At 37.3% G+C, this 121,896-nt stretch overlaps 1 protein-coding gene across 5 annotated transcripts; it reads right to left on the reverse strand.

Annotated features, from left to right (window-relative positions):
- Positions 1 to 60,546: 60,546 nt before the first annotated feature.
- AIM2 (absent in melanoma 2) lies at positions 60,547 to 121,196 on the reverse strand. Of its 5 annotated transcripts, none has more exons than XM_077156584.1 (8): positions 120,548 to 121,191; positions 117,862 to 117,958; positions 81,191 to 81,312; positions 78,207 to 78,377; positions 67,268 to 67,410; positions 64,121 to 64,531; positions 61,864 to 62,052; positions 60,547 to 61,105 (listed from the first exon to the last, which is right to left on the reverse strand). In XM_077156584.1, the coding sequence occupies exons 4-8, from the start codon at positions 78,313 to 78,315 to the stop codon at positions 61,079 to 61,081; spliced, it is 879 nt and encodes a 292-aa protein (XP_077012699.1). In that variant the 5' UTR covers positions 78,316 to 78,377; positions 81,191 to 81,312; positions 117,862 to 117,958; positions 120,548 to 121,191; the 3' UTR covers positions 60,547 to 61,078. The 5 variants fall into 5 exon arrangements, with proteins under 5 accessions (XP_077012699.1, XP_077012698.1, XP_077012694.1 ...); XM_077156579.1 differs by having other exon boundaries at positions 60,548 to 61,105; positions 78,207 to 78,488; positions 120,548 to 121,195; XM_077156581.1 differs by having other exon boundaries at positions 60,548 to 61,105; positions 78,207 to 78,488; positions 117,862 to 117,982; positions 120,548 to 121,195.
- Between the last annotated feature and the right edge of the window lie 700 nt (positions 121,197 to 121,896).

Below are 121,896 nucleotides of genomic sequence, written 5' to 3' on the forward strand. Positions count from 1 at the left end.
CAGTGGTTCTGTACCTAGAATCCAGTGAGACACGTAGCATGCAGACGGCCACCATGGACAAGGGTAGCCAGGCTTGGGCTGGGCTACTGCTTCTGGAGCTGCTCTTACCTGAATCAAACAACTGTCATAACACCTTCAAGTAACTCCTCCCAGGATACCTTGGCTGCCCCAAGTCCAATGCCACCACTCCAGGAAGTAGCAATGCCCTGCAACCTACAGCCAACCTCCTCGTGGTCTCACACCTCTACTGTTAAGAGACTCAGGCCAAGAACGGCTATGCTCCCCCATCTTCTAAACCCAATCCAATGGCACCTGAAGTCCAGTGTGAGAAGAAGAAACAGGGCATCATCAAATCTACTGGTCCCACATCTTAGTGATGCAGAAAGCATTGACAGTGCCAAATCTGACTTGTTTGAAGAATATGTGAAGGATTCAACTAGATGATGAATGCCAATATTACATCTGTTGGAGTTTTATGTAGAAGATGAAGAGAGACAACGTCCAAAACGAAGGGGTAACTTGCTTAAATATGGCTTAAGAAATATAGACTGTTAAACCTCTACCTTGAAAATCAAATAGGTTTTATCTTGTCTAGAAAGAAACAATGGGTGTGGAATAGAGATTCAGTTTTCATTTGGTATGTTGAATACATAGGTCCAAGAAATGATCAGGTGATAAAAAGTTTCCATGAGTCTATTTATATGTACATTAGAAAGAACCTCCAGGTGTTACTATAAATTCTTCATTATTTCACCAATGCTAATTTAATGCTAATAAACTCTAAATAAAAGTTTTATATTGTTAAGCTATCACTGTTCTCTTAGGAACTGAAGTCTTATCACTGTGACTTTGGATTTGACATTGTATTTGACTTCTTATGTGGTATTTGACATACAATGATGTATTGGAAACTATCTCCTAATGCAAGCATAATTAATAAATCTTGTTTTTACACTCATAAAATCAATAAGTAGGCATTTACCCTCACATTCTCGTCCAATAACAACCCCATAATTCATTTGGGAAAACTGATTCCAAAGAGTAGAAGTGCATTGAACATAACCATTTCAAAATGCTTTTTTGCTTTCAAATATGTTGAATAGTTTTTGCAATTTAATAGGTTGTTTTGAAAATTGACAGGTCTTGAAATCTAAAAGGCAAACATGCAGGAAACAAAAGTAACATAAATCCAGTTTTGGGAATTGGAGACTAGAAACTACCCTGCATTAAATTCACACACAAAAACCTTCATTGTATTCTTTCTGAAAGTACTTTTTTTTTAACTTCATGAATTAAAATAGCTACATTTGGAACACCTTCTGTGTCAAGTATTATTTTTAGATAGTTAAAACCTGGTCTCAAGCCTAAAGTCAGCTTGATTCTTTTACAACTTCTCAATGCGCAGAAATCTTTTTACAGATAGACACTGCATGAAGTTTTTGTTCATATGGTCACACAGTGATGCTTAGATATTTCAGTATCTGATATGGCCACAGTGGTCTTAGTAGCCAGACATTTTTTCCCCCATCTTTAGAAACCTACAAGGGGACAGCCAGATCCAGCAGATCTCAAGCTACTATGTGAGTGAATGAACACACCCTCTTACATCATATCTGAATGCTATGCATCTGCTTTGGTCATATACTGTGTTTGTGCATTTATACTTTGATTCTTAGTAACTTCCCATGTCATGGAATTGATTTTCTAGGAACACGAATTGTAAATTAAAAATGACTGAAAAAGAAAAAAAAAAACCCAACTGCCCAATTTGCATTTGAGAGCATTGTTTTGACTTCCCTTTATTTGGATCAGTAATTATTGTGCTGCTGCCAGAGTTTCTACAGAGGGCTTCACTTTATATCAGTTAGAAAAAACAGGGCAGGAAAACGTCCGGAATCATGGTCATTCCTGCCAGGAGCTCCTCTGGTCCCTGATCTTTGAATTGGAGCCCCCTAGGAACATTCCTTGTGTCCCTCTCTACCCTTTTGCTTGCTATCGGCTTAATGCAGTAACATAGGCAGCAACCTAAAGCCTGTAAGAGAACCAGAAACACACACAAGTGTGTTTGGTGTCAATGGTTCTCATTGCAGAGCCTCCTCGCTCTCCGCTGACACACTTCTGGTCTGGTGGAGCTATTCAGATAGTTCCCAAATCCAGACTTTATCTCTCCTCCATGACCCCCGTTTGATGTAGACAATCAGCTTTCTTCTTTCCTTCAGATGACCTAGATCATCTGCCACATTTACTTGCCTTTTGGGACCCTTTTTCCTGTCATGGTCTCTCCTGTCTATGCATAACTTTAAGGGCTACTGCACTACCATTCGCTGGCTGGTGTCCTTAATTGGATATCTCAGGGTTACAGTACTCCAGTGTGCATCCATTGCCACTATCAAAAATATGGTGGAAGGAAAAAGAAAAAAAAACAATGTATCAGTCGCCCAGTCCTTCCAGATCCTCACTGCTCTTGTAGAAATTTGCATTGCTTCTATGCTGTCATATGTGCCTGTTTGTGTTTATCCAGAAATAACCCAGGAAGGCCCAAGTGATCATGAATTTTATCATCAAGCTAATGCAGCGTATTCATAGTTAAAAGAGTAACCAGTGCAAAACTCTTTTTAACATATCTGAGAAAGGATTTACATATTTTATAGTTATTTTATGCCTTTATCCTGGCCCAAGATTGACAGTGATTAATAACTGGGGGAAATGTCACATACAATTTAAACCAAAAACAATTTCATAGCAGGCCCAGGTCTCTCAAGGAGGTGCATTCAAGTACTGGTAATGACAGATAGATTTCTAAGAGCGTTTCCTTCTACTGCGTCTCTGTGAACAGGAAAGAAGGGAAAAGTACTAGCTGATTCATTATAGTTTCCAGGGGAGTCTCATTCAGAGGCTATAGGTTTCTGCAGACCCATATGTAAGTCAATGGGTAAGAAAGTTCTAATATTGGAACTCTGTTCAGCCACTGACAGATATCAGTCAAAAAAATAAAATAAAGGAGCCCTTTGCAGTCATTGTTCCTTGGGGCTAAGATTACTTGTTTGTGGACAGGAAACTGCCCACTTTCTCTAAACTATGAAATAGAAAGCAATGAACGTTGTTAGGCAGAGCCCAAAATAATTTCATAAGTAGCCAGGAATTAGCACAGCGTGAGATGGACATCAATAATCAATCAAGTTTTAAAGTGACTCTAATCAGTGCGATTTTTTCCTTATCTTTCAAAATACTTCATTTCCCTCTGTCCTTCAGAAGATCATGAGACATCCTGCAGTTCAGACTTTGTAAGCTTACTTAACTACTTCCCATTCTTACAAGACAAACAGATTCCTGCATTTCCAAAGAAGGTCTCAAGATCTGAACTATCGTAGAAACAGTTTCCAGTAAGGTGAATTCTGTAGGGATTTCCAAAAAAAAAAAAAAAAAAAACCAAAAAGATCTGGTATCTAGTTGGTAACTACAGATTATTAACGGGAAATTAATCATGAACTTGATTGGGAGAAGGGCTGGTGTCAGCTTTAGTCATGAAATTGGTTGGGAAAAGAAGGGCTGGTATCAGCTATTTTTTAGCAAAGTGAAAAACTGTAGTAGCTTGATTTTTAATCCTTTACCTATTTAGGTATGAAATAGATATTTGATCTTCTGCCACAACTGTGAACTGAATAACCGGAAATGCATTTTGACTATAGTGGTTTTATTTTATTTAAAAACAATTTTTTTTTTAGAGTAAGTAGGCAGAAAATTTATTGAGAACACATTCAAGAGGACATGTGGGCACTCTCACGAAGACAGAGGTGAGGGAGGCAGTAGGCAGTAGGCAATGGGGAACCATGAGCTTTTATACATTAATTTTACTTGCTTCTCCCCCTTCCTTATCCAGGGCTTTTTCTCCTACCCTCCCTTCTTCTCTAGTGGCAGATGGTACATTTGGGTAGGTCTGTGGCTCTGCCCTTCTCCATAGATGACTCACTCAGATGGGGTGGTTTGGCTTCAGATGGGTGGCTGCTGTTGGGTGTTTCCCAAAAGTGGGTTATCCCCAGGCAGGTTGTCTGTCCAGGACATGGGCCCTCCTGACCTTAATTAACAGTCCTTGCTTAAGGGCTCCTTCAAGTTTTTTTCTCTCTCCCTTCTCTCTGTGTCTAACTTGCCTCAAATTCCCCCTCAGAGAGTTCTTGCCCCTTAATCGTAAGGGGTGCTGAGGGACAATAGTCTGACTTCTGTAGTTGCTTCTGACTTTTTAGGGGGTAGTAGACCCTGACTGATAAGGCATAGAACTTTCTGGCTATCTCATTTAAGTTGAGATGAGGAGGGTGATTGGAAGGGCTACAAATCCTCACATAAGTATTAGTTGTGAAATGTTCCTAGCCTGGAAGAAATAAATTGGGTTTGAGCTAAAAAATACAAGGGCCAGGCAGGCCATGGTGGCTCGGTGGCAGAGTTCTCGCCTGCCATGCCGGAGACCCGGGTTTGATTGATTCTCGGTGCCTGCAAATGCAAAAAAAAAAAAAAAAAAAGCAAGGGCCAATTAATAACAAAATTATGATAGAAGTGAGCAGGCTTAGGAAATACATTAGCCAAATGAAACTGGGGAAGAGAGAAGGAAATGAGCATCTTTCAGGCTCAAGAGTGAATCTTAGCTGGGTAGTTCATTTCTGCTTAACCGAGGAATAAGAGGTTACATGTGCTAAATTAAGGGATGCGGGTTTAAAAATTAAATTTAAATTTTTTAATTTTTGAAATTAAAAATAGCAGGTTTTCAAATTAATTCTCTGGGTGGTGATTGACATGAGTTGATATTTGGGGGAGAACTTTCTCTTTCTTGGCTTGAGGAAAAAGAAACTTGGTGGCTTGAGTGGGGCCTGGGGAAAAGACATGACAATAGCATTTGAAAATTATTATCAGATAGTATTAAGTAAAAAATAAATCAGGCTATAAAGCTGTACTATATGATATTACCCCAGTTTTAGAAAACATGCACATCTACACACAGTAGGAAATTTCTTAGCTCCATAAACAATTGCACAAAAGTGTGGCTTCCTTATTTTGTCATAAGTCAGCTTAATTTTTATTTTAAGCCCATTCTACACAGGTGTCGTAGTCATTATTCAATCCTTATCAGGTGTCCCAAGTTTTACTCAAACATAGATAACTTTTTCTAGTGGCAAGGTATAAGAACAGGCAGGAAGAGTTAATTAAATGTATTGCCTACATCTTGGGATATATTTTGACAATTTTATGGCCTGATACATGATGAGCATTTTCTAAATATATCATGTGCACTTGAGAAGAGTTTATAAATGTTGAATTCAGAATCCTATATTAGTCAGATAAAGTTTCTTAATTAAGCTTATTAACTGTGTTGGTCAAATCTTTTAAATCTAAGTCTTAGCTGACATTTTGATAATTTTTACATTGTTCTTTCAGTAACTGAGGGTGATATAATGAAATGTCCAACATTAATGGTGAGTTTGTTGATTTCTCATTGTGGTTCTCTTGATTTCTACAACATATAGTTATTTAAATTTATTTATGCATATACATATATGCATGTGTGTGTGTATATATGTATATGTTTATATAGATAGAAAGATGAATTTTCTGTATGTTACCTTATAAAGCAAAGGTTAAAGTAATATAAATTAATAATATACATTTATTTTAATAGGTCATTACATAATTAAAATTGTTTTATCTTCTTGGTGGTTGAATATTTTATCACTAGGTAGTGAAAACCTATCTCTTCTACTATTTCTTTTTCTAATAGTCTATTTCAAGCTACACTATTCTTCCTAAACTGGCTTTCTTTTAGGTAAGGTTTGCATAATATAATTATTTCCAATTTTTTTCAACCTTAAGTGACATGATTTGTGTGTGTTCTTTCAAAAACATATGGCTGGATATTTTTTTAATCCAAATTGTATAACTTGTCTCTTAACTGTTGAGTTTAGTTCACACAGGTTATTCTAATAATGTATATATTTTAACTTATTTTTTCTACTTTACTTCATTTTGTAACACTTATTCTAGACTTCCTTCTTTTCTCCTTGTCTGGTTTTGTTTAGATTTGTATCTTTTCCCCTTAAAGACAAATGTGTTAGAGAACTCTCATATTCTGTGGTCACCCTCTAGCCACCTCCACTGTGTTGGTACAGTCCCTGCTTTCTTGCCTTTGTTTCTGGTTTTGTTTAATTTTAAGACATTGAGAAACCTAATTAACATATTTTTTCACTCTTACTTCCCTTTTGGTGTCCAGCATTTCTTGAATTTATTCATTTTCTTATGAGTAGTTCTTCCCAGTTCCAAAGTTGTCATGGGTCTTTGTGTTGCAAAACTTCTGAAACTTTGAATATCAAAGAACATATTTTTTAAGCTGTAATAGTTAAATACCGTTTAACTAGATTAAAAAAAAAAAACTCTAGTTTCAAAATTATTTTTCTGAAACCCTTGGGACAGGACCTGTTTTGGAATTTGTTATTTTGTGACTTTGGAAATGCTATTTAATGCATAGTGTTTCATAGATTTCCTAATGAAGACAGGAATATCACCTCAAAATCAAATGCATTGGTAGTTCTACATTAAACCATGTGAACAGTCACACTCAGGTAGGATGAATAGAGATTATAAATAGCCACATATCACTTCATATCAGGATTTATTTTTCAAATCAGGTTTTACTTTGCAAATTAAGTTTATTTTGCAAGCCAAGTGTTATTTTGCAAATTTTGTTACCATATCCACCTCTCACCAAAAAACTTTATTCATTAAAAAATTCTTCATTAAAAAATAAATTAAAAGTGAATAAATAACATTATTTTCAAATGTATTTAAAATTATTCATTTTAAACATGTTTTGAATTTTGAAATGGTAGGTATGGAATTTGAGGAAAGTATTATGTATAACAACTACTCATTGTCTTAATGGAAGCAGTTTTGCTGTTGAGAATTGGTTTTAATTTGATTCTAAATCTTCATAGGCATCTGTTCTTTAATCACTGGAAGCTTTCATATTTTCATTTTTTTTAAAAAATATTCTTCAGTTTCACTAAAATGTATATTGGGATAGGGCTTTTCCCTTCATTCTGTGGACCTGTTCAAATTGAGGACGTCCATGTTCTTTACAGAATAAATCAATTCATAGCCTCAGGAATTTGAACACCGGATTACAGATACAAAGACAAGGTTGCTAAACTAAAGTTACTCATGAATTTAAATAGAAAATTGGGATTTGTACCATGCATCAAGTGCCATCAAAGAAGTAACTTCACACAATGCAGATGGGGCCCTGGGAGTGACCCTTAGTCCAGTAAGGAAGTTCAGGAAACTTCCAGGAAGGCTAACCCTCAGTTGAGTCTTGCTAGCTATGTAGGAGTTAGAGGAAGAAAGGTGGAAATGGCTATCCAGACAATGTGAAAGGACTTAGCAAAGACACAAGGTCTGGGAAAGCAAGGTGTGCTATAAATTTTTAGAGTTTCCAAAAGGAAGAGAAATATTATTCAAAGGCCTTCCAAGCAATGCTAAGGAGCAAAGAGTCTTTCCTACAGAAAATGTGAAATTACTGAAGAATTTCAAGACAGAAAAAACACACTGCTTTTTAGAAAGGTGCCTGGTTGACTGAAAAAAAAATTGTTTAAGGAAATTAAGCCTTGAAAAAGTAAAGCAAGATTATTAAAATAATCAAGACCTAAAATAAATGCTGTCCTAGGGAGCAGATAAAGTCCATAAAAATGGCAGTGATCTGGGCACAATGTATGATGTAAAGAACAACTTCCAAGCCCTACAGAAAGAGGATGCTGAAAGTGGGGCAGGAAAAAGCTAAGAGGACCAGGGTCAGTAGCACACATGGAGCTGCAGTGGGGTGACAGAAGCATATCCACACTAAGAGAGAACCTGCAGACCATTTTTGCACATAGGCCACTTCAGTCATAGTTAAATGTGGGAAGAATCAGGAACCAGCAGGCAGACATTCAGTACCAGGCTTCAGATCCAATGAAGGATGAAAAAAAGAACTGTGGAAACCAGAGACGTTGACACTACACAGCCTCTACTCTAAAAACCAGCAATGAAATCGTTCCAGACCATCCAATACCATGCACACCTGACCCAACTCAGCTATCCTCATTAATAAGAAAGACTTAGAACTTCCTAATGCAGCAGGTTTCAATCCATTTTCCATAAAGCACAACCCATGATTATAACCCCTCAATTGAGACAGCTTCAGCTGCCCTAGACCAGCTCCTTTGGGTTTACTGTGTCCTCCCTGTTTCTACATCTGATTTGCAAAGAAAAGCAAAGCACTAGGAATAATTTCAGTGAAAAAAGAACAAGCCTGACGAAGCAGGTCTGCTACACGTCCGCCCACCAGAAGTAAAGCTCTGGAATCTGAAAGAGCAGAAGAAACTGCCGTGGATCAGGTAAGCTTCAGGAAGAGGAGCAGATTTGCAGTCTACAGGAGAAACTTCTATGGCTCTTTCACTCACTCTTCCCCTTCAGGTACTTGGCATTCCATTAATATTCCAAAGTAGTGCCTGGCACATCATAAGATATCAAAATGTTACCTACTGCATACTGATATCTTATGAGTTGTAAGGCACTGAAAAAAGAAATTCATTATCTTATTAAATTTATAATCCAATCCTATGAGGCATATACTGCCTTTATTTTAGAGATCACCATTTAAGCTATTTCTCCAATATCATGTAATTAATGAGCGCTGGAGACAGTAATCAAATTAGTCTGCCTTATTCCAAAGCCCTCACTTTTGACCATAATGGTCAGATACCAGATAGCAAATGGTGCTAGGAGCATTTCTGGTTGCTAGATTGGACTCATGTTTAGTACCCTGAAGAGAGAACAGTTGCCCTATAGGAGCAGATTATACAGCAGTTTAAGGAATCTAGACTCATCCTAACAAAGCCGAAAACTAAGCCGCGGCATGATTCAGAGAAAATGCAGGAAAATAATCTTGCCCTGCAAAAATAGAGGGGCTTGGGAAGCATCTCAGGATTTAAACAAAACCATCACAGCAATGTATAAAACCAAATTAAAAAACTCTGAGTGAGCAGCCAACGACTGAAATGCCTAAGAGAATAACAACAACAACTAAAACAACAAAACTCTTCAAAGGATTTTAGAACAATACAACATCTCTACAAGACATCATTAACAATAAGCAGTATAGAATCCAAAATTACTAGACTGAAGAAAGAGAAAATTGTGATCCATTCTCAAGGGAAAAAATAGAAATTGATGCTGGATGGCCCAAATGTTGTATTTAACAAAGCCAATTTAAAAATTGGCAAAAGACTTGAATAGGCTTTTCTCCAAAGCAGATATGAATGGCTAAAAACCATATAAAAAGAAGCTAACATCATTAGCCAACCATTAGGGAAATGTAAAGCAAAAGACACTGAGATACTATTTCATACCCACTGGAATGGCTACTGTTAAAAAATAAAATAAGAAATTACAAGTGTAGGAGAGGATGTAGAGAAATAGGAGCAACGGTACATTGTCAGTAAGAATATAACGTGTTGTAGCCACTGAGGAAGACAGTTATGCAGTTCCTGAGAAATCAAATATAGAATTACAATATGACCCAGTAAACCCACTTCAGAAGAACTGAAAGTACGTTCTTGGACAAATATTTGCACACTGATATTCATAGCAGCATTTTTCACAATTGTTAAAAGAGGAAAAGCACTCTCTGAGTCCAGCTCTGCAAGTGAGATCATTGCCCTCCCAGTACATAGGACATGACATCCAGGGGTGAAAGTCTCCCTGGCAACATGGGAGATGACTCCCAGGGATGAGTCCAGACCTGGCACCATAAGATCAACAATTCCATCCTGACCAAAAGGGAGAAAAGAAGTGTAACTAATAAAGTATCAGTGGCAGAGAGAGTTCAAATAGAGTCAAAAGGCTACTCTAGAGGTTGCTCTTATGCAAGCTTCAGGTAGACATTCCTACCTATCATAACCTGCCAAACCCCAACCAGGACCATTCCAGCCAATCCTAAAGAACACCTGCGGCAATATATAAGATTCCACAAGGGTTCCGTGCAGTACAGTAACTTTTCAGAAACCTACAACCTCCAGATGGATCCCTGATCCAAAATAAGTCATGAAACCTAGAGGGCTCAGCCTCTCCAGAACATCAGATGGTTTCGTTGCCCTATCCCATATTAGTGACAGACCCTTCCAATATGAAAATTTAGAATGGCCACCGCCCAGATGCCCCTAAAGAGAGGGATGGAAAGATCAAAGGTGATTGTGGAGTTATACAGTGAAGATATGATTTAACAAATGAATTTGAATGCTGAATCATTAAATTGATATCTCTTTTAGTCTCCAGTATCTTAGAGCAGCTAGGGGTAAAAACCTAAAATTGTGGAATTGTAACCCATGTCAAACTCTGAAATATGTTCTACAACTAATTGTGGTGCTGTGCTTTGAAATTTATTGCTTTTTTGTATATATGTTATTTTTCACAAAAAAAGGGAAGGAAAAAAAGTTGATTGTGAGGATAAGAAAGCATTTAAGCCCTCTAGCCTCCTATATTCTGGAGCAGCTGGAAGGAAAAATCTGAGAGGATCGTATGGTAGCCCGTGACAAACTCTGGGATCTGTCCTGGAACTACTTGTTGAAGAATGCTTTGAAAACTATTGCTTTTTTAGTTCTTTGCTTAGTATATATGTTATATTATACAATAAAAAAGTTTAAAAAAAAAAAAAGAGTAATGGACAGTCAAGAAAAAAAGTAATGGACAAGGTGCCTGGGTGGGGTAAGTGGTAGAATCGCCTTTCATGTGGGAGACCTGGCTTCCCGAACCATGCACCAAAAAAAAGTAATAGAAAGGAAAGCAAGTGTTTCTCTTGTGTTTCACATTATCCTAGAAGATCTACCTAGAGGGAGAGACATCTGGGATGAATCATGGCATTTAGAGAGTCATTGATTTTAGCAGCTTTCCTATTGTATGAATAAAAGTAGAAGATTGTGGTTACCCAATTGCCTACGCAAATTGCCAGCTTTTGCACAGACATGTACTGAGTTTAATAAGAATTGAGATCGCTACCTGCTCATGGCTTTGACTTAAATTCTTTACTGATTTCATAAGAAAGGAAACAGTAAAGGAAGAGGAAGAAAACTGGTTGGGAGTGAAATGACTAATCACAGCCCTTTCCTTTTGTGAGACATGGTATCTGTTGAGGATTAACAACTATTTACAGCAGTTTTGGAGCCCTGCAGTTTATATGAAAAATATGGCCATTCTATTAATCTTAATGCATAAAGTTATGCGTGCTTTGAGATTTAATTCATCCTGTTGTTACTGTTTTAGTAATTTTTTAATGACTCAAGCTATTTTTATCTTTAAAAATGTATTATACCAGTGCTGTATACTAACTGTAGAAAAATTACAAAATACACATAAGCAATGTGAGAAGAAAAATAAAAATCAACAAGTACCCAGGGGCCAGGGGGTGAGGAGAATGGCAAATTATTGCTTGATGGGTGCAGAGCTTTTGTTTGAGGTGATGAGAACATTTGGGTAATAAATGTTGGTGATGGTAGCAACATATTATGAATATAATTAATATCAATGGATTGTACACTTGGAAGTAATTAAAATGGAAAATTAAAAAAAAAAAAAAGAGGTAGCAACCCAATTGCCCACTAACCAATGAATGCATAAAAAACATGGTACATGCATACAACAGAATGTCATTCAGTCGTACAAAGGAATGAAGTTCTGATGCATCAGTCAATGTGGAAGAACCTTGAGGACAACATGTTGAACGAAATAAACCAAACATAAAAGGACAAATGTTGTATAAACTCACTGATATGATATAATTAGGATATACTAACTCATATGCTCAGAAGCTAAAGAATATAGGTTACCAGTGACCAGGATGGTTGTAGAGAATGAGGATTTTATGCTTAAATTGTGTAGTATCAATTTAGAATGATGGAAAACTTTGGTAATGGATGTTGGTGATGGTAGCAGAACTTTTTAAATGTAATTAATAGTAGTAAATTATATATTTGAATGTTGTTAAGAGGAAAACTTTAAGTTGTATGTATGTTACTAGAATTAAAAAAAAATTAAATCCATAAGACTGTACAGCACAAGCAGTAAACCCTGAATTAAACCATGGACTATAGTTAACAGTGTAGCTATGGAATTGTTCTTTTATTAATTGTAACAAACATACTAGACTAATGAAAGGTGTTAATAATAGGGTGATATACTGGAACCCTGTATTTTATGCATTATTTTATTGTTAAAAAAAAAAAGCCTGGAGGGAAAATAAAACAGTGCATAGCTGTCACAGTGGACTGAGGAGGTAGAGCTCAAATGTCATGGCAGCTAAATAGCTGGAATATGGAGAAAAGGGATATTTATGCAGGAGGGCCCTAATTCATTGCCTGAGTCTTGGGATGCACATATATGGAAGTCAAGAGAAAAAGCTCACCTAACAGCAGCAGTTATGGGTTGAGAACAGAATTCAGGTACAAGAGCACAAACAGTGCTGCAAATATATGTGAGTGCTAGAGTGAGGCACATCTTTAGTACTCTGGGGACCTAGCTAAGAGAAGAAAAAGTTTTCAACTTAGAAAAAGGGGCATGCACTAGAGTGGAGATTATTCTAGAACCCACCATAACAAAGTCTAAAACAAAACCCTGAAATTCTTACATGATTTAGGGAAAAGACTTTGAATTTAGTCCTGCCAATAAGTGAGACTAGGTTAATATCTTGAAATGAGTCAGAAAAATATCAGAGTTAGAGTCCTTCCAAATAAGAGAAGGTTGGAAAACATCTTGACCTTTTCATCAGAAATCAAAACAATCCTATATGTGCACACATCAAAATTATAATGCAAGAATAGACAATAGTAAATCTAAACAAATCAACAAAGAAAGATGTTTTAAATGCTCTCATTCAAAACAAAAAGGAAAAATTTTTAAAAATAATGAAAAATGATTGCAACATTTTATCAATATGGCCTAATTGTCATTAAAAAAAAACCATAAAACAATTGAAGCCTACATACTCCTTTTAAATGTAGTTGGAATTTTCACCCAAATAAAATATATGCAGGTAAGTACAAGTCTCAGTAAAACTCATAAGCCTGAAATCTAACCAAAATTATATTTCACAGTGACAACAGAACCTAATCAGAAATCAATAACAACAAAATATCTCAAAAATCTCCAAAAGGAACTCCTCAAAATTAAACACTTTGTACATCAAAGAATTTTGCCAAGAAAGTAAAAAGGCAACCTGCACAATGGGAGATAATATTTGGAAATGAAATATCAGATAAGGATCTAGAATCCAGAATATATAAAGAGATTATTTAGTCCAACAACAAATGACAAACAACCCAATTAAAAAATGGGCAAAAGATATGAACAGACACTTCTCAGAAGAGGAAATAGAACTAGCTAAAAGGTACATGAAAAGATGCTCAACTTCCCTGGCTATTAGGGAAATGCAAATCAAAACCACAATGAGATATCATCTCACATCCAGCAGAATGGCCATTATCAATAAAACAGAAAATGACAAGGGCTGCAGAGGATGTGGAGAAAGAGGCACACTTATCCGCTGTTGGTGGGAATGTAAAATGGCACAACCACTCTGGAAGGCAGCTTGACAGTTCCTCGGTAAGCTAAGTATAGAATTGCCATATGATCCAGCAATGCCTTTGCCAGGTATTTATTCAGAAGGCATGAGGGCAAGGACGTAAATGGACATTAGCACACCGATATTTATAGCCACATTATTCACAACTGTCAAGAGATGGAAACAGCCCAAATTTCCATCAACAGATGAGTGGCTAAACAAGCTGTGGTATATACATATCATGGAATATTACGCAGCTGTAAGACAGAATAGTCATTGCAGGCCGTTGCCAGCACATAAATGCCACCAGCACTAACCTCCATACCCAGGCTATCCTTGCCCTCCACCCATAGTGTTGCAGAGGCTCACCTTACCCCCTTGAGCTCTGCACATCAGTTTGTGGCACTCCTAGACCCACGCATGCACACAGGCCCCCAATCACATCGCTCAGATCTGGGAACCACATTTTACAGCAGTCCTAGAACTGCCCATGAGTAGAAGCCAAGAGTTTAAAGCAAGACCTACAGAATTTGTTGCAAGCTGCTGGCCTCGGGATGGCAGCGGTAAACTGTGGTGATTGTTATGTAGAGCAGTCTGGGAGGAAGAGAATGTTTACCCAAAACAGTTATGTTAAGTATGAAGAACACTGAGATAAGAATCTTGCTCCCTCAGGAAATGCCTGCATATCTATTGACATCCTGTGGTATATAACTAAGATCTGGTTGAGAATAAAGTTGTCTGAAGTCTGTCTGAAGTAAACTCAAGCTTCAGACACCCTGAGCCCGTCTGTGTCTTTCTTTCTTTCTTCCTTTCTTTCTTTCTCATCATTCCTTAATATCCTTCGAGCTCTGTTTCTACAGAAAGCAACATTTGGCGCCCAACGTGGGGTTCGAAGAAGAAGACTCCAAATCAATATTAGGAACCAAGGAAAAGTCTCATTAGAGGCACGTGTGTCCAGCCAATAGAAGAGGACTCGAGTCATATTGGTAAAGTAAGCATTTTCCTTGGATCATCAGGGTAACGGGTAATCATAATAGGCGGCTGGAGGAGTATGTGTGTGTGTTAAAGCTACTGGGGTGCCTGTTAAAACATCTGAATTAGTAAGCTTATTTGAGCTCATTCAAAAACATTGTTGTTGGTTTCAGCCTTAAGGCCATAATGTTTTAAATCTTAAGTAATGGAAATTCATTATGAAGGCTTTGCAGTGAATAAACGACGGGGAAAATATTCCTGTTTCTATTTGGTTATTGTGTTCAGTCAGGCAATGAACTACCTGGCTCATGCTTTGTCTTAAACTCTAAGTTGTGTTTCTTCTCAATCTCCCACTACCACTTCTTACCCTGTTTCGACAGTTGCTTGAGCCAGACTCGGCAATTGGCGCCCGAACAGGGATCTAATAAGGGAACTCTTAAAGCATAAAGTGAGGAGATGCTCCAGGGACATCCACTACAAATACTACAGGCGGGCCTTTTTGAGTTGAGCAGTGGCCCTTATCTGTAGAGAGGTTTGAGGCTCTGACTCGGTTGATTTGGGAACAGTTTGGAGCAGGACGTTTAGAGGAGTCTCGTGGTTCTTGGAATTCTCCAATATTTATTGCAGGAGGGAGGTCAGGAAAATGGAGAATGTTGACTGATTTGATAAAAGTTGATACTGTGGTTCAGCCTATGGAGTCATTGCAGCCTGGCTTGCCCACACCAGTTGTAATTTCTAAGAACCGATTTATTATGATAGATTTTTAAAATTGCTTCTTTGCCATGCCTTTGGCAGAGCAGGATAAAGAAAGATTGGTTTCTGGGCTTGTTCTTGATGGGCTGCCTTTATAGAGGGATTCATGTACACCTGAATCAGAAAGTATTCAGTGAGAAAGGTGCCATACCAAACGGGGGTCAGTGCTCATTGATGGTTTCTGTGGCAGGTTGGTCCCCAACGGGGTATGCAGTTCGGGATTGTAGTTCTGACTCAAGGTATTCTGTCAGGTTACCTTTGTTTAGTCTGAATGATTATTCTATGAGATTTATACCAATACTACAGGTAAAGTCCTATGACTCAGAATGGGAACGGCAACCCCATCTCCTTTTGTTAACTTAAATCCTCAGTAAACAGCAATTTGGAGACTGGCCATGAGTTTAGCTCCTATTCATGTTTGAAAAGAGAAATATATTTTAAGAACTTTAAAACTAAAAATTCTTGTTAAAACTATATATTGATAGTTAATGCATATTTGAAACATTAAAGTATTTTAAATATTTAACATTATTCTAACAAATTTAATTTTTATTGTTAATTACATATGTGGTAAAATATTTGTTCAAAGTAATGATTTAAGTATGAAAAATATGAAAGATGTATTTTTATTAATAGGAAAGCAGAATAGTTTTATCCTAAAATGAATAACTGTTACTAAGCGAGAAAAATATAGGACAAAGCCTAAACTAATATAATAAGTGCTGAGGGTTTATAAAAATTGAAATTGTGGCTAAAATCAAGAAAGATTTAATGAGTCTAAAATGACAATGTTTTCTTGGACTTGTAGCCTGTTCTAATGAAAGGATATAAAAAAAATTCTAAATAATTAGTTAGAAAGCAAAGAGTCTGTGTTTTATCAAAATAATTTATGCTAACTTTTATCATGTTATTATCTGTATAAAAAATACTGATTTTCTCCTGGGTATCATTATACTGGCAAAAAGTGCTTCTTGCCCTAAACCAGGTGGCTTAATCTATTAATCTAAGTACTATTACTATAAATGAATCTATCACTGACTAAATAATATTCAAATCATTTAAATACCTAAATTCCTTTAAGCCAAAATACTTTAATGCTTTGTCCAGTGTTTATATAAACTATATATGTATAAACTAAATTTATCCCAAGATAACCATGGCTTATATTGGAAGCAGATCAGATTTGAGGGTTGAATGCAAGGAAAAAATATACTTGTGGAGTCTTTTTTGTTCACCTGATGTTGCCATTACATGCAACTGATATTGCTATCACATGACCTTGGTAAGAAATAGTTAAAATGTACACTCTAGCTGGGAGGACTGGCTATCCCCCCAGAAGGAGGTGTACTTTAATAAAGATATCTAGGTCTCAGGAAGCTCTTCTTGGTCCCTAGCCAGTTTCCAGAGGACCCAACTGGGCCCGGTCATGTAAGCAAATCAGAATTTGGCCACTATTGTGAGAAAATATCATAAAAACTGCATGAAATAAATTTAAAATTAGCAAAAATGCACAACCAATTATAAAGAATCCACATTCTTGCATTCCTTTTGAATCAATCCAATGAATTCAATTTTAAAAATCTGGTCATTTACTATGGGTACACGTCACTATTGACACTCTGCTTTCATTTTTGCTACCTGCCACTTTAGGGATTCCTAATTATATGTTACAAAACTTGTTTGATATTTTACAAGGAGATTCTGATTTATTAAGCAAAAGGCAGTTAACAGCTGCAGCTGAATGAGAGTTACAATTAATTGAACAATGCATTCAAAAAGGACAGCTTGTTCAAATAAAGCTAAAAAAGCCTGTTGATTTTATTATTTTCTTTACCTTGCAATCTCCCACAGGCCTATTTTAGCAAGACGGTGTTTTAAAATGGATTTTTTTACCAAACAATTGACAAAAATGTTTAAATACATATTTGCAAAAGATTATTTCTTTAATAGTCAAAGGTCACCAAAGATATTATCAATTAAGAGGTCATGATCCCTAATTGCATAGTGTGTGATCTCACAAAGGAAGAAGTTCAAAGTCTATATATTTTCAATACCTCTTGGCAAATAGCATTAAGTGACTTTAAAGGACAAATGAATAATCATTTGCTATGTCAAAACTTTTACAATTTTTTAAAATGAATGCAATGGATTTTGCCTAAAATAGTTCTGGCTTCCCCACTAGCTATTACCATCTTTACTGATGATAATATTAATGGGAAGCCTGCATATGTCACCCCAGTGGAAAATAAGTTAGAAAATGCCTTATACCTCAGCCCAGTGTACTGAATTAGCAGCTGTAATTCAAGTATTGCAAAGTTTTCCACAATCTCTTGATATTGTTTCTGATTTTGAATATGTGTACCAAACAGTTACTCACATTGAGACGGCTTCTTTGTTTAAAAGAAATGAATTGTCCTGAATGTTTTTACATTCACAAACATTAGTCAAAAGCTGAATTACTCCCCTTTTTATCATGCATATAAAGAGCTCAAACCAATCTTCCAGGTCCTTTATCATTACAAAATCAGCAAGCAGATACTTGTCAAACCTGTGGGCCTTTAAATGCACTCCCATTTGCATCAGGGATTAATCCTAGAGGTCAAAAAGCAAATGAATTATAGCAAATGGATGTTACTCGTATTTCACATTTTAGTAAAATGCAATATGTACATGTTATCATAGACACTTGTTCTCATTTCATCTGGGCTACTGCACAATCTGGAGATCGTTTTTGCCATGTTCAATCACATTTACTCAATGCTTTTGCTGTTGTGGGATGCCCTCAATCTATTAAAACGGACAATGGTCCTGTTTATACAGGAAAATAATTTCATAAATTTTATACTACTTTTAATATTACTCATATTACAGGAATTCCACACAATCCCTCAGGGCAAGGAATTATTGAACGAGCAAACCGGATGCTAAAGTTTATGCTTTTAAAACAAAAAGGGGGAGATGATGATCAGGAGGGTGATGTTATGAAAATAAGTACTCCTAAAGATCAATTAGCAAAGGCATTGTTTACTCTAAATTTTTAAAACATTTATGATAATTCATCACAGACTCCTGCAGAAAAACATTTTAGTAATTTGGGAAAGAAAAATGATACAACCCAAACAGAACTGCAGCTGCAGCCAATCTATTGGAAAGATGTTAAAGATGATTTATGGAAACCAGGAATGGTAAAGGTGTGGGGTAGGGGATTTGCTCTTGTCATTGCAGATGACGGAACTTCAGTTTGGATTCCCTCGAAGAGAATAAAACCCAGACATATCGACCTGGACAAAAAATAACTAAATGGGTAATGTATACTATAGGACATACAATTTTGATTGCTGAAGGACAGGGACATATTTATACTTACTGGGATTATCTGTGGGCCCTAACGTGGGCCAATTCAACTTTACCAAAATAATCTGAATACAAGTTTAGGATTCCCAGGTCCAGTAAGAAGAAAACTGGTGTCAAATTTAATTCAATTTTTAGAAAGACCTATATGCTTAACCCTGGATACAAAGGATACTTGCCTGTTAGGTGGGAAAGAAAGTTGGAATGGATGAATTATGTCATATGGATTGAGCAGTTATCATAATTAATGATTCCTATGGAATTGTAAGAGATGCAGCCCCTGTGGGGTCTCCCATCTCTAACTTGAAGATAACTGAGACTATATGGACAGGCAAGCTAAATCAGGGTTTAATTCATGGAGGGTAATTTGTGCCAAATTCATGGGATGATAAATATAGCATTAGTGAAAGAAATTGACAAAAAATTTTTCTAGGACTGAGACCAATTTTTATAGCCAATTCTATTAACTATAACTTCTTTTTAAATAGCAGCCATAAGCACTATATACAAATATGTATTCGAGATCCAAATATACTTGTTAAAGTTCATATGCATAAAAGAAATCAAACTTCTAATTGTGAAAATTATTCTCTATTCACTTGTCCCCAAGCATTTATGTTGCAGGAAAATGAGAAAATTATAGCAGCAAGGAGAAGAGGTATTTGGCTGCTGGTGCAGATATCAAGATCTTTGCAATCCTCTCCAGAAACACATATACTGATCCATTTGGCAAAAGAATATCTAAAAAGGACTAATAGACTAATTGGATTCATTATTGTATCTGTCATTGGAATCATTGGAAGCATCACAGTGGCTGCAGTCACTGAAACCGCATTGCAACAAACTATACAGATGCAGCATTGTTAGAAAAACACCAATGAACTGTGGCATAGACAATCTCATTGATGAGCAAACTAATAATGGACTAAAATAATATAGAAATGACATTGGTTCATATTGGAGATCAAATGTATAATTTAAATTTTTTACAAAGTTTGAAGTGTAAAAGGAATAAGAGCAGTTTTTGTATTACCCTCTTTTAACATATGGCTTGTTTAAAATAGAATGGGAAAAGGGAATAGGCATCTTTTAAGGCTTTCAGATAGTTTAAGTCCTGATATCTTAGAATTACAAAAAAGGGGTATTAGAATGTAAATTAGAATAATCTACATATAGCCTATGGAAGTAATGTTACACAATCACTTACCCAAGAGCTAAAAATCTTAGGTTTGGGGCTGTTTATACTTCGCTTCCTCCTCAACTGTGTTTAACAACAAAGAAAAAGATGATTCTTGCAAAAACTCGTTGACTCCCTCCTGAATCAAAGTCAGAGAGCTTGACTGGCAGCCAATGATGGGTAAGACCTTTCAGAGCTAAGGGCAACCTAAGGCAGGCGCGGTCACCTCTGTTTATAGTCACCCTAAAAAGGTGATTCTTGTTTTCCTCGGCTTATAAAATAAAAAGGGGGAAATGTAGAAGCCAAGAGTTTAAAGCAAGACCTACAGAATTTGTTGCAAGCTGCTGGCCTCGGGATGGCAGCGGTAAACTGTGGCGATTGTTATGTAGAGCAGTCTGGGAGGAAGAGAATGTTTACCCAAAACAGTTATGTTAAGTATGAAGAACACTGAGATAAGAATCTTGCTCCCTCAGGAAATGCCTGCATATCTATTGACATCCTGTGGTATATAACTAAGATCTGGTTGAGAATAAAGTTGTCTGAAGTCTGTCTGAAGTAAACTCAAGCTTCAGACCCCCTGAACCCATCTGTGTCTTTCTTTCTTTCTTCCTCTCTTTCTTTCTCATCATTCCTTAATATCCTTCAAGCTCTGTTTCTACAGAAAGCAACACCCATGTGCATGACCCGCAGCCACCTTTCCTAGCTCTGAGAAAGTGCTGACCTGCACAGCTGTGTCACATCTGCCCCCAACCCACAAAGGCATAACATCAACCTGCTACCACATCTGTATGCATGTGCACAAAGGGCCCAGTGCCTTAGACCAGTGCACACCAGGGTTATATCCCCCAGACGAGTGCACCCACACCGCTACTCTGGCTGCTGGGTGCCACATTTGCAAGCATCAGTGTAACATCCCCAACCTACACCCGTACCTGCCCTGAAACAAATCACCACACTGAGTGCTCACCCTGTGCCCTGCTCCCTGCTGTATAACCATCCTGCAAACACAAGGCCTCAGACTACTGAAAGAAATCAACTCCCAAAGTAAATCAATCAAGATATTTACATGCCACAAAGACAGCAGAAGATCATGAAGCATATCACAATGCTGACAGATATAGCCCCACCTAATGACTAAATTAAAACACCAGAGGAGACACAGATGTTGGGACAACTAATCAAAGATGTTCCTAAAACTCTAGTTAATAAAATAACTGGGATAGCAAATGATATAAAAGAGATCAAGAAGACCGTAGAAGAGCATAAAGAGGAATTTGAAAGAATAAACAGAAAAATAGCAGATATCACAGAAATTAAAGACCTGTTGACCAAATAAAAAACATACTAGAGACACACAACACCAGATCTGAAGAGTCAGAAGAAAGAATAAGTGATACAGAAGGCAGGATAACTGACATCAAAGACCGAAAACACCAAATGGCAAAGATGGAAAATTTCAAATTGTATCTCAGGGAAATGATAGACAAAACAAAGGCACAAATATGAGGATCATTGGTGTCCCAGAAGAAGAGAGGAGTAAAGGACTTGGAAGAGTAGTTTAGGACATAATGGGGGAAAACTTTCCAACCCTTATAAAGGACATAAATATACAAGTCAAAGAAGCCCAATGAATTCCAAACAGAATAAATCCAAATAGGCCTTCCCCAAGACACATATTAATCACTCTGTCAAATGCTGAAGAGAAGCAGAGAAACGTGAAAGCAACAGGGGAAAAACAATCTACTACATACAAGGGAAATGTATACAAGCACCATTTCCCTTCTCTTATGCAAGGGAAATAAGACTGAATTCACACTTCTTAACTAGCATCCTGGAGGAGAGAAGGCAGTAGTATGATATATTCAAGATCATGAAAGAGAAAGACTTCCAGCCAAGAATTCTGTACCCAGCCAAATTGTCTTCCAAAACTGAGTGAGAGATTAAAGTTTTCACAGACAAAGAAGACCTGAAAGAATTTGTCAACAAGAGACCAGCCCACAGAATTGAAGAGTACCACTAGGGTTAATTTAAAGAATACAGAGAGAAGGAAGGAGGAGATTATATAGATCTGACAAATAAAATTTAAAAAATAGGATAGTGGACTCAAGAAATACCTTCTCAGTAATAACTTTGAATGTTAATGGACTAAACTTACCAATTAAAAGACACAGATTGACAGAATGGATTAAGAAACACAATCGAGCTATATGCTGCTTACAAGAAACTCATCTTAGACATGGGATACAAATAGATTGAAAGCAAAAGGATGGAAAAAAATTTTCCAGGCAAGTTGTAATCAAAGAAAGCAGGAGTAGCTATACAAATATCAGACAAAATAGACTTTAAATGTAAAGACAACGTAAGAGACAAAGAAGGCACTCTATACTAATTAAAGGGTCAGATCATCAAGAAAATATAACAATCATACATGTTTCTGCTCCCAATCAAGGAGCTCCAAAGTACATGAGACAGACATTGGCAAAACTGAAAGGACTGGTAGATATTTCAACAATAATAGTAGGAGACTTCAATACACCACTCTCCCCTATAGATAGAACAACCAAACAGAAGATCAGCAGGGAAATAGAAAAGTTAAATAACCTGATAAATGAATTAGACCTAATAGACATATATGGGTCATTACACCCCAAAGCACAAGGATATACATTCTTCTTTGGTGCTCATGGAACATTCTCCAGGATAGATCATATGCTGTGACACAAAAAAGGTTTTTATAAATTTAAAAACATTGAAATTATTCAAAGCACTTTCTCTGATTACAGTGGGAAGAAGCTAGATCTCAACAAACACCAAAGAACGAGAACATTCACAAATATATGAAGATTAAATAGCACACTCTTAAACAACCAGTAGATCAAAGAAGAAATTGCTAGAGAAATCAGTAGCTATCTGGACATGAAAGTGAGAACACAACTTATCAGGACTTATGGGATCTGGCAAAGGCTGTGCTGAAAGGGAAATTTATTGCCCTAAATGCCTATATTAAAAAACAAGAGCAAATATTGAGGACTTGGCAGCACACCTGGAGGAACTTGAGAAAGAACAGCAAACTAACCCCAAAACAAATAGAAGAGAAATAAAAAATATTAAAGCAGAAATAAATGAATAAGATAGCAAAAGAGCAATAGAAAGAATCAATAAAAACAAAAGTTGGTTCTTTGAGAAAATCAATAAAATTGATGGGCCTCTGGCAAGATTGACAAAGAAAAAAAAAAGAGAGAGGATGCAAATAAACAAAATCAGAAATGAGAAGGGGGGTGTTACCACAGACCCTGAAGAAATAAAAGAAATCATAAGAGGATACTATAAATAACTATATGCCAAAAACATAGACAACTTAGATAAAATGGACAAATTCCTGGAGACACACAAACAAGCTACACTAACTCAGGAAGAAATGGAAGATCTCAACAATCCAAAGAGAAAAGAGATTCAATCACTCTTCAAAAATCTTCCTACATAGAAAAGTCCAGGGCCAGATGGCTTCATAGGGGAATTTTATCGAACATTCCAAAAAGAATTAACACCCTCAAACTTTTCCAAAAACCTGAAGAAAAAGGAACTCTACCTAATTCATTTTATGAAGCTAATATCATTTTAATACCAAAGCTGGGTAAAGATGCTATAAGAAAGAAAAACTACAGGCCAATCTCCCTAATGAATATATATTCAAAAATTCTCAATAAAATATTAACAAATCGAATACAACAACACATTAAAAGAATTATACACCCTGACAAAATGGGGTTTATACCAGGAATGCAAGAATAGTTCAACACAAGAAAATTAATTAATTTAATATAGCAGATTAACAAATAGGAAGGGAAAAAATCATATGATCATCTCGATGCTGAAAACTCATTCAACAAAATTCAACATCCTTTTCTGATAAAAACACTCCAAAATATAGGAATCAAAGGTAACTACCTCAATATGGTAAAGGGAATATATGAAGAACTGATAGCCAGCATTGTACTCACTGGAGAGACACTGAAAGCTTTCCCCTAAGATCAGGAACAAGTTAAGGATGCCCACTGTCACCACTATTATTCAACACTGGGCTAGAAATTCAAGCTAGAACAATCAGGTAGGACAAAGAAATAGAAGGCACCTAAATTGGAAAGGAATAAATAAAACTCTCATTATTTTCAGATGACATGATACTATACTTGGAAGATCCTGAGAAATCTACAACAAAGTTACTTGAACTAATAAACAAATTCAGCAGAGTGGTGGGATATAAAATTAATGTGCAAAAATCAGTAACGTTTCTATACACAAGCAATGACCTAGCTGAGGAGACAGTTACGGAAAAAAGTTCCATTCAAAATAGCAACTAAAAGAATAAAGTACTTAGGAATGAACTTAGCTAGGGATGTGAAGGACTTGTACACAGAAAACTAAATAACATTGCTAAAAGAAATCAAAGGAGATCCAAATAAGTGGAAAGACATTCCCTGCTCATGGATAGGAAAGCTAAATATAGTTAAGATGTCAATTCTCCCCGAATTGATCTACAGATTCAACACAGTACCAATCAAAATTCCAACAACCTACTTCGAAGATTTGGAGAAGCTAATTACCAAATATATCCGGAAGGGAAAGAGACCCCAAATAGCTAAAAGTACCCTAAAAAAGAAGAATGAAGTGGAAGTATTAACACTTCCTGACTTTAAAACCTATTATAAAGCCACATTGGTCAAAACAGCATGGTACTGCACAAAGATAGAAGCATTGACCAATGGAATCAAATTGAGAGTGCAGAAATAGACCACCAAATCTATAGTCAACTGATTTTTGGCAAGGCCCCCAAATCCTCTAAACTGGAACAAAATAGTCTTTTCAATAATTGAGCATGAAGGAATTGGATATCAATAGCCAAAAAAAATGAAAGAGGTCCCCTATCTTACACCCTACACAAAAACAAACTCAAAGTGGATCAAACGCCTAAATACAAGAACTAGCACCATAAAGCTTCTAGAAGAAAATGTAGGGAATCATCTTCAAGACCTAGAAATAGGAGGTAGCTTCCTAAAGTCTACACCCAAAGCACAAGCAATAAAAGAAAAAAATAGATCAATGGGAACTTTTCAAAATCAAATGCCTCTCAAAAGACTTTGTCAAAAAGGTGAAGAGGTAACAAACTCAATGGGAGAAAATATTTGGAAATAACATATTGGACAATGGTTTGATTTCCTGTATATACAAAGAAATCATACAACTCAACAACAAAAGAATAAACAACCCAATTATAAAATGGGCTAAAGATATGAATAAGCATTTTTCTGAGGATACAAATACAGATGGCTCATATGAAAAGATGTTCCTTTTAATTGGCTGTAAGGGAAATGCCAATCAAGACTACAATGAGATACCACCTTACACCTATAAAAATGGCTGCTATTAAACAAATAGGAAACTGTAAATGTTGGAGAGGATGTGGAAAAACTGGGACACTTATGCATTGCTGGTGGGAATGTATAATGGTGCAGCCGCTATGGAAGATTGTTTGGTGGTTCCTTAGGAAACTAAATATCGAGTTACCCCATGACCCAGCAATAGCACTACTTGGTATATACCCAGAAGAGCTGAAAGCAACAACACAAACAGATATTTGCACACCGATGTTCATAGCAGCATTATTGACAATCACCAAAAGATGGAAACAAACCAAATGCCCATCAACAGATGACTGGATCAACAAAATGTGGTATATATGTACAATGGAATATAATGCAGTAGCAAGACAAAATGATGTCCTAAAGCACATGACAAGAAGGATGAGTCTTGAGGACATAATGCTGAGTGATATTAACCAGACACAAAAGGATAGATATTGTATGATTCCACTTTTATAACCAGCATAAAGATAAAATCAGAGGCTTCTAGTACAGAATATAGGGGACTTAGAGATACATAGAAGCTAGAGATGGGTGGACCTTTAGCTAATGAGGTTGAACTCCAGTGTAAGGGAATAGATAGGAGTGAAGGTGATTCTCTAGTGTGTCTAGAAGTAATATTACCATATTGAAGATGAACAAGATTGAAAGGGATTATATAGACCTATGTGTCCCACTGATAAACACTAGAAATATGAATTAATTCTTGAAAGAATTACTTCAAAGATATGATTCTTGTACAAAAGTGTTTAAGTCCAGGGAAGAGGGGAAAATTGCTATTGCATGCTATGTTCAAAAAAAAAAAAAAACCATCAGCATTTCCACAGCAGTAGTAGAGGTAAATAATGGGGAGGAGGGACAAGACTTAAGAGGAGGTTTAGATTTCCTATTTAGCGAGGGTGTGTTTATTGTTTTTCTTTCTCTTGGGAACAAGGAAATTATCTAAAATTGAGAATATATATGGACTGTGGACTTTGGGCCCTCTACATGATGCCCAATGGATGCAGGTGGCTGAAGGATGCATTGACTGAGAAGTAGATTGGCAAATGATGGTGTATACTTATGAATGAAGGTTGTACTGCAACAAAAAGAAACAAAGTCATGAGGCATGCAGTGATGTGAATGAACATGTGGGACATTTGGTGAAGCAAAATAATCCAGAAACAAAAGAACAACAATGGTGTGGTCACCTTTAGAAAATGCTTATAAGAAAACAGGGACCTAGATGGTAAGCTTTTAGAGCCAACTCTTTAAATCTGGATGGTAATTACTATTTCTAGATTTTGAGAGGCTGTTTTATATATATAACCTGATATTTAGAGATAAGAATGAAGCCAAACAGGTTGGGGTTAAAGTAATTTAGGCCCTAGGGGTAAGGAAGACAGTGTCTATTTTAGAGCCACACATGCTCTGAGAACAGTGGAAGAAAGGTTTATTTGGTCCAGAATTGAAATTTTCTGTGGCGCATAATCTAACTCAACCTATCTGTATATTTCATTTGAGCAATTGAAGCACAGGAAGCACAGAATAAGTAAGAGGTCCTTTAGTCCTGTATAGATTATTGTAATGCCTGGATACATTCTAGAGTATATTAAGCAGACAATCAAAAAAATATTGGCAAAGTCCCCTGAGGGATGGGAGAAAGAATACGGAACTATTAAACCTTACCATTAGGAAATTCCCTGATATCGTGTCAAACTTTAGGGACACCCAAATCAATAGACCATGCCCTCAATCATGAGGTTTACTCTTGTGAATCTTATGTAGGTAGTGGAGAAGTTTAGACTCCCTATAGGCATGCCTAGGAGTCACTTCTGGAGAACCTCTGTTATTGCTCAGATGTGGCTGCACTCTCTCTAAGCCCAATTCTACAAGTGAAATCATTGCCTTCCCCGCTACGTGGGACATGACATCCAGGGATGAAAGTCTCCCTGGTAACAAGGGAGATAAGTCTCAGGGATAAATCCAGACCTGGCACCATGGGATCAACAATTTCATCCTGACTAAAAGGAGGAAAAGAAGTGTAACTAATAAAGTATCAGTGGCAGAGAGAGTTCAAATAGAGTCAGGAGGTTACTCTGGAGGTTACTCTTATGCAAGCTTCAGTTAAACCCTGCTACCTATCAATACCTACCAACCCTCAACCAAGACCATTTCTAAGCAACACCTAGGGCAATATATAAGATTCCACAAAGGTTCCATGCACTAGAGTAACTTTCAAATAACCTACCATCTCCAGATGGGTCCCTGGTTCAGATAAGTCATGAAAGCTAGAGGCCACAGCCTGTCCAGAACATCAGATAGTTCCATCGCCCTATCTCTATATCAGTGACAGACCCTTCCAATGTGAAAAATTTAGAATGGTCATAGCCCAAACACCCCTAAAGGGAGGGATGGAAAGATAAAGGTGGTGGTGGAGTTATAAGATAGAATTTAACAAATGAATATGAATGCTGAATCATTAAATTGATATCTCTTTTAGTTTCTTTAGAGCAGCTAAAAGTAAAAACCTTAAATTGTGGAATTGTAACCCATGTCAAACTCTGAAATATGTCCTACAACTAGTTGTGGTGCTGTGCTTTGAAATTTGTAGCTTTTTTTGTATATGTCTTATTTTTTCACAATAAAAGAAGGAAAAATGTCTATCGTGAAGATGAAAAAAATTTAAGCCTTCTAACCTCCTGTATTCAGGAGCACCTAGGAGGAAAAATCTGAGACGATCATATGGTAGCCCATGACAAACTCTGGGATCTGTCCTGTAACTACTTGTTGAAGAGTGCCTTGGAAACTATTTCTTTTTTATTTCTTTGCTTTGTATATATGTTATATCATACAATTGAAAAAGTTAAATATATATATGCCAAGAAATAATAGAATTTTTTTTTAAACACAGCATATAAAACATAGGGAACATAGCAAAGAGTAGGGCTTGACAGAAAAAGAAAGCATTACTTTAAATGTTTATATTAAAAAAGAAGAGAGGAGTAACATCAGTAATATAAATTTTCACCTTACAGTGGTAGAAAAAAGGGGGCAGGAAGATAAACAATAAGTAAATAAAGTATAGAAATAAAAAAGCTATGTGTAGACCCGATGTACAGAAAAATAGACCAAAAAAAAGAAAGAATATTAGTACAGTCAAAAGTAAGCTCTTTTAAAAGATTAAGAGAAAAAGCAATGGTAAGACAATCAAAAACAGTAAAAGAGAGAATACCAATGGCCAATCATTTCATATGAATTGACTGATAAAAAAAATGGACAATAAAAAGTCCTGAATCATGGTCATTCCTGTTATGTGTCCACTACCCCCTTATCTCTGATTTGGAGCCTTCTTGACCTTCCCTTATGTTCTTCTCCACTTTTACCTTAATACCAGCTGAATACATCCAGGTAGCTATAATCCCAAGCCTATCAGAGAACCAAGAACAGATTCAGGTGTCTGTTGCTCACTCAAAATTCCCCTTGCTTTTCCCTAATTTATTTCTTTTTTGTTGGAGTTATTCAGATTGCTTTCAAATCCAGACTTCAACTTTCTCGCTCATGACCCCAACTGAGATGAACTCAATCAGTTTTCTTCTACCAAACTTAGCTTATCTCTTGGGACTTTTCTTCATTCTTGGCTTCATCCTTCTTGAGATGAGCTGATGCGCATCTACAGTGCCACTTGTTGATTGGCACCATTTATTTGTCATGTCGGGTCTTAAAATGCTCAGAGTGCATCTAGTGTCCTTAAGAGAAAAAAAACATTGCAGACAAAAACATACATGTATTATCAGTTCCTCAACCCCTCTAGAGGTTCAGTACTCTCAGAATTTGGAAGCCTTCATTGTTGTGATGATATGAGCCTATTACTTGTGTTTAGTCACTAATTCAGAAAGGCAAGAATAATTGTGAAATTCAATTATAGAAGAAATGAGCGCTAGTCATGTTCAAGAGAGCAACTGGTGCAAAATTCATTTCCAGATGCACTAGGTAGGATACATATATTCATAATGACTGTAGCCCCAGCTCTTTCAACTATTAATTAACTAATCACTGTGTGAGTATGTCAAATAATGCCATAACCACAAGTAACTTCACAGCAGACCTTACTTCCTCCAGCAGGTACAGTTAAGAATTAGCAGCAGTGGTTGGCCCTGGCGAGGTCTCCTCCTGTCACTGCCACTCTATGAACAAGAAAGAGTGTTTCCAGACAAAGCCTGTGGATTTTTCTGCCCAACGCATTTCAATAACCAATTCTTGAGACACCAGGGTTTCAAAGAGAGAAAGTTTATTACTATACATGTAGTAGGAGAGCAGACAGTCTAACGGCCGAAAATCTGTCTCTCCAAACAAAGTAGATTCAAGGATTTTAAGGATTCTAGCAAGGGGAGATTGTTAAGCACAGGGTCAGGGTTGTTAAAGATTCCACATGAGAGAGTGAGTTAAAGAAATTACAGATTTATTGAAGGAATAAAGAAGGGAGGAATTAGGTGGGAGAGCAAAAGGGAGAAAGCAGGTAGAAGCCTGAAATTGGCTCCTGCTTGGGAAGCCAGCAGGAAGGAGGAGAAAATAGTTCTGGCTCCTTGCTCTGGGAGCTGTGTTTTAAGGGACAGTGATGCCAGGAGGGGAGGGTGTCCACTAGGTGGCGTGTTGTTTCCTGATTAGATGGGGACTTACAGCAGGTTTATATCTGGATTCTTGGAGTTGCCAAAGATGCTGAGGTTGGGGGACCAAGGGGGGCTCTGCATCAAGAGTTCCTTTTGCTCTTAGAATTTTCTTTGAGACCTAAAATTCCCACCTTTTTCAAAAAATAAGATTGAATGAAGTTGGTGTTGGGTTTGGGTTAGTGCCTTAGCTTAGCTTGAAGCAATTTTTGAGGGAATAAGGGTGTTGTGTCCCTTCACTGACTTCCTGCAGACAAAAGGATGTAGTTGGGGAGAGGAGGGGAATTGCTTTGAGTCAAGCAGGGTATAGTTGGGTTTTCTGGGTATTTTCTGTTGGAAGAGATTGATAGCAATGTCTTTGCTGCAACAGGAGCCTTAGCAGAAATAGGTTTTCAGAATGCTGCTGGTGGGTTATGGCTGCTATTGACCTGTGAATAAATCTACACAGACTTTGTAGGAGGCAGGGGGCTAGGAGGAAAATTAATAGGAGGGTAATTAAGGGCCCAATGAGGGGGAGCAGAATAGCTCATAAAGGGGTGGAGAAGAGTGAAAGAGGATTTGAGGGAAAGACAAAGAGATGAATGATGAAATTAGTTGTTATTTTTGGAGCATTTAGCACTTTCTGGTTTTAGAGCTTTTTTGGCATTGGAATAACTTGGAGGTTTTGAGTTTTTGAAAAACAAACTTAGTAAGTGACGTTTTATAGAACATTAGATATTTTTAGGGTTTTTAGGAACACTGTTGGTTGGGGTTTGCCATGTTGTGGCAGTTTGCAATATTTGGCTGAAGCTTGCATAAGAGTAATCTCCAGAATAACTTCTTGACTTGATTTGAAATCTTTTAGCCATTGAAACTCTATTTTTTTCCCCTTTTGGTCAGTTTGTCCATGATGTTAGGGCTAGTCTCATTCTTTTTTTTTTTTTTTACATGAGCAGGCACCGGGAATCAAACCCAGGTCCTCGGGCATCGCAGGCAAGCATTCCTGCTTGCTGAGCCATCGTGGCCCTAGTCTCATTCTTGATGCTTATGTTTTACAGTGCCAGAGCCAGCTATGTTTTGTGATGTCAGGATCCCCTAAGTTTTACACTGCCAATGCCAGTCTTACATTCTTGGAAATTATGTCCCACTTTCGGGGGGAAGCTTAGAGTTTGGTTTAGAGAGAGACCACATTTGAGTAATAGCAGAGATTTTCTGGAGATGGCTCTTAGGCACTAACGTTAAGTAGTTTTAGTTTATTACTACAGAAACTAACAACATTATACTATTGCTTAACATTACATAGATTAATATTCAGATATACAGATATAGCATTGACAGTGAAATATTGTTAAATTTTTAGGAATTTTATATAGTTTATAAATATATGAACTTTTTAGTTGTTGTTATTGCATGGATGGGCACCAGGAATCGAACCCAGGTTCTTTGTAGAAAACATATAAGTAGGTCTTGTTTATTTTTTAATCCACTCTGACAATTTCTGTCTTCAAATTGATATATTTAAACCATTCACATTTAAAGTGGCTATTGCTTTGGGATTGATATCTACCATGTTTGTAACTATTGTCTATTTGGTACATTTGTTCTCTATTTCTTTTTTTCTCCTTTCTTATGCCATCTCTTGTTTTAATTGAAAATTTTATATTATACAACTTCATATCCTTTCTTAGCACATCAATATACTTACTTTTAATTTTTTTGTAGTTTCCCCAGAGTTTTCAAAATATATTTTTAACTAATCTAAATCCACCTCCAAATTGCATTATGTGGTTTCACATATAGCACAGGTACTTTATAACTCACAGGTATCCCTATTCAGTTCCTCCCTCTCATCCCTTATGACATTTGTGTAACTCATTTCACCTAACTCTATGTGCAATCACCCTAAATCTGTATCATTTAATTTTCTCTGAAGAACTTCTTTTAACATTTTTTGCAGGGCAAATCTACTCATGATTAATTTCTGCAGTTTTTGTTTGCCTGAAATAGCTTTTAAATTTCTCCTTCACCTTTTTAAAAACTTTTTAATGTGGTTACATATATACAACTCCAACTTTTCTATTTTTGCCATGTACAGTATAAAATTCAGTGATATTAATTTCATCCACAATGTTATGCTATCATCAATTACCAAAACCTTTTCATCACCCCAAACAGAAACAGTATGCCCATTAAGCAATAACTTCCCCTCTCCTCTCCCCAAGTCCTGTAAACTGTTTTCTAATTTTTGCCTCTATGAATTTGCTTATTTTGGGTGTTTCATAATTGAAATCATAAAACACTTGTCATTTTGTGCCTAGCTTTTTCACTTGAGATGATGTCTTAAAATTTCATCCATACATCATGTATCCGGACTTCATTCTTTTCAACAGCTGAATAATATTCCATTGTGTATATATATATATATATATATAATATACCACCTTTTGTTAACTCATTCATCTGTTGATGGACCCTTAGTTGCTTTCACCTGTTGGTTGTTGTGAATAATGAAGGATAATTTCAATGATTTCACTCAATATAGAATCTAGGTGATTATTTTATTTTTCTTTCAACTAGAATACTTGAACACAACTCTAAATACTTAATTCCACTCTTCTTGTTTGCATCATTGCTGACAATAAGTCTACTTCTTACAAGTCAGGGATGAAACTGTAATTCTAGTTGGATATTTTAAACCTGTCTCAGTAAGAGACAGAAGAAAAAAATCAGGAAGAATATAGAAAATGGTTACCAGTGCATTCTGTCATCACGACCCAGCTATCACAGACCATAATAAGACATTCTTTTCAAATATACATAGAATATTCACCAAAATAGAATATATACTGGGACTTACATATTTTCAGTAAAATTCAGGGGTCCAAAATATTAAGTATATTACATAACCACGCAGAACTAAATCCAAATTCAGTATCAATAAGTTATCTAAAATATTTAGAAATTGCATAACAGATTTTAGAATATTCCACAGGCCAAGTAGGAAATAAAAAGTGAAATTAAAATATATTCAGTTGAAGGACAATAAAAATATATCCTATTTTTTAAAAAAAAGCTCAGGACAAAAATTTAAGGGACAGATCAAAAAACAGTGCTATGAAAGAAAAAATGATTCTTTGATTAATTATTTCAGGAAAGTGAAAAGGAGTAAAATAAATTATATAAATCTCCAATTTAAAACACATAAAAAAGTAGAGCAAAGAAAACATTATGCAAGCAGATATAGAAATAATGAAAGTAAAAATAGAAGGTAATGCAAACAGACAACATATGCACAAAAAAGAACATTAAGTCAACAAAAATTTGTCCTATAAAATGTTAACAGAACTAATGAATAACTAGCAAGATTAATCAAGAAAAAGCAAGGTAATACAAATGACCAATACCGGAAATTAAAAAGGAATGACACAACAGATCTTACAGATATTAAAAGGATAATCAAAGAACATTACAAACAACTTTATGCCAATGAATTTAGTTACTTAGATCCAATGGACAAAATTCTTATAAAATACAACTTGCCAAACTATCTTATAAAGAAACAGACAGATGAATATTGTTCTATCTGTTAAAGAAAATGTACTCATAACCAAAAACCTTCCTATAATAAAAGTTCCAGGAATAGATATTTGGAGAATTCTCTTAAATATTTAAGAAAAAAATATTAACAATTTTAAACATTCTCTTTTAGAAATGCTAATATTACTTTCATACCAAATCCGGATATTGATATTACATGAAGAGAAAAGTAAAAATCAATGTCCCTCATGAAAATAAATGCAAAAATAAAACCTTCCTATAATAAAAGTTCCAGGAATAGATCTTTGGAGAATTCTCTTAAATTTAAGAAAAAAATATTAACAATTTTAAACATTCTCTTTTAGAAATGCTAATATTACTTTCATACCAAATCCGGATATTGATATTACATAAAGAGAAAAGTAAAAATCAATGTCCCTCATGAAAATAAATGCAAAAATACCTTTAAAATATTTTAAATTTAAACCCATGAATATGTAATAAAGAATAATGCATCACTGGTCGGGAATGCATGATTGGTTCAGTATTCAAATCCCAATTACTCTATCCATATCCTTGTGAAGACAAAAATGAGGAGAGATGTTGTTCAGATGGCTATTTGCTCCATGAATGTATAAATCAATTTGATTAGCTGAGGCTCTGAAACACTAACAGAATTATTTCCGGTCCTTAGGGATAAGGAGATGGAAAAGGGCTTTAGTACTCTTAAAGGTTTCTTCTCTGAGACCATAAACTTAACAGTAAGCCTTTATCCCTGGTTCTACTTAAAAATACTTGACTGAGCTTTCTTGTTGTACTTATTTTTCTATCTACTCTTGCTTTTCTCCTTGTATGCTTTCTGGTCTCTCCTAGCCTGATGGATTAGGGCACAGGTTGGAAAATTTCTTTTGGGTTAAGAATCATATAATGAAATCTATACCCTCTTCAACCGAGATGGACTTTCCTGCAGTTAGCTATTCAATTCTACAGATGTAGCATGACAGAAGCCACAGATATTGCAGAAAAAAGTAGGCCTAACTGTGTTCCAGCAACACTGTATTTATAAAGACAGATGGTGTGTTAGTTTGAGTCATCAGGCTACACTTTGCTGGCATTTTGGTTAGGATATCAATCTGATGAGGACTCCTCCCTGAGGATTTTGAATGACCATGTGGATTATTGCTTCAGGTAAAAAAGTTATGCAGGTTTATCCAGACAGCTTCTCCCCATGCTCTACCTGTGAACTTCCTGGGTAATGGCACAAATCCCTAAATTTTTGGCCATTGCCTAAGTGTTGTGTGGGAAAAGTGTGCTTATTTCAGCATTTCATTGGTCTATTAAAATTCTAACTGTACAGTGTTCATTGTTCTGAATTGCCCTTATTGGTGATAGAGATTTGTGTGTCCTGTGCTGGAGTCCCAGTAGAGGATATTACTCCACATGAATCGTTTACCAAAAGGGGACAGGAAAATAGCTGAATTATGGTCATTCCCACCAGGTGTCCTCTACCCACTGACCTCGTGACTAGGACCCTCTCTTTCCTTTTCTGACGTCTCTCTCTACCAAGTACCTTTAGACCAGCTCAATGCAGCAACCTAAGCAGCAACCTAAAGCCTGTAAGAGAACCATAAACACATGCAGGCATTTGTGGCAGTCACTCTAGACCCTCCTTGCTTTCCCTGACATTCCTGCTTTGATGAAGTTGTTCAGGCAGTTTCCAAAACCAGACGTCAACCCCTTCCTCCACGGCCCCAGTTTGGATTAAGACAATCAGTGTTTGAGGATCTGAGAGTATCAACCAACATCACCTGTTTTAGAATCCTTTTCCAGTTATGATCTCATACTGTCTACAGATGAGCTAGAGGTGCCATTTATTTGACAGCTCATGGCTTTCAGTACCCTGGAGCACACCCATGGTCCTTAGCAGAAAAACACTTCAGAACAAAGGGTCTGCTGGGCCTTCAACATTTCTAGAGGCTAGGTGTTCTGGCAGAATTTGCAGAGCTTCAGATCTGTAATTATATGAGCTTACTTGTGTTCATCCATGATCAATGCAGACAATCCTGATTAATCATGATTTAACCATTGAAGTAATGCAGCTTAATCAAAGTCAAGAGGGTAACTAGTGCAAAACTCTTTTTGACATATTCTGGCAAGGCTTTACAAATTCTTGATGACCTTCTGCTCTGTCAAGGTCCAGGTTTGCCAACTGTTAATAAATAGGTAAACACTTCATGTAATGTGTAAGCCAAAAGCAACTTCATAGCAGACCTTACTCAATCCAGGGGGTGCAGTCAAAGACTGAGAGCCTCCTCTAAGATCTCTTCCTGCCAGTGCCACTATATGCACAGGAAAAAAAGAGAGAAGTACCTGGACGACTCACCTTACTTTTTTATATTTCAGATGCGTTCGAATCTGTGTAGAGTTTCTGGCCAAAAGTAAGTCTCCTGGATAAGAAAGTTGTAATGTTGATGTGATTCAACTGCTGACATTTGTTGTAAAAAATTTAAAAATTAAAACCTTCTTTAAAAAGGATAACTCTGCTGTAATTTTCCATTGTGATATTTATAGAAAGATTTTTACAAGATATTTGCAGGAAGGAAATGTTTCAGTTTCATTAAGGATATCGAAAGCTAATATTTCCTAACTCCCCAGTGGATAGCACAGAATGAGGTATTTTAAGTGACTCACCAGTGCCATCTTTCCCCACTGTCTTTCAAAAATAGTTCATTTTCCTCTGCCCTTCAGGCAACTGTAACATCCTGCGTTAAAACTCTAAAATTTTACTGATTTATCTTCCTACTTTGCCAAAACAAACAGTGATTCCTACTTTTCTGAAGAAGATCTTAAGACCTATACTATGGAAAAAGTGCAGTTTGAATGCAAGTCCTTTATCAGTTATACATTTTACAAATATTTTCTCCCATTTTGTGGTTTGTCTTTAATTCTCTTAAAAATGACTTTCACAGGGTAGAAGTCTTTATTTTTAATGTAGTCCAACTTATCCACATTCTTTCATGGATCATTCTTATGGTATTCTATCTAAAAAGTCACCACCAAGTCCAAACCAATCTACAAACCAGAATCAGCCCTAAAAGGGTAACTCCATGTAGACCTATTTCTTTTGATTCTAAGAAGAATCTCTAGAAGTTTTATAGTTTCACATTTTACATTTAGGTCTATGATCCATATTGAGTTAACTTTTGTGAGAGATGTAAGGTCTTTGTCTAGACTCATTATTATTATTATTATTTTTTTTTGGCATGTGGATGTCCAGTTGGTACAGCATCATTTGCTGAGAAGATTTTTTCCTTGCCATTGAATTGCATTTGCTCTTTTTCAAAGATTGGTTGGCTGTATTTGTGCAGGTATAGGTCTGTTCCATTGATCTATTTGTCTTTTATTTTGCTAGCACTACGCTCTGATCACTGTGGCTTTATAATAAGTCTGGAAGACAGGTAGTGTCAGTCCTCCAATTTTATTCTTCTTCAGTAACTTATTAGCTATTCTGGATCTTTTACTTTCCATATAAGTTTTATAATCAGTTTGTCAATATCCACAAAATAACTTGCTGGTATTTGATTGGGATTGTGTTGAATAGAGATCACATTTGAGAGAACTGACATCTTAAGAATATTGAATTTTCTTAGCTAAGAATATGAAACCATCTCTTCACTTACTTAGATCTTTGATTTCTTTCATCAAAGTTTTTTTCTTCAAATTGATCATGTTCAACTTTGTTAGACATAACTATTTCTTTTTTTGCTGACAATGTAAATGATGTATTTTTAATTTCAAATTCCATTTGTTCATTACTAATAGATAGGAACGCAATTTCCTTTTGCATATTAATCTTGCAACCTTGCTATAATAACTCATTTTTGTAGGAATTGTTCTTGTCAATTTTGGGGGGTTTTCAACATAGACAATCATATGATCTGAGAAAAAAATAGTTTTACTTTTTCCTTCTTACTCTGCATATCCTTTTTTCTTAATCTTATTGCATCAGTGCAGACTTTCATTATGATATAGAATAGGAGTGGTGAGAGAGGACATCTTTGCCTTGTTCCCAATCTTTTTTCTCACCATTAAGTATGATGTTAGCTATAAGCTTTTTGTAGATATTCTTTATCAAGCAGAGGGATTACCGCTCTATTTATAGTTTGCTGAGAGTTTTTATCAAGAATGAGTATTGGGTATTGCCAAATTTTTTTTATGAATCTATTGATATGGTCATATGGTGATTCTGCTTTTGTCTGTGATTTTATGAATTACACTAATTGATTTTCAAATGTTGAACCAGTGTTACATATCTGGAATAAATCCCACCTGGTAATGGTGTGTAATTCTTTTAAAACATTCTTATATTAACTTGGCTAATATTTTGTTGAATATTTTTGCATCTATATCCATGCAAATTGGTCTTTAATTTTCCTTTCTTGTAATATCTTTGTCCGGTTTCCATATCCTGGTAATACTGTCCTTGTAAAATAAGTTAAATTGTAGAGATTGATATCGTTTCTTCTTGAAATATCTGGTAGAATATATGGGGAAAACATAGGCCTAATGTTTTCTTTTTGGAAGGTTATCAATTGTTAATTAAGTTTATTTAATAGGTAAATTTAAGGCCTATTCAGATTATCTTTCTTCTCATATGAGTTTTGGTACATTGTGTATTTCGATGAATTGACCCATTTCAACCAAATTATCAAATTTGTAGGCATAGAGTTGCTCATAATATCCCTTGATGATTCATTTAATGTCCATGGTATAAGTAGTAATAGTGGCTCTTTTATTTCTGATAATACTGATTTGTGCCTACTCTCTTTTTTATTTCCTGTTGGCCTGTTAGAGAGTTGTCAATTTTATTGATCTTTTCAAACAACCACTTGTTGGTTCTTTTGATTTTCTGTTATTTTCCTGTTTTTAATTTCATGGATTTCTGCTCTAGTTTTTGTTCCTTTTCTTCTACTTATTTCGATTTATTTTGGGTTCATGTTCTTAGTCTCCTAAGGTAGAAGCTTAGATTATTGAATTTAGATCTTTTTTATTTGCTAACATATTCACGCCATGCTATATGTTTCCCTCTGAGCACTGTTTTTGCTACATTCCACAAATTTTGATAAGTTGTATTTTCATTTTCATTTATTTCTAAAATTTCTTCATTCTCCCTTGAGACTTCTTATTTGACCCATGTGGTATTAAGAAGTGTGTTGTTTTATCTCCAGATATATTTGAGTTTTTCCTTCTGACTTTCTGATGTTGATAGCTAATTTAATTCTGTGGTCCAAAAGCATACTTTATATGATTTATATTGTTTAAAAATTTTTGAGGTGCATTTTATAACCCATGACATGGTCCATCTTGTAGAATGTTCCTCATGAGTTTGAGAAGAATGTGTATTCTGCTTTGTTGGCTGAAGTATTCTAGAAATGTCAATTAGATCCTGTTGATTAATGGTGCTGTTTAGTTGAATAAAATCCTTACAGATTTTATTCTTGCTGGGTCTGTCAATTATTTTCAGTTGGGTGCTGAAGTCTCCAACTATAATAGCGAATTTGTGTATTTCTCTTTGCAGTTCTATCAGTTTTTACCTCATGTATTTTTATTCTCTGTTGTTAGGCACATGCATATTAAGGATTGTTATATCTTCCTGGGGATCTGACCTCTTTATCATTATGTGATGCCCCTCTTTATCTCAAATAATTTTTCTTGCTCAGAAATCTGCTTTGTCAGAACTTATTAAAGGTACACCAGCTTTCTTTTGAGCAAAGTTAGCATGGTGTATCTTGTTTCCATCCCTTTGTTTTTAATCTCTCTTTGACTTTACATTTAAAGTGGGTTTCTTTTAGACATTATATAGTTGGGTCTTGTTTTATCTAATCAGATAGTTCCTGTCTTTTAATTGGTGTTTTTGGACCATTCACATTTAAAGTGATTATTGATACAGTTGGATTAATATTAACTATATTTGTACCTGTTTTCTATTCATTACCTTTGCCATTTCTTTCTTTTTTATCTTCTGCTATTTTTCTGTCTTCCGTTATTTTATTTGAGCATGTTATATTATTTCATTTTATCTCCTCTCCTAGCATATCTATTGTACTTCTTTTCTCAAAAGTTTTAGTTATTTCCCTAGAGTTTGATGTACACATTTACAACAATGCTTCATAGATAGTGCAGGTACTTTCTAACAGAGTATTCCCAATTCCTTCATCTTTTTTCTTATAACACTGCTGTCATTCATTTCACTTATCCATAAGTTATAATAATTCAATATATTGTTACCTTAATTATTTGAAGAAACTGTTATCTGTCAGATCAGTTAAGAATAATAAAAATAAGATTTTAGGGTGCATGGGTAGTCAGTGGTTAGAATGCCTGACTTCCATATGAGAGATCTGGGTTTGATTCCCAGACCATGCACCCCGAAAATAATAAGAAGAAGATTTTATTTTACATTCACTTATTTCTTCTCAAATATGCTCCTTTTCTTTATATAGATCTGATTTTTAAAATCTCCATTTCTTCCATGAGTAAAATTATACCAGTGTATACTTTTTGTATACAAAAAGTCCTTACTTTTTGTATAAAGTATTGGTTCTAACTGCATTATACCAGTGTATAATTTCCTCTCCATCCATATGAACCATCCTTGTTTAACATTTCCTCCACTGCATTCAGTTGTGGTGTTTCCTGAGGCTCAACATAGAGCCTGAGATGGCTCTCCCTAGAGAATAACTGTATTCCCTGCTTAACTGTTTCTATTCTTTTGGCCTGTACATTCTAAGTAGAAATGAAATTGAAGACTATGCCTAAAGAAGCTTCCAGAGAAGAGGGCTTCCAGAGAGGCCCCAAAGAAGCGATGGTGCTGAATGCAACAGCCATTTGCATATGGGTTCTCAGGAGGGGAAAGAAAGCTGTTGTACTCTCACTGGCTATTGAGAATGAATTCTTCCAAGTGAAGATTTTTAATGTCAACTTGAAGAAGAAGTTCATCCCAAAGAGGGTGATTGGCATATCAGGTTATGTTAGCTGTGATGGCTTCCTGGAATTGTACAAGTCCTTATCTGGGTCTTATGTTATTGTCACCAAAAGATGAAGGTATCAAACAGTCTTATTACAAATTCAAGGGCATCCCCTAAAATCAATCATCTTTCCTTAAAATCTCCAGGAACATCTGTGAATGGGGTATTTATAGTGCATAAGGTAAGTCCACACCATTGTTTTGTACAATTTTCTTCAGCAACACCACAATTTAGAAGTCTTAACCTGCCAAGTGGAGTTTGGTCAATTAGCTGTCCCTATAAGCTCAAGGACTCCCTGGTCAGCTATGGTAGAGGGGAGCCTTCCCACATCAGGATATAGCATAGGTAACCTGTTAACATTCCTCTTCCCATGCAAATTATTTAGAAAGGGATTTCTCAGGAAACCTTGGCATTTTATCAGATATGATGATTTAGTCACAGACAGAGTAGTCTGTAATGGTGCATAATTCATATCAATGTACATGTCCTGAGGATTTTATTTCCGTGGCTTCTGCCCCATCTGTATTAGCAATTACTTTATTTGAATTTTGAATAAGTAATTTTCCTCATGAAGCTCAGAATCTGATTATGGAAGCTAGAGTAAGAAATTAGCAGTCTTTTCTTCTCTAGAATGCAACTATATCCATCAGTGAGGATTCTAATAATCTGGATACTAAAAAGTTGTTACCTGTGTCCCATTTATTCATTCACCAGAAGACTGTTGGGCTATAAGAAACATTGGGATTATATAATAAGAGAAATATAGATGTTGGAAAATAGTGGAGAAAGCATGTAGTTTAATTTCTCAATTTATAAATATGAACTATACAGTACAGAGAAATTTACTGAATTGTTAGAATTAGGGTGTGTCTTTCAATCTCAACAGACCATATAAACTCTAAATTCAGTAGTCCTTACTTTTTGTATAAAGTATTGGTTCTAACTCCATTATATGTGTCTTCTAGAGTGGCTCTTTATTTTGCCTGTGCTATATTCTGTACAACCTGCTTAAATGACTGGGTATATGTGCATTTGTAGAATTAACAAGTTAAGGTGTAAGTGAGATAGAATGGTAGAAAAAATGGACTAGATGATCTAGTTCCTACAGGATAGGCAGATTCAAGAAGAATGAATAAATGTAGAAGCTATGGGAAGGAATTACATAGTGAAACAAAATAATGTACTTGACGAGGATATTCAGCAATCTTTCTCAGACTCATAATCAGCCCTGAATGGCCTTTCTTCCCTGTTCTAGGATAGGCGTCATGAAACCTAATGAGGTTCTCAAATTCCTCTGAACACAAACTCCATGAGAAATGCTAGCTATCGTGAGAAGGAAGAAGTTTAAAAAAGTAATTGGTTTTTCTAAAAAACCAAGTAGACAAAGACCTGGCATGAGGAAGACCAGCAGGAAGACTCAAAATAGATGATTCTCTTAAGCTACTCAGTGACTGTAATTCCAGACCTACATTCTGTATTTACCATATCAGACACGAATGTTTCCACTAATACCAAGTATTAGTGGAAATTCCCACAACTAATTCTCAGAAGATTATGTTAATTTTTTTCCCAGAAAATGGTGAGGAATAGATGAATAGTCAATGAAATGCAAGATAATAGATGCAAAATGGAAGTAGTGATCTATAGATAGATGACTGACCAAAATCAACTGTGGATAATGCGATAAACTTAAACTCATCTACTTGGAATTGTTGTTAAGTTTAGATAAGTGTCAGCTGAGATCTGCCTTTCATGGTTGCATGAAGGTAGAAACTGGTTGGGGAATATCATGCTTGCAAAATGGCAGACCAGACTTTAGAGATTTCAGCAGATGGCTAAAGAACTAAACACTGCCCTACAGTGTATATAAACCTAATCCCTCTCCCTCTTGCTCTCTCTCCTTTCCTCTCACCTTCTCTGCTTCTTTCTTTTCTTTCTCCCTTCCCTTTTTTTCTTTCCCTCCTTTTTTCCTTCCTTCCTTCACCTCTCCCTTCTTTTTATCTTTCTTTCTCTTTTCTTGAAAGATGGAAAATTTTATATATTGAAGAGAGAAAATTTAGAGGCTTTCAAAAGAATATGGTACCTAAGCTAAATATTTTAAAAATTGGTAGACTACCAAGAAAAGGAAATAGTTTAATAAGTATTTGGGGTTGGTTAAAGCAGATTCATTTCAAATCTTGACTCTAATTATCTAGTTGACTAAGGAACTTAAATGCAAGGAAACTCTGTTTTCACATCTTCAGAGTGGGGGCAATATTTTCTACCTCAGAGGATAGTTCTGAGGATTTATTAAGCTAATGCATAAGAATCCCTTATCACAGTGACTATCAAATCAAAAGCACTCAGAACACTATAGGTATTATTTGAAATGAAAGAAACATATAATAACACCATGAAACAGCAGATCATGCTTTAGAAAATGGTAAATTTAATATATGTGGAAGAATGGTAAATTTAATATATGTGGAATAATTATTGTTTTTCTCTCAAAAGTTGAGGAACACTGACTTCTGGGAACATGGTAGAGTAGGATAGGCTGGATTCATCCCTGCTCCATAGAACAAGATAGGGGACAGGGAAAAATTACTGGGACTGCAGTCCTGGGAGGGTGAGTGATTGAAGAGGGTCTTCAACATTTCTTAGGGAAGAGAAAGATGGAGACATTGGGATGGAGAGAGTAGGGTGGGTCTGATTGGTCATAATTCCCACTGGGGGCCAGCAGCAGCAGACAGGGAAGTGCAGATCTGAGGGAATGGTCCATCCCTCCAATACAACCTGCCCCATCAGTTAGCTGGGGAGCTCTCCCTGTGTGTCTCAAAAGCCAGCCACTCCCATGGAGAGCCAAGGGGTGTGCCTAGCTATCCACCACAAAAAGCTGTGCCCCTGGGTCCTGGGATCAGTCACCACATAGGACACAGAGAATAGCCTACCTGTCAAGCACAGTGAATAGAAGATCTACCAGGCTCAGGGTGCTATGATCAGCTACCCCACTGGGAGCTACAGTTTGCTCCCATCCTGTGCCAGGATTGGCCATCCCACCACTGCATGCCAGAAGCAATCCCACTGCAATGTACCCCATATTCCAAGCCCAGCAGCTGCAGTCAGGGGAGGTGGGCCCGAGAGGAGTAGGTGCATCAAGAGTGCCATGTGCTGGGAAGAGATGGTAAGTGAGCCTTACAAACTCTCTATCTGCCTAGCCTTAAAAAATAAAAAACAAATATATATATATATACATTTCCATTATTTTTATTAATAGTAGTAGTAGTATTTTTTCATTTATATATATTTTAGTTATTTTTATTTTTTATTTATGTGTAAAATTTTCTCTCTCTTTGTGAATATCAGTCTTAGTTCATTCCCAATATATCTTGAGGTGTCTCTTTCTGACTTTGGAGCCTAATATTGCAGAGATATGTTTTTTTTCCAATATTTTCCTTTTTTTTTTTCATTTTTGGGGGGTGCATGGGTCTGAAATCAAGCCTGGGTCTTCTAATGGCATTCTGCCAATGAACTGCCCATATACCCATGCCTACCTTTTACTAGACCTTCAGGTAGAATTGTACCCCTTACATGAATCTGGGCCTTGGCTTGTGGGGAATTTCTGATAAACCAAGTGCAAAAAGGAAACTTCAATGCAAAACTAAGTAAATACAAAACTTTAGATGAGTGAAGGAAACTAACCTGCAAAATAATTTTATTAAGATAATCAAATGCCCCAAACACAACAGAAAATTACAAAGCACATGAAGAACCAGGTAGAAATCACTCAGCCATACGACCAAATCAAAACACGAGAGGACACAGAATATAGAATAACTACTCAAGGATATTGTATAGCTAGGGTTCTCTAGAAAAATAGAATTTGTAAAAGTGTCTCATATAACTGTGGGAATGTAGAGTCCAAGGTCTGTAGGGCAGGCTGCAAGCTGGCAGCTCCAATGAAGTTCCCCAGTGGAGTCTCAAGAGATGTTGGCTGGCTGAAGCAGCAAGAGTGACTGTCTCCTTTAAATCTTTCCAGGGATTAGATTAAGCATCACTCATTGGAGAAGACTCTCCCCTTAGGTGATTAAAAATGCAATCAGCTGTGGATGCAGCCAACATGATCATAATTTAAGTCCATGAAATGTCCTCATAGCAACAGACAGGCCAGCGCTTGCCCAACCAGACAACCAGGAATCACCACCTGGCCAAGCTGACACATGAACCTGACCATGACAGATATTTATTAAGAAATAAAGGCTATCAGGAAGACACTAGAAAAGCATAAAAAGAATTTCAAATATTAAACAGAAAAATAGCAGATCTCACAGAAATGAAAAATACAGTAGACTAAATTAGAAATATACTAGAGATGCAGCATAAAGATTTGAAGAAACAGAAGGAAGATAGAACTATAGTGCTCAAAAGAACAAATGGCAAAAAAAGTGGGGGGAGGAATGGAACTGGATCTTAGGGAAATGATGGACAACAAAGATACACAAATATAAGACTCTTTGGTGTCCCAGAAGGAGAAGAAAAGAGTAAAGGGCTGGGAAGGTTAGTTGAAGATATAACTGGAAAGAACTTCCCAACCCCTATAAAAGACATAAATATGCAAATCAAAGAGGCCCAATTGAACCTCAAATAGAATAAATCCAAATAGGCCTTGTAATGTTTAGGTTCCGTTGTCAACTTGGCCAACTGATTGTGCCCAGTTGTCTAGTCAGGCAAGCACTAACCTGACTGCTCCTGCAAGGATATCTCATGGATGATTGATAAACTGGAAGGCTGGTATATTAAATCATCAGTCAGTTGATTGCAGCTGTGGCTGATTACGTCCGAGATGAGCTAAGGCATGTCTCCCATAAGATCATCCAATCAGTTGAAGGCTTTTAAGGAAGAAGAGAGGCTTTTTCACTGCTTCTTCAGCCAGCAAGCCTCTCCTGTGGAGTCTGTCCAGACCCTTCATTGGAGCTGCCAGCTTCTTCACCTGTCCTGTGCATTCTGGACTCTTTCATTCCCATGATTCTGTGACACACCTTTATAAATCTCATATTTACATATATCTCCAGTTGTTCTGTTTCTCTAAAGAACCCCAACTAACACAGCTTGTTACATGAGGTGGTTCTTGAGAAACAATCTTAAAAATGGGTTGTGACAATTGGTTTATTACTGTGACTAGATTCAGATATGCAGTTGACGGTTTCCCATAATCAAGATGGCACCAACAGGCCATGGGGTGAGTCAGCAAAGAAGTAAGGCTCTGGGTAAGGGCTTTTTTACACCTTTACAGGGTTTTTGGAATTAAGTGGCATAATGATATTGGCTGGTTGTTGTTAGATATGCTGGATACAGTGATGAAGGAAAGGGATGAACTGAAGCCTTCAAATTTGTAACTTAAGCACTGTATGAATGATGTAAAAATTTGGTTTCCTGTGGTCACAGATTTGAGACCAGGCAAAACTGATAACCAGGCACAGAGCTTCATTGTGCAAGTAGTAGCTTCACAATATAAGCTGAAATCTTAAACTTGCAGGCTGTCTGCTCTTAAAGTAAAGGCTCTGATTAGAAAAGAATAGGATCCTGAAAGATGGGATGGAGGTATATGGCTTGATAATGATGGCGATGCGAAGAGGGGACTCTGAACAGTGCTAAGCCTTTGCTAGATAGACCTGTAATTGACTGCCCTGAGGAAAGAGCTTCCAAGCCTTTGCTCTGCCCAGAAGAGTCTGCCACCTAACCTCCACTAAATGAGGTTAACCCTTCAGTGTCTACTAACCATATAACTACCTTCTTTGGGGAAATAGCCCTCACTCCTCTCTGGAGTGGCTAATCCTATTTCACCAGGAAAAAACTGCAATTGAAGGCCCTGAGGTAACTGACTCAAAAGACACTTCTATTTCTTTTCATGACCTACCCCACCATCCCTGTTTTCTTCAAGGCCTACAACTTGACTAAAATCCCAACAGGCCCCAAAGGTGAGGTATAGAGTGTGACCCATGAGGAGGTACGCTATACTCCAAAAGAACTGCCTGAGTTTTCCAATCTATATAGATACAAATCAGGGGAAAATGTGTGGGAATGGATATAGAGAATCTGGGATAATAGTGGAAGGAATATAAAGTTGGATCAAGCTGAATGTATTCATATGGACCCAGTAAGCAGAGATCTACATTCAGTGTTGTAACTCCAGGGGTTAGAAAGAGCATTAACAATGGGTTTGGATGGCTGGCTGAAACATGGATCAAAAGGTGGCTGACATTACCTAAAGTTGCAAAGCCAAAACTGCCCTGGTATAATGTAGATGAGGGAATCCAAATGCTTAGAGAGATGAGAATGTTAGTGTGGACTTATCAAGGAAGACCTGCTCACACACCCCAGTAATATCCAGAGGACACATCTTTCACCAGAACCTTGAGGTCTGTAGTCACCCTTCTCTGTAGGTGAGATATTACACTGGGAACTGTTGTTACAGAGCTGAAATCCTTAAACACAATGGGGAGGATCACAACTTGAGTAGGCAGAAGCCATGTGGTGACAATTAATCACCGCAAACAAGGTGGACACGGCCACCATAATGGACAGCAGACTCAAAGCAGCAGTCAAATAATCTGACTCACAGACTTGTGGTGTTGGCTAGTAGATCATGGGGTACCTAGAAGTAAAATACATGGGCAGTCCACTAAATTCTTCTTTAAACCATATAAGCAGAAGAATTTTAGATCAAGTGAACAAGAGTCTAGCTTGAATAACCAAAACATACAGTAACAGCCCCTTTGTCGATTCCCAGACTTGAGACACTTTACAGACCCAGAGCCCCTTGAATGAAGGGAGGACCATACGCCCTTGGGGAAGGACCTTTTACACTGACCACAATTTACTGTTAATCTTCCTCCCAGCCTTCTACAAGGAGACCTATGGCCTTTTACTAGGGTGACTGTGCACTGGGGAAAAGGAAATGATCAGATATTTGGTGATTATTGGATACTAGCTCAGAAGTGACACTAATTCCAGGAGACCCAAAACATCACTCCGGTCCACCAGTCAAAGTAGATCAGAGGATTGATGGAGTTTTAGCTCAAGTCCATCTCACAGTGGGTCCGGGGGTCCCCAGACCCATTCTGTGCCCATTTCCCCAGTTCCGGAAGGCATACTTGGAATTGACATAAACGCCAACTGGCAGAATGCCCTCAGAGGTTCTTTTACACATGGAGTGAGAGCTCCCATGGTAGGAAAGGCCAAGCGAAAGTCACTAGAACTGCCCCTACCTAGTAAAATAGTGAATCGGAAGCAATACTATATTCCTGGATGGACTGCAGAAATTAGTGGCACTCTTAAGGACTTGAAAGATGCAGGGGTAGTGATTCCCACCACATCCCCATTCAGCTCTCCTATTTGGCCTATACAGAAAACAGATGGGACTTGGAGGATGACAGTGAATACTAGCAATTGCAGCTGCTGTCCCAGATGTGGTATCATTGCTTGAGCAAATCATTGTATTGCCTGGTACCTGGTATGCAGTTATTAATCCAGCAAATGCTTTTTTCTCAATAGATATTAGTAAGAACCACCAGAAACAGTTTGCATTCAGCTGGCAAAGCCAGCAGTCATAATCCTGTTCACAAGCACCTTAATAATTTCTCCCTCCTGCAAATACATCACACTGGTATGTTTATTGATGATATCATGCTAATTGGACCTACTGAGCAATAAAGAGGAATTACTCTAGATTTACTGGAAAGGCATTTGCATCTCAGAGGATGAAAGATGAATCCCTCAAAAATACAGGGCCCTTCCACCTCAGTGAAATTTCTAGGTGTCCAGTGGTGTGGGGCATGCTGAGATACCCTTTCTAAGATGAAGGATAAGTGGTTGCATCTGTCCTTTCCTATGATGAAAAAAGAGGCACAACACCCATTGTCCTCTATGAATTTTGGAGGCAATATATTCCTCATTTGGGTGTGCTACTCCAGTCAATTTACCGAGTGACCAGAAAAGCTACTAGTTTTGAGTGGGCACCAGAACAACAGGAGGCTCTGTGGTATGTCCAGGCTGCTGTGCAAGCTGCTCTGCCTCTTGGGCCATATCATCCAGAGGATCCAACGGTGCTGGAAGTGTCAGTGGCAAACAGGGGTGCTGTCTCGAGTCTTTGGCAGGCCCCTGTAGGAGAATCATAAAGCAGACACTTAGGATTTTGGAGCAATATCTTACCATCCACTGTAGATAACAATTCTTCTTTTGAAAAACAGCCCTTAGCCTGCAACTGGGCTTTATTTGAGACTGAACCCTTAACCATGGGCCATCAAGTTACCCTAAGACCTAAGTTGCTTACCATGAGCTGTGTGTTTTCTGACCCACCAAGCCATAAAGTTGGACATGCACAGCAGCACCCCATTATAAAATGGAAATGTTATATAACAGATAGGAACATAGCAGGTCCTGAAGGCACAAATAAATTACATGAAGAAGTGGCCCAAATGCCCATGGCCTGCACTCCTGCCACATTACCTTCTTACAGTCAGTTGACTGAGGAAGAAAAAACTCAGGCCTGGTCTACAGATGGTTCTGCATGGATGCAGAAGTGGACAACTGCAGCACCACAATCTCATTGTGGGATATCCATAAAGGACAGTGGTGAGGGGAAATCCTCCCAGTGGATGCAACTTTGAGCAGTGCACCTGGTTGTTCATTTTGCTTGGAAGGAGAACTGGCCTGAGGTGCATTTGTATACTGACTCATGGGCTGTTGCTAGTGGTTTGGGTGGATGGTCAGGGACCTGGAAGCAGTATGATTGGAAAATTGGTGAAAAAGAAGTCTGGGGAAGAGGTGTATGAATGGACCTTTCTGAGTGGGCAAAGAACAGGAAGATATTTGAGTCCCAAGATATCTGTATCTCAGCATTCAACAAAATTCAGCATCCTATCCTGATAAAAACACTTTAAAAGGTAAAAATCAAAGGAAACTTCCTCAATATTATAACGGGCATATATGAAAAACCCATAGTCAGCACCATACTTAATGCTGAGAGATTAAAAGCATTTTCCCTACGGTCAGGAATGAGATAAGATGCCCAGTGTCAACACTATTATTCAACATTGCTCTAGAAGTCCTGGTTGGAGCGATTAGACAGGAAAATAAATAAAAGTCATTCAAATAGGAAAGGAAGAAGTAAAACTTTCATTATTTGTCAATGACATAATCCTATACTTGGAAAAACCCAAGAAGTCTATGACAAAGCTACTTGAAGTAATAAACAAATTCAGCAAAATGGCAGGATACAAGATTAAGGTAAAAAAATCAGTGACGTTTCTATATACAAGTAATGACCTGAGGAGACAATTAAAGAAGAATTTCATTAAAATAGCAACCAAAAGAGTCAGTTATGTAGGAATAAGCCTAACCAGAGACGTCAAGGACTTGTACACAGAAAACTACAAAACACTGCTAAAAGAATTGAAAAATGACCCTAGAGAGATGGAAAGACATTCCATGCTCATGGATAAGAAGATTGAGTATCATTAAGATGTCAAATTCTACTCAAATTGATCTACAGATTCAACGCAGTACCAATCAAAATCTCAACAACCAACTTTGAAGACTTGGAGAAGCTAATTATCAAATTTATTTGGAAGGGAAAGAGACCCCAAATAGCTAAAGATATCCTAAAAAGAAGAGTGAAGTGGGACTACTAATACTTCCTGACTAAAGCTTACTATAATGCCACAGTAGTCAAAACAGCATGGTACTGCACAAAGATAAAAGTACTGACTAACGGAATAGAATTGTGAGTATGGCGATAGACCACAAAATCTATGGACAACTGATCTCCAATAAGGCCCCCAAATCCACTGAATTGAGACAGAATAGTTTTTTCAATAAAGGGCATGGGAGAATTGGATATTAATAGTCAAAAGAATAAAGAGAACCCCTATCTTACACCCTATACAAAAATTAATTCAAAATGGATTGAAGACCTAAATGTAAGCACCAGTACCATGAAACTTCTAGAAGAAAATGCAGGGAAGCATCTTCACGATCTAGTAATAGGAGGTAGCTTCTTAAACTTTACATATAAAACACAAGCAGCAGAAGGAAAAATAGATAAATGGGAACTCCTTAAGATTAAAAGCTTCTGTGTCTCAAAGGATGTTGTCAAAGAGGTGAAGAGACAGCCAACTCAAAGGGATAAAATGTTTGGAAATTACATATTGGATAAAAGCTTGATATCCTGTGTACATAAAGAAATCATAGAGCTCAACAACAAAAGAACAGACAACCCAATTATAAAATGGGCAGAGATATGAATAGACACTTTTCTGGAGAACAAATACAAATGACTAAAAAACACATGAAAAGATGCTCATTTTCATTCGTTATAAGGGAAATGCAAATGAAGAGTAAAACAAAATATCACCTCATGTAAGAATGGAATGGCTACTATTAAACAAACAGAAAACTTCAAATCTTGGAGAGGATGTGGAGAAATTGGAAAACTCATTCACTGTTGATAAGAATGTATAATAGTGCAGCTGCTGTGGAAAAGAATTTGGCAATTCCTAAATAGTGAGTTGCCCTATGACCTGGCAATACCAATACTTGGTATATACCCAGAAGAGCTGAAAGCAGTGACATGAACAGACATTTGCACACAGATGCTCATAGCAGTACTATTCACAATTGTCAAAAAAAAATGGAAACAATCTAATTTCCCATCAACAGAAACGTGGTTAAACAAAATATGGTATATACATATGATGGAACATTATGCAACAGTAAGAAGGAATGAGGTCTCAAAGTGTATGACAAAGTGGATGAACCTTGAGGACCTAATGCTGTGTGAAATAAGTAACACAGAAAAAGACAGACACTGTATGATTTCACTGTTATGGCTCTGGAAATAGTAAGCTCAGAGGTTACACTGCAGAATATAGCAGACCTGGAGGTACACAGAAGCTAGAAATGGGGGAAAGACTACCCAATGAAACTGAACCTAAATGCAAGGGAATGGATAGAAGTGATGATAACTGATAAGTAGGGTTATAAATAAAATTGCCATATTGAAGGTGAATATGATTGAAAGGGGATATATAGTGCCAAGTATCCCATTGATTAAATCTGCAATTTTAAAAAAAGATGAAGAACACAACCACACTCATGCATGCACACGCACACATCCATCTGGGATTCTTGGTTACAGAACTAAAGTTAATACTGGGATGCAAATAGTTAAAACACAAATGATGACACATCCAGGTATACGGGAATACACTGGCTCTTAAATCTCTCCATTTCTCAGGCTTGACAGTCCAAACATCCCAACCCTTCCCCGCATAGCAATTGCACCAGGGATACCATTTGAACCTTCCTCCTACCTTTCTACCCCCAATTAGAACATCCTCCTCAGGTCTTGACATTGGGCTCGCCAGCTCCAGCCATTCTCCTGTTGTTCCCTGGCCTCTTCCACCCAGCCCACCTGCACCCAGGCTCAGTTGAGATCCTGAACATGTTTCAGGATCTGAATCAAGGGAGAAGAGCGATGACTCAAAGGACCATAACACAACATCAGAGGTGCTAGGTGAGAGTGAGAGAAGAGCCTTTATAAAAGGAAGAAGGGAAGGGATGCAGTCCATGAAAGGGAGACACCCTCTGAGTGAGGGAGGCACATGTGACCAGCTGCACTCAGTTGGTCTATCTTTAAGTCTTTCTTCTTCAAGGTCATCAAGAGCTAGAAAAGCAAGAAACAACCACTCAATCCTGATTCAAATATGGAAACTTCACTCGAGTCCACTTTCTAAAAATTTTGATGCCAATAATAATGATATATATGGAGATAAGACCTATAAAGGGGAATATATATGTAAAATTATCAGCTATTTATTCTAGGTAATGGAATTAGAGGGACTTTTCATTTTAATTTCCTTCTCTATACGTATTTTCTAAAAAACATATTTTACATTTAACTTTTACATTTATAATTTGAGAAAAATAAAGCATTTTTTTTTCCCTGAAGGAGTGCTTCCCAAGAGTCTCTTTAGTCCTTTTAAGTTGCTTAGGAGCAAAGAGTTTGAGGCCTACAATTCAGGTGGGGCACAGAGATTCCTAGCAATATTTGGATTTCTACTTTAGGTATTATTTTTAAAGGATAAAGCCCTTCCCAGAAATAAGCAGGCTATTTCCTGGACAAAGGAATGCAGCTGAGGAAGCAGGTAGGGACTGAAATCCAGCCTGTGCTTCAATTGCCAACCCACTTTCCCTGTTGAGGGGCTGCTTTAGCCCAGAACAAGATCTTTTTTCAGAATTGGCCTTTTCAGACAGGGCATAATGGAGTAATTTGTCTGCAAAAAGAAGTACCTTCTGGTGATTTGCACAAAGCCATTCCCATATGCTAGAAGAATTTCTAGCACTGTTTAACGTGAAATATTCAGTCCCATTCATTTTCTCAAGTACCAATAACCCCTTAGTAGCTTTCCAACCCATATTTCCTGGACATCACATTCCACATAAACACATCTCATTAGAAAACTGTTCTGAGAAATTACCTGTGTTAGGCAAACACTGAGGAATAATTAATTTACTTTGGAGTAAAACAGTGGTGGATAGATGTAAAGGAAGGTAGCTATCTAAAAAGTGAGTTTCCAGTGAATTTACTGATCACTTATATGGTACCTAGTGTTTTTCAATTATTTTGTGTCACTTAATCTTCATATTAGTTCTAGAAGGTTGAAAGCTTTCTCCTTATTTCTCTCCCTTATGAGAAACACAAGGAATACATAGGCAAAGTCACTTTCCTAATGGCACATAGATGACAAAGTATGGAGCTAGATTTAGACCTCCTGGCCTGTTGTTTTGGTGTGGGTAGGGAAGAGTGAAGATTGTAAGGGATAGAATGGGATGGTCTGAGGCTATTTATTACCAACTAATTTAAGGAAAAGAGGCACTAGAATTCTGCTTTATAGTTTGGGACCAAAGATACAAGTTATAATAATGTTTTGTTTTGCTTTTCAACATTTTCTTCCTGATTATGTGTCTTTCATTATGGTACATTTAGATGTCAAAAGCAAGACTTAGAGTATTTGCCATTTCTTTGCTCAACTTCCAATAGCATTGTAATATTTATTTCAAGATAACTTGGGTCAATTTGGGGAACAAGATTTTGAAGGAATTTCAAAAATTACTTAAGACAGTTTCTTCATTCTCTACAATATACCAGAAATGGAATGGCTTTTAAAGAGAAAATTTATCAAGAAAGAGGCATGGCTACCCATTGTTGGTGGAAATATAAAATGGTACAACTGCTCTGGAAGGTAGTTTGGCATTTCCTCAGGAAGCTAAATATAGTGTTGCCATATGATCCAGCAATCCCATTACTAAGCATTTATTCAGAGGAACTGAACACAAGCAGACGTTTGCACACCAATGTTTATAGCAGCATTATTTACAATTGCCAAGAGATGGAAACAGCCCAAATATCCATCAATGGATGACTGGTTAAACCAGATATGGTGTATACACACAATGGAATATTAGGCAGCTGAAAGAATAAAATCATGAAACATGTAACAATGTGTATAAACCTTGAGGACATTATGCTGAGTGAAATTAACTAAAAACAAAAAGAGCAATACTGTATGGTCTCACTAATATGAACTATCATTAATGAGTGAACTTTGTGATTTGAAGTTAAGAACAAAGGTTATCAGGAGATAGAAAGACCGTAGGGATTGGGCATTTGGTGCTAAAAGAATAGAGAATATGCATCAGGACTGACTGTAAAAATTCAGAAGTTGATAGCACAATATTATGTGCTGTTAACACAAAAATATAAGTACATTGAATGAAGCTGAATATGAGTATAGTTGAGGGGAGAAGCAGCAGAATTTCCAGAAGGAAAGATAGAGGATAAAGTCTGAGATGGTATAAGTTAGGAATGCCTAGAGTGAACAATGATGGTGATTAAATGTACAAATATAGAAACATTTTTGCATAAAAGAGAATAAATGAATGTCAATAATTGCAAGGTGTTGAGAAATGGGATGGTTTACAGGAAAAAATACAATCAATGCAAACTAGTTAATCAGCATTAACATTATAATATGTTGCCACTGAATATAACAAAGGCATTATGCCAAAATGAATTGTCAACAAGTGGGAAATACAGGGGAAGGGTATGGATTCTTTGCAGAAGAAAAGAAAATATCTTCATATTTTCTTGGTTGGATTGTATGATGTGCAAATAAAACTGTTTAAAAATGAACAGAGAGAAACGAGAGCTAGAGAAAATGTGGAGAAAGAGATGTACATATACACTATTGGTAGGGAAGGTGTGAGGTACAGTCCCTCTGGAAGACAGTGTGGTGTTTGCACAGGAGGCTAGGGGTGGGATTGCCATATGATCCTGCAACCCTGTTGCTACGTATATACCTGGAGGATCTAAGAGTAGGGACACGAATGGACATTTGCTCACTGGGGTTTAGGGCAGCCATGTTCATGTTAACCATGGATGGAAGTGGCCTAACAGCAGCTAAAGGATGGAAGGGAGAATAGTGGTGTAAACATGAAATGAACTACTGAGCAGCCACAAGAAGGAATGAAGGCATGAAGTTGTGAGGCATGCAACTAGGTGAATGAATCTTAAAGACAGTACATTGAATGAAATGTCAAACAAAAAGACAAATATTATCATGGCTCATTCATATGGACTAATTATAATATACAAACTTGGAAAATTGAAGTCAAGAGCATGGGTTATCAGGTTGTAGCCTACTGTAAAGGGTCCTAGATTGTATGCACTTACAGGAGTCACACAGATTCAGGAGTTGTAATTGTTATTTCCAAATTCTGAGATACTGAGATATTTGTGTTCAACCTGGTCGTTCCCTGAAACTTTGGATATTTATGTGACACCTAAGACTCAGAGTTAGAGCACTGAAGCTCTGAAAGTCAGCGTTACCCCAGCAGCAACTGTTAAAAAAGTCAAAAATGTGATTGATCAGACTTTGACTAGAGATATGAATGAAGCTGATCTGGATAGGACTTAAGTAAATCAGAATGCAAGGTAAAGGATGATAGGTCCATATTTGAAAACTTCAATTTGAGATCAAAGGGAGAGATGTTTATTTGGCACAAAACTTATATTTTGGTTAGCACATTATCTCATTTAACTTAGTCAGTTTGTTTGAACACCATAATGAAATTTTGAAAAGGGCATGAGATCTTGTTAGTTAGTACAGATTACTGTGATGCCCTCATATATCCCAGAGTAATTTAGGCAGAGAATAAAAAAGCATTTTCAAAGTCTCCTTGGGGGACTGAAGAGAAAGGAGGAAATATTAAACTCCCCATCTGGGGAATTCTTGACATTCTTGCAGGCAGTAAGGATAATGAATTCAATAGGCTGAGCCCTTGATTTGGGGGTTCCCCCTGTGAAACTTATTCCTGTAAAGGAGAAGCTAAGCTTACTGATAATTAAGCCTAAGAGTCACCTCAGAGAACCTCATTTAATGCTCAGATGTGACCTCTCTCTCTGAGACAACTCAGCAGGTGAACTCACTGCACTTCCTCCTATGTGAGACATGATTCCCAGGGGTATAAAGCTCCCTGGCAACGTGGGACAAGACTGCCAGAATGAGTCAGGACCAACATCATGAGATTGAGAAAGCCTACTTGACCAAAAGGAGGAAGACAGAAATGAGACAAAATAAAGATTAAGTGGCTGAGAGATTTCAAACAGAGTTGAGAGGTTACCTTGGAGGTTATTCTTGTGCATTATATATGCATGTAATTTATGGTGTATTAGAGTGGCCAGAGGGAAGTACCTAAAACTGTTGAATTGTGTGTTTCAGTAGCCTTGATTCTTGAAGATAATCGTATTAACTACATAGTTTTTAAAATGTGACCATGTGGTTGTGAAAATCTTGTGTCTGTTGTTCCTTTTATCCAGGTTATGGATAGATGAGTAAAAATATGAGGATAAAAAATAAATAAATAATAGGGAGCATAAAGGGTAAACAAATTGAGTAGATTGAAATACTAGTGGTCCCTGAAAGGTCAGGGTAAGGGATATAGGATGTATGAGTTTGTTCTTTTTAATTTCTTTTCTGAAGTAACGCAAATATTCTAAAAGTGATCATGGGGATGGATACACAATCATGTGATGATATTATGAGCCATTGATTGTATACTATGGATGGACAATATGTGTGTGAAGTTTTCTCAATAAAAATGTTTTTAAAAGGGGAATTTATTGCATTACAAGTTTATAGTTTTAAGCTATAAAAACGTCCAAATTAAGCCACCACCAAGAGGTTACCTTTACTCAAGACAGGCCGATGTCATCTGCAACACTGTTAGTTGGGAAGGCACGTGGCTGGCATCTGCTGGTACTTGTTCTTAGTTCTGTTGCTTCCAACTTCTGATGCCAGCGATTTCTTCTCTAAGCATCTGTGGACCTTCACTTAGCTCCTCTGGGACACAATTTGGGTTCTGGCTTGCTTAGCATCTCATGGGAAAGCACACAGCAACATCTACTGGTTGCCAATTGTCCCTATCTAGGCATTTACCGTTTCTGTCAGCACTCCAAACATCTCCCAGCAATTCCGTCACCTTTGAAGCAATTGTTTTCCAAGCAACTCTTTTGGCTCTGAAATCTCTTCAAAATGGTTTCCCTTTTAAGGCACTCCAGGAAATTAATAAAGACCCACCTTGAATGGGTGGAATCACAACTCCATTTAATCAAAAGGTCACACCCACGATTGAGCGGACCAGTCTCCATGGAAACAATCTAATCAAAGGTTTTCATCCTGCAATATTGAATCAGGAGTAAATGATCATGGCTTTTCTGTACATAATAGCTTCAAACTGGTACAGACATTGAGAAAAAGAACTTCCTGCATTCTGATGTTTGTATTCTGTGCTATTCTAGTACTTCATATTCATATTATTTTCTGTAAAGTTTCGTAATTGATTATTCTTCAGAATGTAGATGATGGTGATTAAGAACTAGATAATAAGTCATTTAAGTAACCTGCCCAATGTCTTTGCTTTCTTTAATGTCATGCTGATTCATTTTGGAACTTCTAACTTTTCAGAACAGGATATTTCTAAATGTGATAAGCATGAAATAATACTCCATTCAAAATAGTTTATCACCTTGATTTTTTACACATAAATAGCTTCATCCTTTAATGCCACAATCCCACTTTATCTCATATTTTGCCCCTTGCCTCATCTCACAGCCCCTTTTAGGGACAAGGTAAAGTAAAAAGGATTCCCTAGAATTGAAATATGTCAGCCAAAGTAAAGGTCACAAGAGCTCACAGAAATGATCACCTGCTACTATAGGCATCTTAGAGATGTGGTTTTTACCAGTCCTTTGAAGATATGTTAGAGTTAGAGAAATATCTCTGGGAGCATTTCTAGTTTATCGCAGCATGACTATAATTAGAAGAGGCACACCCAATTATATTGTCGCTATTCTTCCTCTAAAATTTATGGTGGGACATGGAAGTTCACTACATAGATTTTTATTTTTATAGGTTTTGTGTGTCTTAAAATTTTCATGATTCATTTTTAAATTCATTCTTTTCATTCATTTTTACCTATTCACAAATTAAATGTTTATATTCTGACTGCCGTATAATTTAAATAATTCAAGTCTTGTTGAAAAACAGAGATCCCACTTTTGTACCCAAAGAAAATCATCATCAGTTTACTGTGCATCCTTCTGAACCTTTTCCCATTCACTTAAATGGGTATGTATCCCATTTAAGGGTATGTATCCCATTTAAGGGTAATAAAATACATCTTTGTTTATAGAATTTTGTGTCAGTTTGAACCTGTTGTATACCCCAGAAAAGCCAAGTTATTTACTCCTCATTTATATTGCTGGGTAGGATCTTTTTGATTATTTACATGTACTTGATTAGATGGTTTCCATGGAGATGTGTCTCCACCCATTCGAGGTGAGGTTGCTTATTGGTGCCCTTGAAGAGGGAATCATTTTGAAAAGAGTCAATAGAGCCCACACAGCTGGAAACCTTTGGAGATGGAGAAGGGAAACATCCCTAGGAAAGCTACATAAAACAAGAAAGCCAGAAGAGAAAGCTAGCAGTTGCCCCGTGCACCCGTTCGGGTTTTTTTTTTTTTTCTTTTCACTCCTTCCTCTGTTTGTATTTCATTTAGGGTAATTTTTATTCATCTGTTTTCCAAGTTCATTGATTCTTTCCTCGTTGTGTCAACTCTACTGAGGTCCTGTTGAAGACATTCTTCATCTCAGTAACTTTTTTTTTTCTTTTTTCCATTTGATTTTTCTCATGGTTTCCATTTCTTTACTGAAATTGTCCATCTGATTGTGCATGTTGTCCCCCTGTTTTCATTCCCCTTTTGATAGTTCAAACACATGCATCTTATCTGACTTTTGGTTCTTTTCATTGTTTTCTCTTAGAACTACGTGTGTGTGTGTCTTTGTTTGGTTCACCATTTTTGTAGAAAATAGATCAGAGCACTTAGCATTTATGCTTCTAAATAGTCTTTTGCTCTCAACTTATTGATGGCTTGAGTTAATCTGGTCAAGAATAGAGCTGTTTCCAGGTGTGTAAATCTCCCTGGCTGTTTGGGACAGCATGGGGATGAGTCTGGCCCTGGCATCATGAGATTGAGAAAGACGTCATGACCAAAGAAGAAAAATGAAACAAAATAAAATTTCAGTGGCTGAAAGATTTCACAGTCGAGAGATCATTCTAGAGAGCATTCTGATGCAGTACATAAGTTGTTGGTGTATTGGAGTAGCTAGAGGGAAATACCTGATATTGTTGAACTAAATCTAATAGCTTGATTCCTGAAGATGATTGTTTGATTATATAGCTTTTAAGGTCTGACCACGTGATTGTGAAAACCTTGTGACTGACATCCACTCCCGTATCCAGTGTATGGACAGATGAGTAAGAAAATAAAGACAAAAATAAATAAATAATATGGACATATGGGATGTTTGGGGTGTTCTTTTATTACTTTCATTTTTAATTTTCTTATTTTTATTTTTTTGGAGTAGTGAAAATGTTCATAACCAATTGTGGTGATGAATGCACAGCTAAATATTGATACAATGAGTCACTGATTGATTATATGGTATGTAAATATATATCAATAAAATTGCAATAAAAGAGAAAAAATACAACGGGGTTTGTGATGTTTTTGTTGTTATCTATCCTCTCTCAGTGCACTGCAGACTTAAAATTCCTTTAATTCTACATTATGCCCCATTGTCTTCCTCACTGTTTGTTGTAAATCTTCCCTTTAAACTGGGGCAGGGCAGGCATAAGGCAATCACCTTCTTTACATATTCTTCACTCTTCCCTATCATTAAACTGTTGTGACTTGTTATTTGATGTTTGTTTAGTGTAATGATAAGAAGCAGGGTAGCAGAAAAGTACAGGTGAGCTCTTCTTTGTTCTGGTTCCGGCTGTTTGGGGCAGGCACTGTGCCCTTTGATCTTATAGGTGGAACTTTCACTGAGCTTCTGACCCTCCTTCAGCTTAAAATTCTGCTCCCCCCAAAATTCTGCCTTTTTCCCAGGGATAGAAAAATTTTCCTGCTTACTTTCATTTGTTGCAGAGGGTCTTCACCTGTGCCCTAAAGCTGACAAATTTGCTACCCTTTCCCCAGAGCTTTAAAGCTTTAATTCTGCACAGGAGGATCTAGGAAGACTTCATTCCTTTTCCACAGTGGCTGTTCTTTCCTTCCCCCCAGACCTGCCCCTAATCTTTGTCATGATTCTCTGATGAGGTTCATTGACAGCAATCTTTAAGCAGGTGCAATTTCTCCTTATAGCTGCAACTCCCAGTGGCTGTATACTCTCTGCTGACCCAACCTCAACCGCTAGCATTTTATTAAAACTTTTAGCTGAATTATTCTATCCTGTGCAGTATCTTGTGCCCACCACCTGTTCAAAAGAAATCATGGACTTATATGTCTTTTCTCCTTGGAGATGTTTGTGTTTTCTTAGATTTTGGATTAGGGAGATGCCTAGCATGCTCATCTTTCTGATCTCTTAAGAAAATGCGATTTTGCAGATTAAATGGCCTTATTTTGTTGTTGAAAGGATGGTAGTGAGGCTTTTCCTGCTTTCTACTTCATAAGTGAAATACAGAATCTTTTCATTTGTGTTGCTCCGATTATTAGTGATGTTGGCAATTTTTCATGTTTACTAGCATTTCATATTTGCTCCCCTGTGAATTTGGTTATTTATATCTCTAGCTAATATTGACTTGTACAACTATATATTGCAAAATTATTAATCACTTCATTCGTTCATTAACAGATCTTTATTGAACAAATACAATATCCCTGAATATCTGCAGAGCAGAGTGCTACCCCTATCAGGAACTAAATCAGAAAATGAGGCTGTAATGAATGAGAAATAACTTTTATTTTGATAATGGTTGAGATTTTGGAGATTTTTCCTCAAAAAAAAAAAAAAAAAAAAACCTGACTAATTTTGTGAGGAGCCCGTAGACTGCTGCCCTCAGGTAGTTCACAATCTGGCTTAGGTTGCTATATCAGGTATTCTTCAATTAAATGCTGTTTAGACCAATTGATCTGATTGATCTTTTTCATTTCGCTTTTTTGGCTTTAATAACCTGGATGGAGGAAAAAATATACAGTCTGAGATGCAGCTGATTAGTTATTCCTCTCCTTGCACTAACTCTGTCCTCCTTTTCCTCTTCTTATTAAACTCTCTCCTTCCTGTTACATTGTGCACTCCTGTACATTGTGCATAACTCTCCTGAAGCTAATATCTGGTCTGCTAAATATATCCATATATTCTTATTATTCTTATTTAACAAAGGCACATATATAGGTGCCTCAAGCCTGTATATTCCCACGCTTACAAAAAGACACAGGGTTGGTGCAAATGATGCAAATACACAGGGAATAAAACCAAATGCAGTAGGATAGGTGTGAGGGTAGAGTGAAAGGGCAATATTTATATTGATCTTAATCAACCTGGAATGTCATAGAGGCAGGGGCAGCTGGATTGGCTCTAAACAAATGATTACTCAAAGAGTGCATGGCCTGTGTCTACTTTCGTATATATTTGTCAGAGGATTTGTCCAACTTTGGACAACCTGTGTGCATTGGATTATCAATGTGACCAAGCAACTCTTTGTGGAGCTGTGTGAGTGTCAGAATGTGTCTCTGCCTTTTGAAGCTCATGCCACCTTGACTGCCTCTCTAGGACATGTATTTCCTAAAACGAAGTTTCTGTGAGATGCAGGTATGCTAAATTCAGGTCTTCCAAAATATAGCCTGTTAAATAGCACCTGTCCAGCTTTCTGAAAACAAACACAAAACATCATCCTTTTGGAGGGCTGGCCTTCCTCTGTGCAGTTCCTACCTTAATGAAACTGTGAACTCCAAATTTCAGCTGCAGCTTTTCTCCACCCTTTGACACCTCGAAGAAAGTAAGTCGAAGTTTATCCCCTTCCTCACATTGGACTTTGGCACATTGTTTAAGTGCTAACACTTCCATCTTACCAGTGTTGTCAATCACCTCAAATAATATACGATTCTTCCCTTCTGTTTTCTGCAAACAAAATCGACATGCAACCTCTGATTATCGGACTGAGGAATGTTAAAACAACCAGAAATCAGAAGCAGTGACCTCCAGAAAAAAAAATAAGGAAAAAAATTCCTTGACAGGTATATACCCAATACATATTAACAAATTCAGATAGAGGGGACAGATATGTTTTACTGAAAACACATTTCCCCTGAAAACCCCTGTTGAGTCTCAGGCTCCTGCCCTTTAGTAGGTCAGGATGTCCCAAGTAGGCAACAAATGGAAGATGGAGAAGCTGAGGCTTCTCCAGGGTCAGTAGCCAAAGTAGCCAAGGGAAAAAAAGGACACTTGGATTGGAAGAGTCATTTAAAGTAACAAATCCTTGAGTGTCAAGGATGCAAAACCTAGTAAGAGCCTAAATAAAAATGAGGAATCAAGGAAAAGAAATAATTCACAATCAAGTCCAGTCAAAAGGGTACAGAATATTGATCAGTTACCTAAGAGATGAGTATTTGAAGTTTAATTTTATGGTCTGATGAATATATATTTGTGGGTGATTGGCCAGATTGGAAATTTGGGATTTGGGATAATGAACATGGCCTTTCCATCCAAGATCATTTTCTGGTTAAATTTTCCAGGAGGACAGATGTTTTTTACCTATTCCTCTGCCACTAACCTCAACACAAGAGTTTATCCTAAAGCTCCTGGATGTAGGGTAAGCAAACTACTTCTCTCTGGCTCTTTAGGCCCTGTCCTAGACCAGAATAAAATAGCCACACAAGGCTGGTTCTCCTGATGCACAGTCATAATGCTTTATTATTATTCACTTCTGATTAGTCTCTTTATATTAATTCTTTCTTCGAATTTCTTCTTTTAATCCTGGTTCTTTATTCCTGCCCAATTTATTGGTTTCCCAGGTCAATTAATCTGGCTTATTATTTATTATACAAATACAGTTATTTTTCATTCATATTCAAAATAAAAGATGAGCCTAGATCACCTCTTGAGAGGACAGAATATACAAAAATGGTGGTGTTCTCTCTGATTATAGGTCACAGCCATGGCTGACACCATCTAAGTGAGAGTTCCTGGAACTGGAACTCTCAAGTGTGCCCATGACTTTCTGTGATGGCATCACACAGATAAGGCTTCTATATTTAAACTCATGTTTTGTGTGTCATAGCTAGGCTCCTAAACAGCAAGACCATGCCACAGTGGAGTTTGCTTGGAATATGTCAGATCAAGAAGAAGCTTTTGTCCTGTGCAAAGGTCACAGACACTTGTCCTGTTTTTGCTGGGCAACATATTCATTTGGGTGCATATGAAAAACCATTAGGCATCTCAATAGTCATTTAAAATATAGTCAATAATACAAAATAAATAAATAAATAAATACATAAATAATTTAAAACGAAGATTGTTATGCATAAAGTATAAAAACATAATGAGGCTGAGACTCTTTTCATGTACTTATTTGCCATCTTTATCTTATTTGTTGAAGTATCATTCAAATCTTATGTCCATTAAAAAAACTTATAAGAAGCCAATCATTTGTCACTTTAAACTTTACATTTTCAAAGTGAGCTTAAGGTGGAAAATCACTACTTCATTCAAAACTTTTTGCTGAGTTAGAACTGCAGAATGTTATAAATTTAATAGTGAGGCTCTATACTAATGCTCTATGCACATTTTCAATGAGCAACACGTACGGTTTGTTCTTACTATATTTTTGAAATGCAATTAATAACTGTTGAATTTCATAATTAAAATGTTGGGTTTTTAAAAAAATAAAAATAAATAAACCAAGGGGCAAACATTATTTGTGTATGAAGAGGCTTATTTTGTATAAGGACAAAAAGATGTTGAAGTAGGTGTGTGATGGCTTCTTGAGAATAAAAACTCTTTTAAAGTATTTGAATGTGGGCAAATCATTAGGTCTGCTGCACTTTAGTTTTTTGTTTGTTTGCTAATTTGATTTAGTTCTCCTCTATATAAATTCATTGAAATAAATAATTTCTAAAGTTCCTTCAAGATCACAGTAGAGAATAAATTATTCTTACTAATCAATACAAAATTACGTATAGGAACTTACCTTTTGGACCACATAGAGCCCATTCACAATTGTCCCAAGGGGCTGAGTTTGAAGCTTATTTATCTTTGGAGACTCACCAGCTTTTCTGGTAATGTGGGCAGGAATATTCATTTTTTGGTCAGATTTAGCATCAGACACAAGAGAGGCGTTATCCACCTCCAGGAAGCCAATGTGCCGAAAGTATTTTGATATTACAATTATTCTCTTTGGGATGAATTTATCTTTTAGCCGTGTATTGAAAACTTTCACTAAAAAGAATTCACTCTCAGTAGCCACTGTGGCGTGAAACATCTCTTGCTTCCCTTCTTGGGTCTCAAATTCAAACGGCTTCATCGCTTTTAGAACCATGACTGTTATACGGTCTTCCTGCAACCCTTCTCTGATGGGTTTCTGTTGGACTGCCATCTGTTTCTGCTCAGGAGGAAGACAAGACAAAACAAAACAAAACACAAATACATAAATCATGAGTAAAGAACGATTAGGAGAACCTTACTTCACTTACAATGTTAGACGTCAGGAAGCCAGTTATGACAGATGGAATCAGAGCACGAGATATAGAGAAATTACGAAAAGATGTGAGACCTAGAATTTTCTACATAGAAAAGAGAATGCAGGGAAGAGGTATCAAGTCCTGTACTCAGAAGAGACGATATAGGAAAGTATTAAGTACAGGTTTGGAGCCAGATTTTCATGAGTCTGAATCTCTGTATGTGCATCTACTATGTAACCCGGAGCCAAGTTAGTTATCCTCTCAGTGTTTCCTTTTCCTTATCTATAGACGTATCTAGTATACAATACTGCATGATAAAGATTAGCCCCTATTATTATTTAGTTCTTTTAAATACAGGAAACAGAAAGTTGTTACTCACCCTTTCTAATACCCGTTCCTAGAGTTATATCCTGAGTCAGAGTAAGGTACACTTAGCCAACAATACTGGTTTTCAGGGAGAAATACATTCTCAGTAAAACACATCTGCCCCTCTATCTGAATTTGTTCATAATATAACTTTAGGGCATGATGAGTTCTTCCTAAGGGTAAGTTTATTGACGTAGACTCTCTTTCTTAAGTCCCCCTTTAACTCATAAGAACTCTGAACTAGGTGTCCCCCTTCCTTACGTTATAACTTAATCGGTACTTTTAGTATGCACAGGGCCATCCTTATGAACTGGGGAGGTCAGGTCAGGCCTTTGAGCTCCCTCACATCTTTATCAGTGTAAACGCATATTCTGATAGACACGGGTGGAGAAACAAGGATAACATATGTGCTAATAGAGTTCCCAGAAGAGGACAGAGGCACATTCACCATCTTCGCATTAGCGATATTTCAGGGATATGTTGGGATATGAAGGGCTCTTTATGTATAATGCATCTTTGAGCCTCTGGTTTACCCCACTCCCATGCCTCTAATTCAACTTTCTGAGTTGCTATTTATTTTTATCATCTGTGTGGAATTCTTAAATGTAGGACCTTGATTTCAAAGATCTATTAAATAGTTACCTAATATTTATAAATGTTTACTTAATGATCTCACATTTTTCCCGTTGCCCCAGCTATCTGCCGTGTACTCCCAAGCATGCAGGACAATCTATGGGAGACAAGTGGTCAGTGTGAACAGCTGCTTTCTTCCTTCCTTGCTTCCCATGAAGAGGGTGAACACAGTTAGTAAAATAACTACATTGTGGTTATTTATAATTATTTAAAACTTAAAAGAATTTAAATATTCAAAAATAGGGATTTGGTGAAATAAATTATTGTTTAGTCACATATAATAATATGAGGCAAACTTTTAAAAATGCATTAGAGAAATAATATGACAAACTGTTTTAATTAACTCACAAAAAGGTAAGGTTCCAAAGAGAATATATAATGTATTTCCCACTGGATAAACAAACAAATAAATCATACACACAAGTGAGACATTTAACAATATCAAGTATGTTTTTTCTAGATAATAGATTTTAAGTATTTTAATTTCTTGGTTTTTTGTTTCCTGTCTTCCAAATTAAGAACCAGAAGATATCATTTTTCTCATCAACAACAAAAACAAATACTACTTTTAAAAAGCAACTACCTATCTAGAGCTAAAGGGAAATAAAGAAAAATCAGAGGCTTATCAGGTCATGTGTAGGAGTTTCTGAATGGAATCTCTAACAGGAACTGGAGAGTGGGAAATGCCTGTCCATATGGGGCTCATGATGGGTATTGCAACAGATTTTATTGGAACTAATGCAAGAAAATGTCAACCTCACTTAGGTTTTTTCTCTTTAGCACCATGTATCTTTAATTGAAAGACCCTTTAATTGGGTCTTTCAGACTAAATAATGCATGCTTTCATCACACCGACTGGTAGACTCTACTTTTATCTGAATTTAGTCTCCCTGACAACTGAAAGGGTTTTGGGACAAGCCCTGGAAAATGTGCCAATATATAGGAAGGAGCTGCTCTAGCCAGAGAGAAAGAAGTGTCATATAATCAGTTTCCTTAAGTTAACACACATATAAAATGATATGATCTCTGTCTTATAGGAAATGGGATTGCATGAGTATGGTGGATTTTGTGATGAGCCTCCCATGTTGTCTGGTCCTTCTCTTCTGTACTAAAGTTATCATTTTCTCAGTGGCTGAGTCCCTCTCCAGGAGCTGCTGTAGGCTGAAGAAGGTTGCCTCACTTTGATCAATGCAGGTGTCTCCGTCCAGATCTCTGTCCATGCTCTCTGTCCAGATCATGACAATTCTGAAAGGCATTTCCAGCTCCTACATGCCCTCCCCCATTGCAGCCTTTGTTGTAGCTGCATTAAAGTTCAAATTCTCCTTCTTCCTAATTAATTCTTTTCAATTATTAACCCTGAGAATATTAACCCTGAGAATATTCTCCAATATACTTCCTGAAAACTACTATCCATCTCAGAGATGGATAGAACCCATCTCCCTGTAGAACCCAATCTGTGACAATGTGTGAAAGTACCCACTGCCTGGAAGAGATTAAGGAGGTGTTTAATTTGATGAATCTAAAGCAAACTTCTCTTTCTGACACCCAAACCTTTCTTATAGTCTTGCTTTCTTTACTTTCACACTGGATAATGACAAGGATAGCGATTGAAGGATGCTCTAATAAGGCCTAAGGACCACTTGATTTGCCCATCCTACCTTAACGTGAGGAGAGACTTCTGATACAGCAGATTGTTTCATGACATCATTTTTGGTGGCTGCAGAAGTACCAGGATTCATTTCGGGCTGACTGCTCTTCTCCACTAACTTTGTTCCTTTTTTCTTTTTATATTTCTTATCAACTGATTCAAAAAGATTAAAGACACATTAAATCAGAGGATATGATCATAGGCAGATAAGAAAAGTTAAGTATCACTTTCTCTCAGGAACAAAATAGAATTCTCTTAAGTAAAAACTTGCTTTGGGATTATACACATACATACAGTTGCACTATTCTATTATGGCAGTAAAGTAAACCTTCAGAGACATTAGGTACATGAATATAATGATATATGAAGATATTTTGCTTCTAACAATAGTGGTTTTGCTCATTAATAATAACCTCCGCCATGGGAAGCAACTAGAAAAGATCAGAAAAGTTTATTTATAAAACTACTGATTAAAAACAGTGGGAAAACACCAAGAATGAAAAAAATAAACTCAAGAAAAATAATCAAGAAGAAAGACAGTTACAAGTATACCAACATGTGATAAGATTTTGGGTTTAGCAGACAAGGACTTTAAAATAAGTTTGATTAATCATGCTGAAGAAAATAAAGGAACTAATGCACAAAACAGTGGGAATATAGATAATTCCAACGTACAATTTCTGTCATTAAAAACAGGATTAAATGCATGCTATAAACATAAATGTGCAATATCTATATTACTCATTGGCTGTGTGTAATAGAAGGCTAAACACAGCAGAAGGAGAATTAGTGAACTTTAAGACAGATCAACAGCAATTATACAAACAGAATCATAAAGAGAAAAAATAGAACAGAGAATAAGAAATATGTAGAACATACCTAACAGTTGTACATATGTGAGTGGGATTCCATAAAGAGAAGAAGGGAGAATAACACAGATGCCATATTTGAGGAGATAACGAGTGAGAGTTTGCCAACATTGATGATAGGCATCAACATATAGATTCAATAAACAGAAAATATGCAAAGAAAGCAACTAGGTACAATAGCTAAACTACTAAAAAACAAAGAAAATCTTGCAAGCACAAAAAAATACATTACTTTCAAAAAACATAATAAAATCTATACCTGAATTTTCAATAGAAACTATGTAAGCTGGAAGACAACATAGTGACATCTTTAAAGTACTCAAAGAAAAACAGTGCCAACCTATAATTTAAATACCCAGTGGAAATACCCTTCAAAATGAAGGTAAACTATAAAGACAAAATCTGGGAGAGTTCATTACAACCGGAAATTCACTGCAAGAAATAACAAAGGAAATTTTTCAGGTGGAAAGAATAGTATCCCATACAATAACAAGAACTTTATGAGGGAATGAAGAGCATTTAAAAAAAGGTAAATATGTGGGAAAATATAAAATAACATTTATAGTTTCATGCCACAATAATGATGATGATATCTTACGTAGTTATAACAAACGAATGTAAAATATAGTAATAATAATAATAATAATAGCACAAAAGGCTGGAAGGAGTGTACCAGTTATCTTTTATTGCATATGAAACCATTCCAAACTTAGCTGTTTAAAACAACAATTATCATTTCTCATAATTCTATGGGTTTGCTAAGCAGCTCTTCTGATTTGGGCCAGTTCCTGAAGATGGAGGACTGAGCTACACGCACACATGCCTGTGGTCAAGGCTGTAACTGGGTTCTCACTCCTTGTAGCCCTTTGTCCTAGAAGAGGCTGGGCCAGGTTTGTTCACATGAGGACAGAAAGGCTTGCAGTAACAAGAGGATGCAGCTCTAGGGTGCAAGTAGTTTCCAAGCCTCTTCTTTTACTGTGCCTACTAATGCTGCATTGGTCAAAGCAAGTTGTGTGCACAAGCCTAAAATTAAGGGGCTAAGAAATAGAATCTCCATATGCTGCTATCTCCACATGTCTACAACATGATACAAGGATGTGATAACCATTTTTATAGAGCATATCACAACATCTACTCATCAAAAAAATTTTAAAAGAATGAAAAAGTAAGCCACAGGGAGAGAGAAGAATACATAAAATTCCACGTATTGCCTGGGATAGTGTTAAATCCTGGTGTGGTCACTTCTTGATATTGTATGTGTATGTAAAACAAAGTACTGGTATCCAGAATATATATATATATCTCCTATGAACACATTTTAAAAGAGAGATAAGTGGGCAAAAACGTGAACAGTCATTTTACAAAATAAGATATTCCAAAGGCCAATAAACATATAAACATATGAATAGTGCTCAACCTCAAAAGTCATCAGAGAAATGCACAATAAAATCATATTGAGGGTAGGCTATGGTGGCTCAGCAGGCAGAGTTCTCGCCTGCCATGCCAGAGACCCAGGTTCCATTCCCGGTGCCTGCCCATGTAAAAACAAAAACAAACAAACAAAAATCATATTTAGACACATTCCAACACCTGCCCCCTGCCGGTCTGCCTCCACTCAGCTCCTGCCACCTCTGCCAGAACCCTGCTCATGACAGCACTGGTCTTCTCTGCTCTGATTGCTCTGGCTCTGGCTTTCCCCATTTCAGGCCCAGATTTCTTTTTTCAACCACCTCCAACTTGGAGAATGAAGCTACTGAGACCATAGAGTCAATTGCTGAAGGTCCTCTGAAGAACACAAAGGAATCTGATTTCTTTCCTGATGTGCAATCAGCCACTTTAGCACTTCTTTCCTGATGTGCAATCAGCCACTTTAGCACTTCTTTCCTGATGTGCAATCAGCCACTTTAGCTTTGAGGACAAAGCCAATGAGGCAACAGAGTCAACCACTGAATGTCCTCTGAAGAACACGAAGGGTTTTCTTCCTTGATGGTGGAATCAATCACCTTACACTTTGAGGACGAAGCCCCTGAGGCTAGAGCAGCTGTCACTGCTCTTTCTTCCAAATGTTCTGAGGAGCTCTTGACTGAGGTACCAGCCTAGCAGCACGTCCATGGAAGGCAGCAAGGCTACCTTAGTGCATCAAATGGAGCAAGTATTCTCTTAGCTGTGCCCACCATCACTTGCTACCTGCTACTTTTAAGAAGATTCTAATCTTTGGAAAAATTCTACAACTACATTATCACAGATTGCATAATTTAAAGAAACTAGTGAAACATAAGATGGTTTCCCAGCCTAAGAGAAACTCAGTGTGGCATCAATTCTGGGGTGGGAGGAGGCACTGAATACATAAAGTGTGGAGGAATATTTCTTAACCATGTTACATTTCATGCCACCTCAATAAATCTTCCCTTGAATTGAAATAAAAAAAATTTTAGAGCAGGTATAGATTTGCAGAAAAGTCATAACCAGTTTCCATATGTTCATGCTTCACCCCCAAACTTCTCTTTCAGTGTGGTACATTTGCTAAAAGTGATGAACCAATAATCATACTAGGGTTCACTCTGCTGTACAAAAAAAATAATAATATAAAAATATCTTTAAGAATGGGTAATACTTTTTTTAAAAAAAGTGAATCTAAACTGAAAGAAACTGCGGCATAAGAACTCTCAAATCAGTACACTACTTTGAAAAACTGTTTGGCAGTATTTATTAAACTCATTATACACTTACCTTAATGCCCAGTAATTTCACTCAAAGGTGTACAGCCAAGAAAAAGAAAAATACATAATGGTTCATAGCAGTTCTATTTCTAAGGGACCCAAATGATTCAAAAACAATCAAAAGTAGAATGGATTTTAAATATAAATATACAAAATACTCATAACATGAAATAGTATATGGAAATAAAATCAATAAATTATTGCTACAAATTATTGCTACAAACATGGATGAAATTTTACTAAGATCACTTGAAAAACACACAAGAGTTCATATTGTATAATTTCTTTCTTGTTCAAAAAAGTCAAAACTAATAATCTGTGGTGTTATAATTCAAAATAATGGATACCTTTAAGTGTGAGGCAAAGAGAGGGCAGAACAGGGACTTCAGAAATGCTGATAAAATTCCATTTATTGACCAAGATAAACATGTACCATAGTGTATATCCCTTTTAATAATTTAGTAAACTGGATACATGATGTGTATACTTTCCTTGTAATATGCTCTGATAAAAAATAATATATATACATACATATACACACATATGTATATTTATATGTATTTGTGTGTGCATGTATCTATATATATTTCATTCAAGAAATCTTAGTTACTTGAATGAAATCAAAGCACCCTTCTTAGCAATATCTACTCATTAACCTTTCATTTCCAATATCAGATTCTTAATCCTCTCACATTTATAACCTAATCAAAGTTTCCACTATCTTTTTCTGAACCACAGCAATAGTGATTCTTCCAATAGCTAAACTGATCCCTAATATTTTTCTTCCATGCAGAACAGAGTGAACATTTCAAAATGCAAATCTGGTGTTATTCCCTTGCCTAAAATCTTTTGATAGCTTTTGATTTCTTTTGAACAAAGAGAGAATTCTGATCTGTTCTCTAAGGTCTTGCATTGCCTATCTCTTAACAGCATCTTCAACCACACCCTCTGGCTATTCTCTATACCCCAATGTTTTAGTTTGCTAAGGCTTCCAGAATGCGGCACACTAAGGATGGATTGGATTTTATAAAGGGGATTTATTTCGTTACAAATTTACTGATTAAGGAAGGCACATGACGATGTCCACTGGGCTTTTCTCCTAGCTTCTGGGTTGAAACAGCCTTCTCAGGGGTGTTTCCTTTCTGCATCTCCAAATATCTGGATCTGAGCTGGCCCTGAGTTTGGGCTGAGGTGTACTGAGCTATTTTGAGCTCTCCTTTCCAGCCTCACTCAGTGAGGAAGGCACTCCTCTTAGCCAACAGAACATGTTATCAGTCATACATGAAATTCACATACTGATGACTTCAGTCCCCAGCAACAAAACTGGGCACCATTACTTGGCCAAGCTGACACCTGAACCTAGCTATTACAGCGTCCATCCCTGTCAATTCGGCAACTATACACATCACCTTAAACCACACTTAATCTCTAAACAGAAAAATAACAGATACATATTTTCTGCCTCACATCTCATTTGTCCTGCCTACAACACAAAAATCTTTACATACCCAAAGTACATATATTTTATCACAATATCACAAAAACCTTAAATCATTTGAATAACAATACAAAATACAATACCCCCTTAAAAATAGTACAAAATCTCAGTAAAGTCAGTTACAAGCACGGTCTCTTAAGGCAAAATTCTCCTCTGGCTGTGGACCTGTGAAGACTCAGAACACGTTATCTACTGCCAATATACAAAGAAGGAACAGTCCTTGGATGAACAATCTCATTGCTATCAGGAAAAATTGGAAGGAAAACAGGGACCACTGGACCTAAACAATTCTGAAAACCTGCAGGGAAAACTGCATTAGATTTCAAAGTCGGAGAGTCATTCACCCTTGGGGTGTTAGAAAGCAGCAGCCCTACCCTTTCCACACCTCTGTGCAGTGGTCCTGGTCTCTTCAAACTCTGGGATGAGGGTTGCAATGCTGGAGAACATTGCAGAGACCACTTTTTTCTCAGCCCCACCTACCTCAAGTATCTAGGTGGCACCCAGATTCTCTGCCATCTCAGGGGCAAGGGTTCAACCCCTTCAGAACAATGGTGTGGCAGCCAGGCTCTCCCCAACCCATGGAGAATGTGCTCCACAGTCTCCGAGGCCTGGAGCACCAAAACTCTTCCTCCACATCGAGGTGGAAGGCCTGCTCTCTGCCTCTGGGGCAAATGCCCTCCCTCCAAATGTACAGGTGGAGCCACTCTCCCAACCTAAGGTTTCTTGGTTTCAGGCCTTAGTTTCCATGGTTCTCCCCCCCAGGCCATTCTTCCTTCATCCCGTCCTTTCTCTTTCCCTTTGAGTCCAGACTGGCAGTGGTTCTGCTTATACAGGTCTCACAAAAAAATTGCTGACTTGGCATACAGTACACAGGGACCAAAGCCATCGGACAACAGGCCCTTCCACAAATCCTTTCTAGCTAACTCCATCTCCAACCCGCCCTTGTCCTGTAATGGCTGACTGGTTCCATGTTTGGATAAATCTTCACGTGGGACACTATTCTCTGGAGTCTCACTTTCTGGAAGCCCAGAATTTTCCCGATCATCAGTTTCTAGTTTCTTTTCATCCAAATGTTCAGTCCTTAACCTATCCCTTTCTTCTCACATTTTGTTATAAACTGCAAGGAGAAACCAGTCTGCGTCCTCCACGTTTAGCTTGGAAATTTCCTCAGCCAAGTATCCTAGATCATCATATTTAAATTCTTCCTTCTATCCATACCAGGATTCAATTCTGCCAAGCTTTCTGCTACTTCAAAACAAGGGTCTCTCTCCTTCCAATCTGCAAGAGAAGTATCTTTAATCTGTATTTCTACCAACAATCTCTTCAAAGTAATCTAGGCTTTCTCTATCAAGCTCCTCACAATTCCTCCAGAATCCTTCCCTTATCCATTTAAAAAGCCATTTCAACATGTTTTGTATTTGCAGATATACCAGCACCCACCCATCTGGTACCAAAAATCTGTTTTGCTTTGCTAAGTCTACTGAATGCAATATACCTGTGATGGACTGGTTTTTATAAAGGGGATTTATTTGGTTACAAATTTGCTGATTTGAGAAGGCACATGGCAATGTCTGCTAAGCCTCTCTCCTGGCTTCCGGGTACAAACAGCTTTCCTGGGGGTATTTCCTTTCTACATCTCCATACATCTGGGTCTGAGACAGCTCTAAGCTCTGAGCTGAGGTGTGCTATGCTGAGCTCTGCTGAGCTCTCCTTTTAAGCCTCACTCATTGAGAAAGGCACTTCCCTTAACTGACTGCAGATGTAATCAGCCATAGATGAAATTCACATGCTGATGATTTAAGTCCAGCGCAAAGAACAACGGGGCACCATCACCTGGCCAAGTTGACACCTGAACCTAACTATTATACCTATCAACACTGGTTTTCTTTCAAGTCCTCAAGTGAGTCAACACCTTCAGCCATGGAGCTTTACACAGTGTGCCCTGACTGAAGAGGTCTTTCACTCCTATTCATCAGAGCTTAGCTTAAGGGTCACTTCCTTGGGGAAGCAGCTTCTGACCAATCTCAACTCCAACACCTGGGCTACGTCAAGTTCCCTTAATGCATGCTCTCAAAAAACCATCTTCCCTTTTTCTCAGAGCACTTATCTCAGCTTATTACATTCATTCGTTTGTGTTTAAGAAAAATTTCTACCTCCTGTATTAAAATATTAGCTTTATAAAACTTTGGACTTCTTTTACATTTTTTATTGCAGCAACATATATACAAACATAAAATTTCCAATTTTAACCACTTTGAAGTAAATTCAGTGGTATTAATTATATTCACAATATTATGCTACCATCATCACTACCCAATTCTGAAATTTTTCATCACTCCAAACAGAAACTCTGCATCAATTAAACAATAACTCTTCATTCTTACCTCCTCACTCCCAGCCCCTGGTAACCTGTAATCTACTTTCTCTCTCTATGAATTTGCATATTCCAGGTATATCATGTAAGTGGAATTACCTTATCTTTCATTTTGTGCTGGTTATCTTATTAAACATGGTATCTTTAAGGTTCATCCATGTTGCAGTATGGATCAGAATTCCACTCCTTTTCATAGCTGGACAATATTTCAGTCAATGTTTTCCGTATTTTTTATCCATTCATCTGTCATCTGTTGACAGCAACTTGGGTTGCTTCCACCTTTTGGCAATTGTGAATAAAGCTGCTATGAACATTGGTTTACAAATATCAATTCAAGTCCATGCTTCCATTTCCTTTCATTATATATCCAGATGTGGGATTTTCCAGGTGATATGGTAATTCTGTACTTTCTGAGGGATTGCCAAACTCTTTCCCACAGAGGTTGCACCATTTTACATTCACATCACCAATGTACAGGGATTCCTATTTCTCTATGCCCTTGACAGCACTTATTAGTTTCTGGTTGTTTTTATTTTTTATATTAGCCTTCCTAGTGAGTTTGAAGTGGTATTACCTGGTTTTTATTTGCATGTTCCTTATGGCTAATGATGGTGAGCATCTTTTCATGTGCTTACTGGCGGTTTATATATCTTTTTTGATGAAACATCTATTCAAGTCCTTTACCCATTTTTAAATTGGGTTGTTTGTATTTTTGTTATGCGCTGTAGCAGTTCGCTATATACCCTGGTTATTAAACCCTTATCCAATATATGATTAGTAACCATTTTCTCCCATTTACTTTTGCAATTGCCCAAATTTTGACGAAGTCCATTCTTTTGTTGCTCACACTTTTGGTGTCATATATAAGAAATCACTGCCAAATCCAAGGTCATTAAGGTTTCCCTCTGTGTTTTCTTGATTTTTTTTATGATTTATGAAAAAATAAATCATAAAACTTATGAAAGTTTTATGATTTCTGGATTCACTGTTACATCCTCAGAACCTAAAAATGTTCTAGTACCTCTAGAAATTCACTAGATATTTACTAAATAAATAAATGAATAAATAAATGTATGAATGGATGACACTCTGCCTCCTCACCAGTGCCAGCACAGTGCAGCCCTAAAATCTGGCTTGGGTCCCTTAACTGTATGCCCAAATTGTATTTCATAATGAAAAGCCAGCTTCCAAACCTTATTTGAAAAAGGTCATGTATTTAGATGCCCATGTTCAATTATTCAAGGCATGTCAGGCAGAAGAGGAGTGAGAAATTATTGGATATTATTCCTGATAGAACTTGAACAGTTCTGGGCTGAAGTAACATGGTGATTGCTCTGAATTCAATAGAAGAATACTGAGTTAATTATTAAAACTTTCTAAGAGTAGAATGAGTTGTCTTATGAAGTAGTGGGTTCTCTGTCACTGAGTTTCAAAGAACACAAAGTGATTATCTATCAGGGATATTTATAAAAGGGTCTCTGCTCTCAAAAGAAGTTTAAATACCTCCTAATAGTTCTCTGAAGCAAGGGTTTCTAAGAGATTTGCAGATAGAGTCTCTTTCTTTGTTGACCATATATGAGAGAAAGCAGAGGCAAGAGAGGCCGAGGGAATCACCCTATCATTCTACCACATCATCAATCATTTTCCATCTCATCTATAGGGATACCAAGGAAATATGTGTTGAAGAGCGTATCTTCCCACCGTATATCCTAATATTTCTTCAATAATATGGTACAGATTATTTATCCTTTCATCACATTCGACTTTCTACTTTAATCTTATAGGAATGTTATAGACTTTGATCACATTCTTGTTCAGCTTCCTTGCTCCAGTCTTAAGGGTCCTCATGTTTTTCTATCTCTCTTGCATCTAATGATTACTGAGTCTGCCCTCACTCAGGCTTTCTCCAGTTCTCCTTTGCCTTCCATGAGATGAGGTCACGGGCAGAACAGCAGACACGCAGTGGCTATGTGCAAAGGATGTTCAATAATGAAAGATGGAACCTACGGGAAATAAAAAAGGCTCGTTTCCTCCTATGACAAGAGCGACACGGGGCACAGATGAGTTTGCTACATCCAAAAATAGGCCTAAGAATGACTTCGACTGGAATTTCAGAGCTATAAAGGAACTTATTTAATTTTTTAAATAGGTTACTAAGCCTATTTACAAAGGTCCTGAATTTCTAGCCTGGTCCAAGACTCGATAATTTTTATCTGACCATAATAATTATATCCCAGGGTCATTAGAACAGCAAAATAGGGGAAGGATTGGATTAGGAGAAATTTGGTGCTATCCTGGTCTGAGAGAAGAATGAATTATTGATTTGGAAAAAGAAAAAAAAGACATTTCTAAGTATTTTCAGCCTGCATTTGTCAATACTTCTAGATTCCTGGCTTTTGTCCCAGAATCAAAAGAGCATTCTAGGGCTGGCTATATGGGGCAATTATGTGTAGTTACTGCCACCTTGTGTCCATTTATAAGAACTACATCTTCCCAACTTAATTACTCTAGAAAAATAAAATGCATGACGTAATCTGTTTCTTTTTCAAAGTGCCTTCGATATGACATAACAGTTATACCTGTATACCACTATGTGCTCTATATCATCAATTTCATGGTCTCATTTAAAATTCAAAAAAATCATGCCACAGAAGTCATGTTATCCACATTGTATACACACACACAAAATACTATACAAAAACCGTCAGTTGAGTTTTGATTTTAAGTGAGAGTTGAACTTAGAATCCTAAAATTGTTGCATTTAGAAACTGTCACTTGGGAGAGTCCTCAGGTGACAGGGGGAAATGTTTCTTTATTGACCCTTATTAGTCATTCAGACATAAAGCTAGGATATTTCAAGGATATCAATTGTTCTAGGGAACAAAATCAATAAACCAAAGGAAGTTACCACATATGGAGAAAGTTCAGTGATCTGCTTAATCATATAAAAACAGTCTTTGTTTGGGTAAATGTACATTGTCAGCAGCGGTTGTAGTAGTGAGAAGGAAAGACAAACTATGAATTAGGGGAGACTGAGAAAAGACTTCCACTGCAGCAGGAGGAATTAGCTGACACCATAACATGCTGGGACTAAGGAGAGCGCCGGCCGGTCTGTAGAGGAGTAAAAGTGTCTAATTTCCCTTTAAGGATTTTCAGAGTTGCATTGCCTTTAAGTCCTCTTCCAGGCTTCTGTCAAATATGAAGGACATTACCTGGTCGAGCTGTGCGTTGAGAAGGTAACACTGAAGTCCTCTGTTCAGGTTCACTGCAAAGCAGACTGGAGGAAAAGGGGAGGCTCTTTGGATTTGTAAGATTAGTAACAAGCATTTTCTAGCAATTCTCAGTAAGGGCAGGCAAATGGGACAAATGCATCAAGTTAGCAAATAAATTCCAACATGCATTGCGGGCATTACATCACTGATTTTATAAAATGAAATACCCAGTTTGCTAGACAGATGGTCTGGAAGGTGAAAACACTCCCACGTTACCTTTTTCCTTCTCCTCCTGAAGACTTTTTGCCTCATGCATATAATTCAACTTCTGGAAAATATGAATGGTCTTGATCACAGCAGAGACTGCACCAGCGTTTTGAATCATCAAGCCAGCTACCTCGGTCCTACTAGCTGTTTTTAGTTTTCCTGTGGAGATCTTCAGCTCATCTGTAAGAAAGAACTTAAATCTGTGGAGTTCCTCATCGGTGAGGTTATCCAGGCCCTTTAATAACAGGATTTCCTTATATTCACTCTCCATTTCACGACTTTGGAATCAGCCTATAAGAAATCCAAAACATAACATTATACCATCAAAAATGAACTCTACATTCAAATATTGAGGAAAGTAAGATGTTAATATCTTTGTACAGGAAAAATAAGCACAATATTTATGGTATTTGGGTGAAATATAAGTAAGAATTTCCTAAGAGAAAGAGTCACCATTTCCCAGAAAGCATATCTTCAGAGGTTTTACATGTCTCTGGAATTCTTAGAGAACAGAACACATTCTTCTTGATTTTTTATACAAATTTATCGAGAAGGCTTAATCAATGTTCAACAAAGTGCACACATTGAAGGCATACAATTGTGATAGATTTTGGCACATCCATACACTTGATTAAGTCATATTTATCAATTGGTCTCTTACAGATTGTGCTTTTGATATCGAGCCTGAGAAATCTTTGCCTAATCCAGATCAAAAAATGTTCTCCTATGTTTTCCTCTAAAAATCTTGTTGTTTGGGTTTTACATTTAGGTCTATGGCCTATTTTGAGATACTTTTGCTTATGGAGAGAGGTATGGTTCAAAGTCTATTTCTTTGCAAATAGATATAGTATTTTTTCAGAAATATATGTTGAAAAGAATGTCCTTTCTCCATTGACTTGCTTTTGCATCTTCATCTGTTACCCATGTATGAGTGGGTCTATTTCTGAACTTTTTATTCTGTTCCTACTGATCTTTTTATCAGTTTTGATGCTAATCCCACATAGTAGATGGTTTCACTATCTATGTATAATATCCAAGATAATCTTTAAAATATTAGAGTAATTCAGCAAAGTTTCTGAATATAAAATCAATATACAAAAAGTGTATTTCTTTATTTCAGAAACACACAATTAGAAAAACAAACAAATAAAAAGGTTTGATTTCTAATAACTATAAAACTGCAAGGTACTTAAGAACATCTAACAAACATGTGTAAAACCTCTACAGAGAAAATTATAAAATGTTATTGAAATATATAAAAGAAGACTTAGACAGAGATACATGTGATTATTTGAATGGGAAGATATAAACATGAAGATGACGTTTTTCTTCAAATTAACCTATACACATCGTACATAAATCTCAAAATGCTTTCCACAAAACTTATCAGATTGATTCTAAAGCTTACATGAAAGAGTAAGGATCAAAATATTTAAGCCCAATTTCATGATGGTTATTAAGGAAGCACTAGCCCAACTAGATGCTGATTTAAATGTATAATAATTAAAGCAGTACATTAGTGGCACTAGGAAAAACAGATTAATAGATAATAACAGAGAGTGTGGAAATAGAATTGCATATAAAGGAGAGCATGGTATATATCTGAAGTACCATAAATCACAAGGAAAGAATGGTTCATTCTAAAAAAAGTATTGGGACAATTGAGAATCTGTATCGAGAATGATGATATCGGATCTTTATTTCACATCATAAATATATATATATATATATATATTAAAAACATAAATGTGAATAATAACACTATTTGAAAAAATAGAGGATATTTCTTATTACACTGAGAAGAGGTGGGTTTTTTACACCAGGCGCAAAAAGTACAAACCAGGAAGGAAAATTGTTAAATTTGATTACACACAAATTCTAAATGTCTTTATGAAAAACAGACACAGTGAACAAAGTGAAAATATATTCCAGATAGTGGGAGAAGAGATCTGCAAAGTAAACAACTAATAGAGACTTTGTATTTAGAATGTAGAAGATACACATATCAATAAGCAAAAGATAAACAGTACAGCTGAAAAATGGGCAAAAAGAAATAAAAAAAGCAATTATTCAAATGTCCAATAAACACATGAAAAGATCCCCCACATTACTGGTAATGAGTGGCTTCCAGAATTGCTTCATATGGGGTGGAAGACACAAGCCAAGAAACAAGTGTTTTAGCTTATGAACTAAAATAAATGACTGTGACTATCAGAAGAGCTTAAATATCAATAGAGTCAAGGTTCATAAATTTGTTAATTAGCCTTATTATTTTTTACTCCAAGCTGCAGAGGGCTGGAGAAACTTTACTTATGCATGAGAGTTTAAAAGTGTATATTCAGACTATCATCTGGAACATTTTTAAAAGAAGTAACACATTTGAGACATCTGGAATGACAGAGCCACCCAAATGTCCCAGTCCTGCCAAAGACAAGAAAGAAGACAACTGGCATTTGTTGAGCAACTATTATAAGCTGAACAGTCAGTTAGGCATATTTTTTACTTATCTATAAGATTTTCATCTTATTATAGCCCTATTAAATAATCTAATCACATTGTAGTCACATTTTATATATATGAGGAAATTAAGACAGTTATTTCTCTTAAGTTTTGTTTTTTAATTATAAGCCTAAAATTTGCATTTTACTCCATAATATGTTTCGTCAAAGAACAGTGAAGTATTTATCACAGGGTAAATATCATTGATCTCTATTCAGGAGCCTCATGCCCCTGGAGGTACACGATGTAGTTTGGGAAGGGCGGTACGATAACATGCGGAATAACTCACCCTTTAATTCCTCCAGCCTCTAAGCTGGAAGAGAAAGGAAACATTCATAGAGCACCAATTTACCTCTGTAATGATGATCATTCTTACCTTACTGGGTTTCGTGATATAAAGTACCCAGCAAGGTCTGTCTGACATACCAGTTGCCGTTTATAATGCTCTTCCAATTATTACATGCAAATGTTGTATCTGAGGTGAAATGACTTACCTGTGGTCACACAACTGGTCAAAGCAAATACCAAGACTTGAACTCAAGTCCTCTGGATCCAGCCCTCTGCCCTTTCTAGGGTCAACTGCCTTCTTATTGCTCAGAGAGGGTGGAATGATTTTCTGGGGGTTAAGAAAAAGGAGACAGAGTTGGGAGAGAGGGAGGGAAAAAGGGAAGGCTGATGTTATTGGCTGTGATTTGGAAGGTATCCACCTCCCAAATATCTAGTACTCTTACAATTTCAATATTAGCAACTCTTTTCTTTGCCTAGATCATTTATCTCTCTTCACCCAGAGTTACCTGCACAACTTGCTCTCTCACTTTCTTTGGATTCCTGCTCAAATGTCCCCTTCTAAGACAGACCTTCACTGACCTCATTGTATAAAATAGCACAAACTCCATTATTCATTGTTGCCTCACAATGACTAGTTTTCCAAGGTATTCTTCACCTTGACATTAAAATATATAAGTTATTGTTGTTTGTTTAATTTTTAATTGCTGGTCTCTACTGGAATGGAAGTGCCACGTGGGCAGGGACTTGGTCTGCTGGTCACTGCTTTACTCCTATCACTTGGAATAGTACTTGGCACACAATAAACATCTTTTAAATCACTTTCTAGACTTCCCTGCCTAAACTTCAATCCTGGATGCCTCTACCTTCTATGTTCTATTGGATCCATCTTATTTGGTTAATCAAGGGCCCAGAGTTGCCTGATCTTGGATAGAGTAATTCTCTTCACTGTATATCTATCCTTTAAGAGAGGTTTTCAAGCCAGGAATAGCATAGATGGATAGTGAGTAGTTATAAGTGAATGAAACCGCGGGCCACGGTGGCTCAGCAGGCAAGAACGCTTGCCTGCCATGCCACAGGACCCGGGTTCGATTCCCAGTGCCTGCCCATGTTAAAAAAAAAAAAAAATTAGGAATGATCTTGAGGTGAGTGAGACTAAATGAAATCACAACATATCAAATATTCCATAGCATTAAAAAAAAAAAAAAAAACAGAAAGGGCAGGCCACAGTGGCTCAGCAGGCAAGAATGCTCACCTGCCATGCCAGAGGACCCGGGTTCGATTCCCGGTACCTGCCCAGGTTAAAAAAAAAAGTGAATGAAACCCAAAACAAAACTGGGGTCAAATCAAAGTTCTGATTTACAGAATAATTTCCAAAGAGGAACAAAGTTGAGAAGGCTTGTTAAAATCCAAGAGCTTTACATCAAAATGCATTCAAGGTAAGGGACTTTGAAACTTCTATCCGCACAGGAAAAGGCTGTAATCCAACTTTCTGCGTTTGCATTGCCTCACCTCAACCAGCTCCTCATTCCATTTGTTTATGTTGTTTTCCGAAGAAAGCAGACACCAAATCACAGAGTATTTTAATATGCTTCTGCCATTCATTGTTTTTATCATATTTTAACTGGAGAATACAATGTTCATTTAGGCTTTGGCCATACTTTCATTCTCGTTATCTCATAACGAGATATGAGATACATACATCTTGCAGTTGCGATATCACACAACCCCTGGATTACCAGCATAAGGCTAAGAAGCAACAAGCTGCTATACACACTCCAAACTCTGGGGGAGCCAGATGTCTACTGTCAAAGAGATCCCTTCCTCTCTTTTCTTAGTGATCCCGAGACTACAATCCCTGAGTGAAGTGATTAAACCAGATTTTGGCTGTGAGCCTGAGGAGCAGCCAGCCACCTATTCATTGGTTCAGCAACAGGAATGCCAAAATGGTAAGCACTTCCCCCACTAACTTTCTACCTATATCGGTAATTCCCTTTTGTTTTTTTCCTTCCTGAAATCCATTATCTGATATCTTAAACATTTTAAAGACACGGGAATATTTATTTGGATGAACAGAAACTTTTTCCCCTAGACAGAAAATTCTCCCGCCCCAAACCTGACACTTTAAAGGAAATGAAATTCTAAACTCAGTCACTGTCTCTTCATCATTTGCAAAATTTCCCCCTCTTTTCAATATATCAATACCCAAAACCAAGCAAAAAAACCTAAGTCCAAATTCCAATTCATTTTGCCCTTTTTGCTGAAGAAAGGTGAGTAAATTATAGATTTTTGTAATTTGAGTTAAGAATCTCCCAAATTACATGCTTAGGGTGGGGAGTTCATTATTTGCAACAATAAAGAATCTCATCTCCAATTTTACATAAAAATAATCAGGAGAAACCTTGAGAGCAAAAAAGAAAGTTTTGAAATAGAGCAGTGTGAAGGGGTTATCAATCTAGTAGAGATTTCCAGCAAAACACATGATCTTAAATGAGTAAAACAGAGGCGAAAACGCAAAGATAAAGGCAGAGAGGTAGGAAAGCAGGCATTGTCTGTTAGCGTGAGGGTCACAGAACACTAGCTTGGATAAACCAGAAACTTCATCAAGTTTCCATGTTTGCTAGTTTATTTATTTTGAAATTAAATCTAGTTTCATTTTTATCCACCATATTTTACTCCTGCTTTTTTAAAATTAAAACTAATTTCTGGAAATAACCACTTGTTCTATACCACCAGTTCATTAACTTCACTATACCTACATTCATAGACCCTGTGCTAGATTTTCCTCGTACGCAATCCCCAGGCATATAAGCAGGGGTGATGTTAAAATATTTAACAAGCCACATGATACAAGCACGGAATGGCACAGCGGCCCCATTAGAATGGGTATCTGCTATAAATGACCAGTATGGCCGCACAAGACAATTACCTCTCTGACTTATCTCTGACTGCTCTCTTGTTCTCTCCACCACAGCTACACTGGCCTCCTTACAGCTCCGCAAACCTTTCAGGAACACTTTTATTTCAAAGATGCTTGTATTTGCTGACCTTTTTGCCTGGAAGATCTTTGCCCAGATTTATGTGGTTGTCACTTATTATCATTTATCTGCCCTACGTTCTATTTATTTAGGTTTTGACTCCACCAACTAGAATGCAAGCTTCCTAAAGTGAGGATATTTATACATCTTATTTTCTGCTGTTTTCCCAGTATCTAGAAGAGGGTCTGGCACAGAGCATCTGCTCGGTGAACATTTTGGAATAAATTAATTAACCAATTTAACTGACATAACAATGCTCTAATGTAAATAATATTATTATCTTCATTTTACAAACCAGGAAATTGTGAATCAGAGAAACTATGTAATATGACCAAATATACACAGATGGTAAAATGGTAGAGCCTGGATTAGTTTACATCTGTTTCCTTATAAAGGTCGTGCTCTTTCTGCCTCTAAAGAGAAAAAGATTTGAGGTTTGCATGAGGTCCTGCACAGAGGCAGATGTCTGGCTGTGGAGCCCTGTCAAGTTTCTTTTTGGAGATTGATAACCCCTTCACACTATATTTTATTTTCCACGATGAATCTAAATTGTTCTCACATATGACCCATATGTTTATATATGGGTCTTGAATTTATAGGATATTTGATTAATAATAAAAAGAAATGGCAGTGTGAGAGAGAAGGGGTTAAAGCTCAGGGACATTGATTACCTATAATCCACAATTAACAAATGAAGGTAAAAGAGGGAGAGAGCAAACAATTGTCTTAAATTTCTAGTTTAGAAAATTAGATAGGTGGTGAATGTTAATAAGGAAGGAGGACTAAGGTTATCATAGATTAAGCGGTATGCACGGGAGAAATTTTGATACATTGTACTTGAGATGCCTTCTAGGTTTTTGGGCAGAGTGACCAGCCCAGCTCCTTACGCTCTCTTTTTATTTTGATTACCTTTGTTTTCTCTGGTTCCCTATTTTCCCATGTCCCTAATCCGCTGTCATCAGCTCTGACTTAGTTTCACAATTTGATCCTCACTCATAACTCAAGTAGGCTTGAAATTTTCAGAAATGGAGGCTAAAGCACAGGGAGGAACAAGGAAAAATTACAGGACGGATGTTCTTCTAAAGAGAAGAGGCATTCTAGGGCAGCACATCCAAAGAGGATGGCAAGAAAAGGAGCTTGGTTTCAGATATATCATTAACAACCCAGTGTGACAGGACAAACCTTCAACATTTTTCCCGTTAAAGGCAGAGAGAACAGGATCTTTATAAGCAAACAGATGTAAACTAATTTTAACTTTACAATTTACCATCTGTGTATGTGTGCTGGTTCTGTGTACCCCAGAAAAGCCAAGTTCTTAAATCCTCAGTATTGCTGGATGGGATCTGTTTGATAGTTTCCATGGAGATGTGATGCATCCAATTGTGGGTGGCAACTTTTGATTAGATGTTGCGCCAGTTTGAATCTGTTGTGTACCCCAGAAAAGTCATGTCTTTTAATCCTCATTCAATATTGCTGGGTGGGGCCTTTTTGATTAGTCATAGAGATGTGACCCACCCAATTGTGGGTGGTAGCTTTTGATTAGATGGGGTCCATGGAGATGTGTATTCACCCATTCAATGTGGGGTCGCTTACTGGAGCTCTTTAAGAGGGAACCATTTTGGAGAAAGCTACAGAGCCCACACAGCCAAAGACCTTTGGAGATGAAGAAAAAAAATGCCCCCAGGGGAGCATCATGAAACAAGAAGCCAGGAGAGAAAGCTAGCAGACATCACCATGTTTGCCATGTGCCTTTCCATTTGAGCTAGAAACCCTGAACATTCTCAGCCTTCTTGAACCAAGGTATATTTCCCTTGATGCCTTAGATTGGACACTTCTATAGCCTTGCTTTAATTTGGACATTTTTATAGCCTCAGAACTGTAAACTTGCAATTTAATAAATTCCCCTTTTTAAGCCATTCCATTTCTGGTATTTCACATTCCAGCAGCTAGCAAACTAGAACATACGATTTCCATGGAGATGTGCTGCCACTCATTAAAGATGGGGTTGCTTATTGGAGCCCTTTAAGAGGGAACCATTTTAGAAAACAACTTTAGAATCAACAGAACCCACACAGCCAGAGACCGTTGGAGAGGTTGAAGGAAAAGGCCCTTTGAGGAAGCCTCATGAAATGAGAAGAGAAAGCTAGTGGTCATCCCCATGTACCTTTCCAGCTGAGAGAAAAACTCTGAACCTCATTGGCCTTTTTGAGCCAAAGTATCTTTCCCTGGATGCCTTAGTTTGGACATTTTTGAGGTCTTGCCTTAATTTGGACATTTTCATAGCCTTAGAACTATAAACTTGCAACTTAATAAATTCCCTTTTTTTAATAAAAAAAAATGTTCCATTTCTGATATATAGTATTCCAGCAGCTTACAAACTAAAACAGTATGCTTGGCCAAGCGTGCTGGTTTGAAGCTGTTATGTACCCCAGAAAAGGTCATGTTTTTTAATCCATTCCTGTGGAAGACCTGTTGTGGGTGGGACCTTTTGATTAGGTTTTTTCAATTGAGATGTGACCCAGCCCGTTCAAGGTAGGTCTTAATCCTTTACTGAAGTCCTTTATGAGGATAAACGAGAAAAATTTGGGGAAAGTAAAGAGAGAAACACCTAGAGAGCTTGGAAAGAAAACCACTGGGAGAAGCAAGCAAGGTCACACAGAAGCTGAAGGAGCCAGAAATTGAAAGCAATGAAACCGAGGAGCAAAGAACCAGCAGATGTTGGCCATGTGCCTTCCCATATGAGAAAAGAATCTCAGATGCCAGCTGCCTTTCTTCAGAGAAAGTATTTCCCTATTGATGCCTTACTTGGGACATTTCCAAGGTTATAGAATGGTAAATTTGTAAACTAGTAAATTCCCATTGTAAAAGCCATTTCTAGGATATTGCATTCCAGCAGCTTTAGAAAATCAAAATGCCAAGTTACATAGTTTCTATGATTTAAACCAAGATTTTAAACAGGATGTAGAATTCAGAGTCAGGTGGAGTGTGGGTCACACTTAGAACTATCTGATGTTTCATAGAAGGCTCTTATTCAGCCACAGATCTATGAAAATCCAACTTATTGAGTGAGGGAGTCAGATTCGAAGACTTTATGAAGCAAGGTATGGGTTAAGGACTTTCATTCTCAGGGGGATGAAATGCACAGCAGGGTAACAGAGGGAGGCACTGAGTTGCTCAAACCAAATAAATTTGAGAAAGGGCTTAAGAAGGGTGGAAAAAATATCAGCACAGTTATCGTGCTGGATCTATGACAGCAAGAAAAGTTCTGGACAAGTGAGTTGGCTCATGGTTACTCCAAGCCATGGCCATGATTGGCTTAGATAGGTGGTAGCCTGCCAGTTAGGTGGCAATACCTTGCAGAGCTGGGGCAATGTTGTCCAAAAGGCTGTATAAGCTCTAAATCAGTGTTCAATACATGGCGGTGTTGCTCCCAAAGCCAGGATTCAAAGGCCCAGGTGTCAAGGGATGGCAATGGGAGTGGCCACTCACTACTACCTACAGCATTGCACTAGCGCTTTTTTTTCCATTTTAACCATTTTTAAGCACAAATTTCAGTGGCAACTCCATGCACTAAAGTAGCTTTCCAGAAACTTACAACCTCCATATGGGTCCCTAGTCCAGATAAGTCCTGAAACCTAGAGGGCCCAGCTTCTCCAGAACATCAGATAGTGCCATCTCCCTACCCCATATTAGTGACAGACCCTTCCAACATGAAAAAAATTAGAATAGCCATAGTCCAAACACCCCTAAAGAATGGGTTAGAAAGATCAACAGTGATGGTGGAGTTATACAGTGAAGGAAGGATTTAACAAATGAATATGAATGCTGGATCACTAAATGGTATCTCTTTTAGTCTCCAGTATTTTAGAGCAGCTAGAAGTAAAAGCTTAAAATTGTGGACTTGTAAGTCATGTCAAACTGAAATATGTTCTACAACTAATTGTGGTGCTGTGTGTTGAAATTTATTGCTGTTTTTTGTATATAGGTTATTTTCACAAAAAAAGAGAAGGAAGAAAAGTAGATTGTGATGATTAAAAAACATATATTTAGCCTTCTAGCCTCCTATATTCTGGAGCAGCTAGAAGGAAAAATCTGAAAGGCTTGTATGGTAGCCCATAGCAAACCCTGGGATCTGTCCTATAACTACTTGTTGAAAAGTGCTTTGAAAACTATTGCTTTTTTATTTCTTTGCTTTGTGTATATGTTATACTAAACAATAAAAAAAATTCAAATAAAAATAAATCTGGAAAAAAAATTTCAGCGGCTTAATTACCTTTACATTAATGCAACTCTTTCGTCACCCAACCTTATTCTCTGCTGGCCTAGAGGTCTCAGTTCCAAAAGGCAAAGTGCTTCTACCAGGAGACCCAGCAGTGATTGCACTGAACTGGAAGTTAAGGCAGCCACTTGGCCAGTTTGGTCTCCTTGTGACTCTGAATCAACAGAGTGGAATGACCAGTCCTGATTGCCAAGGGTGGTTAATACACAATGGAGGTAAGGAAGAATTTGTTTGGAATAAGGAGATTCTTTAGGGTGTCCTTTAGGCCTACCATGACCTGAGATTAAAATCAATGGAAAATGACAACAACCCAACCTGAAAACTCGACTACTAATGGCCCAGACATTTCAGGAATGAAATTTTGGGTCTCACCACCAGGTAAAGAACTGTGACTAGCTGATGTCCTTGCTGAGAGCTAAGGGAATATTAAAAGAGTAGTGGAGGAAGGTCATTATAAACATCAGCTAGGACCACATGACCAGTTACAGAAAAGAGCAACATAATGATTATGAGAATTTCTTCCTTATTTTGTTATGAATATGTTTGTGTGTTCTATTTGTATATATATATATATACAAATATATATATATACAAATATATATATATATTATATATATACAAATATGTATATATTATATATGTACAAATATATATATATTATATATATATACAAATATATATATATTATATATATATAAATATAGCAAAATATCTTTGTTTTCTTCACTCCCTTTCTTTTCCCTTTACCATATGATATAATTTGTACTAACTTTACATCACAGTACTTAAGTTATGGGATATCACAAAGAAGCGTTAACACCATGCAAGGGCTTGCAACTTCTTCTGCTGAAAGTCAGAGCATTTCGATTGTATGAGCATCATGTTAGGTAGAAATGTGACTGGAAGACATGACAAACCTCACTTCTAGTACCAAAGCCTGTATTAGTCAAGGTTCTCCAGAGAAACAGAACTAACAGTATATGTGTGTGTGTGTGTGTGTGTGTATAAAGAGATTTATTTTAAGGTGTTGCATCAAAGAAACAAAAAGATAATGCTAGCAAAAGTTCACAATAAACAAGTGGAAAGAAAATATTTTTTTAAATATTTTTCCAATATGATAAGAGACATTTCAAAGTTAATAGAGTAATAGAGGATTAAACTGAGGAGTTCTCTGAGAAATCATGTTTAGAAGACAATAAGTTGGGGGGGGAGGAGAGAAAAGATAAGAAATTCAGAGGCTTTGGGAGGATGTATCACAATTCCTTCAAGAAAGAATAAACCTAGAAAATGGAGGAAAGAAAGTTATCAGAAAAAATAATATTTAGTTTGATGAACAGGATGAAACAACAGACAAAAAGGTACATTATTTTAAAATTACGAAGCATCAAAGAGAGAAGACCCTAAAACTTTCCAAGGGAAAAAATAGATCACACCCAAGGATTAGGAATAAAAATGGTACTGGCCTTCTTGTCAGCAATCCTGGAAACTAGAGGAGAGTGGAGCAATTCCTTTAAAATTTGAAGGAAAACAATTTTCAGACTGGTATTATATAGAAAACTGATCATCCATCACCAGTAAGTGTAAGGAATGAATACAATTATTTAAGGAATCCTGAAGATAATGATGAAGAGAGATCTCTGAACTTTGACTTCCCTAGGAAGCAACTTGTCTAGCACCTTCCTTGAAGGAGAAGGATGGAAAGATAAAAGAGGATGGAGAACTGAAAGAGGGATATTTTCAAAGGAAGAGGTGCGTGTGGTATACGTGTGTGTTGCCGGGGGTAGGTGATTACTAATAAAGTACGTGAATTTATTTCGAGAGGGATTTTACAATTCTGGAAGTAAGGAATTATTGATAAGCACATAAAAATATGAATGAACTATTAAAGAACTATCATTAACTTCAGAAAAAAATAATGCAGAGGGAAGGAAATGTAATCATAATACACTATGCGGCTTAACTGTGAGTTATATTTACACAGTAATAACAATATAAAACATCAAACATTGATATAACCAAAAATTTTGAAGTGACTACATTGGGAGGAAATTGGAATCACATGATTTTGTGATATGTGGGGCAGGGGTGTGAGAAAAGTAAATTTTCATTTACTTTTGGTTCTGAAAACCAATAGATAATGAAATGCCAAGAATTGGAAACTAGGAATATAAGTATATTATTAGGAAAGGCTAAAAGTGGTTACTTCTGGAGAGAGATTTGGGAGCAGGGAGGCACATACTCTTTTTTTAATCATCTTTGTAGTACTATTTGAATTTTAATCTATATATATATGTAGATTAATTTGATGGCATTTAAAATAAAATGTAAAATGTAAGGGGCTCTACTAGATGCTCACTAAAGTATCTTCCTACTCTTGCACCAAAGAATCTATAGTCTATGCTATCAAAGGTAATCGACAATAAGATATAATAGTATTTCCAAAGTAGAATTAATTAATCCCAGCAGAGGAAATGTGGGGAGAATTCATTAGGGATAAAAAGGGTTGGGCCTGTAAAAAGTGTGAGATTTGAATAAGTGGGTGTGCCAGTTTGAAACTGTTGAATGAAAGAATGGAGTCAAGTCTAAGCTCACAGAAAAATTATAAAAACACCACACTCCCCCAACTCCTCCCCCACACAATCAAACCAAGGAGCAGAACTGTTCTCAGTGGGTAAATTCGCTGCTTCTGCCATCACATACAGGAAGTCAAGACCTCAATTCACCGCAATAGCTACAGGTCATTTCTGTATCAGGAATTCTAACTTGCAATTATATAGAAAATTATCAGTTTACTATACAATACCAGTCTGAAAATTGTTTTCCTTCAAATTTTAAAAAATTACCTTTCCCTTAAAACCCAGACCCTCCTGGAGCCAGCTGTATGAGAAAAGTGGGAGGTCTATATAGAGATGGTCCTCACGTTGGTGACTGTTTCGGTTTGCTAAAGCTGCCAGAATACAATACACCAGCAATGGAATGGCTTTTATAAAGGGAATTCATTGCATTACAAGTTTACAGTCCTAAGGCCATGAAAAGGTCCAAATTAAGGCACTAACAAGCGGTTACCTTTATACAGGAAAGGCTGATGCTGTCTGGAACACCTGTCAGCTGGGAAGTCATGTGGATGTCATCTGCTGGTCCTTGATCCAGGTTTCCTGTTTCCGACTACTGATGCCAGTAGTTTCCTTTCTACACATCTGGGGGCCTTCACTTAGCTCCTCCAGGACACAACTCTGGGTTCCAGCTTGCTTAGCATCTCAAGGGAAGGCACATGATGATGTCTGCAGGGCTCTGCCTGCATCTAGGCATCTGCTTTGTCGGCACTCCAAGCACCTCCAAACATCCCTGTCTCTCTCGGCTCTGAAGCGGCTGTTCTCCAAGCATCTGCATCTGAAGTTTCTCTAAAATGTTTCCTCTTTTAAAGGACTCTAGTAAACTAATCAAAACCCACCTTGGATGGGTGGAGTCACATCTCCATCTAATCAAAAGGCCACACCTACAGTTGGCCGAGCCACATCTCTGTAGAGCTAATCTAATCAAAATTGTTTCCACCCTGCATATTAAATCAGAATTAAAGAACATGGCTATTCTGGGGTGCACAACACTTCCAAACTAGCACCGTGACTTTCAAATAGAATCTCACTTGGATGCACCTGACTGGGAAAGTCTTAGGCCATTATGCATTCATCAGGGCTGCAGGAGAAACAGAAGTTGAGTTCTGACTTCTGAGTTGAGGATGTAGGAATTGTGAATTTCCCTAAATAAAGAAAGGTTATTTAAAAGATGCTAGGCAGCTGCAGATATGAAATATGTCCATTGTAAACCCATTCAAAAGAGACAAGGAGTCAAGGATTGCTCCTGGTGTCTGGCTCATGAAAGTAGGTGAATGATGGTATTAAAGAAAAAGGAAATGCTAGGGGAGGAGGAGGTCAGGGTTGATGAGAAGAATGTGAGCTTAGTATTGAAAATGGTGAGGTTGAGGTGCCTGTGAGATATGCAGACAGAGGTTTTAATTGAATATATGAGCCAGGGAGCTTAGATCAATGGTCAGGATTCTAGAAAATACTCTGCATGGCATCAGAATATAGATGGCATTTGGGTTTGTGGGACAGGATCAAATTGTCCAAGGAGAGCACACTGAGTGTGAGGAGAGGGAGTTCTTGGAGCCCTGAGGAGCTCAGACCAAAGAGGTTGGGTAAAAGAGGAGAGTAAACAAGAAAGGGCCCAGCAGTAGGGAAAAGCAAGAGCTGGTGGATTCCTGGAAGCTAAGACAGTGTATTTCAAGAAGAATGTGGTTCAGATCCAGCACATGCTGCTAGGAAAATATCCATTAGATAACTATTTGTTTCCTTCCAATTTTACCCCTCAGTTCATGGTCTTTATTTTGTCGGGTTTCCTCTTTATGATCATTATGTTAGGTCACAATGCACTAGTACAGGGAATAAGTAAAAAGGCAACAGTGGTGAGGCAAAAATGAAAGTCCTGATAGTAGATCTTAGTGCTTTTGCAGCTTCTTAATCATATGTCTTTGCCTGCATTTTCAGTGTCTCTTCCTTTTCCCAGCTCATGAACAAGGGTGCTTTGTGCTGTGTGGTCCTCTCTGTTCTCTTGTTGGCTCCCTCATCTACAGTGTCCTGTGGATAGGCCTTCTGCCATGTCCCTCCACCCCAATATGCTGTCCGAAATGAACTTTGCCCTCTATTTCATCCTCCGCCATCATTTGATTAATTCTTATTTTCCTTTAAATCTACCTTTATATTTCACTTTCTCCAAAATTTTTTTCAAATCCTGCCAGCTCAAGTCTCCTACCTTTGTGCCCATCCTACCCAGTACTGCACATCACAGCAATATAGAACAAAGAAGCATGTGGCTATGGCATCGTGCTGCCCTCCATCAACTACTGTGACCTCTGGCAAGTTTGTTAACCAACTGAAGGCTGAGAGTACCTCATCCATGGGGGTGTTGTGAAGTGTAAAAGAGTCAAAGCACTAAGCAAAATTTTAGAAATATAGGAAGCACTCAGTAGAGACTGTCTATCATTATTTATATCATCAAAATTATTATCATTTATTGTCTTATGAAGCCTATTGCCTCGTCTGCCTAATTGACTGAAATGTAATCTCTGTAGGGGCAGAAAATGAATTTATCTTGTTTAATGCAGCATCTAAAAAAACAAAAGAATAAAATCTCACCATAAGCACCAAGTGCACATATACTACAGGTATAAAATGACTCATGTATTACAGGTATAAAATAACTCCAAACCCGAATCTTCAAGACCAACTCCACCCCTCCTGTCACCCTAAAACTCAAGGTCTGCATTCAAAACTTTGTGCTAAACGGTTCTATTTGTATGTGTCAAGAAAAACTCAAGCTCAGCATATCTTAAATTAGTGATTATCTTAGACCCTAAATACCTTCTCCTGACTTCCCCTTTATTGTTGATGGAACCACAATTCTCCCAATGACCTAAGGACCAAACTTCATAGTCTTTTCCAATTTTCTCTCTTTCTTGACCCCTCCATCTACTCAATGTCATCAGATTGACAATACTAGTGACAGGGATAATTCAGGGGTGATGGCTGTCATGTGAGGTTGAGATAAAAAATTTTAAATGATCGCTATACCTGAAACTAAGTTAACTTTAAATATTAATATGAAGCCTGTCTGTAGGAACCATCCCTTTGTTAAACTGCAGCAGGGTACCTGAAGACAAGAACAAGGGGATTAGAATGGTGTTTTTTAGTATTTATAACCCACCATTTATAGTAATCATTTACTAATTAATTTTTAATGATAATAATCTATCATGCCATTTGTGTGTTATGAAAAGCAACCTCAGGCTTTTCCTTCCTCTAGTGAGTCTATTTTTCAAATTTCTAGTGACAAGTAGCACAGCTGGGTTAGCTTTTCTGCAGTGCCAAAGTGGTTCTTTGATCTCTAGGGTTTTCTGCATAATTAGAGATGTTATAATTTACTCTTGTTTCTTTCCTATTTCCCATTTGCCAAGGTGGATGAGGGAAAACTAAAGAAATAGCATAACGAATTAATACAGAGAGTAATAATTTGGGGGGATGGCCTTAACAGGGGCACTATGTAAGTAGGAAGAGAGGAGAGAGAGAATAGTAAAGGCATAGGATTATTTTTCCATAAGACTTAACTGAGGTTCAGGGGTGACTGAATTGGCTTTGATAAATGGGGTGATGGTTGTGAGTGAGAGACATAAAAGCTGCATCTTTGATACTGGCTCCTACAAGTTTTTGAACATGTGGCCAGGGTGAATTTCCAGTAAAGGTACATGCCTTGAAATGACAGGATGAAGGTGTGGCAGGCACTAGGAACCTCACGAGTCAGTCAGATCTGACATTCATTGGTTCTTAATGTCAAGGACATGACCTGCAGCTTCAGTCTGGTTTCCTCAACTAAATACTAAAAATATGCCTCTTAGGAAAGTAGATGTTCCTCTATTAGGCCCCAACTTCAGTGAAACTGTAATGTCCAAATTTAACTGCAATCTTTCCCCCTATGCACTGATGGCCCAGAGCAGCTGTTTTGAAATTGATCTCCATTCTCACACTTGACTTTGGCTTACCATCCAGCTTTGTCCTTTATTCAAAGAAAACACAACATCCTTTGTGAGAAAATCTGGTTAAGGATTGCTATAAATATGAGATGGACAAGGATCATAGCAGCTTCTAGCCTGAGTGACGTGAGCAATCTTTGAGGTGCATACAAGCATTATTTCAGTTTAATGTAACTGACAACCCTGCAAAGTAAGTCCTATTATTATTCCCATTTTCTATGTGAGGAAATAGAGGCTTAGACACGTTATGTGAATGGCCAAAGATCATTCAAGTAATGAACGGCAGAAATAGGGTTTGAAATTCAGCAGCATGATGGCAGAGCACACGCTCTTAAATGTGGCACAACACTGCCCCCTCGTGACATAGTGACGTTCCCCTCTATAACCAACAGGATAAAAATGAACATGCATCAACAAATAGAGGCAGAGGACTCAAACACAGAGCCTTGCTTAGAGAGAGCCTTATTTTGTGTTATTTGTTCAACCCCAGGCTTCCCCGTTCTGTCTCTCTATTGGCTCTTGTATAATAAGTTCTTTATCTAGTTTCTTCCCTTTGTTCTCAGGATAGCTTAATTTCTCCTATGATTCCGGGATGCAAAGCAAAACAAAACTAGTAGCGTTCTCCTTAGCTCTTTAAATTCCGTACCAGCCCAAACAAAAATGGCCACTCAAGGACATTTCCCCTGAGCCCAGAATCACAACACTCTGTATGTACTGTCTCCCTCTGTGAATTTATTCTTCTAGGTTTTCTATACATCACGGATATTTTATCTCTTCCCTACCTATTGGTTTTTATTCGCTTGCAATAATTGGACTGGAGGCTGTAGCACTCCACCCAGATTCTCTGAGCCCCACAACCGAAGCACTCATTCCTCTGGTTACAGGAAATGTTAACTGCTGACAGATGAGTTTGTCTCCTGGAATTTCCCTATGCCAAAGGGTGCTGCCGCACCCAAGGTTACACACCTTCCTGGAGGCAGTCCACAGCCAGTGACTAGCCAGTGGGGAAATTCAAAGGCCCACCTCTCTTGCCTCATAAAGAAAAACTCAGAAGGCCATCCTACATCTCCAGTCAGCTTTCAGGACCCTCATTTCAATTACATTGCAGCTCAACTTCTCCATCTGCCCACTTCTGCTTTCCTCAACTCCTTTAGAAGTGTTGTTCCCAAGAACACCTTCCACAAATCTCCCACAGATGGAGCCTCTTTCTTGAAGAATCGACCTAAGAGTATACTCATGTCTTAACTTCAGTCATATTTACAAATACTGTCACTTAAAGTGCAGGAATGCAAAGTAAAGCTGCCAGAAAAGTACATGAATACAGAAACATACAGGAAGGTAAAAAAATATATAAATCAGACGACCATGAATCAATTCTGCTCATATGCTGGTAGAATGTGTGATGATTTCACGTTTTGCAATTGTTATCATATCACATAAATATCCTGCCTTTAAGTCTTTTTATCTCTAAATAAACAGGTTTCAGTAGATATCCTCTATGACTACTTCAGAAAAACTCCAAAACTTCACCTCAGATCCTCATAATGAAAACTCTATCTTTCCTACAAGGTCGTGTTTGAAGGGTTTGTGTTTGCTTTGGCCTTGAACTGTTCACTTCTGATATGGCCACTGGTGACACAGATCTTTCAATCATCCCAGCATCAGATGTGTGCACAGCACGGTTCAACCACAGGAAACCACTGGGGCAATATATTTTCATTCCTCTTAGGAAAAATTCTCTTTTAAGTTAATGCTAAAAAAAATTTCTACTAAGAAAAACTCACTTATACCACATTAGCATCAAGTGTTTTAGTCTCCAAGATTCAAACTCAAATTGCTCTATTGCACTTCAGCACACCTCCTACCCTTCTGGGATCCCTGTTGACTTTCCTTCCCTTTTGGTCTCTTGGAATGGAAACATCAGAATAAAGATACAGGTGGTGATGGGGAAAACAAATCACTGTTAAATGAGAATTCTTAGTCTCAATGTTAAACCTCAAGATTATGGCTTGTATGGTCCCAAGGCAAGGTTGAACTTAGGAAAGGGAGTAGAAGAAAATAATTAATGAAAGATAAAATAACTTAAAATGTATAGCTGGAAAGAGAACGGTGGGATAAAGGTCAAAGTTCCTATATTCATCTGTTCTTGGTCTCACAGCGTGGAGGACAGAAAAGCTTACATTCAGTCCGTTTACTATTCGGTGTGGCTTCATAAGCCCTTAAAAAAGCTGGTTAGGAGAGTCAGTCAATAGCATGATTGTCAAAACCTGCCTTGACGGGTTCTGCCTTTCCCTCCTTTTGCTCATTACAGTCTGAGGTCCTGTCACCTGTTCCCATTATTGTAGGGAAGGAGGAACTCCCAGGACTACTGAACACTCACAAGTTACAGGACTATCCTATATGCTTGAGTATGTAACTGTTGACAATGAATATAATTATATACATAAAAATATAATAATTACATGAACCCTCATTATCTCAGTATTCAGAGCCATCTGTAGGACAGCATGACTCAAGGCAAGCATCTTCAGGTCTGCCCTTTCATTTGGAGAGTAACTCAGGAGATGCAAAGGAGGTGCTAACAAATGACTTGAATGTATACACACATACATATGTGCATATATAAACATCCATCAAAATCCCAATTATTTCCAAAGTAAAAGAGGTGGCTCTGTTTCTCTTCTTTCAAAAGGTCTTGTTTAGGACACGAACATTTCAGATGATGTAACCTATAAAAAAAAAAGTTCTGGAGTGCAGGAGGGCTTCACACACATAGAACAGAAATGAGTGATGTCCACTGGAGTTATACAGGGTAGCAGGGCTGGAGGAAGCAAAGACCCTGCTTTGCTCAAGGACACACACACTGTTTAAAAATAGCCCTATTTCTAGGGATCAAATTAAGGAAGGGAACAAAGTAAACTCCCTAGATCAGTAATCTTAAAGTGAATTAAAGATTCTTGAAAAAATTAATTATAACCTAGCAATTCCACTTCTAGGTATTTACCTCAAGAAATAAAGCTATAAACTCAGATTTAAATGAAAGGTTATTCATCCTAACTCAATTTTTAACTGAAACTATCTGATAATGCAAAACTGAGAGAATAGCCAGCAAATGGTACGGAAGGACATGACACGGGAAATGGTTCACAATCTTTATTATCTGAAAACAGGAAGTTACTATATAGTATGTACATAAATTTCATAAATACATGTGTAGCAGATGTTTGTGATAGAAGCTAACAGTTTTACCCCTAATTAGGAATTAATTAAAACCCATAAAACATATTGGAGGCTGGCTTCTGTTCCCTGCCCAACCCCACACTATCAGTCAAGTACAGGCGAAGGTTCTGGAGAGGGGAAGTGCATGGTGAAGAGTGAGGATGGGTAGGAAAATAGACCCACCTCAAGAAGCGGAGAGGGAGAAAGTGGATCTTCACGCCCCTAGTATTCTCCAGACCCAACTACAAGCCCAGGGATAGGAGCAATTATTATACCCATTTCAGATAGAGAAACTGAGGCACAGAGATGATAGGCTATTTGCCCAAGATATATGTAGGGAAGTCAAGATTTGATTCCAGGTAAGTCATCTCCAGAGCCTGAAAGCTTAACCACATACCAATCTACTTTGGCGTAAATAAAATACTGAAGGACACTAACATATGCACATACTTCATGACATTCACAAATGGCAAAAATATTGGTGACAGCATAAGTAATTACACAAGGTCCAAAATTTTTATTTCAATTGTTCCCTCAGCTACAAAATATTAAAAGGCATCTGTGTTTCTTGAGTGTCAGTGGAATGAAGCAGTCAGATGACTACTGGATACTGAATAGTCAACTATCTGGTTTTCCAGATATTATGGGAGAAAATTTTGGGATTTAATATTTGCTACAGATGAATTAGAAACAAATAGATTGTGTTATTAATAGGTTGATTTGTAGCTGCTTTAAAAGGTGCACCTCTAGGGCTTTATTCATTACTAGAATTCAGCTTGGAAGGATGATCTGGTGAGAGGTGCCCAGGACTCTGTTCTGAGCAAGATTTTGTGTTAACATCCACTCAGACAAAGGTACAGAAAACATTTAATAGATTAGTTGAAAATACAAAGATGGAAAGGAAAGCGTATATGTAGTGGTTAAAACAATAGATATCTTAAATAATCTTAAAAGACTGGGAAAAAATATATACCAAAAATGCATGTGACTGAGTCTCATTAATTTAAATTATTGAACAGAAAGAGAAAATATCAAATGTTTAAGTGCATATTTGACAGGGAAGAATTGTCTTAATAGTAATTCTCATTTCCATATGGAATAAAAATGAAATACACATAAATCAATTTCAAGAAGAAACCTCAAATATGAAAGACAAAACTATAAAACTTCTAGGATAAAATATGTAACAATGGTTTCATAATGATCGAGTAGTAAAGGATACAGAATTAGAATTATGAAATAAAAGACTGATGAATTTGAATATGATAAAATTGAGATCTTTGTTGATTCAAGCATATCAGAGAACATGGAAAAACAAACCTAAATTTGTGAGAAGATAAGTGCATAACCCTGTAACCGACAAAGGATTAGTACCTAGAATATACAAAGAAGGAAAAAATAACCCAATAGAGAACTTAATAGAAAACTGAAACAGACACTTTACGAATGAAGAAACACACTAGCAATTACACATATGGAAATCCTTATCAGCGATCATTCAGGAAATAATTTAAACCACAGTGAGATGCAATTTAACAGCCACAAGAGGGGCAAATATTAAACTATGACAAATAAAGTATTGATGAGGATGCAGACAATTGGAAAATGTTATTCACTGCTGATAGAACTATAAGGAGACACAAGCAGTTTGGAAAATAATTTGGTATTACCTATTAATTTTCAAGATGTATCCTATGACACAGCAATCCAAATCCTAGAGAAACTTTATCAGCTGTTTGAGAAAGGGATAAAAAAGTAAGTCTATAAGTCAGAGTTCTCCAAGAAAATAGCAACAGCAGGTTAAATCTGGATTGATTCCATAGGGAAATGCAAGAAGGGAACTGTGATGAAGTTTCCCATGAATTCCTTAAGAGAAGCTGGTTGGCTGAAGTAGAGATAGAAATTCTTTCTGACAGCTGGAATTATCAGTTCTCCCTTTAAGGCCGTCAACTGATTGGATAAGAAGACTTGTCTCACTGCTGAAAGCAATCTCTTTTGTTGACAGATGTAGCCAGTCAAAAATACAATCAACTGAATAATGATTCAAATCCACAAAAAATTCTCACAATAACCGTCAGGCCACTTCTTGCCTGACCAAAAATCTGGAACACTGTAAGTAACCTAGCCAAGTTGATGCATGAACTTAACCATAATAATAACTACCTACAAAATGGATAAATAAATTGTGATATACGGGAGTATAATACAGCATTGAAAATGAATGACAGATACAATAAGAGCAAAAGCAAATCCCAGAAACATAACATTTAGGAGGTAAAAGCAAGTTGTAGAAGAATACATATAGTTCAATTTATTTAAAGCATAAAAACAATGACAAAATTAAGTTACACATTGTTTATTCTACAAAACTTAAAAGAAAAACACAGGGATAACAAATACACAAAATTCTAGATAGTAGTTATTTCAGAGGAACGGGCAGTCGTTGGGATTGGAGAAAGGCATATAGTGGGCCTCAGAAGTAATGATAATGCTAATTGCAGGATGTGTACATAGATATTTATTCATGCTATTATATTTTTAGATCTTTAACCCATGCTTGTAAAGTTCTGTGTATCTAATTCAGTATTTAACAATCTTAAGAAATCAAATGTCTCCCATGAAGTTTTTTAAGAACTGCAGCTTTAACCCATCATGAAACCTTATTGCAACTGTGGTGGTTTGAAGTTGCATGTACTAAAAAAAAACATGTTCTTACTCTGGAGGTGGCTCTTACACAAGCTTTTAGACCTTCCTACCTATCATAACCTGCCAAACCCCAACCAGGACCATTCCAGCCAATCATAAGGAACACCTAGAGAAATACATAAGATTCCACAAGGGTTCCATGCACTAGAATAACTTTCCAGAAACCTACAACCCCCAGATGGGTCCCTGGTCCAGATAAGTCCTGAAACCTAGAGGGCCCAGCCTCTCCAGAACATCAGATAGTTCCATCTCTCTACCCCATATTAGTGACTGACCCTTCCAATATGAAATTTAGAATCGCCATAGCCCAAACATCCCTAAAGAGAGGGATGGAAAGATCGAAGGTGATAATGGAGTTACACAGTGAAGATAGGCTTTAACAAATGAATATAAATAACTCATTAAACTGATATCTCTTTTAGTCTCCAGTACATTAGAACAACTAGAAGTAAAAACCTAAAAATGTGGAATTGTAACCTATGTTAAACTCTGAAATATGTTCTGCAACTAATTGTGGTGCTGTGCTTTGAAATTTATTGATTTTTTTATATATGTTATTTTTCACAAAAAAAAAAAAGGAAAAAAAGTAGATTGTGATGATAAAAAATATTTAAGCTTTCTAGCCTCCTATATTCTGGAGCAGCTAGAAGGAAAAATCTGAGAGCATTGTATGGTAGCCCATGACAAACTCTAGGATCGGTCCTGTAACTACTTGTTGAAGAGTGCTTTCAAAACTATTGTTTTTTAACTCTTTGCTTTGTATTTATGTTATACTATACAATAAAGACTTTTTTTTTAAGTGAATGATATGAAGAATAGTTTTATGATTTAATTCAATAAAAATTAAGAAACTTCAAAAGAAAAAAAACCATGTTCTTAAGTTGAAGCCATTCCTGTGGGTGTTAACCCATTATAAACAGGACCTTCTGATGAGGCTGCTTCAGTTAAGGTGTGACCCATCTCAGTCAGGACGGGTCTTAATCTCATTACTGGAGACGTTTATAAACAGAATGAAACTCAGAGAGAGAAAGCCACAGGGAGAGAAGCCAGAAGCTGAAATTAATGGAAGCTGGAAGAGAAGAGAGAGGAGATGCCACCACGCGCCTTGCCATGTGATAAGCTAAGGATCAAGGATTGTCAGCATCCAGCCCCAGAACACCAGTCTTCAGGAAGAAAGCATCACCTTGATCTGGACTTTCTTTTAGCCTCAAAATCATAAGCAAATAAATTTCCATTGTTTAAGCAAAGCATTGCATGATTTTAACTTGAGCAGCCTAGGAAAATAAAACAGCAACACTTTATGAAGGTTTAAAATTTTTTAATCCATTTTTCAAATTGAGGATTTTGTTATTTTTGCTTTATACGTCTATTTTTAACCAGTTTGCTAGACAGCTTATGCTAGCAAAAAAGATAAAACAAGCTGAATATTAAAACATACACATTTTACATATTCGTTCACTCAGCTCATTTGCTTTTGTTTTTGTTGTTACTAATAAATATTAATATGATAAATATTAATTAATATCATTACTGAAAAATCAGAAAATGTAACCAAAGAGAAGTAGAAAAAAAAATACTCATCCCACCATCCAAAGAGACAACCACTAATAACACTTTTGTGAAAATTCTTCAAGATCATTTTAATTGATGTCTGTAAGATAATATATTTATGGTAAAAGTGGTATTTTACTATACATGCTTTATAGCCTATCATAGCTTATTTAGCAAAACTAAATCAAAGGGAAGAGAACTTTCAAAACTGCTCCCTCTTTCTTTTCCTCAGTACACCAAAAAAATTGGAAAATAACTCAGTCTTTCCCTCAAGCAAGCAAAAAATTAGAGCATGGATGGAGAAAATCTTTCGTCACGGGTGTCAACATCAATCAATCGGAGTGGTTGTGTGAGCTCGGAGACACTTTGTGTGAATGTATCTGAGCTGTGAATTATCAGTCCATGTGGATGACTCAGGAGATGGAGGCATGGTGAAAGCACTCATGCTCTGTATTTGCTATCCCAGCCTACAGGGCAGCTTCGTTAATGAGCTCCCTTCTCTTATCTCTGTTGTCTCAGCTAAGTGCTCTAGAACACTCTCTGTTTTCTGCACCTTTTCTTATCTTCCTCCTTTATAGCCCCTGTTGATACATACCTAGTGTACTCGTCTTATATTGAAAGATTATATAATTGAGATCTTTAGGGCCCTAGATGTGCCTTAAAGTAGAGAAACCTACTCTTAATATCATAATGGATGCCTGGAAACTTGCAATGGCTAGAAGCATTTAACATTTTAATAACTTGATTAGCAATATTATACATTATATATGATCAAGATTTCCTAAGAAGGAGGTAGGGTCATTGAAAAAATAAGCATCAAAGTCTCCACTTGTACTTTATATATCTGGCTGTAGATGTTCATTTTGATGTAAGTGCTATTATGGTGATAGAAAGAGAATACTTTCGGAAGAAATTGTAGAGAGCATGGAACCGAATCAGTGTTTCATACATTAATTCTCAATAGAACTTGAGACATCACATTACTTCACCTGCCCTTTTTTATAAAATCCCCTCTGTATTCCTCTGTTACCATAAGCCAAACTGTCTTGGTAGAACATGGCTTGGTCTGGGAATACTTGATTACCAAAACGAAGGAAGATGAATCTGGACACAAACTCAACTTTCTTTTGAAAGTAATGTATAATTTTGATGCTATCCATCCACTAGTTTACTGCATCCTGAAAAGTCTTCCTCCAATTCGTTGCCCAGGCTTTCTCGTTTTTGCTTCAAGAGAAGCAACATGGTACAGTGGAAAGAGCAGGGACCTTACAATTTTTACAAATCTTGAAATCCTGCCTCTTCCATTAACTAGCTATTTAGTGCTAGGCACAACACAGAGCCTCTCTGGGCCTGGTTGGTAAAGTGGAAGTGTAATGCCTACCTTTCAGGAGTGCTGCGAAAGAAAATTGTAATAATGTGCACATATCTTAGCACAATGCCCAGCTCATAGAATGGGCTTAGTTAAGTATTGGTTAAGTATCAGGGGAAGAGTAACGAGATTTAATAAATAAATTTCCATTTATTTTCACTTCAAAATGTTTACGACTTTGACGCTTTCTTCCACAGTCTCCTCATTCCAGTTCAAGCAGATATTTTTAAATGATCTCTTCTTAAGAATGTCTCTCTAAACTTTTCACAGTTTCTGTGGCCCAGTAGTTCTTCCATGAGGTATGATCACAGCCAGCAGAGCAAGCAGCACTCTCAGACACACAGATTGCCTCACTAAAGCACCAGACCTGAATCAATCAAGAGGAAGAAATTGCAGAGCTTTTGTTAACAACTGTGAGAACAGAGGTCTAATCTGGGTTGCTCTAAGGTAACCCAGGTGGTGTCTTTGTATGCAGGGATTTAATTGGCCTCTGGTGAATGAAATAAAGTCATCCTTGAAACTTTCTTCTGCTTGTGATCTGGGTGATTTCCAAGGCATTGGGTTGCTCTGGGATTGAGGCAATTCCAAGACACAGAAAGTCTGAGATTACAAGAAAGAAGCTAAAATCAGGGAAGTATGAAGCTATCAAACAGGATAAATTCTTGAACTGCAGAATACAGAAGAGCCATTCCTACTGACTCCTGCTGAGGTATGCTAATTCTTCCAAATTCCTAAACTTCCCTCAATCTCAGGCAAACCAGTAAATCCTATAATCGTAATCCCTGAAATATGACATTCGGTAATGGCCCTAGATTCTCAGACAGCCACTCCTGCTTAGGGTGAAGCCCTTTTATAGCTTAGAAAGCCCTTTCACACACATATTTTATTTAATCTTCATGGCCTCATAGTTGTAGGTAATATTTTCCAAAGCTTCATGAGAAAACAAGCTTCTAATCCAAGGTAAATTCTTTTATGCTGAAGGACAGCTACACTGTCCAACTATTTATTCATTCCAACCCTCTCACCTCCCAGACTGCCTAGAAAACATCATCATTAGAAAACTTTCACCACACACACACACACACACACACACACACACACACACACACGTGCACACACACATGCACATACACACACACATTTCACAGCCACAGCAAAACTTTTTAGAGTTATAATGAATATAGAGAGATAGTAGAAGTGAGTATACAAGAGGCCATATAACTGAGAATGGACTTTTCAGTCAGAATATCTGGGTTCAAATCTTCATTTCCCCACTTAGCTGAGTAACCGTGGGCAAGCCACTTGTTCTTTCTATGTTTCAATCCCCTCATCTGTAAAATAAAGATATCATAAAGCTGTTGTGAGGATCAAATAAGTTAATGCATAGTAAACACTTAGATTAGTGTCTATTATATGGCACAAACTTTTTATAAGTATCAGCTCTCATTACTAAATTGGAAAATCAATTTTCCAACTCAAGAGAGCCAGAAAGGAGAAGCAAAGAGATGTTCACTCCACTCTGAGGTAATGTTTCATTCCCAGGAGAGGTTGCCTTCATTTTTCTCATTTTTTGGATCTTCAAGCAGTTTATGAAAATACATATTTAAAATCTCTATGGTAGGGTGGTGTGATGGTGGCTCAGCAGGCAGAATTCTCACCTGCCATACCAGAGACCCGGGTTCGATTTCCGGTGCCTGACTATGCAAAAAAAAAATACAAAAAAAAACCCTCTATAGTATAGTTCAGGGTTGAGGCAGAATAAGCAATTTCTATCATGAATTCGGCCACCTTAAGCCTATCAACTATTACTAGTTCACATCTGAAGAACTTTCATACACCCAACAATAATTTAAATCTCTGAAACTCATCACCGCTGATACCCAAGCCCTTTTGTAATGGAATTGTCTCATATTCAAATTCTATCTCACGGCACAAGGTGTCAGACTCTAAGAGAGACAATCTGCAGGTTAGACATCCAACTTTCTTTTTTATTGAGTGCCTATTATATTCCAGGCACTATACTGAAATATAACAGAAAACTAGACAGATACAGCCCCTTACTTCACAGAGCTTAAAAGCTAGGGTTGTATTATTCAATTCAGTTACCACCAGCTGCATGTGACTATTTAGATTTAAAATGAAATTAGCTACAATTAAATAAAATTAAAATTTATTTCCTGAGGCACACCATCAGCATTTCAAATATTTAGTAGCCATATGCAGTAGCCATGGGCAGCTGCCACAGTGGGCAGCAAAGATACAGAACATTTCCAGCACTGAAAAGTTCTATCGGGCTGTGCTGATGTAGAGAAAGATAAAGGCAAGTAAACAGGCAATGAGAATGCAGTGTAAAAATTTCCATGGTGGAGAAACACAGGATGCAAAGTGAAGAGTCCCTAACTCAGACTTTACCGAAGACAGGGATTAGGGAAAACTTTTTGGAGATGGTGTTGTTTGCTTATTTAATAAACAAATACCAAGTGCTAACCAAGGTGCTGGGGATACAGGAGAGAATAATATAAACAAAGTCCCTTTCCTCACAGAGCACTAGTGGAGGTAGATAGTCAATAAACAAACAGGTGGATGATATCCTCCCCTAGGCTGACATGCATTTTAACTGTCAAGGGCTATTCCATCTACATGAAGGTCAGGAGTATACCAGGCTTTCCTCATACATTATTTGGACGATAACACATATACTCAGCTTTCTTTTTTTTCTTTTTACAATTTTCAACTTTATTTCCTAGTCTACTATGTCAGTATGGGCTCATGATAACCACTAATATAGAGTTCATCTTAGGGAAGCTGTCAGTCAGGGCAGCAAAAACTGGTCTAGGTCATCTAGGCAAGAAAGCATCTTCTCTCGGTACCTTACCAAGGGAGGGATTAGAGCAAGAGAAGAGCACAGAGGAATTAAGAAGGATTTCCTAGTCTTCAGTTCATTGCTTTGTGAGTCTGAGCCAGAACACCACTAGCTGGAATGCACCAAAAGATAAACTCATTTCTGAACATTTCCCCTTTCAGTTATCCATTAGATCTTTTCTTTCCTTTCATTTTCCCTTCAATATCCTCTTGGCTTCAGAGAAGCAGGAATTTTCTCTCCTGAAATATGAAAGGAAATTGTAGCTTTCTCCTTTCGAGTTCTTACAAATTATCTCCTTTTCTCAAACCCACTGACATTAACACCAGGAAAATGCTAAGAGGGTTTCAATTGTAACTGGAGGCACTATTTTTGAACCTGATCAAACAAATGGAGTTTGACATGAAAAATTACTATAGATAATATCTTCTCCCAGGATTGGAAAATTCAACTCTTTCTCTTCCTGAATTTTCTTATTAGGCAACTCCTAAAAGGAAAACTTACATCTTCCTTTTGCTTTTTGATGTTTTTCACCTTTCCCCAAGTTAATAAGGTCTACGTAATTTGGGGTAATTGAAATATTAAAGACAAACATGAGAATGAAGTGCCAAAATTCGGGAAAGCTCACAAGGAGAAGATGGAAAGAGATTATTCAGGGACAGGAGCAACTGAACAATCACAGCGTTAGGATAAAGCAATGTGCCACGTGGTTCCCGACATGGACTAAAGAGCTGCTCTGCCCAAAACAACAGCCACAGGCCACATATGGCCACTGAGCACTTGAAACATGTGACTAGGAATTGAACTTTATATTATACTTAGTTTTAATTTAAATTCTGATACTTGATTCAGTTATTAGAAAAATTTTAAGTATGACTGGAATAATTTGACTTTGTGAATCTATTTCAACTGTAAATTTTATGAAATCTAAATACAGATTAAGTATTTATGATTAAAATTCAGCATGTGGATTGAGATATACTACAAAATACACACTTGATTTAGAAAACAGTACAAAAAGTGTTAAATATCTTAATTCATTTTGCATGGATTGCATGTTTATTTATATTGAACACATAATTATATGATTTCTGTTGATGACATAATAATTTGTATAATATCAGAGTAAATAAAATATAGTAATAAAATTGACGTTGTTTCTTTTTATCATTTTTAATGTGGTGATTTGAAAATATAAAATCACACTTGTGGCTCACAGTCTATTTCTATTTGGACAGCACTTATTTGTAGCATGGACCACATGGATTCAAATTCCAGTTCTACTACTTTCTATCTGAATGTACTCAAAATTATTTAACTTTTATGACCATTTACAAAAAAAAAATGGGGTAATGATAGTACCTATTTCGTAGACTTGATGTGAGCTGTAAGTGAATTGACACATATAACACACTTGAAATAGTTAATGACAAATGAGGTGTACAATATATGTTAACTATTATTATTATTATATTTATGGTTTGTTATGGCGGTGGGAGCAGAGAAACTGGGAGGGGATGGGGAAATGCTATTTTTAAAAAAGTACTTTTCTTTCTTATGAAAGTCATGTGTAAATGTCCATTTTGATCTGAATGAAAAATCTCATGGCTTTGTTCCCATTGGGACCAGACGCATATTAGGATCCCGTGAAATCTCCTAACGTGCCATGGGTCAGAAAGTCCTCTGTCTCTTGCAGACTTTCCCACAAGACCCCAAAAGGCACGACAATAAAACAGCACCTCGCGTGGTGCAACGGTGGCTCAGCGGCAGAGTTCTCCCCTGCCATGCCAGAGATGCGGGTTCGATTCCCGGGGCCTGCCCATGCTAAATAAATAAATAAATAAAATAAAAATAAAACTGTACCCTGATAGAATCTTAGAAGGGGTCATAGGAAAATGGGCACTGAACCAGGACTGTAAAGTCTCTTTGCCACTTAACCACTCTGCCACTTCACCTGCTATATGCCTTTCAGAAAGTCATTAATTTCTCTGGGTTCTGTTTTCTCATCAGCTAAATGGAGATAAGAGTAAGTGTTGTTGTGAGGATTAAATAAGATGATGGGATTGAGTGAGCTCTGTAAACTACAAAGTCCTGTGCCAAGGTCAATATCTTTTATATTTTTAGTACCATTACTGCAGGATTAGCCTTCCTCCTAGATAAAACAGATAGGTGCTTCTGCAGGATTATTTCTAGGGATCCCAAAGACTTCCAAATTTCTCCTAAACTGGCCTGTGAGAAAATGGCCAAATCATGTGCTGCAAAAACTTCCGGTACTCCTGTGGAAAATAAAAATGTGAAAGATATTCAGTTCAGGGATAGACCAATATGTCACTATCAGCTATTAACATCTGGGCTCTTAATAGCTAGCCTGTAACCTGACAAGTCCTTATAAAGTGACCACAGTTCAATTAAGTTTTAATTAATTCATTCACTCACTCAACAAACATATTGAGTGCCTACTACATGTGAGAACAAAAAACACAAGATCCTGGCCCTCTAGGAGTTCACATTCTAGCTGGAATAGAGGGACAATAAACATCATTTCTAAGTAAATGATATAGTATGTTGTTGAAATCAGAAACATTGCAGAGAAGGGGAATCAGAAATGCAGAGGATGGTAGGTGATGCAATTTTAAATCAGTGGCTAAGAAATGCCTCATTGAGAAGATAAAGTTTAAGCAAAGACTTAAAGCAGTTGATTTCTACAGATATCTGGGGACAAACTTCCAGGAAGAGGACATAACTTGTGCGAAGTAACTACAGCAGGAATGCACTGTTCAAGAAACTGGGGAGCCCAGTGTGGTCGCAGCAGAGCAAGAAGTTGCTACTGGTTGCCAATATCTACTGATGAAACAAAGTGATTGGTAATTCATCTCAGGTTGGATCTTTCCATGCAGGTTTAATCTTTATGAGAACCAGTATGGGTGGTCTCTTCTTCTTCTAAACATGTGGACTTCAGTGGAGTTTGGCTCTAAAGGTTCCTATTCACTCCCACCCCACATTATAACCAGAAATAAATTTCATGATGATGTCAGAAGATGGCAAAAGGTGACTAAAGAAAGAACATGTTGTGTGTGTGCGTGTGTGTGTGTGTGTCTATCACACACAGATATGTTTGTGTTTACTCTGACCCAACAGTAGAGGTGCCAAGAATTGAGAGGCTCTGGTGCAGTCAGTAACATGCTTTGTGTCCAGCTTTCAGCTTCTGGACAGAAGAAAGACAGTCAAAAATCAAATGGGGGAGGGGTGCAAGAGTAGTTCAGTGGTAGAATTCTCACCTGCCATGAGGGAAACCCAGGTTTGATTCCCAGTCCATGCACTTCCCCAACAACAAACAAGCAAACAAGTAAAACAAACAAATGAAAAACAAAAAACAAAAAATATTCAACCCAAAAGGGTGTTGCAACAAACAGGATACTTACATAGAAAAATAAGAAATGCGACCCTGCTATAACAGCATACCAAAAAAAAAAAAAAAATCAAATGGAAGGGGAGTTCAATTCCAGGCAGGTGGCAGAATAAGATAGGTTGAGTTCAACCCACTTCAAGGAACTGCTAGAGAAGTGACAGAAAATGACTGCGACATTGATTTTAGGGTGTAAGTGACCCGAAAGGTCTTCTACACCACATGAGGAGGCCCTAGTTGCAAAAAGAAATTGAGATGCAGAGAACCCGACACCTTACAGCCAATGCAAACAGCATAATGCACCCCTTTCCAAACAAGGCCAGGGGCCCTCAGGAGTGCAGGGACAGGGAGATGGAGACAAGGAAATAGGCCAAGCTGTGTTCCTTGAACACACTACACTCATGTGCACTACCCCCGCCCGGTGACCTGTGACTCCCCACCAACCTCACACACCTGAACCCCATCGCCCGCCCCCATACCATGTTCCCGGCACCCCTGCCCTGACCCCACTCTTCCACGCATCCCTGCACCCCACCTCAACCCAGCTCTCCCACCCAAGCACACAGTCTTGTGTCCAACCATAGACCCTCACCTCCCCATCCCTGCCACTTGCAGGTGGTCGCGTGCGCTCCCAGCCACACCCATTCCCAGACCATACAGTCGCGCAACCCTGCCCCGCACGCCCCTCCCACCCCGAGCTCTGCGCATGCCTACATCAGCGTCCGGCCCCCCTAGATGCGCCCCCTGCATACCTGTGCACCTCTGCCGCAATGTCCCCCCACGCACATACCTGCGCACCCACGCCAAGGCTCCCCCGACCTGACATCACTGACTCCTAACCCACGTCCAGAAGCCCCCATGACCTGTGCCCAACCCCTGCACACTTGCACATTTGCATCCTGGCACCCTCGGACTCTTTCCCCTGCCCAAGGGTACACATGCACCCTACCCTCCCTGTGCCCAGACCTCTGTGCCCATACCCCAAACCCTAATTCCATGACCCTGATGCACCATGTGTCCACCCCCATCCTGCCAGTGCACCAGCCCCTGTGCATCCACACAGCCCTCCCCATCTGCCTCCCATCACACCTTACCTCTGTGTCCCCAATGACGCACCCTGTTCCCGTGCTCCAAGGACCACCTGAGCTGCACCCATTCCCACAGCCCCTGTGGGGCACCTCCACAATCTTGCACCCCACAACTCAAACTCAGAAGCACCAACTTAGCTTCCCTGACCCATGCCTATACCGGCACTACAACCTGTCACCACATTGTCATGCCCCACATTCTGCTCCACACCCCTCCTGCAAATACAAAGCTTTAGACTACTGAAGGAAATTAACTTCCAAAGTAACCCTATCAAGATACTTACATGCCTCGAAAGCAACAGAAGATCACTAAGCAATCAAGATGCAGACAGATATAGCCCAGCCTAATGACCAAATTGAAACACTGGAGGAAACATGGACTTTGAAACATCTTTGAAATCAAACTCTACTAAATTAAATCAGTGGAATGGTTAATGACATAAATGAGATCAAGAAGGCACTAGACGAGAATAAAGAGGAATTTGAAAGAATAAATAAATAAATAAATAGCAGATATTACAGAGATTAAAGATACTGTTGACCAAATCATGCTAGAGACACACAACAGCAGTTTTAAAGACACAGAGGAAAGAATAAGTGAACTAGGAGACAGGATAACTAATTTCAAACACACAAAACAGCAAATGGCAAAAAAAGATGGAAAAATTTGAATCAGATCTCAGGGAAAAGATAGACAAAACAAAACGCCAAAATATAAAAATTATCAGTGTCCCAGAAGGAGAAGAGTAAAGGACTAGAAAGATTAGTTGAGGATACAATGGGGGAAAACTTCCCAACCTTTATAAAAGACATCATAAATCAAAGAAGCCCAATGAATTCCAATTAGTATAAATGCAAATAGGCCTATCCCAAGACACATACTAATCAGTCTGTCAAATGTTTAAGTGAAACAGAAAATCCTGAAAGCAGCAAGAGAAAAACAATCTACTACATACAAGGGAAACCACATAAGACTAAATTCAGACTACTCAACAGGCACTATGAAAGTGAGAAGGCAGTGATATGATACATTTAAGATCATGAAAGAGAAAGACTTCCAGCCAAGAATTCTGTACCCAGACAAAATTGTCCTTCAAAACTCAGGGAGAGATTAAGATTTTCACAGGCAAAAACCTACAAGAAATACTAAAAGGAGTTCTGTCAGTTGAAAAAAGGATGGGAGAGTGAGGTCTGGGGGAGGGCACAGGACTGAAGGCTACCTGTAAGGATAGCAAAAAGGATAAAAAGAGGAAGAGAGAAAAAATATATAGATCTGACAAATAAAATTCAAAAGATAAGATGGTGGATTCAAGAAATGCTTTTACAGTGATAATTTTGAATGTTAACGAACTAAATTTACCAATTAAATGTAATATATCAGAATTTATGGCATGTGGCAAAGGCTGTGCTGAGAGGGAACTTTATTGCCTGAAATGTTTACATTAAAAAACAAGAAACAGCAAAAATCAAGGACTTAACTGCTCACGTGGAGGAACCTGAGAAAGAACAGCAACCAACCCCAAAGCAAAAGAAGAGAAATAACAAAGATTAAAGCAGAGTTAAATGAATGGGAGAACAAAAGAAGAATAAACAGAATCAATAAAACCAAAAGTTGTCATTTTGAGAAAATCAATAAAAATTGAGGACTTCTAGGAAGGCTGACAAAGAAAAAAAAGAGAGGATGCAAATACAATCAGAAACGAGGGGACCTCAAGAAATTTTTAAAAAATCATAAGAGGATGCTATGAACAACTACACACCAACAAACTCGACAACTTAGATGAAATGAACAAATTCTCTGAAACACATGAACAAGCTACACTGATTTATGAAGAAATAGAAGATCTCAACAAACCAATCACAAATAAAGAGATTAATTAGTCATCAAAAGTCTTCCTACAAAGAAAAGCCCAGGCCCAGATGGCTTCACAGGGGAATTTTGTCAAACATTCCAAAAAGAACTAACACCAATCCTGTTCAAACTTTTCTAAAAAATAGAGGAAAAAGGAACACTACCTAACTCATTTAATGGAGCTAACATAACTTTAATATCAAAACCGGGTAAAGATGCTATAAGAAAGGAAAACTACAGGCAAATCTCATTAATGAGTACAGATGCCAAAATTCTCAACAAAATACTAGCAAAGAGAACCCAACAATGCATAAAAGAATTATACACCATGATCAAATGGTTTATACCAGGAATGCAAGGATGGTTCAACACAAGAAAATCAATTAATGTAATACAGCACATTAACAAATTGAAGGGAAAAAAATCATATAATCATCTCGATTGATGCTGAAAAAGCATTTGACAAAATTTGACATTCTTTTCTGATAAAAACAGCTCAAAATGTAGGAATCAAAGGTAACTTCCTCAATATGATACAAGGGCATATATGAAAAACCCATAGCCAGTATCATACTCAATGGTGAGAGACTGAAAGCTTTCCATTTAAGATCAGGAATGAGACAAGGATCCCCACTGTCACCACGATTATTCAACATTGTACTAGAAACTCTAGCTAGAGCAATCAGGCAAGAAAACGAACAAGCACACAAACTGGGAAGGAAGAAGTAAAACTTTTGTTATTTCAGGATGACAAATCCTGAGGAATCTACAACAAAGTTACTTGAGCTAACAAATTCAGCAAACTGGCAGGATATAAAATTAATGTGCAAAAAAATCAATAATGTTTCTATATACAAGCAATGGCCTAACTGAGGAGTTAATTAATGAAAAAATTCCATTCAAAATAGCAATAAAAAAATCCAATATCTAGGAATGAACTTAACTATGGACGTAAAGGACTTGTCACAGAAAACTACGTAACATTGCTAAAAGAAATCAAAGAAGATCCAAATAGAGAGAAAGACATTCCCTGCTTATGGATAGGAAAATTAAACATACTTAAGATTTTCAATTCTACCCAAATTGATCTGCAGATTCAGTGCAGTACCAATCAAAATTTCAACACCCTACTTTGAAGACTTGGAAAAGCTAGTTGCCATATTCATCTGGAAGGGAAACAGGTCTCTAAAAGCAGCCTAAAAAAGAAGAACAAAATGGGAGGATTAACACTTCTTGATTTCAAAACTTATTTTAAAGCCACAGAGGTCAAAATAGCATGGTACTGGCACAGAGATATTGACCAATGGAATTGAATTGAGACTGGAGAAATAGACCACCAAATTCATGGTCAACTGATCTTTGACAAGGCCTCAAATCCACTGAACTGGGACAAAACAGTCTTTTCAATAAATAGGCTAGGGAGAATTGGATATCAATAGCCAGAAGAATGAAAGAGGACCCTCACCTAACACCCTATACAAAAATTAATTCAATATTGATATTTCTGTTGGTCTCCAGTGTCCTGGAGCAGCTAAAAAAAAAAACAAGAACAAAAAATCTTGGAATTGTAATCCATACCAAACTTTAAAATTTGTCTTATAATTACTTGTTAAAATGTACTTGGAAATTCACTGATTTTTCGTATATATATTTCACAAAAAAAAAAATGAAGAAAAAAATTTAACTCAAAGTGGATCAAACACCTAAATATAAGAACCAGTACCATAAAGCTCCTAGAAGAAAATGTAGGAAAACATCTTCAAGGCTTGGTAAAAGGAGGTAGCTTCTTAAACTTTATACCCAGAGCACAAGCAACAAGAGAAAAAATAAATAGGTGGGAACTCCTCTTTGTGCCTCAAAAGACTTTGCCAAAAAGGTAAAGAGGCAGCCAACTCAATGACAGAAGATATTTGGAAATCATACCTCAGACAAAAGTTTGATATCCTGTATACCTAAAGAAATAATACAACAACAAAAGAATAACCCAATTATAGAACTAGCTAAAGATATGAACAGCATTTTTCTGAATTACAAATACAGATGACTAAAAAGCACATGAAGAAATGCCCATTAGCTATAAGGGAAATGCAGATGAAGACGACAATGAGATACCACATCACACCTATAAGAATGGTTGCAATTAAACAAATGGGAAACTACAAATATTTGAGAGGATGTGGAAATTTTGGGACACTTAAGCACTGCTGGTGGGAATGTATAATGGTAGAGCCACCATGGAAGACAGTCTGGTGGTTCTTCAGAAAACTATCAAGTCGCCCTACAACCGGCAATATCACTACTCAATATATACCCAGAAGAGCTAAAAGCAGTGACACAAAAGATATTTGCACACCGAGCTTCATAGCAGCATTATTCAAAATCACCAAAAGATGGAAACAATCCAAGTGCCCATCAACAGATGAGTGGATTAACAAAATGTGGTATATATATATATATATATGATGGAATATTATGCAGCAGTAAGACAAAATGACATCCTGAAGCACATGATAAGAAGGTTGAACCTTGATGACAGAATGCTGAGTGAAATAAATCAAACACAAAAGGATAGATACTGTGTGATTTCACTTTTATGACCATGGTAAAGGTAAAATCAGAGCCTTATAATACAGAACGTAAGGGACCTAGAGATACATGGAAGCTAGAGATGGGTGAACAGGTAGCTAAGGAGGTTGAACTTAAATGTAAGGGAACAGATAGAAGTGAAGATTTTCACTAGTGGGTCTTTAAATAATATTACCATTTTGAAGGTGAACATGATTGAAAGGGGCTGTATATACCCATGTGTCCTATTGATTAACACTACAAATATAAATAAGTTCTTGCATGAACTACTGCAAAGGTATGAATCTTATACAAAGAGTATGTAAGTTCAGGGTATGGGGGGAAACTGCTATTGCAACCTATAGGCTATGTTTAACAGGAAAACATCAACAGTACCACAGCAACACCTGGGATAAATAATGGGGGGAGAGGAAACAGTCAAGGGGAGGTTTGGATTTTCTATGTGATGAAGTGTGTTTATTGGTTATCTTTTTGGGGGGAACAATGAAATTATCTAAAATTGAGAGTGTTGATGGACTGTTGACTGAACATTACACATGATGCCCAATGAATGGAGGTGGCTAAAGAATGCACTAACTGGAAGTAGATTGGTGAATGATGGTGTATACATATGATCAAACATTGTGCTGCAATAAAAAGGAGTGAAGTTGTGATGCATGCAACATTGTGAATGAACCTGTGGGACATTTGGTGAGGTAAAATAAGCCAGAAACAAAAGAGCAATTTCTGCATGGTCTCATTTAGAAAATACTTATAAGAAAACAGGGGTCTAGATTGTAAGCTGTTTAGCAGTCACATTTAGTCCAGAGTGGTGATTGCTATTTCTGGATTTTCAGAGGGTGTTTTAGATATATATAACCTGGTATTTAGAGACAAGAATGAAGCTGATTAGGTCAGGATTAAGGTAATTCAGAATACAGGGGTAAGGAAGACATTGTCTGTATTTTTGCACTTCCTGTACTTTTTAAGACCAAAGGAAGAAAGGTTTATTTTGCCCAGAACCTATGTTTTTTTGTAGCACATAATCTAACTCAACATGTCTGGATAGATCATTTAAACAATCCAAACACAGGGAGCCCAGAATAAGAATGAGGGCCTTTGATCCTGCAAAACTTAAAGTAATGCCTGGATACACTCCAGAGTATATTAAGCAGATAATCAAAAAGTATTGGCAAAGACCCTTGAGAGATGGGAAATAAAATATGGAACTATTAAACTTTACCACTGGGGAAACCTGATACTGTGTCAGACATCAGAGACACCCAAATCAATAGGCCAAGCCCTTGATCTTGAGGCTTGTTCTTGTGAAGTTTATGTATGTAGCAGAGAAACTTAGTCTACCTATAGGTATCCCTTAGGGTTACTTCCAGAGGACTTCTTTTGTTGCTCAGATGTGGCCTCTCTCTTTCTCTCTGCAAGTGAAATTACTGTCCTCCCCCCTATGTGAAACATGACATCCAGGGATGAGAGTCTCCCTAGTGGTGTGGGAGATGACTGCGAGAGATGAGCCTGGCCCTGGCACCTTGGGATCAACAATGCCATCCTGACCAAAAAGGGGAAAAGTGTAACAAAGTATCAGTGGCTGAGAGAGTTCAAATAGAGTCAAGAGGCTACCCTGGGGGTCACTCTTATGCAAGCTCCAGTTAGACATTGTTACCTACCATAACTTGCCAACCTCCAACCAAAACCATTTCTGCCAATCCTAAAGAACACCTGGGGTGTTATATAAGATTCTACAAAGGTTCCATTCACTAGGATAACTCTCCAGAAACCTACAACCTCCAGATGGGCCCCTAGACCAGATAAGTCCTGAAACATAAAGGGCCCAGCCTCTCCAGAACATCAACTAGTTCCATCCCCTATCCCATATTATCAACAGCCCCTTCCAACATGAAAAAGTTAGAACGGACATTGCCCAAATACCCCTAAACAGTGGGAAAAAGATCAAAGGTGATGGTGGAATTGTACAGAGAAGGTAGGGTTCAAAAAATGAGGATGACTGCTGAATTGTTATATTTGTTATATTCCTTTTAATTTCCAGTATCTTAGAGCAGCTAGAAGTAAAAACCTAAAATTGTGGAATTGTAACCCAAAACAAACTCTGAAATCTGTTCTACAGCTAGTTGTTATGATATGCTTTGAAATTTATTGCTTTTGTATATATTATTTTTCACACAAAGAAGAAAAGTCAATTGTGATGATAAATGCACAGCTATATGATGATATTGTGAACCACTGATTGTACACTTTGGATGATTACATGGTGTATTAGCTAAGGTTCTCTGGAGGAACTGAACCAGCAGGAGATATTTGCAAATATAAAATTTATAAAGGTGTACTAACCATGGGAATGTAGAATCCAAGGTCTCTATAGCAGTCCGCGAGCTGGCAGCTCCAATGAATGTCCTCAACAAACTCTCAGGAGAGGCTGACTGGGCAACTGCGGGGATATAAGAATCAAGGTCTGCAAGGCAGACCACAAACTGGCAGCTCCAATGAATGTCTTCAATGAACTCTCAGGAAAGGCTGGCTGGTTAAAGCAGGAAGAGTGATTGTCTCTTCTGAATACTCCTTAAAAGTCTTCTGGTGATTATATTAAGCGTCACTTGTTACAGAAGACACTCCCCTCAGCTGATTGCAAAGGCAACCAGTTATGGATGCAGCCAACAGATTCATGAATTAAATCTATGAAATGTCCTCATAGCAACAAACAGCCAGCACTTGCCCAACCAAACAACTGGGCACCACCACTTGGCCAAGCTGACATATGAACCTGAACATGACATATGGTATGTGAATATAACAGATATATATATCAACTTAAAAAAAATAGAAAAAAGATCAAATGGAAGAACGAGTTTCAATAGCAGCAAAAGCTCAAAACATAGCATAGGAAGCAGAGAAATTAGATGAAAACTAAGAGGAAGAGTGATGTCTCATAGCTTTTAATTAGAGACATAATTGCTTCCTTCTTTCCTATTACTTTCTTTGCCTTTGGAATGCGTGTATTTTATCACTAGGTTCTGGGCAACCATTACATATATGGCTTGCAAACCTGCTCTGACAGGCTCCGAGAGCAGTCTCAGCCTGTAACAGAAACTATGTACTCCAGAAAGGGATATATGCAAGAAAGTAGTGTGCTCTGAGATTGAAACTGGGAAGAGGTTAAGATTTTTAGAATAGTGATTAAAAACTAGATAGTTCAGGCAATATAGAATCCTCTACTTTTCTTCCTAATACAGATTGTGTGCCAGGTTCCCTCATGATAAGGGTGGACCAGATTATAATTGACGGGGTTGGCAAAATGGATGATCAGCGCAGGAGAGTTAAGCCTGTAGACTACAGCTAATGTCTAAAGAGAATACTTTTCAATTCTTTAGATGGGGAACAGGAGGGGTGGCCATGGATGGACACAGAGAACCTTCTTTTATGGCTCCCTCAAAGGATTTTATCACTACTGCCACAGTTAATCCACCCAAAGAACCATCTTATTATGTTTTAGGTTCTCCATTTCCATTCTACCAAGGGAAGTTCTGAACTCTCCTCGGATCTAATGCCTATCACTCATGTGAAGTTGTGAAGAAGTCTTCCGAGACTTTAACGAGTTTATTCTCCCAGAAGGAGATTATAGGTAATAGTACAATTATAGTATTATTCTTTCATCAGTTATAACAAATGTACCATACTAATGCAAGGTGTTAATAAAAGGTGTTAATGATATGGGAACTCTGTATTTTCTGCAATATTTTTCATGCAACTTTTCTAATAAGAAAATTTTGCTTTAAATCCAGTTCCTATGCTTTTACAGATAACAATCTAAAGCATGAAAATACTGAAAAGTTGAAGAAGAAATAATGGGAAGAGTTACATTATGCAAATACTAACCAAAAGGCAGATAGTATAACTATATTACTATCAATCAAAGAAGACTTTGAGACAAATAGCATCATTAAGGATATCATTTCCTTACAATGATTAAAGATTAAGTTTACCAAAACAATATACCAATTCGAAACATGTAGGTACCTAACAAAATAGACTCAACAGATACAAACAATAATTGATAAACCTTCAGGAATAAATTGACAAATACACCATGATGATGGGAGATTATAGCAAATTTCTATCAATAAATTATAGCTCAAGTATCAAAAAAATCCGCAAAAATATAAAAGAGCTGAATAGCACAATTAACAATTTTGATCTGATGGAACACTTAGAAATATTTATTATATATTCAAAAGAACTATAAAAGATGCCTTGGCAAATTTCAAAGAATAGTTATAATATGAAAATAACTGGTTTCCCAAACTCCAGGAATTTAGCCATGACTGTGGGAAAACTGGGGTCCAACCTTAAATGGACTGAAATACATTTTCTGACCTCTAACAGACTAGAGGAAATAGAAATTACTGTGTAACAGAAAAATGTTATAAATCCACACTCCTTGCATATCTGAGTTTGTGGAATGAGAGTTTATCTGCTGTGGGTTTTTTTTTTTTTTAATTGCAAGAACTCTGTAAAATACAATTTTGTGCTCTGATGTTTTTAACCAAATATCACAGAATAGGCCTTTTGACACGCCATTGTTCTTGTATTTTTTCCAGGAATCGCTCCCCAGATCCTAAGTTTCTCTCTCTCCTTCATAAGCCAGATATCAAAAGCCCTCTTCTAAACATAAACTCATGTCAATAAGCAACCTGGAGGTCAACACACCCAGAAAACCAGAATTCCTCTTAGGCTCATTCTGGGTCAAGTCCTTGAACAATTTATTCCAACACTTGCTGCGGCCAAATGCATTTCCTTTTATTAAAGTTTTATTTCACCTTATGGTGAAATAAAACATGGCATCTGTTCCTCAGTCAACTGAAGGTTTAAGATCAGATTGCCTACAGCTCTTCTTTTTTGGATATAGTAAATACTAGCCTTTCTTCCCACCACAAAAACCCATAATCACTATTTCTCTTGATGTTCAGATTAGCAACTGATTCCCCTGAGATTTCTGTAGAAAATTTCCCAGGGGCCTTACCTTACTGGCTCTCTTCCACAACAGCCTAGCTGTGAATTCAGAGTTTCAGGGACGACTGTTAGCTAGAACTAGCTAGAGCTCTTCATTAGTTAGAATGGTGGGCCATGGTAAGAAGAGATTTTGAAAGACAAGGAAAAAGTGCTACTGGCTGTTTCACTTCGAAAGTTAACCAGCTCTTGCATTTAACAATGTGCAGGATTTTAAGGCTCCTCCCATCAAAGTTCTTAACTTTCTGTTTCTTGTCTTAGACAAGTCTGACCAGTTTTCCTCCCAACTTGAAATTTCAGCCAAAGACATTTTAGCATGAAGAAATGAAAGCAAATAGCTCCTTCTCTATTTTGTTTCCTAAATTTTAAGGAAGTTCACAACCTAGAGTACTGGTTCTCACAGTGTGGTCCCCGGGCAGGCAGCATCAGCGTCTCCTGTAAACTTTTAGAAGTGCAAATTTGGAGGCCTTACCTCAGAACTACCGAATCACAAACTCTGAAGATGGCATCCACAAACAGTATTTTAAAAAGCTCTCCAAGGTGATTCTGCTGCACAGTGAAGTTTGAGAACCACTGCTCAAACATTCCTTTTTGTCTTCCATATGGGCCAGTAGATTCCCATAGCCTTGGTTGAGGCTGTTTGTAATTATGGTTAAGTCATGCAGAGAAGTGAGTGAGCTGATAAATCCTGCTAGATAATCGAAGGAGAGGAAGTAACTGGAGGAGATATCGGTGATCATATTAGCATCATGTGTGCTCCATACCTTGGAGCAGGGCAAGGTAGAGCTGAGATAAAGTCTAGATAACCTAACCCAGGGTTTGGCACAAGTTAAGTGTCAGGTCTCCTACAACTATCTCCCACCACAAGTGCTTGTCCTGCATGGTGTCAACCTAAATGTAAAGTAAAAGAAAAGCTGACAGATTGTATTAAGAAATTTAAACTGATATTAAATTCATTCATTTATCTGTCCCTTCATTCAACAGATATTTATTTAGCATTTATGTGCTCAGCTTCATCTCCTGGAAATTTTAAGTAGTTATAGCAGGCTTTCTTAGCTCTCCATTCCTTAAGCAAGAGTTTGGAGGTAGTTATAGTTTTCTTGCAGATGTTTTTTGCCATTGCCTCGGATTGAGTCCTAGCAACTGTAATGAATACAACAGTACTGAAAAATATGAGTTTGCCCTTGGACATTGAGGACTAGTACTTGAACTGCAATATTACTATGGATCGTTTGGGCTGTCTGGTATGCACACGATCTGGAACTCAAATCCCGTAAGAAAAGAGCTCACCATGTCTTGTAGGAACTGAACTCGTCTTGGCCACTATAGTGATCATGCCTCAGGGTTAAGAACGCAGTCCCC

Source organism: Tamandua tetradactyla, chromosome 4 (assembly GCF_023851605.1).
Source record: "Tamandua tetradactyla isolate mTamTet1 chromosome 4, mTamTet1.pri, whole genome shotgun sequence".
Classification (NCBI taxonomy): domain Eukaryota; kingdom Metazoa; phylum Chordata; class Mammalia; order Pilosa; family Myrmecophagidae; genus Tamandua; species Tamandua tetradactyla.

Coding starts and splice junctions, on each gene's coding strand:
- AIM2 (XM_077156583.1), bottom strand. CDS start 78,468: ATGGAGAGTGAATATAAGGAAATCCTGTTATTAAAGGGCCTGGATAAC. Junction 64,532..67,267: donor AAGTCTCTCCTCACGTTAAG/GTAGGATGGGCA, acceptor CCTCCTGAGCAG/AAACAGATGGCAGTCCAACA. Junction 62,053..64,120: donor GGCTCTATGTGGTCCAAAAG/GTAAGTTCCTAT, acceptor TTTTGTTTGCAG/AAAACAGAAGGGAAGAATCG.